General features: G+C 44.1%; 4 protein-coding genes and 1 long non-coding RNA gene across 8 annotated transcripts; 3 read left to right on the top strand and 2 right to left on the bottom strand.

Moving 5' to 3' along the window:
• Positions 1 to 438: 438 nt before the first annotated feature.
• On the bottom strand, positions 439 to 6333 carry LYSMD2 (LysM domain containing 2). The gene is made up of 3 exons (XM_058156281.1): positions 5964 to 6333; positions 1902 to 2236; positions 439 to 1270 (listed from the first exon to the last, which is right to left on the bottom strand). Exons 1-3 carry the CDS (start codon positions 6189 to 6191, stop codon positions 1225 to 1227), a joined length of 609 nt encoding a protein of 202 aa, XP_058012264.1. The 5' UTR covers positions 6192 to 6333; the 3' UTR covers positions 439 to 1224.
• Positions 6334 to 6437: 104 nt separating this feature from the next.
• On the top strand, positions 6438 to 25870 carry LOC131184663 (uncharacterized). Its single transcript, XR_009152014.1, has 4 exons — positions 6438 to 6569; positions 12144 to 12225; positions 19604 to 19698; positions 24037 to 25870. It is a non-coding gene; the product is annotated as an uncharacterized LOC131184663 (long non-coding RNA).
• On the bottom strand, positions 11465 to 36000 carry LOC131184661 (tropomodulin-2-like). 3 transcript variants are annotated; one of them, XM_058156278.1, is made up of 11 exons: positions 35879 to 35980; positions 35606 to 35720; positions 28025 to 28213; positions 26899 to 27055; positions 17743 to 17865; positions 16226 to 16309; positions 15242 to 15372; positions 14396 to 14503; positions 13958 to 14101; positions 13123 to 13267; positions 11465 to 12183 (listed from the first exon to the last, which is right to left on the bottom strand). In XM_058156278.1, exons 3-11 carry the CDS (start codon positions 28148 to 28150, stop codon positions 12152 to 12154), a joined length of 1050 nt encoding a protein of 349 aa, XP_058012261.1. In that variant the 5' UTR covers positions 28151 to 28213; positions 35606 to 35720; positions 35879 to 35980; the 3' UTR covers positions 11465 to 12151. The 3 variants fall into 3 exon arrangements, with proteins under 3 accessions (XP_058012261.1, XP_058012263.1, XP_058012262.1); XM_058156280.1 differs by lacking the exon at positions 35606 to 35720 and having other exon boundaries at positions 35879 to 36000; XM_058156279.1 differs by lacking the exons at positions 35606 to 35720; positions 35879 to 35980 and adding an exon at positions 28453 to 28703.
• A 7933-nt stretch (positions 36001 to 43933) lies between these two features.
• LOC131184686 (tropomodulin-3-like) lies at positions 43934 to 74503 on the top strand. Its single transcript, XM_058156319.1, has 10 exons — positions 43934 to 44016; positions 53832 to 54023; positions 54753 to 54909; positions 63149 to 63271; positions 64037 to 64126; positions 65137 to 65267; positions 65523 to 65630; positions 66882 to 67025; positions 69175 to 69319; positions 72583 to 74503. The coding sequence occupies exons 2-10, from the start codon at positions 53898 to 53900 to the stop codon at positions 72615 to 72617; spliced, it is 1059 nt and encodes a 352-aa protein (XP_058012302.1). The 5' UTR covers positions 43934 to 44016; positions 53832 to 53897; the 3' UTR covers positions 72618 to 74503.
• A 3506-nt stretch (positions 74504 to 78009) lies between these two features.
• LEO1 (LEO1 homolog, Paf1/RNA polymerase II complex component) lies at positions 78010 to 97614 on the top strand. 2 transcript variants are annotated; one of them, XM_058156482.1, is made up of 12 exons: positions 78010 to 78137; positions 80602 to 81450; positions 83159 to 83263; positions 84600 to 84694; positions 85614 to 85759; positions 88327 to 88411; positions 88528 to 88622; positions 89418 to 89552; positions 89662 to 89797; positions 91544 to 91730; positions 93406 to 93503; positions 97359 to 97614. In XM_058156482.1, exons 1-12 carry the CDS (start codon positions 78080 to 78082, stop codon positions 97458 to 97460), a joined length of 2091 nt encoding a protein of 696 aa, XP_058012465.1. In that variant the 5' UTR covers positions 78010 to 78079; the 3' UTR covers positions 97461 to 97614. The 2 variants fall into 2 exon arrangements, with proteins under 2 accessions (XP_058012465.1, XP_058012466.1); XM_058156483.1 differs by having other exon boundaries at positions 97363 to 97431.
• Positions 97615 to 142831: the final 45217 nt, after the last annotated feature.

The raw sequence follows: 142831 nt of genomic DNA on the forward strand, positions 1-142831 counted from the left end.
GTATTTTTAGATTGCCAGTCTACAAAACTATATTGCTTTCTATAGCTTCAATCAACTATTCATTAGTTTTTCTAACAATGGACATCAACATTTCTGGAGATAAGATTTCTTTTAGTACCTATTTTATTTATTTCTTTTGAGGGTTTCTTCAAGTCTAAAATAAAAAACTCCAGCCGTTTTATTTGCACACAACAGTTTTCTTTAAACAAGTTATATAAGACTGGTTTTAGACTGAACAGCTCCACTCCTCAAGTATGCAATAAATTGTTCTCATTACCAAAACAGGATGAAATTATACATCCTGTGATCTTGTCTTCCTCAGCTAGAATATTACTATTCTCCTTCTGAGAATTACAAGACACATACTGCCAAATGGTATTCAAACTATTCTGATTTCAAATAAAGATAATATAGTTGGAAAAAGGAACAAAGACACTGTAACTTAAGAAATTTTAATATAGCATATGAAACAAATCATATATGAAATGTTCAGTAGTTGCAAAGCATCAGATACGTCAAACAACAAAGGCAGTAACTCTTTAAAGTGCATTTTATATTCAATACATGAAACTATGTATATGTGCTAACAAGAAAATATGTTCCACCTTTTCACAAAGAAAAAAGTACAATTTACTCTGCTTGGTCCCTTGTTTTCCAAACAAAATAATTTACCATATTTTAAGAGCCCAACTTTTTCCCTAAAGTTGGCTAAAACTGATTCACTTTAAGAGCATTATCGTTATGTATGTTAACACAGAGACATATACAGATGTGCATAAACATACAACTTAATCATGGTGCATCCATCAGCATCAAGTTCACAAAATTTGCATTACAAACATATCTGAGTCAAGACTTCACAGGGCTTTTTCTTAAAATAAATGATTGTTCCTTTAATATTATCTTTTATATAGATATATATGTATACAAAAACAAAAAAATCTGCATTGAAGTTCTCTTAGGAATATATTGTTGCTAGTGTGTCATTTTTAGCAGAAATATAAAGGCAATATTTTGGAGAAGCACTTCCTTTATTAATAAATAGTAAAAGAATATTGACCTATAGAAGGCAAACATTCAAATACCATACTTTTAGTGCAACAGTCAGTGGAATTTTTATATATGATTTGTAACAAGTACAATATATCAATCCAAAAGATCTTTTGAATCTTCAAATATTTAGTTCTTTAAGAACTGCTTTCATTCCAGCTCTTTATTAATTTTCTACTGCTGATAAGAAATTGCATAGGAATTTTCCTCACCATATTCCCTGTTGAGGAAAAAAAGGAAATTTATGAAAATATGCCAAGTTATTTATAGTTTACTCCTCAGAAGTTTATCCAATTTTAATAGAATTATTTCAAATTAAGCCATCTGAAGACTGCTGCAGAAATGTTATTCTTCTGAGCAGCAAATGTATCATGCAAAAACTTTAAAGCAAGTGAGAAAACAGGCAATGTGTTATTAGATAGTTGTCCTCCCTTCTCTCAACTCTACCCTCATCTCTTCTGGATTAAGTAATTTAATTAGAAATATTCTTGGTCCAGCTCTAGGTCACTGCAGTCTCCTGTGTATCTAATAAATTCCCTTCTATTTATTTCTACCAGATTGGTTTGGGGCATGTCATATATGTGTGTCTATGTGTACACACACAAACACACACACCTAAAATTTCCCTAATCAATTCAATATGGAAAGACAAGGTAATTCTAGACACAGTCCAAACTTTTACTTTAGCATCATTTACAATAATGCTATTGGAAATTAAGTAGCTGTCTTAAAAACAGTTTTATATAGTGTTTTCTATTACTACTATTATTTGTTATATTACCATCTATTAAAGTTTCTCAGCAGTTTAAAATAAAAACATATTTTAGATAAAGGTGTGGATAATATTTTACCTGTTATCTTCAGATTTTAATTTCTTAGCTGCTTGTTTGGACAATTTAATCTGCACATCCATTCTATGCAGAAAATCTTTGGCAGAGAGTTCTTCAGGTGGGGGAGGAAGTCGATGGTCAGATTCTTGAGGACTGGGGGAAGAGTTGTCTTCCTGAACTGTCATGGGACTTTCTTCACAAGAAGTGGGATTGTCAGTATCATCCTCTGGAGACTCCAGTGAGTTACATCCATTAAACAGCAAAGCCTTTTCCAGTATAACCGGGATATTTAATGTTTTTCTAAGAAATATGCAGTCATTTGTAAAAAGTTTATTTGCTCTTTTTATTTGCTCCATCTGAAACAGAAAGTTATATTTACAATCCAAGTAAAGCAAGTATTAAAATAGCCTGCAGCTACCTATTACGTAAGTTTATTTCTGAAGATGCATTTTTAATGCAATTAATTTTTGGCTATCCTTCCAATTGGGGACTGGTATTGTCACAATTGCACTCCCAGATCTTTTGTTCAGACATATGAGTTAAAATGGGAGGAAAAACCCTTTGGAAACTAATTTACACCTCTAACTGAACAAATTAAAAATGGAAACTAAATTTCTTCTTTTGAACTTTTATAGCAAGGATGAATGCTTCTGTTGTTGATGTCATTTTCATATATTAACTATAAATATAATAACGAATGTTTCCTCAGGCATTTGTTTTGAAAAAGAACTAGCAACCTGATGCGCTAGTTGCTATTCTTTGCAGTTTAATAAATAATGTACCTAAAGCTATTATGTAACTAGAACTTTTACACTTTGTCCCCATAACCTCATGTTAAAGACTACTTTTCTATGTTCATTCAGCAATTTAATGATTGAACAGCATAAGGTTTAGACTTTAAAAGGATCTTATAAGCTCTCACACTTTCTCCCAGAAATTTTTTAATTTAGGTTTGGCATTATAAACCTATTACAATACAATACTCTCACAGGACAACATTTGAAACGAACTATAATAAAAGTATTCACCTACCAGGATTACAAACTGTTTTAGTCTTAAATATGATCTACAGTCTCTACTGAAATCTGTTTCAGTTTTGAGGGATTGTGTATTCAATGTAGCTAATGGAATTTGCGTCTCAGAATGAGCATGTATATATATACCTAAGTTGACTTTGAATTCCTATGTTCCAGCAGTACACATATACTTCAACCTTTTCTCATTAATGGTGATTTATTACAAATCTTGACTGTGCCAACAACTGTTGCTATTCAACAAATCCAACCATCATTTCAGTTAGGTAATTTATTAAATGATTTATATTCAAAACGCCACAGCTTAAAGAGGACAGGAAAGAATAGCAACTCTGTAATGCACACCATCTTTTTGTTCAAAGACTGACTTTCACTTTCACCCTTCAAACTTTCCTACCAGAGGCTCAGTCACCCTTAAAGGAAAATTCCAGATTAAAGTCTCTGTTAGAAACTCCACCACATCCAGAATGTGTGATGCACTCACTGCAGTAACTCTACAGTTGCAGTCGACATCTGATGCCCTCCAAATCTCCTTTAATATGAAAGGGCTGTTTGCCTGAAACCTGCTACCCATTCCCTGCACACAGGCTAAGATGCGCCCCCTTAATACTAGCCCTATTGGCCTGAGACATGGGTTACAATGAGGAGAAAAGCAAAAGTATGTAAAGTGCCTTGGCTCAAAGAGACACGCCTGGTCGGTTGCAACTATTCCAGTTGGAAAGCACTCTGCACGAGGACAGAAGCGCTCTCCTCCTCCAGAAACTCCTCCGTATTTTTGAGAAGAAATATTTCTTTTCCCATATTTGGGAAAAGAAAGAAACATTCAGTTTTTCACCCAGAAACTTTCCAATCTGAGACTGACTGAGTCTAGTCGGAATTACTGGACTGGAGCTTCCAGAAAAGTTCTTATGCTCTGGTTACAGCTGCTGAATCCCAGTCCCAAAGGAGGGTGAATAATGGTGCCACCAAACAGTACACATTCCTGTGGAGAGGGACCCTCTGCCCATGATCATGGAGGGGCCCCTTTTCCCATATCGATTGGGGGAGGGGCTCCTTATGTCCTTGCTCCTGTTGGGGTTGCCCTCTGCACATGCTGATGGAGGATCCCCTCTGCCCTTGTTTGTGAAAAGGGAACTCTGCCCTCTCTCATGGAGGGGGGTCCTTTTGCCCATACTGGCAGAGCGGGGACTCCTTGTGCCCTTCTTCGTGTAGGGGGGAATGATCTTTGCCTGTACTGGTGGAGGGAGAGAAGAGTGCCTTGTACCTTTGCTCATGGAAGGAAGATCCTCTTTTTTATTTATTATTTTATTTATTTTTATTGTCCAAGTGTGATTGGACACATGAGGAAGACAAATTCCTTCTGTGTCCAATCACACTTGGCCAATAAAAATTCTATCTATCTATCTCTCTATGCCCTGTCTCCTGGAGAGGGGCTGCCCTTTGCCCATGCTCACAGAGGGTAGGTGCCCTTGTGTTGGGATGCCCTCTGCCTGTGCTGGTGGAGGGAGGGGGGGTGTCTCATGCCCTTGCCTGTGGAAGGGGAACCCTGTGCCTTCCTCCTGTTGGGGGTGGTGAGCTCTGCCCATATTGGTGGAGGGAGTTTCGTTTCATTTACTTTATTGTCATTGCACATGGTACAACGAAATTAAATGCCATCTTCAGTGTACATTATAACTATAAAAAAACTAACACAAACATACATCCTTTACATTCTATATAACTGAAATTGAAAACCCAATATTGCACTATACATTCCATATGGTTATTGCCCTGGGATAGAAGCTGTTTTTCAGCCTATTTGTCCTTGTTTTCATTAACCTGTACCGTCTGCCAGATAGTGATAGTTCAAAAAAAGGGTGCCCAGGATGAGATGGATCTTTAAGAATGTTTTGAACTTTCTTAAGGCAGCAGGAGCTATAAAACTCTTCCAAGGAGGGGAGAGGGCAACCAATAGGTAATGACGTTGACCCTCTGGAGGGCTGTCCTATCTGCCCCTGTGCAGTTGGCAAACCATACACAGGTGCAGTAAGTTAAAAATACTCTCTATGGTGCAGCGGTAGAAAGCCACCAGCAGTTTCCCATTCAGTTGTTGTTTCCTGAGAAGTCTCACGTAGTATAATCTCTGCTGGGCCCTTTTGACCAGTGTTGCAATATGAGCACCCCAGGTCAGGTCCTCTTTTATGATAACACCCAGAAACTTAAAACTGGCCTTTTGCTCCACTCAAGAGGGGCCCCCTGATCCCTTGGTTGTAGAGAAAGGGGGCCATGTACCCTCGTGGGAGACCCTCTGCCCTTTCTCAGGGAGGGGGCCATACCCTTTACCCATAAATGTGTGTGGGGGGGGGCGCTCCCTGTGCTGTTGCTTGTATTGGGGGCCAAGCCCTGTGCCCATGCTGATGGAGAGGGGGGTCCTGTGCTGTTGCTCGTATTGGGGGCCATGCCCTTTGCCCATGCACGTGTGGGGGGCTCCCTGTGCCCTTGCTCATACTGGGGGCCATGCACTTTGCCCATGCTGATGGAGAGGGGGATCCTGTGCTGTCGCTCGTATTGGGGGCCATGCCCTTTGCCCATGCACGTGTGGGGGGCTCCCTGTGCCCTTCCTCATATTGGAGGCCATGCCCTTTGCCCATACACGTGTGGGAGGGGGCTCCCTGTGCCCTTGCTCATACTGGGGGCCATGCCCTTTGCCCATGCTGATGGAGAGGGGGATCCTGTGCCGTTGCTCGTATTGGGGGCCATGCCCTTTGCCCATACACGTGTGGGGGGGCTCCTTGTGCCCTTCCTCGTATTGGGGGCCATGCCCTTTGCCCATGCACGTGTGGGGGGCTCCCTGTGCCCTTGCTCATACTGGGGGCCATGCCATTTGCCCATGCTGATGGAGAGAGGGGAGGTCCTGTGCCTTGCTCGTGGAGGGGGGGGCTGTCCTCTTAACACGGGCACGCGTCCCGCCCCCTGGCCGAACAGCGCGACTCCCCCACGGGCCACATCCTCGGGAGCCCAGGCCGTGGCCTCCAGGGGCACCTGCGCCAGCTGCCCCCCCCCCGCTTACCGTCACACCGTACTTGAGCGCCAGGCCCGGCAAGGTATCTCCGGGGCTGAGGCGGTGCTCCACGTACCGCTCCGCCAAGGGGGCGACCACCGTGGCCGTGCTGCCGTACGACCGCGTTTTGGTGCGCGCCAAGCTCAACGACAGCTCGGCTTCCCCTTCGGCGGCGCCGGGACCGGGCAGCGGTTCCTCCCGAAGCGACAATCCGGGCAAGGGCAAGGACTCCGCCATGGCGGGGTGTAGCGCTCAGCGGCAGGTCGGGGCCATAGCAGCGGGCAAAGGGAGCCTTCCGCTCCCTCAGGAGGCCGCGAAGCGGGGGGGGAAAAAAACACACCGAGCGCCCTGAGGCGCGAAAGGCGGGAAGCGAGCGGCGTCCTCGTGCGCCTGCGCGATAGAGACCCCGGCGGCACGCGACGGGAGGGGGTGACTGGGAAAGAGTCGCGCCTCGGGCCAGGCCGCCCTTTCTGCGCCTGCGTCAAGACTCGGCGCATGCCCCGAGTGAGCGACCCGCTGAGGGGGAAAGTTTCGTCCCCGGGGTGACCTGCGTCCCCTCCCCTCCCCCCACCCGTGACCCGCAACCGCGTTCACACGAACCTTTTTTTGTCAAAGGTCAGTGAGTGAAGGGCCTCGGGAACTCCGGCCGCCACCTTTCCCCTCAAAAAATGGAGTTCCCGTTTAACTGTAGTGTGCGGATTTGGGGGTACAGTTTAGCCAGCTGCCTTATTTAAAGGGTTGAAGGTGCTGTAAAAGAACTGCGAACCGGGAAAAAATGGTAGTTTTGGGTGGGGGGAGAGTATTATAATAATGATGTCTGTGGAGATTCTCAGTCATCCAGGTCATGGTTGTCCCAAAGGTGCTTTTTTCAGGAGGCAACTGGACTTTCTTGGGTTTTTTTTTCTTTGAAGACGTTTCGCTTCTTATCCAAGAAGCTTCTTCCGTTCTGACTGGATGGTGTGGGAATGGAAAGATTTCTATTCCTTCCAGACAGCTGGTCATTTGCGTCCTTTTAGAGGCTCGCTGAGGCCACCTGGAGGTTTATTCTGTGTCCCCACCATCCAGTCAGAACGGAAGAAGCTTCTTGCATGGGAAGCGAAACGTCTTCAAAGAAAAAAAACCAGAAAGTCCGGTGGCCTCTTATTATAATACTTATGCATTTCTTAGTAGAAATCATTCCTTAATTCTATAAACCCAGAAAAAAAGGATTTGGGGGGTGGGGGGTAAAAGTTTCTCTTCTATTGGTCAAAAGAAGCCGGTAGGCGGGTTAAAGGAGTTGTGAGAACAAGGGCAATTACCCTTAGTTGAACTACACGTGTTCTTCCCAGGGAGTTGCAGAGGGTAGCTTTTTTTATCCTCTTTGGCAGGGCTCATAATGCTTCATTCTTAATGTAGGCCCGGATTTTTTTTTATTTTTTTTTTGAGAAGTAGGGAAATGTTTATTTTTGGGTCTCCTGTTATTAGAAGATCAAAGACAATAATTTTGAAATTGGAAACTTTTGTTAAATGCATTTGATGTGCTCTTCTTCCCTCTAGTGGAAAACAATGGCACGGTTGGCTGTACTACGTTTAGTTTTTTTTCCTTTTATTTTTTTTAATAAAAACACTTTATATAAAATATGTTTCACTTAGTTCTTTTCTCTTTTCTGTTTTTTAATAAAAACACTTCATATAAAATATGATTTAGTTCTTTTTTCTTTTTTAAAAAACAGTTTATATAGTATAAACATGTTGTACCTAGTTCTTTTTTCTTTTCTATTTTTTAAAAAAAAGCACTTTATACAAAATATATTTTACAGTTCTTTTTTCTTTTTTAAAAAAAACACTTTATACAGTGTAAACATGTTTTACTTAGTTCTTTTTTTTCTTTTTTTAAATAAAAGCATTTTATATAAAATATGTTGGTTTTAAAAGGTGTTACAGACTTCTTCTGATCTGTGATATATTACCTGAAATTTTGTAGGGTTTTTGGGAAAACTTAAGTTTGAATTCCCCCCCCCTTTATTTATTTGAATAAAGCTTGCCAAATTTGGGTGTTACAAAATTGAGCCAAACAAAGTTCAGTTCTAAGCCACCATAACAAGCCTGCTCTTACATTGGAGGGCTGCAATCTATATATAAAGCAATTGTCTGAAATTTCTCACAATTTGTTAATTAGTCATTAAATTTAGATATAATCCATGTTGACCATCATGTAACTTTAATATTGTATGAAGACTTTACACTGATGTATTAGCTTATGTATAATTAAAATATTTCTATTAGGCTAATGTCTGAAGCTTTACAGGTAAGAGGTTGCATGTGATTAAAACATAAGAACCTTAAAATGCCTAATTTGATTCCTATTATGTTTTTTCACCCAATATAGGAATTCGTATCAGTCATATTTTACATCCAGTTGTTTTTAATCGTTGGAGCCTATTTCTTATCAATCCTTTTTTTCCCCACTTGTTTTACTTCTAAAGATTGACCTGTTACTCAGTTGTTGAAGCATAGAATATGATCAAACAAAAAGAGCATTTTAAATACCAGTCTTTTGTAGTAATTGAAATCTATCCTCCTGAGTAAATGACATAGAATAAAGACAGGCAGCTTCTTATCAAGATAACTTTTCAAAACTAAATATATAAAGCTTCTGTTTCTTAACTAGTTGAATGTGAGTAGACTATGATAAAATTTATTCTATTAGCAGATGCTACACTTTGTATCAAATCTGACTTTTCAAGTAACTGCACAAACACATTAAAACAACTGTCTAATTTATTAGTTACAGTACTGTTCTAAAGCTGTGACTGATCAGTAATATTTGCATGAGTGATGATGGCATAATGGAAGTTACATATGATTAAAACAATACTTCCCAAGAAAAAAACCCCAACTTGTTTTCAAAGGATGCACATGTATGTTGAAGCAGGTATTATTCAAGACAAGGATATTCTTATCTTCTCATATAACCCAGTGAATGCCTCTTTTTTATGGCAGTCATATCTATATTATTTAGACAGCTGATGAGATCAGGAATTAGCTGATAAATATAACTGAATACTGCTGTTGGACATACAACTGTTAGGCTAGAAGGATTAATAAGTCTGCAAGTTGAATTAATAAAATGATATTCATCACACATATAAAATAAAATAGCCAGGTTGCCCACAAAAGAATTATCATATGTAAATACAGCATCATATATATAAAGCTTACAGCTCAAAAGACCCTGGTTTTTTTAAAAAAAAAACATACTGTAGCTGGTTGTAACTGGCTATATTTACTTTGTGTTGGTTTTTTTTCTCAAATGAAGAAACATTAATGAACAGACATTTAAATTATGACATGGAAAAATCTGTCAAAGCTGGGAAAGAAAGAAAAGAATATGTTATGGTCTTGGGAACATTCATCTTTAAGTATGTCATTATCAAATGATTTGAGACCCAATTCTCCATGCAGTATTTTAAAAATGATTCTAAAAATTATTTCAGATGACATTCTAGGAAATCTTTGGGTTGGGCTATATGGAAACAGCATTTGAGAACATTTTTTAGAAGTTGTGCTTTCTGATTAGGTATATTTTTAATGTAGTAGTTAAACATATCCTTTTACTAATGATTCAACTTGTGCAAACAGCCATTTTCCAATTATTTTTGCCATACATTGGGTGGAAATTTGCAGGCAGAAAATCCTCAGTTCCTTTTTTTAAAGCTACGGTAATTTACATAGCTATAAATAATAATGCATTTTATTTTAAAATGTATATTTATGCACAGCTAAAGAGATAGGCTGCGGAGATAGTCAAGCGTTTACTGGGTTTTGGAAAAGACATCCAAATGACATTATACTGAGGAAAATAAAAACAAAAAATCATTTAAATTAGTGGTAATCTTAGTTAAATACTTCTTTCCAAATATTGCAGACACAATAGTGAGTCACTTACTGGTTATTCTCCCATTGTCAAATACTTGCTCTTTAATACTGTGATGCATTTCAGTTGCAGTGAATTTTAAAAGCACAAGGAGATCTTGTGGAACTAAATGCTAACACTGCATTTATGCAGAGGTCCTCAGGGCTTTTTTCACGTACTGTGGTTCAATTTCACCTGCTGATTTTCACATCAACCATTACTAGTATTATTTAATAATAACCATTGTTAAATTTCTGCACAGTGAGAGTCACCTTTTTCCCATCAATTTCCCCCCCAGTATAATACGTTTGTGGCATTAAATACTTTTAACTATTTTTAACCGAAGCAGCAGATGTCAAAATTCATAGAAGGGAGTCCCATTAATGGCACTCTGTTGTCTTATTCAGGAAACCCTAGTGAGGAATTCCCTTTTCCTTTTGTGCTATCCATTGTTCACTAATGGTTTTCTTTTGTAACCTGATAACTAAAGTTGGAATGTGGGGTTTTCTGACCTGAGAATAAATCCATTTGAAAGACTTTGTTTCCTAGGTGACATGGATATGAAATGTCTCTCTCACCAATCTCCTGTAGTGACTGATCAGTTTAATCTTCACTATCTAAGAATCACCGAATCCAGTACCCAACAGTAATAACAAATGTATAGTTTCAGAAATTAAAACCACCTTAAAAGCAATTTGACAAACACAACATTATTATTAGAACATTTATATACATCAAATGAGTTGTCGGTAATTATTTTGGCCTCCTATTAATACATATACACACATCAACAAATAACTTAAAAGATCAGCTGAAGCTATTTTAAGTTGGTAAATTAGATTAGAAAATTGGCTCACCTAATAGTAACATATGTGAGCACATAGTCAGCAGTCCTTGCAATCATGCAAGATGGATTCATGAGGCTTTCTCATGAACCGAACGGTGACATGGAATTGTTTTCAGTTTAATATCCCTCCACTGTGACTTGAATAAGGGATTTAACTTGTAGCCAGTGTCTGAATGACTCTTCATATTTATGTACAGAAAAAATTCTTCTCTTGATGGCTCTTTATTTAGGAGAATAGTTTGTTCACGCTATACAGTATGTAGCGTATTATCTCAGTTCATATCAAGGCAAAGCATTGCTAGGATTGATTTAACTAAATAATGATTTACAGTCAGCCAGAAAGCTAGAATCAGAAGCCATGACTGAGAAAGATTTTCAAGCCGTAGGTTGTGCTAATTATGATTCTGTGCCATGGATAAATTAGCATATTTTGCTTAGAGGATTTGTTCTACATTTAGAAGGGTCCAGTCAATGTTGAAAGATAACTACAGCTAAAGCATGAGTTGCTAAATATAAAGAAAAAAAGAATGCTAACATGTATTGCAGTTCCAATTTTGTCTGGCATTGCATTCAGGCAAAGTGTTAATTCAGAATTTTTAATCCCTGGTTTGTCGGATGAGCCCATAGTGGCTTCATTCACACATAACACTATGCTATAGTGGGCATGTTTACACATGTACAAAGTGAGTATTAAAAAAAATACATTATAGTGTTGCATTTTATGTGAATCCACCCTGACCGTTAGATCCTACAGTGTGTTCTAAGATAAGGTTATTGAAAATTATAATTTGGTGTGAACAATGCCTATTGTGAGATTTGTCTCCAGTTATCTGCTTCAAAAGCAATATTTTGCAATATAACTACTGTCTATCTTATGGCACATTGTAGTTTGTGGAATTTGAAGATTGATTTGTTTGGCAGAGTGTGCTGGTATGAGAACAGTTCCACCTTGGCATGACAAGTTGTTTTAAAATGACCTTGGTTCCTTTCTTTACAATTTGCACATAGCCATACAAAGATAACAGGAAACAAAGAGCAAACCTAGGCTTACTATGAGTCAAGAGAAGGTGGTGATTTGTACAAAATAGAAAGCACAATCCACTAAACAATTCCCATTTGTTTCAGTGGACATGCAGGAAAATTTCCTAATCACTCATGGATTAGCGTTAAATGGAAGGGAGAGAAAAGACTAACTTGCAGCTCTCCCCTTTTTGACATCAAGCTTTGGTTGGTCTTCCATTTGGAGCATCTTGAATTCAGAGCATAATTGTTGATTGCTGGGAAAAAGAAAATTAGGCTGGATTATGGTGTTAAAATAACAGGGAGGGATGAATTGAGGTAATGGAACATGAGCAGTCTCATTCTAAAGCCTTTCCAGTATCTTCCCTTTAAATCAGTAAATTTTATGAGATTTTGATGAAATCCTTCTCTTCCTTCACATCCTCAGAGACAAGGCTAATGGCGTTCTTCCATTCGTTTCTTGCGAACTAAAGAGAGAAAGAGAAAGGAAGAGGGGCAAACATTGCTTTGTAAGTGTCACAAAATATTTTTTCTAATTTTGTAACTTTTTTTGTAAAGGTGATTAATAAACAATTTTATTTGTGTTCACCCCTTCCATCGTGGGACCAGTATCATTTGTCATCCTTTAATTTTGTACCGTAGTAAATTTGGACAGCAAATTATTTAACCAAAACCTAAATATGCATATTTTGGGTTCCTGTGTTAGTTGTTTATCTATAAACTTCGTTTTACACAGTATAACTTGTATTGTTTGGAAATCCAACATAAAGAATAAAGTGTTACTGAAATACCAACAAGTTTGATTTAATTCCTTTTCATCAGTATTTGGTTTTCTTTGATATACTGTATGGGGTTCAGCCATCATGTTTTACCATATTATTTCACTATAGGGTAAAAACAGACTAGCTAATCTGATTAGAAAGCTTCTGGTTATGTTTGTAACCCTCTCACCATACCCTCAAAAAAAAAAAAAATTATCAGTAGACAAATTCCTAGTTAGCCTTGTTTCTCATGAGACAAACTTTTCTGACCATCAAGAAAGAAGATGTCTGTTTATTTTTACAAATGATGGTCACTCCTTTTAGTCCACTCTTGCTTCATCAATATGGTTTTGTGTGAAGAGAGCCTTGGTGATCCTTGTGTATCAGATATGTCATTTTGTGAGTCCTTCGGGAGAAGGGCGGTATAAAAATTAAATTATTATTATTATTATTATTATTATTATTATTATTATTATTATTATTATTATTATTATTATTATTATTATTATTATTATTATTATTATTATTGTAATGGCCCAAACAAGACTGGGCATTTTCTATTTTTCCTAGTCTGAATTGAGTTCAGTATTTTCTCCAGTAAGGATGCTCCTGAGCTTTCACCAGTCTGAACGGTTGGTATCTTACCTAGATCATTATTTTTAGTGATGGCAGCTGCTACCCTGGTTCTCGGGCCTTGCTTTGTAAACTGGTACCCAAATTTGAGAATCTGCGAATTCTCCTCCAGCATCTGAGCAATCTCCATCTCCACTGCTGTACCAAGCTGTTGTCTCTGAGAAAGCAACCGAGATTGAATCAAATGGAAAACATCATTGCTGGTTCACAGCAGCGTCCCTCTTTAGACAACTTTAAGCCTAAATTGATATCATATCTTCATCATCTGTGCAACTCCATGCACAAAACTAAAGTCTCTAAGGGCTTAACTAGATCTAATGGTGGTGGAGCTTATCATAGTCAAAGTACATTCACTTAACCATGTTATTAATTTAACATCTGCAATGATAACAACTGTGGCAAGAAAGATCATAAAATGGGGCAAAATTCACTTAACAAATTTCTCACTTAGCAACATAAATTTTGGGCTCAGGTGAGGTCTTCCTGTAAAAAGTCAAGCAGGGACTTGCATTTTGAGCAAACCAGATACTAATCCCTCCCCCCTGAAATAATTTCCTAGCTTTATTAATCTACTTTGCCACTGTAAGAGGGAAAATGCTAGACCAGGGAAACTAATCTCTTACAGCAGCATATTTCTGAGTGTAAAAGAAACATTAATATCATCACACTTATTATCTTGCATGATTGAATTTTAACATACTGAGAAAAATCAAATATATACATTAAATCAAGCTGATCCTGCCACTTTGAGCTCTGTCTTATTACAAGATCCCAGACAAGGCTCATCGCCAAACAGCAATTTTTAGAGCACCCAATCCGAAGTTCTACTCTGCTATCCTTTTCTTACCTGATTGTCAATTTTGATTTCTGTCAGTACTTCATTTCCTTTCAGAGCATCAACCAAAGCAAGGATGCCTGTGCCAGTGATAAAATTGGATTCTATATTTAGGCTTTTCAGTGTCTTGTTTACTTTTAGCGTATCTGCAAAAGCCTGAAAAGAAACACAGCAGTTTTGTTTCTATTCGCCTTAAGAAATATTACATTTCAGAATTGACCTTTCCACCATTGTCACCTCAAAATACTTGGATACAGAATGAATATGTTAAATAAAGTATAATAAGGCATTCATGGAAAATTCAAAACAGTGCAAGCCTGCAGCTCTTCAAACATGAAACTTTACTTTGTTTATATTTTAGTGTATTTATTTATTCTGCATTATTTTCTAATACTTTTTATCAACCGAGTATTAAAATAGAATATGCAATTTTCCCCAAGAAAACCTCACCATTGCAACAGGGTCGTTGCTTCGAGTAGCTGCCAGGCTGAATTTTTTCACGTGGTTATTGGTTTCCAGAGCTTTTGCAAACTCTTTAAGAGTTGGAATTGGGATGTTCTGTATAAAATAAAATAAAAGCTCTAGTGTAATTGCTTGAATTTAATAGATTCCAGGGTAGTCATATAGTGAGTGACCTGGTTCTGTCAAAGTGGTACTAAGTGAAAACTGTATTTGACAGCACAGTATCCCAAATTGTAAATAAATCAACTTTCTGAGCAGGTCCCTAATTTTAATTTGGATTATACACATTTAATAATATAACTTGTATCCCACCTTTCTATAAAACAGCATCAAGACAACTAACAAAATATTTCAAATAAAACAAGAGAATTGGTCAGGCAAATAAATTAGGATCAATCTAAAGCTAATAAGAGACAAACACATTTTATCTAACTAGATGAAGAAGCTTTAAAAAAGGAAGAGTCACAAGCATCACTTCCACAACAGAGAGCACAAACATGGTCGTTTCGATCTCACACTCAAAAATGTTGTGTTTATAAGGCTGATCGTTGGTCTTTTAAATGTTTCAGCATATCTTTTTGAAAGGAATGAAATTGCAATTCATCATCCTCTGAAGTATCATTACCCTGGTGACTTTCATGTTTGTAAAGAATGCAAATATATAGTCTTTTTTAAAATTTCAATTTGAATACTGACATGAACTTTCATATCTGCTTCATAACATCTTTGGTGGATGAAGCTATAGTCTAAAGAAAAAATAAAGCCCATCTCAACATATTTTACAAGTTAAGACTGGGACAATAAAACAACTGAATTTGACTTTGATAGAAGTACCTTTATGTTGTTGAGATTGACTTCTTGGAGAGTGGGATCATTTGCCTTAATTCTTTGCAAACAGGCTTCAACATTTGTTGGGTTAGGTGGTTCTTCAAAAACAGGCTTGACCTTTTCACCTTTAACAACATCTGGGGGGGAAAAAGCACTAATGCCACCCTTCTGTCCATATACCATTAATGCAAAATTTTCTTTAGAAATACTATTTTTGGTAAAGTGACCTATTCATTCTAGGCCACCAATTATAATCTGATGGATTATTTTATAACAACTTTGGCTTTCTCATTTCTACAAAGTCATCTTTGTCCCTTCTCTCCTTGTTTTAAACTTTTGTCCACTTTCAACAATTGACTGCGATGTCAGGCTGCCTAGCAGGCATGGCTACAAATTTTTATTTTGCAAACACTTTATCCCTTATTCAAGACTTTGTTTACTCAACAGAAGGCTTTCAGACAAGGCTGTCAAGTTCTCTTCCTTTTTCTTGCAGATAACTAGGCATAAGCATTCATAAATTTTCATACATCATGATAATTAAAAAATATGGTTTTGGCTTCGCTGATTATGTAAACATAGCCAATTTTGATTTGCTCAATAAACCATGATTAAACCAGGGCATAGGTTAACCTCATGTTTAACTTCTCATAGCCAGCTATGTTTTCATTTATATAACTCAGTTCGTAGAAATTCCTAAAATAGATTCTTCACTAGCTATTTTAATTATATATTTAAAAGAATACTACTGCTTAAGGGGAAAAATATTATTTTTGGAACAAAAGTCCCTGACAGAGCAAATTCCTAATTACCTCATTCACGATGGGAATGCAGTTTAGGAGACCTGCCATGTTGACCAATTGCTAATTGGATCTTTGCAACAATTATAATCATCACAGTGGGAAAAAGATTAGCAGCATAAGTAGTTTGATGGTTGCAGAACATTGTTCTCTTGCTTGGCGTGATAGGATGCAAGGGAATGTCTCTACTTACTTTTCACAATTCCTTTGCCATCTTGACCAGTGGTTCCTTCATCAAACCTAGGGTTGTTGACCAAGTTATGAACTCCGAGGACAGCTAGAAGTACCAGAAATACCAGCAATAAGATGTCTTGAAAAGACATGGCCTTCATCTAGAATCTCCTGCTTTTCCCCTAGAATTCTTCAGTGTTACCCATCAGTAGCTAATATATCAAGAGGAGGATAATCAGGTCTATTCTTTTTCATTTTGGATGATTTATTTAAATTATTTTATACTGCTGATGAGGAAAATTTGCCTCTTCAAAGAAGCTTCCCAGGTAACATTTTACATAATTGAAAATGCAAAGTGTAACCCAATAAAACCTGGAATGTAACCGCAAAAATTAAAAATCCGGTTTAAAAACGGAAATGGGATTATCATTTATATGAAAGCAGATGGGAATGAGTTTAAACTATAGCAGTTTAACTGATTGAGATAAAAAGTAGAGCAGATAAAACTATCTAGAAAAAGGGCAGTGATGAGTTCAGTACCTGTTTAACTAAGCCATATGATATACTAAAGGTAAAGGTTTCTCTGTCAGTCATGTCCGAATCTAGGGCTCATCTCCGTTTCTTGGCCGAGGAAGCCACTGTTGTCCAAAGACGATTTCCATGGTCATGTGGCCAGCATGACTATATGCCAAGGGTACAGGAAACGCTGGTACCTTCCCACTCAAGTGGTACCTCTTTAACTACTTGTATTTTCATGCTTTTGAACTGCTATCTGGGCAGGAGCTGGGGCAAAAAACGGGACCTCGCCCCATTGCACAGAGTTCAGGTCTCGAACCCGGGCTGACAGATCTCCAGTGCTCTTTAACTGCTGAGCCATCACATTCTTTCATGATATACTAGCAGCATTCTATTAGCTATTTCATCCGTAATGCATTTCTTAAATGGAATAACCCTTCCATTTTGGAAAAGATGTGAAGACTTCACCCATCATGTGCATATATTTCAATAAGTGTGGATGTCAGAAATCTCTACTGGCTGGCTGCATACCTACACTCTTATAAAATACCTATACTCTTCTATAATAGCTCTGAGCAAATATTTGCATGTGGTTAACAGTTCTCTGTGTTGGAAAATGCTTATCCATATGCTTTTGAGTTCTGTTCAAACCACCCCATATACCTGACTGGCTCTTTAGATCTTTGAATATTCAGCATATCTGAATGTTGAAATCTTTGACTAGCCAACATAATCAACATTGCCATTAAACCCAGTTCTAGAGTTCCTGTTGTTTAGTTTATCAATCAAAGGAGTGCTGTTAGTGCGTTTGTGGGATTCACTTAAGAGTAAGGCTCCCATTTGCGGTAGGGGAATGTTCATATACACATCCGTTTCACTAAACCTAGCCATATCTGTGTGCTGTTGACAACAAAAGAAGAACATGAACAACAAGATCCATGGCTTGGAGTGGTAACGAGTTTGGAGTGACTGAAAGGCTGACCCTGCTGTGAAGCAAACAAACAAAACAATCTTGCCACACACCTGCTAGATCATACAACTCAGTATCAGAGGCGCTGGCCAGGGCTTCTTCCAATTCTGGATCCAAAGTCACCTTCTTTTCTGTGTGGGTCTCTATTGGTCTCTCCTTAGGCACAAACGCTTTTCCTTCAAGACAGAAATGAACTGAATCAATTGAAGAGCATGATGGTTGCGAGCTTAGGGAAGTTCATCTGCTGTACTGAGAACGAGTTCAGAGGAAGAACATTTATGGATTATAGGCAAACCAGGGAAATGACAGAAATACTGACTATATACCCTAGGATCCAGTTCTAAATGGGGTTATTGGGGTCAAGTCCTACTCAGCAAAGCCTGTGTAATTTAAAATGCAACTACAGGCCTCCTACTGGACAGCCGTCGAGCCTGTTCACACAGTAAATGCCAACAAAAGCAAACATTTAACTGCTGGTATTATTTTTAGGAAAATGATTCATAATTTCCAAATTTAAAAGCTGGCAATAAGGTAATAATTTTCAAAGGAATGCATCAGCTCTTGAAGGTCTCATGCGTTTAACCTTTCCTGACTCAATCCCATCATGCAGACTGATGGATAAAATGACATATCTTCATTGCTCAGCCACGGGGTTGTCCTGTTTTCATTATTTTATACATGATGTTGTTATCCTCACATTCTTCTGAAGAACGTAGGCCAAGTGCATGTCCAATAGACTGGGTTAAGAGACTGGCTACCCCAAGACAATCCAGATAGCTTTATAGTTCTCTGTGTTTTATTTATTTATTTTATTTATTTATTTGTCATAACAGCATACATAAACATAAGCATGAAGCAACTACATAACATATAAGCATATATATGAGTATAAGCATGTAATAACTATATAAATTGGATATAATGAAAGGAAACAGTAGGACAGGAATGGTAGGCACGTTTGTGCTCTTATGCACGCCCCTTATACACCTCTTGGGAATGGGGTGAGGTCAATAGTAGACAGTTTTTGGTTAAAGATTTGGGGATTTTGAGTAGAGACCACAGGTAGTGTTGGTAATATTGGCTCTCCACTTATAAAGAGGAGGGGAGTGATTCACAAAAGAAAAAAATAATATAATACCGTATATACTCGAATATAAGCCGATCCGAGTATAAGCCGAGGTCCCCAATTTTACCCCAAAAACTGGGGTAAACTGGGGACTCGAGTATAAGCCGAGGGTGGGAAATGAGGCACCTACGGTTGAAACCCTCCCTCCCTCAGCTGAGAAGGCTGGCGGCTCCCCCGCCCCGCCCTCTCACTGCACCGGCAGGGCTTCCGTCCGGTAAAATGTGAAAAAGAAAAAAACCTCAGTATAAGCCGTATATATGAGTATAAGCCGAGCTTTTAAAAAAAAAACTCGAGTATAAGCCGTATAGACCGAGTATAAGCCGGGGAAGTTTTCAGCACAAAAAGCGTGCTGAAAACTGATTCACAAAAGAAAAAAATAATATAATAATCACATGTTATATTTTTGGAGAGCTAAAAGCACTCCACCTGCTTACGAAGCAATGGCTTGATAAGAAAAACCATCAATGGAATCTCTCTATCGATCATGGGAGTGAGAACAGAAGAATAAGGTTGTGACTCCTTATATCCACTGTATGAATTTATGGCAGAGGTGAGGTTTGAATATAGGCTATCCAAGCCATACCACAACTGTTCTCCAAAGCCCTTGTTTTTCCTCACTCTTCTCTTTCATGCACAGTCTTAACATCACGTAAAGGTCCAGTCCTTATCACCAGCCCTGTAACCTGTCATGCTGGAATATCTGCAGTAGGAAGCTTGTTTTTCTCAATTATACTTTAATAAAACCAGATTTAAGGCATTTTCACATAATGCTATTTCTATTTCCCCAGTCTTCCAAAACCATTTTGAAGCCAGGAACGTAATCAATCTCCATTCCTGCTCAACTCGGATCACTGAGAACAAGCACTTCCACCAACAATAAAAGGTAAAAAGGTAAAGGTTCCCCTCGCACATATGTGCTAGTCGTTCCTGACTCTAGAAGCCGGTGCTCATCTCGTTTCAAAGCCAAAGAGCCAGCACTGTCCGAAGATGTCTCCGTGGTCATGTGGCCGGCATGACTCAATGCCAAAGGCACACGGAACGTTGTTACCTTCCCACCAAAGGTGGTCCCTATTTTTCTACTTGCATTTTTTTTAACTTGCTTTCGAATTGCTAGGTTGGCAGAAGCTGGGACAAGTAACGGGAGCTCACCCTGTTACGCGGCACTAGGGATTCGAACCGCTGAACTGCCGACCTTTCAATCGGCCAGCTCAGCGTCGTAGCCACTGAGCCACCGCATCCCACCAACAATAGGCGAATGCAAAAATTACCATCCACATGAGCTACAGAAGCTTTTAAAATTACAAAAGGGGTTTAAAAAAAATTAAGCAGCTAACTCCCATCCCCATTTGTCAACACATCCTGGATGCATTTGGCCACTTTGCCAAACATCTGAGTGGTTAAAATATGAGGAAAGCTCATTGCTGACAAGATGTCATTCCTCCCAAATGGAAATTTTTGATGATGGCACAATGCGATCCGTTAGGGGCCAGACATCTTTCCCACAATCTGAGTCGCATTATAGAACATTCACATTTTTGAGGGGAAGAGAAGAATGAGTCACTTGAGGCCAAAGATTGGGAGGTGAGTCAAGGTGAAGCAGGAGTTCGCTGCGCACTGTTTACACAAGCAGGAAAATCAAGCTAGCAATTTTTTACAGGAGCTATAAAACTGACTGGAAAGATTATATTGGGATTGCTGATAGGACTGCCTGTGAAATCTGTTACAGAGGGTTCCAAGTTCGCCTTCTCTAATAAGTTGCTCTTGAATTCCAGTGTCAAAACTTAAAAATAAATTTTTGTCATTTGAGCTGTGCTGTAGCTGAAAAAGAAAAAAACTGGCTCTATGGTCCAAGAAGGATAATTTGTGTGATTTTTGTGACGCAGGATCAATGCTGTATGAGGAGGGGGTTCTCCAGATCATGTTCGTTCTTTTGTGCCAAGCCATAATGTGTTTGATTTTGACTTAATGCGTTGCATGGATCCATCTCATTTCTGTTGTTTAATGTTATATGAGAAGTAGGCCCCAACGATTGTTCAGCCAACTGTAGTTAAAGAAACCACAGCTTAGAATACTGTGCAAACTCAGCCTGTTCAAGATACTTTTGATCTATAAAGCCACAGCGCTCCAGATGTGTGAAATGGGTCTCCCTAGGCAGATATGAATATTTGCTAGAAAAATGATCAAATTGCCTCTGCTCTCCCACCTCCCACCATTTCCCCCCACCCTACTGTCCTTTCACAGAGTAAATGAAACCATATGGAAAACTTTAATATATCTACTGGAACTCCACAAGCAACTGGAGTGTGGGATAATTTATTTTGTCCAAGACTTCCCTAGTGGACCGTTTTATTCCAAACAAAGAACAAAGGTGGGCTGGAAAGAGGGAGAGGAGGGGGAAACCCAGATACATTAGAATTGGCTTTTAACACTATATTCCAATTTGCAACAATTAATCAGGGGAACGCCTTGCCTCCAGAAACTGGTGGGTGCTCCAATGCTGGAAGTTTTTAAGAAGAGATTGGACAACCACTTGTCTGAAATGGTATAGGGCAGTGGTTCTCAACCTATGGGTCGCGACCCCGTTGGGGGTCGAATGACGATTTGCCAGGGGTCGCCTGAGACCATCAGAAATATGAAAAGTATACTTGCGAGTCGAAGAATCGTGCTCCAATGGTTGACTCCACAAGCCAGCTGCAGGCTCTTCAAATCGCTAGCCAAATTCGGCTTCAGGCGCGATGAATTAAAAAAGAGAGAAATCTTTGCTCTGATGTCTCCCTCTCAAGCCAGCTGCAACCACTCCCAATTGCTAGCCTAATCTGGCTTCAGGCGCGATAAACATAACAGGGGAGGAGTCTCCGCTTTAATGCCTCCATCCTCAAGGCAATCGCAAGCAGTTCAGATCGCTAGCTGATACGGCTTCAATATGGCGATAAATTCAAAACGAAAATAATTTTATGGTTGGGGTTGCCACATTGTGGGGAATTATATTAAAGGGGTCGCAGCACTATAAAGGTTGAGAACCACTGGTATAGGGTTTCCTGCTTGAGCAAAAGGTTGGACTAGAAGACCTCCAAGATCCTTTCCAACTCTTTTTTTTTTTTTTTAATTTGCATTTATATCCCGCCCTTCTCCGAAGACTCAGGGCGGCTTACACTATGTTAAGCAATAGTCTTCATCCATTTGTATATTATATACAAAGTCAACTTATTGCCCCCAACAATCTGGGTCCTCATTTTACCTACCTTATAAAGGATGGAAGGCTGAGTCAACTTTGGGCCTGGTGGGACTTGAACCTGCAGTAATTGCAAGCAGCTCCTGTTAATAACAGACTGTCTTACCAGTCTGAGCCACTAGAGGCCCTGGTATTCTGTTATACACGTTCCTATATGAGATGGCTTTTTTTTTTAAAAGGCCAGCAAATATATATTATCACACCTTTGCGTTACACATAAACGCAAATAGGGTGCTCCTGCCACATTCTCACTTGCTGATCCCCATACATACAGCCCAAGAGTGGTGCCAAAGCTGCCAGTTAAATTTGCAATAGTGAAAATATTTTAATGATTGAATGAGGAAAAAAAACAAATTCCTGTCTATCTGTCAGTGCCAGAAGGAAGTGCACGTGTCGTGAAGTCATTTAACTCACCATATGAAGAAGCAGAAAACCCAGAGCCGAGCTAAAATTCTCAGAGATTCTTGATGTGGAAATATGGGTCGCAAATAGGTAAATGCTCCTTCTCCATAAAGAGAGCAACATTAGCTACTGGTTTTACATATCCCACCGAGGCATAACGTCATTTGCTTATTTGTGGCTGGGTATGATATGTAAATCCAGCCACTCTGTTTATCGCTTAGCTTGATAGGAAACTTCAACCATGGTTTATTCAAACTATGGTTTAGCTCAGTCTGTGGGCTCCGTGATGAGTTTCATCAAAAAGTGATATTCTTAAGACTCACATGTATGGCGACATACATGTTCCTGGGCAGCATCCCTTTTATCAGACGCTTATTTTCACCTCGATTGCCTGTTCCCGATTACTATTTACCACCTAATTTTTCCACTGCGTTGGGCATTGTTAGGTTTTCTGTCTCTTTGCTTAGAAAAACTGTTTCTGCTTTATTTCAGCCAGTACTTCCCAAGCAGCTCAGTTCCAAGGAGAATCAAGCCTGTTAAGCTTTACAAATAATCACTCCCCAGCCTTTTTTTTTTTTTACTGCAAGGCCTGCCAAAATTAAAAATTAAAAAAAAAATTAAATAAAGGCAGTGGTCAGAAACACCACATGTCTTGGACATCCTGCCAACAAGGATCATGACTTATTCTTATGCAAGTATCACAATGAGTTTTGCCAGCTTTAAATCAAGCAAGCTCATCTTACATAACGGCTTGGCAGTTTTTCCTCCAGGCTCACTGGGGCTGCAAAGGGTTATCCCAGCACCGCTGAGTTTTGCAGGATCCCGGTTTTACAACGCCTGTGAGAATAACAGAACTAGAAGAGACCTTGGAGGCCTTCTAGTCCAACCCCATGCTCCAGCAGGAAACGGCTGTCCCATCTCCAGTGTTTGGCGCACCCACAACTCCTGGAGGCACGTCATTCCACTGAACTATTGTTCTAACAATCAGGAAATCTTCCTTAGTCCTAGGTTGGTCCTTTCCTTGATTAGTTTCCATCACCTTGCTTCTTTCCTGCCTTCAGGTACTTTGGAGAACAGGTTGACACCCCTCCCCCCTCTTCTTTGTGGCAGCCCCTCAAATATTGGATCACTGTTCTGCTCAAAAAAAAAATTAGATGAGATGGAAACTTGAAAACGGGCTTCTCCAGATTGGATTAGGAAGGCAAATATTGCAGGGGGAAAACTCCGATCACCAGGGATAAATAAGCTAGATACTGTTTCCTTTGGGGTACTTCGACAAAAGGATTCTGTGCTCAGCAGGTCTGGTTTTCTCTGTCTCCACGAGATCTGCAAGATTGGAGAACTCAGTCAGTGTAGCTCAGCTACTGGATTATTGAAATCATTGCAGAACTGAGGCTGGCTTCTTTTCAGATGCCGTGGCTTACTCTCTCTTGCTTTGCCTCTCCTTCTGGCTTCGGTTTCTGCAAAGAATGCATTGGCTGGATAACTGACAGCTTCCCCCCTGTAGTCCACAGGCAAAAGGAGGACGGGTGAAATTGGCTAATGTTTTGTCAGTTTCCCTCCACTGTACTGTACTTTCTTCCACAGGGACAAGTCCATGGCATCGTGTCAAGCTATTGGTGAGGTTGTTGTTTTCCTCTTCATTCTTTTCATGTGAAATGGAGAGAACGTAAGGAGATTTACTGCCGCAGGACCTACTGCAAGTCAGGCGATCCTATCTTGCTTCTTGCTCTCACTGCTAATTCTTTTCACTCCCCCCAAAGTTTTGTCAACATGGAATACTGTGGACACAGACTGCAACACTGCTCTGTCACACAGAGCAAAAATCCTTTCAAAGCTACGGTGCGCAAAAGGGAGAAGATGAAAAAGGGGGAAACCCCAATTTGGCACTTCGCAGGACAGTTTTAAGACGTTGCAGACAAAATTAATCTCGGCAGCATTTCATCCATTTGACTTTCGGTTACTCCAGCTTGGTTGTCTGAGGAGCTGCAAGGCCATCAAGCCAATGTTCCCCTTTCAAAGACACAAACCTTAGAAGCTGTTAGTTGTGGTGGAAGGTTAGAGTTCCCTCTAATGTGGAAATAAAACCCTACTGTCTAAAAAAAAAAATCCACAACCTAGCTGTTGCAAATACACCTCTGCTGAACTGAAAATAAATAAAATCAGCTCCCCAGCACTGCTGACATTATGAGAATACAAAGATCTGGAGATGCAGAATAGCAGGGTGGGGTGGGGTGTGGGGAGACAATTACCGATTGCTTTCAAACTGCTTCAGAGACTTGGGGAAGTAAATACAGAATATTGTGTGAAGGTGCCTTTGTTTCATCTGGGATCCCGCTAATTTGAAAGACACTTCAGGTGAATCTAGGAACATTTGTTCTATTTCTACCAACAAGGCTTCCTTCTACTACCTTTTACTACTTCCTTTTAAACAATTACTACCAACCTGCCTTCCATTGAGGACCTGTATCCTCCACGAATCAAAAAGAGGGCTGTGAAAATATTTACAGATCCCTCGCATGATGGACATAAACTGTTTCAACTCCTACCCTCAAAACGACGCTATAGAGCACTGCACACCAGAACAACTAGACACAAGAACAGGTTTTTCCCCGAACACCATCACTGTGCTAAACAAATAATTCCCACAACACTGCCAAACTAGTTACTAAGTCTGCACTACTATTAATCTTCTCATTGTTCCTATCACCCATCTCCTTCCACTTACAACTGTATGACTGTAACCTTGTTGCTGGTATCCTTAAGATTTATATTGACAGTTTCCCTATGACTATCATTAAGTGTTGTACCTTATGATTCTTGAAGAATGTATCTTTTATGTACACTGAGAGCATATGCACCAAAGACAAATTCCTTGTGTGTCCAATCACACTCGGCCAATAAAGAATTCTGTTCTATTCTATTGTATTCTATTTTAGCCAAGACTTAGACAGCGGCCTAATTTATTCAAATTTGGAGTGTCCCTTATGAGGCGGGGGGGCTGTAGAATAAACCACAAAGCAGGAGGAAAGTTTTACTTTTATTTCTTGAACACTTTCAAGGTTGCCTAGTTTCAGAAGTGGTTGTAGAGTAGTTGATATCCCTCCTCTTTGCTAGAGAGCTTCCATGCTAATGAAATGAATACTGTAATCCTGGGGAAAAGGGCTGATGGAAACAACTTTCCTAGGCAGATAGGAGCCAGAATATTTAAGCTAAGTAATATTTGGCAATTCACTTACAGGCAATTAGCATTTCTCAACCTGGTTACACGGCTGCTAATACATTACTACTATTGTAAAATGCAAACATATGCATCTTTTCCTAAATTCAGTGGAGTGTATCTTGTCCCCCAACATAGTCAAAGCTTTCTACTAACTTCAGCTGAAATGCAAATAAATGTCTATGCTTAATACTCATTAGGGTCAATGCCACATATATATATATATATATATATATATATATATATATATATATATATGTATGTATGTATGTATGTATGTATGTATGTATGTATGTATGTATGTATGTATGTATATATATGAATAAAACGAAACATATTTGAATTTTAAAATACCCAACACCATTTCCTTTTGTAGAAGTGATATTTCTCAAGTCCCTGCCTGCCATTTTCTGATCGGTGCCATTAAATCATTTAGCAACTAATTACTACATGCTGTTGGGGTGAGTTAATTCTGGGTGGAGTTTCCTGTTGCTGTTCTCTTTTCAGTGGAAAGAGACGAAGAGAGTTCCCATTTAACTCTTGAGTGAGAAAATCCTGTATGTCAGCCGCCTTCAACCAGATGTTTTGCAACTGGACTGATACTACAGGTCCCCAAATGCCTAGCCTTTGGCTAGGAATAACATCCCGTTCCTGAATGAGAACCGTGAAAGTTGAAAAATATGGATCAGAGCAACATGACTCTTAAGATTAAAAGTTACCTTGAGAAGCCAACTGGCAAGTTTATTAAATCCTAGCGAGCCAATATGGACAGAGGTCATGTATGCCTTTGAGTCACGGTATCCAAGCCTGATATTGAATATTAAAGCAGAATCCAGGAAACAAGGACAAAAAAAAAAAAATTGAAGTCCAAGGTAGTCCAAGAGCAAAATCAGCAAGTTGTAAAACCAGCAACTTGTTCCTCTTGTGCTTTTTTTTTTTTTTTTGGGGGGGGGGGCATTGATTTTTGTTCTTAAATGCTTTTAACAATTGTAAACTGTCCGGAGTTGTGGGAAGACAGGTGACATATAAACTTAATTGTTACATAACTTTTCATATTGAACTCGATTATATCATGATAATAATTTAGGGTAAGAGAAGGTGTTTACACAAATTGCAATTTAAACCCTTGCAATTTGCATAGATGTTTGTCTGCTTGGTCGGGGAGGGGCGGTGAGGGGCGGCTTACCACAGAATCTCCCTTTCTTTATTCGTCACAGTCAGGAACGTACCTTTCTTTTCTCCAGTAAAGGGTACAATATCTGGTCTGTCTTGGTGCTCCAATGCTTGTTTCTCCAAGTAGGACAATAGCCGTTCTCTATCGAAAGGTCCCGTGGCGGGTTTACTGGTCTGATCCTTCTGTCGAAAGCCGGCTGGTAGAAGGGCATTCTGCCACAGGGAGTGTGTGAGAAATGGAAGGAATTATTTATTTATTTATTTATTTATTTATTTTATTTTATTTATTTTATCACATTTATATACCGCCCTATCTCCCAGGGGACTCAGGGCGGTTCACAGGCAAGTAAAAAGCACATATAAATACAGACTAAAATAACAGTTAAAAAACTTATTCTACATGGCCGAATTATTAAAAGCAATATAAATAATAAAACCCATTTAAAACCAGTATAAATTTAAAATCTAATCCAGTCCTGCGCAGATGAATAAATTATTTGGTCAGGAGGAGCAGAATATTTCCACAACTTCTTTTAATGTGACATTTACCTCACGCGCACGTCTGTTTCAGAGCAAACAGAATAAGGATACAGATAGTCGTCCTTTTTTAACGACCCCGTAATCCCTTGCGGAGGGGTAGAGTCTGGGCAACTGAATGGAGCTGAGTGTTTACTGGCCGGATGCCCTTCCTGTTGCCAGTGCGGAGTTATATTCAGCAAATATATTCTCATTGTGCCCACAGAGAGGAATTTCTGCCTCTACCTAGGATCGAACTCACAGCCTCCTGATTGTGAAGTGAGCGCTCCACTTCTAGGCCACCGCACCACCCAAAAAGGATACAGATAGTCCTCGATATAAAATACTTTTTTAGCGACTCTTCAAACTTACCATGGCACTCAAAAAAGTGATTTACCACCTGTCCTCGCATTTACAACCATTACAGCATCCCCTACCCAACTCAACATATAGAGCTTCCAGAGGGATTTTTTTTTCCCCTCAGAAATTGCATTGCATTTGAAAAATGTTGTACACGCTACAAAGCTAATTTGGGAAAAGTGCTTCAGAGCTGAAGGGAGCTATTGATTAAACCGCCACCATTTTTTCAGACTTGAGTGGAAGTCTGAAAAAAAAATTAGGTTTGTTGAGTGACTAGCAATAGTCATTATACTCTATAGAACATACCTCTGGATCTAGGTCATCAAGGACATTCTCTAGCTGTTTGAGTTCATCCTCAGAGAGTTTGTTCAGAATTTCATCTTCGTTGATGTTTTTGTATTTCTCCAACTCTTTCCGGAATGGCACTGCCATGTCTCTCAATCACGTACGTTGACGTTTACCTGTCAATCATTCACAAGACAGTCTTCCGGATCCCTGTAAAGAAGGAAGATGGTCACTTCTCTCTGATAATTTACAATCATTGCAGAAATGATTTGGCAGCGTCTTACATGATATGATTTATAATACAAAACCTAATCTTAATATCTGCTTGGTTCTTTCAACTACTAAAACTAGATCACATATATGTTTGTTCTAATTCTTCTAACATGCCTCTAAGAATTATTAGCAGCATCTCATGAAGTTCTCACAAGTCAGAAGCTAACTCTACCCACCTGAGCTTTCCATTGTCAAAGAAAAGGAGCATTTATTTTATCAATACAGCTGGTCTGTGTTCAGATATATTCTTTTATTCTTGATTTTTTTCTTCTGGCCCTGCCTCTTTGCTTCTCCTTTGACTTGGCATGACTTGGGTGCTGGGTTGTCCCATGGCCCAATCACAACCATTCACAGAGCCGAAGGATCTTCCATCTCCTGTGCAATGCCTTCATGTGTGGAACTGGAAAGAATGAGATTTACCCAGGAGAATTTCTTCCCACACTTTTCTCAAGGTTAGTTTCTCTATCCCAGCAAACGATAGAAAAATATTTGCTGACCTGGAAACTATTTTCAGTTTGTGCACTCAAGTTTAAAATACTGTTTACCCATTGTATTCATCTATTAAGATCTGCACACAAAATGACATACAAGCAGGGGTGAAATGCTACCAGTTCAGACCGGATCGGGAGAACCGGTAGCGGAGATTGGAGATGATTCGCCGTACCGGTAACAATTGCTGGCTGGCCACGTCCTCAAACCGGTCCACGGCCCGCAGCCCTGCCATGCTTCCCTGCCTTCCACGCTGCCAAACTCATTGTTTGGAGCACCTAAGGAAACGTCTTCCAACTCTTCAAGATCGACTTTAGCGGGGGGGGGGGGCAACGGGTGTGTATGTGTGTGTCCCTCCTCGGTTCTCCTCTCCCAGGTGACAGCCAAGGCTTCCCCGCCTCCTCTTTTCCTAAGAGAGGCAGTGTCTGCCTCCAAGTCCTTGCAGAGGGACACATACACACACACACACACACACACACACACACACACACACAAACATGCCCCTGTTGCCCCTCTGCTGCTACTTTTGCTGTTGGCTTCTTAAAGAGCTGAAAGACATTTCCTTAGATCGCCAAGCTTTAGCAATCTAAGGAAATGTCTTCCTACACCTTATCCTCCCCATTCCCCCCTCCCCCCATTTTTCCATTTCTGTGCCTGGATTCTGCTCCTGCAAGAAAAGGCTCCAATGTTCGCTTGGGTGGGCAGAGGGAAATTCAAAAGCGTTGGGGGCTCCAGAAGGGCAGAATGTGTTTCAAAATGTGCAGCTCCTGGCTCTTAACAGTGTGTGATGTCAAGTCAGCCACGCCCATCCAGTCACAAGACCACCAAGCCATGCCCACAGAACCGGGTTATTTATGAGACCGCCTACTGCCACCGATAGCCTCCCAACGACCTGTGCGCTCCCACAGGGTGGGCCTTCTCAGGGTTCCGTCGACCAAACAATGTCGGTTGGCAGCCCCCAAGGGGAGAGCCTTCTCTGTGGCGGCACCGGCCCTTTGGAATGAGCTGCCTCCGGGGTTGCGCCAACTCCCCGACCTCCGGACCTTCAAACGTGAACTGAAGACTTTATTATTTCATCGTGCGGGACTGGCCTAAGTGTAATTTTAAATTGCAATTTTAAATGGGTTTTATGTCGGTCTATGACCGTTTTAGTTTGATTCGGCCTATTAAATATTTGTTTTTAATTCTGTTTTAAACTTGCTGTTTGTATTTTGTGTTTTTAAATATGGCTGTAAACCGCCCTGAGTCCTTCGGGAGAAGGGCGGTATAGAAATTAAATTATAAATAAATAAATAAATAAAATAAAACTGGTAGCAATTTTTTTTTTCATTTCACCTCTGCATACAAGGTTAATGTCTAAATCCTTACAGACAGACAAGTATTATCAATTTGTGTGAGGCAGAAAGTCATGTTTATAAGTGGGATCAGTTGCTTCAAAATTTTCGGTTGCTTACTTATCCTTGCTTCTCAAACATGTTTTCCTCCCAGAAGGAAAAAAACAACATTCTTATATTCTGAATAAAAGTATGAAATATTACCTTCACTCTGATTTAGCTTCATGATCTCATCTAGTAATGTGATTGTACTGGTTGGAGCACATGATTCTTAAATTATGTGGCGATCCCGTTGTACTATATGTCATTCTTGGACTACTTCTTGAACCTCAACAATATGTCAGATCTCACCCATGTGACCTTCTTCTTACCAATAGTTTGTTTTCAACATCTCAACACTCCCAAGAAACATAGATGACTCAAAATAAAGACATACTTTAGAATTCCCACAATGCTTCTGTCATACTGTCATCTTGAGAACAATTACTCCTCCTTGGAAGGCGTTAAAAATTGGCTCAAAGAACCACTCTTGCTGCTCAATTTGAAAAGTTCCCGGTGGGATACATCAATTCTCTTTTTTGAGTACGGTCTCGAAAAACAATTTTATTGGGCTTAATTTTTTTCTTCTCACTAAAAATGGTTTAAACATGAAGACTCTCTATTCCATTAAAAGAAACCAATCGAATTGGGCTTTGATCCTTGTTGTCGTGTTCAATAGATACTTTTCTGGTCATTTGATGTAATTGTGCAGCTGTTTATACACATCAAGTTCACTCCTCCTTTGATCTAGAGAAGATTAAACAGCTTCATAGTGGAGGAAAGAAGGAAAATATCTCACTTTGCTGTGCCAAAAAAAAGGAACAACAGAACTAGACAAGAATAACATTTAATGGGTGTGGTCCATCAACAGAAACAACCTGCATTTACTTGTTGCTTTAGCCCAGTTGCAATGAGGACTATTCTCTTTATGGAAATATGGAAAAAATAACCAAAAGAAAACAAGATTTACTCTACAAACCTCCCAAAATTGGCACCCCAACATCAGAAGTCATTCAACCAGATTACACGTGGATGGTTGAGATGCACCAAACCTGTAGCCTTCTAGATAAACCCCAACTGCAACTTACAGGTGACCTGGCCAGCAGGTGCAGTGAAGAGAACAGCTGGGAGTTATTGTTCAGCATCCTCTGAAAACTCAATTCTTAATTTATAGCAAAGAATATGAAGAAAGTCAGAGCAGACTGATAATCAAACCAGCTTTCTCTGCCTTGATGTATCCTTTTCCACGTATGTCTGCAAGCTAATTCAGAAAACTGGGCGTTCCAAACTCACTCTCAAGCCAGAGTTGGGAAGCTGGGTTAAAGCTGGATCGCAATTGGGCTGCTTGCATAGATTCAAATCCTCACTCACTGGGTAACTTTGGATCAATCACTTACACTTGATCACTTGCCATACAGAGTTGTTGTAAAGAAAGAAACCAAGAGAAACAATTTGGAGAGCATACTTAATATACTTAATATTTCATGCAAGGCAATTATTCTGCCGCACGTAAATTGGCCTTTTCAGGCCTTTCTCTCCTAGATGCTCCTTCCATAAAATGTTTATCTTCAGAAAGAATTCCTGTTTCAGAAAGCAGCAAACTCTACACTTTGACTAAGGTCACAAACCGATAATCACTTCTTTGAATTCTTCCAGGAGAAACTCTCTGTCTTGCTGTTTCGGATACATTTCTTTCTTTCTTTCTTTCAGAGATAACATTTCATGGGAACCAAGAGTGGCTCTATAAAAATGAAAAGACACATCTTGCAGAATATAAGGCACTAATAGTTGTGATTCGCTACACACACACACAGACACAGACACACACACACACACACACACCAATTCTAGAATGGGAAGAGATTTTAGAGGTTGTCTAGTCTAACTCACTGCTACGCAGAAATCTTGCCACAATGGCTTTTTGTATTGAAAGATAAATTCTGCTTAATTCCCTCCCAACTATTTGAGCAGAGTGTTTCCCAAAGCACTTCATTTCTGCACTGAACTATTTTTAACTCTCTGACCACATTTTTCTACTATTTAGGTAAAAGTAGTCATTTTTCCAATTCCAAGCCATTGTCTCTAGTCCTTTCCCCTGAAGCAACGTTTAAATTTTTTCACAGTGATAAAATTAACTACCCATCCGCCAAGAAGAAAGGAGCGTGCCAGAAATTATCTGTAGCCTAGATGAGCAGAGAAAATGTGAGCTTAACATATCCAAATGCAGCTTTCCTCCCACAAAATTCAGAAACATTCAACCACGGGCATGCTCGTACAAAAATGCTGAAAACCCAGCATTAGTTCTTTCAGCATAACTGATGGAGATTTGGGATTTATTTACAGGTTGTCTGCAGGGTGTGGTAAAAAAAAGTCAGGATGAGGGCTGCAATGATGCAGTTGAAGCTTTGCCTATTTCTCATGCGTGATGCACATAAATAAAATAAGTACAGGTAGTCTACAATTTACAATCGCAACTGAGCCCAACATGTATGTTGCTAAGTGGGAAATACGTTAAAGTGAGTTTTGCCCCATTTTACGACTTTTGTTTCCAAGTTTGTTAAGTGAATCACTGGAATTGTTAAATTAGTAACACCGTTGTGTCGTAACACCGTTGTGTCGTAACACCGTTGTGTCGTGAATTTGGCTTCCCCATGGACTTTGCTTGTCAGGAGGTGGCAAAAGGATCCCGGGACCCTGCACTTGCCATAAATGCGAGTCAGCTGTCAAGCATCCGAATGTACATCACATGACCATGGGGGTGCTGCGACAGTCATAAGTGTGAAAAATGGTCGTAAGTCACTTTCTTCTGTGCGGTTGTAACTTCAAACGGTCACTAAGTGAACTGTTGTAAGTCGAGGATTACCTGTAGAATATTGATTAGACCCACATGGCTGCCATCTTGGGTTGTTGTTGTTGTTTTTTTAACCATGCCCTTTGTATATCCCTGATTATTTGTGTTTGAGCTTTCCATATTGATTTGCCACTACCAGAGGTGGGTTTCAGCAGGTTCTGACCAGTTCTGGAGAACCAGTAGCGGAAATTTTGAGTAGTTCGTAGAACCAGTAATAAAAATTCTGACTGGCCCCACCCCTATCTATTCTCCGCCTCCCGAGTCCCAGCTGATTGGGAGGAAATGAGGATTTTACAGTATCCATCCCCTGAATTGGGGTGGGAATAGAGATTTTACAGTATCCTTCCTCTGCCAGGCCCACCAAGCCACGCCCACCAAGCCACGCTACACCCACAGAACCGGTAATAAAAAAATTTGAAACCCACCACTGGCCACCACTGTGAAAAAGCTAGTTTTTCTTTCAAAAGTAGGCTTTAAAAGTTAGGAAATAAAGACAGCAAGCAGAGCAATAAATAGGGAAGAGGATGTGTTTGGAAGCATATCCATTGCTCACAAAAGATCCACTTCAATCCATCTTCCAATCAATTCCACGAAACTCGGAGGCAAGACTGATAGTTTAATCAATACAAGCTCCTATTGGGCCTTATTCAACCAAAATGAGGGTTATAACCATCCATGCAGGCAGCGTATGTTTCCCGGTCCAGATTCCCAAGATTTAGTTTTTCTTTTTAATCTCTTTTCATTTAAGCTTTTAAAGTTTTCTACCGACATGTTTATTTTGGCAGACACATCTGGCACGGTCACTTGCCTTGCTCTTAAAATGTACTGATTACAAAACTGCAGCTGGATCACAAGGAGGTGGTGTCATCTGTGGATTTAGAAAGGAAGCGGCACGAGAAAGGCAACCCATTTTTTCCAACAAGTGAGTCGCTTTGAACCTTTTGTGTTTTAAAACAAGCATCTTAGCTGAATTCTCTGGTTTTTTAAATACTAAACACGAAAGCCATTTTTTTAAAAAAAGAAAATTGATTTTTTTTTAAGGACACCCAATTAACAGAGAATTGCATATACCAACTGGCCCTTTTCGCCTTCATTCTCTATACAGAAACTAGGATCATCCACTGTACTCAGCCACAGATTGTTTCAAAGTGACTTAATAAACCACAATAAATAGTCCTTATTTTACAAGCACGCCCATGGCTGAACCAAAAGCAAGCTTCAAGTCATGTTGGGGTCAGCAAGTGGTGTGAACTCTGAACATAAAGAGAGGAGATTCCAAGGAAGGCATAAAAAGAGGAGATTCCAAGGATGCAACTGGGGAGCGATCCTGGGGTGGGGGTGGGGGGAAATGCATTCTCATAGTCTGAATGGGGCAGTGGAATATTAAATTCACTCTGACTTAGCTCCATGACTTTATCTAGTAACCAGATTCTACCGATTGGCACATGAAGCCACTTCACTCACTACAGTTCCTGATTTCTAAGGGCTGAGTCTCGTGGTTCGGAGATACAAGACAGGCTAGCTTGGGCTCTGTCCATCTGCTGAAACCAACCCCAAAAGACAAAGCTGCCATCTTAGCCCTGGTTTCTAGGAAGCAAAAACCTTTGAAAACCACAGGGTTTTCACCATTTAAGCAAAAAAAAAAAATAACCTGCACAAAGGGAGATGTTTCCTGCAACGGGAGCATCTGCTGCAGGAGAGATCCATCCCCAAAGGATCAATTGGGGTAAAATAAATTCGATTTCTTCCTCCCCCCACTCCCAAGGAATTGGGGATGATGGGAAGGATTTCTTTCCTGCGTTTCACACTCATTTCCCGGAGAATCGCAATCAAGGTGGATCTATTGCCATTGCCCAAACCTAGGTCCTTGCAACTAAAACCAAAGGCTCCTTTCTTTCCCCCAGCCCACCTCCCCCCCAAAAAAATAGCCACCCAGGAAGCCGCATAGGAGGGGGCAACTAGAAAGATGTGTGCCCTGACAGGAGACCATCTTCCTCTTCCCATCCCTCCCCTTCAATATACCTTTTCAATATACCTCATCAATTGTGTTGTAAATGTTGTACCTTGATGAACGTATCTTTTCTTTTATGTACACTGAGAGCATATGCACCAAGACAAATTCCTTGTGTGTCCAATCACACTTGGCCAATAAAATTCTATTCTATTCTATTCTATTCTTTCGGGAATTTGTAACTAAGATACCCCCGGCGATTTAAAAAAAAAAGAAAGAAAGAAAAGAAAAGCTCTTTTTTCATAACATTTGGCGATTCTCGCAAGAATCGGGGCGGATCCTCCGATACGTGCCCCCCCTTCCTTCTTCCCTCCCTCCCCACCCACCCATCACTCGTTTGCCCATCTCCGGGCAACAGCAAACGGCCCGGGCAGCGGAGCATCCAGCAAGAAAAAAGAAAAGAAAAAAAAAACACCTCGCCCTCTAGGCAGTTGGGCAGCAGCCGGAGCTTTGCAAGAGCTCTCCAGGCTGGCTGGCACGGGATGCCCTCGCCTCGCCTTCTTCCCAGCAGCAGCAGCATCCTTGCAGTAGGATAGGCGGCAGGCAAAGAGCCAAGCGACCCTGGGAAACGGGGGAAGGAAAAGGGGCGATCGCAGGGGGCTTACCCAGCACCGCCTCCTCCTCCTCTCCCTGGCCGGGGGCCCTCTCGCCCGACTGGCAGACCCCGCACCTCGCCCCGGTCCTTTCTCCGCGCCTTCCAGCCGAACCAACGCAAAAGCCCTGTCAAAAGAGATGCAGGGCGCGTTTGTCCAAACCAGCCACCGCTGCCGCGCAGCCTCAATCGCGCCGCCGGGCACTATGGGGCGCGTAGTTCGAGGCGGCTGCCATGGTGACGCTTCTCGAGTGTTGGGGCGGGGTGGGGAGCCGTTCGAGCCTACCGTAATGTCCTGCACCGACCGGAGGATGGGCCGGTCTTGGCTGGGTAGCTCCTGGGTAGCAGCGGTCCCTCTCCCGCGGGATGCAGGGCGCTGGCACCTGTTGGGTTTCATCCGAGAAGCATCCCCTACTCCTCTCTCTCTTTCTCTCTCTCCCTCTCTCTCTCTCTCTCTCTCTCTCTTTCTCTCTCTCTCTCTCTCTCTCTCTCTCTCTCTCTCTCTCTCTCTCTCTCTCTCTCTCTCTCTCTCTCTCTCTCGGTTCATGGCAGAGGAGAAATGTGGAGATGCTTCCAGCGTTTCTTCCAAAGTGTCAAGGGTGGTTGCTTTGGGTTTTGGAGTTCAGACTTCCAGTGGGAGCCAAAGACTCGCTTTGCAGACAGCCGGAGTTGGGAGGGCAGAAATCTCAGTTAGCTTACTTGATTTGAAAGTGCATTACAAAAAACAAAACAAAACAAAACCTGGCCTTCTAAAATATAGTCCTTTGTCCACCCCCTTCTCCCCAAATAAATATTGAGTTCAGGAGTTAAAATGCCTTTCATCCAAGTTTTTCATCCTGGCACACGTCTTTTCCCTATCCTCTTTTGTCTTTTTTTATTACTATCAGGTTTTATTTGCCCTATCTTCCATTATTTTATAACTCAAGGCAGTGAACTCAACCCATCTTCCTCCTCCTAATTTCCCCCACAACAACCATCCTGTGAAGTTTGTTGGGCTAAGAGAAAGCAACCGGCCCAAGGTTACCCAATTGGCTTTCATGCCTAAAGAGGACATGGTCTCCCAGTTTCTAACTGGATGCCTAACTACTAGGCAAAACTACCACGGCTTTGAAAGTTAAATGAGAGTGTCAAGTTGAAATTCACCATTGTTTCTCAATTGGCGACGTGCCTATCACAGATAAAATTCTGAAGCAGTTAGGTGGTGAGTCATGAACATTTAAGTCCCTAAAACTTAGTACAAATGATAAATACAATGCTTGCAAATAACATAAATATTCCCAGAAAAGTCCCCTGGGCTTTCCCTATCTATTGTGATGGGATACAAGCAGTGGTGGGATTCAAATAATTTAACAACCGCTTCTCTGCCCTAATGACCAGCTGGGTAGGCGTGGCTTGGTGATCATGTGACCGTGTGGGCGTGGTCAACTCAACATCACTCACGTCAATTGGCACTTCGCCTTAGCTGTTACAATGTAATAAGGGTTAACCAGAGAGGCAGTTTCTGTAAGCAGGACAATAAAGATTAGGCTAGAAACACCACCAGAATGTTTCCTTCCTGCCTTCCTTACAGGATTAGCCCTCTAAAGTGGAAAAAAACAAAATAAGATTTCTTCCAACAACCGGTTCTCTGAACTGCTTAGAAAGTTAACAACCAGTTCTCCCGAATAGGTGCGAACTGGCTGAATCCCACCACTGGATACAAGTTCTTTGATAGAGCAATTGGTGGAACTTAAGATACAAAGCTTAAGAAACACCAATCTAATGAACTGCTACTCTTTCTGTTTTTCTAATTAGCAATACCACTAACAACTTCCTTTTATTTGATGTTATATAATAAACATTACAAGTAGACAGAATCGCAACAAAATAAAACGGGTGCGAGCACATCCTGTATATGCTAAGAACCCGTTGGCCCTTGATCTGGAGGGTGAATTCTGACACCTACATTCCTGATAATGGAGGGGTTGGTGCATTTGGCATGCAAGAATGATATGGTGTTATGGTCATATGCAAACGAGATCCATCATCCTCATTCCTCAGACTGAGATTTAATTTAGAGAGCCCCTGGGAGGCAGCTAAATCCTGAAGTAATGACTGCAGCTGAGTTTGCACCAAGGGAACATCCCCAGGGAAAAACTCAGAAGCAATGATTTATATAGGACAGATTGCAGAAAATAGGTCAAGGGAGGCAGATGGTGCCACTCAGGAAAAATATTACCCTTCTCTTTGCAAGTTATTCCTTATCAATTAGAATGAAAACATGTCAGGTTCCCTTAATTAGAAGGAAATATTCAAACAATACTTTTCCCCAGTTTTACCTGTGTCATGAAACTAGATTCTGCAAAGATCCTATTGCTTTCGAGTAGCTAAACGGAAAATGTTCTTACCTTACCAATCCATTCAGTGGTGGGTTGCAATTTTTTTTTACTACCTGTTCTGTGGGCGTGGCAGGGGAAGGTTACTGCAAAATCCCAATTTCCTCCTGATCAGCTAGGACTTGGGAGGCAGAGAAAAGATGGGGACAGGGCCAATCAGAGGTGGTATTTACCGGTTCTCCGAACTACTCAAAATTTCCACTACCGGTTCTCCAGAAATGCTCAGAACCTGCTGAAAGCCACCTCTGAATCCATTCCTGTTGACTAAAAGTCTTCTTTGTTAATCTTAGTTACTTGACTACAATTAATAGTAATTGATGCCTGGTCAGTTTCTGTTACACATTTAACCTTTAATACAACAATGAGAATTTGTGTATTCATACTTCTTTTATAATGTTATAACTGGTATGTTTTTTGTTTTGGGTGTTACATGAATTCATCTGCCTATAAGGGGGTCACAAATTATAGTTAAATAAACTGTGATTTAGTCCTTTGAATGGGCCAGGTCTACAGCTTTTTTTTATTTGGCTCTGACCTTATGGCTTTCTTTCTTTCTTTCTGAACTCACAATAGTACAGCATAAAACTCTGCTCTGAGTAACAGTGTATGAATCTGATGAAATGAAACACCCATCAATAAAAGCTTTTACTGTAATACAAATCGCTTAATGGCAATAAAAGAGTAAACAGGCATCTCACACATCTTCAGATGCCTATCCCAACCCTCACTTGGCACAGAAAATAGATTCTAGGTCTGAACCTAAAGGAAGATGGAGATGCATGATTAAAATTAAATTGTTACAACAATAACATAGACTGAAGGTTGTACAGAAAAACTGCAATTATATTACAATAAACAATTTTTTGCTATTAGCCCCTGGACTTTCCCCAGGGCTAGTCTATAAAATAGGATGCTCACCAGATGTTTCATTATGCTAATAATAATAATAACAGAGTTGGAAGGGACCTTGGCGGTCTTCTGGTCCAACCCCCTGCCCAGGCAGGAAACCCTACACCTCTTCAGACAAATGGTTATCCAACATCTTCTTAAAAACTTCCAGTGTTGGAGCATTCACAACTTCTGCAGACAAGTTGTTCCACTTATTAATTGTTCTAACTGTCAGGAAATTTCTCCTTAGTTCTAAATTGCTTCTCTCCTTGATTAGTTTCCACCCATTGCTTCTTGTTCTAGCCTCAGGTACTTTGGAGAATAGCTTGACTCCCTCTTCTTTGTGGCAACCCCTGAGATATTGGAAGGCTGCTATCATGTCTCCCCTAGTTCTTCTTTTCATTAAACAAGACATACCAGTTCCTGCAACCATTCTTCATATGTTTTAGCCTCCAGTCCCCAATCATCTTTATTGCTCTTCTCTGCACTCTTTCTAGAATCTAAACATCTTTTTTACATCATGGCGACCAAAACTGGATGCAGTATTCCAAGTGTGGCCTTACCAAGGGATTATAAAATGGTATTAACACTTCACATTATCTTGAGTCTATCCCTCTGTTTATGCAGCCCAGAACTGTGTTGGCTTTTTTGGCAGCTGCTGCACACGGCTGGCTCATATCTAAATGGTTGTCCACTAGGACTCCCAGATCCCTCTCACAGTTATTACTATTGAGCAAAATACCACATATACAGTACCTGTGCATTTTGGTTTTTTGTATTTTACTAATACAGTACCATCTAAAGCACAGAAGAGCTGTGCAGAGGGTGACGAATTCCTGTTCCCCAGTTGGCATGGGCTACTTTGATTTAGAGTACTATACCAGATAGTTAGAATGTACGTTTAACTAAGACTATTACTGCCAATCTGAATCACAGAAGGAAGCCAAATGTCACCTCCTCTGTCTATTCCTTGAAGCAATCTCCTAAATGCAACCTTTCTCAATCTAGCAGGACAGCAACATTCAAAGGCATTTGGACTTACCAGATCAAAGACAAGCCCAGCTCTTAGCTGCTTTCTGTTTCCGGAACTATAATCATACATAAAACCAGTCCAGTAAACATCAAGCAAGATCTTCCACTATCATTGAAGTATAATGAGCCATGCACTTATTTAATTAAACAGGGCGCCTTTTTAGAACATTCTAAATAAGCTAATTATACGATGCATTCCGCAATATGTCATCTAAGATTAATGCTAAGATGCTCGTCTTATTTCTGTCCCTTCTGTAAAACCACACAGTCATCAAAGGTTGGGTTTAATTGAGCTCCACTGGTCTACTTTGAACCTTGAGATACGCTCAGTTCTGCTGACTAAATAGCACCTATGCACAGCTCCCAATTTTTCTGTCTGTCTAAATAAAGAAGCTACCATGTTTTAAAGGATCCGTACCTTAGTGCAACGTATGAATTCCCACCGTGTTTCTGGGATTGCTTGTCGAAAGACAAGAGGCTCATTTCTCAAACATTATGTCTGATAAATGAGTCTGTATGCCTGTTGGAGCAATTGATTCATTCCTGTCTCCTTCCTGGATAGAAATCATTTTAAGATGGAATTTTAGAGCTAACGGTAAAAGAAACTCTTCTAAAAATCAATTTTAGCTGCAGATAGCTGAATAAATCAAGCCGGAGGAAGACATGTGTCTTTATTTTCTGTGGTGAGATATGTGCTTTCCGGGACCGACCCCCCGATTTGTGATCAATAACCAAATATTTACTGTCTACTTTACTGTGTAGGTCTACAGTTAGGATATGCTCCACGCATTGGTCTAATCCTGAGCATTTCAACCCTACGGCTTTCACAGCCTGCACCATTTTGTTGCAGGTCCCATGTGCCATAGTACATAGCATGCAGACTGCATAGATTTTCCATGAAAACATTTAATTTAGCCTTTTCGGAGTATCCCAAACAGTTCACATTTCTCATTAGAACAGAGATGAGCTCACGCATGCTTTTAAAAGCCTGCATTTTCCCAAAACTTGCTGAAGCCTTTGAATTTCTTTTCTTCCGTTCTTCCAGAAGCTGAGTTTTTCCCTCTGGGGAAGGACCTGTTTATTTTCAGCTCTGTTGGAGCCTTGGCTGAAAATATTGGCCCATTAAGAAGCCTTACTGAATTCTAATGGACTTCTACACAATGGCAGCCGTCCTCTGAGCACACAAAGGTCCCCCTTCTCTCTCGCCATAGGCAGCTTGCCAGGAGTTCTCACCCTGCTCACTCTCATTCTCAAGTGAAACTCACACAATCATTACACTGTCCGAGCTGCTCAGTGGCGGAAAAAAATTGCAGAGATGCTTAATGCATGAACACACACACACCACTCCAAAAAAAAAAAAAAAAAGCCCTCGGAGAGCTGTCTTATCGAGCCACTATGTATTGTAAATAATGGGGCCTTTGTGGCTCAGACTGGTAAGACAGTCTGTTATTAACAACAGCTGCTTGCAATTACTGCAGGTTCAAGCCCCACCAGGCCCAAGGTTGACTCAGCCTTCCATCCTTTACAAGGTAGGTAAAATGAGGACCCAGATTGTTGGGGGCAATAAGTTGACTTTGTATATAATATACAAATGGATGAAGACTACTGCTTGACATAGTGTAAGCCGCCCTGAGTCTTCGGAGAAGGGTGGGATATAAATGCAAAAAAACCCCCAAAAAACGATTGAAGTGCAATGTAGGGATCAAACTAATGAGATTTATTTACAGGTAGATGAGAGCCAGGTTGATGTTTCTCTCACCCCCCCCTCCTTTTTTCTTCTTCTTTTCAACGAGGGTTGCCTGGTTACTGAACCCATTTTTGGAATTCACACAATACATGGGACCGTAAACTCTGAACGAGCTGCAAGCCAAGTTTGCACAAGATGCTAAACTGCAAACAGCGAATGATGACAAAGACGCCAATAAGGGAGAATATTTGTAGCTCAGGGTTGAAATGAGGGGTCCTTGGTGCTCTCTGACCTTTCTTGTTTTCTTGCAGGCGTTTCATGAGGTAACATCATCAGTTTTTTTTTTTATTATTTGCATTTATATCCCGCCCTTCTCCGAAGACTCAGGGCGGCTTACACAGTGTTAAGCAATCAGTGCTAGTCAAGGGGGCTAGATGAGGAAGACTGAAAATAACCAAGCTTATCTCTGGGGTAAATGAGTTTACCTACAGATTAACAGAGTTGGAAGGGACCTTGTAGGTCATCTAGTCCAAGCCCCCCCCCCCCGCCCAAGCAGGAGACCCTACGCCATTTCTGACAGATGGCAGTCCAGTCTCTTCTTGAAAGCTTCCAGTGAAGAAGCTCCCACAACTTCCGAAGGCCAGCTGTTCCATTGGTTGATTGTTCTCCCTGTTAGAAAATTTCTCCTTTTTTTCCAGGTTGAATCTCTTCTTGGTCAGTTTCCATTCATTATTCCTTGTCTGGCCTTCAGGTGCTTTGGAAAATAGCTTGACCTTCTTCCTCTCTGTGAAGACGGCTATCCTGTCTCCCCTGGTCCTTCTCTTCACTAGACTAGCTATGCCCAGTTCCTGCCACCGTTCATCATATGTTTTAGACTCCAGTCCCTTCATCATCTTAATAATAATAACAACAACAACAACAACAACAATAATAATAATAATAATAATAATTTAATTTTAATGGTTGCTCTTCTCTGCACTTTTTCTAGAGTCTCAACATCTTTCTTATAATGTGGTGACCAAAAGTGGAAGCAGCATTCTAGGTAATGGTCTTACTAAAGCTTTATAGAGCGATATTGGTACCTCCCTTGATCTTGATTGTATCCCTCTGTTAATGCACCTTAGGATTGCCTTGGCTTTTTTGAATGCCGCTGCACACTGCTGGCTCATATTTAATTGGTTGTTCACTAAGACTCCAAGATCCCTCTCACAATTGATGAAGCCTGTCTGCGGCACGAAGGGGATTGGTGTGTTTGTGTGTCAGGCGTGAAGTCAGCTTGTCATTACCAGTTACAAGTCAATGCTTGAGAGGAAAACCCAAATGCTATTTCCACGGTGTGAATCTGATTTTCGTTTGCAGCATCGCAGGAATATACCGGATTCAATAGAATAGAATAGAATAGAATAGAATAGAATAGAATAGAATAGAATAGAATAGAATAGGCCAATTGTGATTGGACACAAAAAGAATTTCTCTTGCTGCATATGCTCTCGGTGTACATTCGTCAATAATCATAAGGTATAACACTTAATGATAGTCATAGGGAAGCAGTCAATATAAATCTTAAGGATACCAGCAACGAGGTTACAGTCGTACAGTCATAAGTGGAAGGAGATTTATTTATTTTTATTTATTTATTTATTTTTGTCACAACATCATATAAAAAGGATTATATAGTATATAAACATATATATGAGTAAATATTAGGAGGTATAAGCACCAATATATATATAGGAAGAAGAAAAGAAAAGAAAACAACAACAACAATAGAACAGGAACGGTAGGCACGTTTGTGCGCTTATGCACGCCCCTTATGGTCCTCTTAGGAATGGGGTGAGGTCAATAGTAGAAAGTTTTTGGTTGAAGCTTTTAGGATTATGGGAAGAGACCACAGAGTCAGGTAAAGTATTCCAAGCACTGATGATTCTGTTACAGAAGTCATATTTTCTGCAATCTAGATTAAAGCGGTTAACATTAAGTTTAAATCTGTTGGTTGCTCTTGTATTGTTGCAATTAAAGCTGAAGGTGATAGGAATGAGATGGGTGATAGGAACGATGAGAAGATTAATAGTAATGCAGACAATATTGTCCAACTGCCTTTCTCAAGCCGGTCAGCCCGGCTAATATGGGTAGCGGGGAGCAGAGGAAGTTTTAGCCAGTACCTAAAAACCAGAAAAAGCCGCGATCGGAGCATCCTCCGCGCCTCTCCCTCCCTCCCTCCCTCCCTCCCTCCCTCTCTCTCTCTCTCTCTCTCTCTCCCCATCCCGCCCGGGTTGAACGGACTACAGTCGAAGATCAATGGCGAACTACAGCTCCCATGAAGCCATTCGCCGCCTCCGAGCCATCGTGTACTCCAAAGCGAGGACGCGCAGGCGCAGTAGCCGGGCGGAAACAGCTCTTGTAGTTTTTACAACTCTTCGAGGCTGGGACTTCTCCGGCTGGGTGAGTCCTGCGGGGGCTCCGAAGCCGCGGGTGGGGGGAGGGAGAAAGAAGCTTCAAATGAGCCAAAAAAAAAAAAAAATGGGACTTGGGGAGGAGGGGGAGGGGGGCAAATTTGTCCTGCCCGCTCTTCTCGAAAGTTGCAAGAAACTTGGGGAGGGAGGCGGCGAAGGCGAGACCTTTTGCCATAGAAAGGCGGGGAAAAGGGAGTCGGGTCTGCCTTCTGCAACCTGGCGCCCTCCGGGTCGCTGGGACCCCCCCCCCCACGGGCTCCGATCGCGCGCCGTCAGGTCCTGCAGCCAAGGAGGATGGGCTGGTGGGGGGGGGTTTCCAACTGGGGAGGGGGCTCTTGAGCCGCCCCCTGTCTTGTTTCCCCGCGGGGGGGGGCTGCCAAGGGAGGCTGCGGGGTGGGACTTCGGGGGAGCGAGAGAAGGAAGGTCGGGGCGCGGCAGGAGCCCCGATCCTTCCATCTGTCTGTCTCTGCTCTTGCTCGGGAGACGTGGTAGCCCTCCACACCCAGGGATGATTTCCCTGCCCCGCCCTGGTCATTGAGAACAAACCTATTCTCTCTCCTCTCCTCCCCCCCACTCAATTCTGGGGCATTTCCCCTTTTCTGCTATCTCCCCCCCCCCATTCAAGCTCAGCTTTCCCCGAGACAAGCAAGCCCAGCCTAAAACAAAAAACCGGGTCACGAGCTGCGGGCTAGTTGCTTTTTGACCCCTTCCCTGATGGACTTGGCAGCCCGACCTTTAGAATCGATATTAGTCACTTTCCCAGCCAAGCTGGAAAGCCTCTTGTTTTCCTTTAAAATGCTCTGGAGTTGTAAGGACTTAGATCAGGCAGGGATTGATGATCTTCCGTACACCTGTGGGGTTTTCTTTTCTTTTTTTCTCCTTTGCTATGGATCTTCTATTGTTTTGGATGCCCTGCTTTTTTTCCCTGCCCTTGTTGGACTGAACAAATAAAACAGCCTTTTTACCTTTTTTGGAAAGGAGGGGAGGCGCGGGGAAAAAACTTGTTAATATTGATTGTTTCCTGATTGCTTGTTTGTAGTCTATGACTATCATTAAGTGTTGTATCATTAAGTGTTAAATTTGTACCCTATGACTATCGTTAAGTGTTGTATCATCAAGGGTTAATTTGTACCCTATGACTGTCATTGTGTGTTGTACCTTGATGAAGGTATCTTTTCTTTTATGTACACACACTGAGAGCAAATGCACCAAGACAAATTCCTTGTGTGTCCAATCACACTTGGCTCATAAAGAATTCTATTCTGTTAAGGTAGCTCAGTGGTACAACCCTTAATTCTGCCTCCCAAAAAGTTTCACTTCAGACTGGGAAAGATGATCCTAGCTGCAGATACAGTACTTGTACTACAATAAGTTGTTCAGCCTTTCTCTTTGTAACGCCTGGCCTGGAAATGTTTGGGATTGTCTGTCTCATCATAGCTGGCCAGGCATTTGTAGTCCAATTATCATAAAGCCCCCACCACCACCCACTCTTCATACTTCATCTTTATCCTGGAATTATTCCAATCAACTGTCTGAGCCCAGTTTCTTAATCGCTGCAGGAGAAGACAAAAATCTGCCCGGTGTATTGTTCCAGGAAGAAAGGGCGTGACCCACAGACCTGTTCATATTTAGGGTCTTTGGAGGAATTGTTTTTTGCTGAGATGGTTTGAAACACAGCCTTGCTTCTGTCATCTTGGATACGGTTGTTTTTTTTTTGCTCTGCTTGGTTTCAGTTTGGACGAGGAGGGGGAGGGTGTATTCTCAGGTAAAGATGCTGCCGGTGGATCCCCCCCTTGCAAAAGTAAGCTTATGAATCCAGTTGGCATCATGGTCCAGAAGGAACCGAAGAGAAATTAGCCTGGCAGAATTACCCATAAGGCAGAATAACAGAGCAGCGAGGAGGTAGAGAACAGCATGCCTACAGCTCTCCCTGCAGTTTGTTCTTTTAAGGTGTGGTGAGGGACGTGTGCCAACATTAGAGAAAGCTGCTAGTTTTTAGCACACGGAATAGAAAAGGCTGCTATTGTGTCCTCTGCCTCAGGCAACCAATGTCTCCAGCCAGGCTTAGCTCCTTCCCCATGTTCATGTCCCTGCTTGTATGCTTAGAGGTTCAACAAACCAGCACCAAGAACAGGATAAACTTGGGAGCTCTGGAAAAGATTGCAGTATTGGATATCCAGAAGCGCTGATCCTAGCCTTCAAGACTGAGATCAGGATGTGGGGGGGGAAAAACTCCACTGATGCTCTTTTTAGAGGTTTGAACACTCCGAACAACTGTTTCTTCGGTGATATTCAGATGCTAAAACTTACCTGTTAGCAAACTTTATTTGGCGCAACTGTTGTTGCAGAACAGAGTCCTCATACTCTTCTCACTTTGGAAAACCTGGATGCAGGGTTTAATCGCTCTGCTATAGGTAAAGGTAAAGGTTCCCCTCACATATACATGCTAGTCATTCCCGACTCTAGGGGGCGGTGCTCATCTCCGTTTCAAAGCCGAAGAGCCAGCACTGTCCGAAGACGTCTCCGTGGTCATGTGGCCGGCATAACTCAATGCCAAAGGCACACGGAACGCTGTGACCTTCCCACCAAAGGTGGTCCCTATTTTTCTACTTGCATGTTTTACTTGCTTTCAAACTGCTAGGTTGGCAGAAGCTGGGACAAGTAATGGGAGCTCACCCCGTTATGCAGCACTAGGGATTCGAACCGCTGAACTGCCGGCCTTTCGATCGACAAGCTCAGCATCTTAGCCACTGAGCCACTGCGCCCCTTACATGCTACATAAGTCACTGTATTAAATCAGGAATGTCTCTAAAAGTTGTTTGCCAGTCGGTTAGTTTGTGTTTAGAGCAAACTTTGTTGCAATGTCTGATTCTTTTTCCAGGGGTGAGCACAAAACAAAGAATGTAGAATAAAAAAACAAAACTCCCAAAATATGAAAAACTGGGATGTGATGGAAAAACTGGGATATGAAGGCTAGTGTGGTGTAGTAAATTAGAAATGGGAAGAGCAACATAAAGAGCAGGTTTCAAATCCTGCGGTTGAATTCGGTGCTATTAGTATTTGAGCCTTCCTACCTCCTAGGTTATTGACCTTGATCGCTGACATCTTAACTTTTAAAGTAAGCCACATCCTAAATCCAGGAACTACCTAATCTCAGAAAAGTTTTCTCGTTAAAAAGTTGGCTCTGGAGACCACCAGCATCTCTTTGATTGACTAGCTTCTAGCTGGACGAAAGAAAGTCCAAAGTTATTGAATTCCTAAAATTGTAACCAAGGGCCTAAGGTAGAATTCATATATCCACTTTTTTTTTAAATTTGTGCAATTGGGCCTCGATTTCAGACACTATCCCTTCAGATTAAATAAATAAATGAAAAATACCCAGGGAGGATGTGCTTTCCACAAAAGTTCTGGAATTAAAGAATGCGCATCCAAATCTTATGTTGCTAATAAAAGGTAAATGGGGTTCTGTTACTTTAACAGAAAGGCATTTCCGGTGCTGAGAGTACAGCTAAGTGGAAACCGGAAATAAGAGCATTTGAAAGGTCTGTTTCCATCCAGAAATGACACTTAAATAACAGGCCTCCCCTGGTGCTCTGGGCTGTGTTTGCTTGGGAAATCTAGACCTATTCAAAATATTTTCATAATTAACTGGGACATCCTGCTCAGTTAGCTTTCTGGTGTGGGTGTCCCAAATGACGCAGAGTTCCTAAGGAGGGTTTGGGAGAACATAATGGTTAACTTTTTTATTCTTCATCATTACTGTGCCTAATGCTGGCTCCTTTTTTTTCCCATCTCTCTTGTTTGAGAGGGAAGATGTGCCTGGTATTTCTTATATCAAAATTAGCTATCAGTTGCTGGTGTTTCTATTTACATTGAGCGATTTCCCTGTCAACAAGGTGTCATTATGTATGGAAGGAAAGAAAGAGGCGAAGAGTGTTTCAGTGTAAAATATATTAACAACAACAACAACAACAACAGAGTTGGAAGGGACCTTGGAGGTCTTCTAGTCCAACCCCCTGCCCAGGCAGGAAACCCTACACCATTTCAGACAAATGGCTATCCAACATTTTCTTTAAAATTTCCAGTGTTGGAGCATTCACAACTTCTGGAGGCAAGTTGTTCCACTGATTAATTGTTTTAACTGTCAGGAAATTTCTCTTTGGTTCTAAATTGCTTCTCTCCTTGATTAGTTTCCACCTGTTGCTTCTTGTTCTACCATTAGGTGCTTTGGAGAACAGCCCAACTTCCTCTTCTGTGGGGCAGCCCCTGAGATATTGGAAGGCTGCTATCCTAGTCCTTCTTTTCATTAAACTAGACATACCCAGTTCCTGCAATTCAGTAATTGCATATTTACGTTCTTCATACGTTTTAGCCTCCAGTCCCCTAATCATCTTTCTTGCTCTTCTCTGCACTCTGCACAAAAAAATCTGGAAAGACAATCCCATTTATATTTTGTGGTTAGGATGATTGAGGTGAGGCAGCGATCTTTTGGAACAGGCAACCATTTCTCAACTTCATTCATGCTTTCCAATCCATGTCCTGCAAAGAACAATTGCACAATAGCAAAAATCGGGATATGAGGCTCTCTGTCAAGTCGTGGAGGCTATAAACTGAGCCAAATTAGCAAGCTAGCAGGAAGGAACTATTTGGGGTGTTCTTTGCTCAATAACGTTGGCCTATTCTGAATTCAGACAAGGGGATAATCATGGATCGAAACCTGGAAAGACCCTCAAATCACTTATCCGAGGAGACCCGTATGAAATGATGGTTAATATTCCCAAGTGGCAGAATTCTGCAAGGCGGCAGGGTTATTCTGTGATTTCAAAACACTCCAAAATAACATTCAGATGATGCAGCATACTGGCTTGCTCGTTGACTTCAACTCAAAAGCCAAGAATGACCAAGAGTTTTCTCTCCTTTGGAAGTTTTCTCTGGCTATATCAACCCCTTAAACAAGAAATATAAGAGGATCACTCCCAAAACCTGTTTAAAGCAGAAAGACAATACAACAAACGCTTCGTTCATCAAAACGGGGCTGCCTTAGGCATAGGGTAGAAAGTCAAACCTGAAGTGACAATTCAGATACCTGTGGAACAGGTTTCCACAGCTGCCCACAGGTTTCAGGCTGGCTAGAGAAGCCAGCAATGGAGCCTGTTACAAAGGGACCACAACCTTCCACATTACAATATTTTGTTGCATTTCTACGTTAATGAATTTAATGGTAATAACCATGCAGAGAACTTTGCTGGATCATGCACAGTGCAGAAGTGAAGCGTTAACTTTTTTTTTTTAACCATTGTAAGAGTTTAGAGAGAAATAAAAAAAACCCCTCCCAGATTAGTCTTCCTGAACTACTGGCCCAGTTTCAGGTCTTTGATTGATGGTGGAAAAGTGATAAACTGGGCTTTTTTTAGTGAAGGTTCATCCGGAGACTGATTAGCAGAAGATGTGTTGCTAGAAACCATGATAAAGTGTACAATTTGTAGCATGCTGGCCCGAATTAGCCCCCCATTTATTTTCCTCCTGAGGTCATCTTCTGTTTCGAAAAAAAAAATAAGTAATGGGACCTTTAGTCGACTTAAAGTTCAACCTCCCTCTTTAAAGGTATTTGGAGTGGGGGGGGGAAAACAACACTCAAAGATTGCAATGTGCCTCTCTGGATAACCTCCTCCAGAACTTGAGAACACTCCAGGTCAAAGGGTCTTGGATACGTGCATTTTGCTAATGTTCTTGTTTAGATTTTAAATCAGGAAGGTTGGCATTGCTGCCTTCATCCATCACCTGACGATACGCAGTGCAGATGAGGGATTAAAACATTGATTTTTTTTTTGTTAATGCCAGGAATTTGCCTAAAGAATTTGAAGGATCTTTGCCAGTCAGGGTAGAATTGTAGAAAACTTTTGCACCCATTTTACAGGGGATACTGAGACCCTAAAGCAGCAGATCAAAAGCAGGCAAAGCGGAGTAGTCAGAAAAGCAAGTCACTTAGCTCCGGAAGTATCCGGCGGCCCCACCTCTGCCTCCGACGCAGAGCCCTCATTCCCAGCGTACTGAACTGGTCCATGTTCTTCTTCAGCCTCATCGCTGTCTGACTCTGTTGCCAGCTATGCAGGCTGCTGGCGGACCACAACAATGCCACCCGTGGACCTCGCAAGCTCTGTTTTCGGCTGTGACAGCCTCCTGCAGCCCACTACCAGCGAAAACGGAGCTCGAGAGCGCCGCCCCCGGGGCCTTGAGTTTGACACCCCTGATCTAGAAGTTAGGCTTACGGAGTCTGGCTTAGAAATGGAATTCTTTCCAAGCAATTTTATCCAGGAGAATTTGCAAAGCGAAACATGCCCTGACTCGTTTGTAGACGGTTGTGGCTCAGCATGGCATGGAACTCCACAAAACCAGCCAGCCGGTCATACCCCCCAACGCCAGAAGAGGGGAGAGAACACAGGGGAAGAAAGGGAGTGGAGGGACTGACATGGCTGAGCTTTGCGGCAGGGCAGTAGTTGCCAGGTCTTCTTCTGGAGAACTTCCAAACTTCCTCATTGTGTGGAACCGATCAGAGGTGCTGAATTTACCCACGAGTAACAGCTTTGAGCCAGTTCCAGATATAACGGAGGGTTTTCTTTAGATTGGCTTAAGACTAAACACCCGCTGGCAACCCTTGATCATCGGAGAGAACAGAATTGTTCTTGTGTGTGTCCGACCCATTGTTGAGAGGTCTTTTCCATAGCGCCCACTAGCACACTGATGTTCTGTGATTCTAAACAGATGCTCTGGTGCTCGAGGGGAGGGCAACACACACAATGGGGGCTTGGCACAGAGACGGCACAACTTGGCAGCTAATGGTGGTGCCATGCTTATTATCCACAGGAAGTTTGAGATACTGGCCTGAACCAAAAAGTAGGTTCAGGAAGAGGAGAAAAACATTTGTGGGCAAGGACCTAGGAAGTCTGGCGGGCTGATTGTGCAAGATCAGGGTGCTTCATTTTTTTTTTTTAAACCATGATATTGCTGTCGTGTCCCACTCCTCCTCTGACAGCCGGGTCGGGGAAGTCCGTATCAAGCGTGGCTGCAAAGCCTCTGCAGCTTTGCCAAAGTTCTGTCAGAGTTCTCAGGGCAGGCAGGAGACCAGGATGTGACTTCAGCAATCCAAGTTAGACTTTGCCTGACTCAAAGAATGCCAGAAAGCAGATCCTTTATATAGGCCATGGGGTGTGGCTCCATGACTCAGCACTTATCCAGGCCTGCCCCTCCCTTCCTTTTGCTGACGTCGCCTCTCCATTCTCCGGAAGCGTGGATCTATCCATTGCATCGTTTCGTCCCCAGCTGCCGGTAATCCCAGCTCGTGGCTGGCTTCAGGCGCACATGCTATCGGAGGGAGGTTTGTTTGCTCGGTTTGTCCGGGCATGGTGCCAGGGCTGGGGGCTGGAGGCATGCCAGGACATTCTTCTGCACTATCAGTCTCTGGCTGAGATAGCAAGAGATGAGAGGGGACCGGTTGCAGCGGGCGGGGGGGACGAGCGAGGCACAACAATTGCATTGGCAAATGTCTGTGGAGATTCTCGGTCATCCAGGTTCGTGGTTGTCCCAAAGGTGCTTTTTTCAAGAGGCAACTGGACTTTCTGGTTTTTCTTTTGACGATGTTTCGCTTCTCATCCAAGGAGCTTCTTCAGCTCCCCAACGTCCGGCCAGAGCTGAAGGGATATTGCATTGGTAGTTCCTTGATTGAGGTTTTGTTTCTTTCTGGGTTGTTGGTCTAGTGCAGGAGTCAGCAACCCACGGCTCTGGAGCCGCATGTGGTTCTTTCATCTCTCAGCCGCTGTTGCCTGTCACCTGTCGGCTCCACAAATGATAGGGCTTTCGGTTAGGACAGGTAGAAGAGGAAAAAGGATGCCACGCTAGGAGGAGACTCTATGGTGGGGGAACCGGATTTCCGGTCAGCTCCAGAATTGAATGGGGGGGGCTTCTGGTTAGGACCTATGTGGCTCTTTGAGCGTTTAAGGTTGCCGACCCCTGGTCTAGTGTTAACCTTCATTATTAACCTTTGCTTATATATGTGCTGATTGCTGGTGCATAGGTGTTTTGGCACCAACAGAGATGAGCAAGCTAACAAGAACAAGAACACTCCCACCAACACTGACTAGGCAAATTTACAGAGTTGGAAGGGACTTCGTAGGTCATCTAGTCCAACCTCCTGCCCAAGCAGGAGAACCCTACACCGTTTCTGACAGATGGCAGTCCAGTCTCTTCTTGAAAGCTTCCAATGATGAAGCTCTCGTAACTTCTGAAGGCAAGCTGTTTGGCAAGCTCTCGCGATTGGCAAACCAAATAGTATATTTAAAAAATCAGACCGAGCACCCATTCCCTTTTAGCACTGATGACGTTACCTAGTTGGGTAATGAAACATCTGTAAGAAAACGACTCAGTTCAGAATGCATCAAGGTCTCCACAGAACTTGAAGTGTTTTGTGTTGCCCCGAAGAGCTCCAGGCGTACTTCAGGATATTACTCCAGTACTTACAGAGTTGATTATGATGTTGACTGGGATTTTTGGAGCCAAAGACTTGGCTGCCTATGCTATACGCCATCCATTTCCCTGTCTGAAACTCTACATAATCCCTGGCTAACATAACAGGAAGTACAATTGAATTTTGGGAGAGAGCCAGGTTGGAGAAGGTTGATAGGAGACGTGTGCTTTTTAGCAAGAGAACATTTTGGGCTGGCTGAACTAGAAGGCCAACATCTCCTCCGTGGCTGACTGGGGAATTCTGGGAGTTGAAATCCTCATATCTAGAATAGAATAGAATAGAATAGAATAGAATAGAATAGAATAGAATAGAATAGAATAGAATAGAATTATTTAATTTAATTTAATTTTTTTATTGGCCAAGTGTGATTGGACACACAAGGAATTTGTCTTGGTGCATATGCTCTCAGTGTACATAAAAAGACAAGATACACTCATCAAGAATCATAAGGTTCAACACTTAATGATAGTCAAAAGGTACAAAAAAGCAATCAAATCATATTAGGAAACAGTCAATATAAATCGTAAGGATACAAGCAACAAAGTTACAGTCGTACAGTCATAAGTGGGAGGAGATGGGTGATAGGAATAATGAGAAGATTAATAAGAATAGAACAGAACAGAATAGAATTTTTTATTTTATTTTTTATTTATTATCCAAGTGTGATTGGACACACAGGAATTTGTCTTGGTGCATATACTCTCAGTGTACATAAAAGAAAAGATCATCAAGAATTCTAAGGTACAACACTTAATGACAGTCATAGGGTACAAATAAGCAATCAGGAACCAATCAATTTCAATATAAATCATAAGGATACAAGCAACAAAGTTACAGTCATACAGTCATAAATGGAAGGAGATGGGTGATATGAGAAGATTAATAGTAGTGCAGATTTAGTGAATAGTTTGACAGTGTTGAGGGAATTATTTGTTTAGCAGAGTGATGGCATTCAAGAAAAAACTTGTTTTTTCTAGTTGTTCTAGTTTTCTAGTTGTTCTGGTGTGCAGTGCTCTATAACGTTGTAAAGTTGTCAAGGCTTTTCTAGATGTACGTTAATAATGCTGAGCACCTTACCTGTCTGAGTGATGACAACTGCACATCTCTAGATTGTTGTGCATCATCTTAAGTTTTTGGAGGCATGCTTAGCCATCAGCATAACTGCGGTAAAGCAGTTGCGGATAATTTTTCCTGCATCTTCAGATGAGTTGCTTGTGTGAATTTCATTCATTTGTGCAACTTTGCCAAACGAGTGTATTTTTCCCCCCTTTCTGTCCTTCCAGTTAAAAACCCAAAGCTAAGGGTTGCTGTTAGTTGATCAAGCTACCTGACGTTGGTCTGCCAGAGTGATGGCGCTCCCTTTCCGGAAAGACTTGGACAAATACAGGGAACTTGATGAAGATGAAATTTTGGGCAAGTTGACCGAAGAAGAACTGAAGCAACTGGAAACTGTCCTGGATGACCTTGATCCAGAGGTGTGTGCCAATGTTTTGTTAGCGCCTGAAGGCAGGACAAGAAGCAATGGATGGAAGCTAGTCAAGGAGAGAAGCAACCTAGAACTGAGAACTGAGAACTAAGAACTATTCTATTCTATTCTATTCTATTCTATTCTATTCTATTCTATTCTATTCTATTCTATTCTATTCTATTCTATTCTATTCTATTCTATTCTATTCTTCCCTTCCCTTCCCTTCCCTTCCCTATTCTATTGTATTCTATTGTATTGTATTGTATTGTATTCTATTCTATTCTATTCTATTCTATTCTTCCCTTCCCTTCCCTTCCCTTCCCTTCCCTTCCCTTCCCTTCCCTTCTATATTCTATTGTGTTTCCATAGGTTTCTGGATGGAAGAAGGGTTCAAGTGAGGAACCAGCCTGGACTCACTCTAGGAGGTTAGCTCTGACTCCTCTTGAAGGCCTTAGAGCAGGGTTTCCAACCTTGGCAGATTGAAGGTGCGTAGACTTCAACTCCCAGAATTCCCCATGCTGTCTAGGGAATTCCGGGAGTTGAAGTGCAGATGTCTTCAAGTTGCCAAGGTTGAGAAAAACCTGCCTTGTAGCCTTCTCTCTGTTTTTTCCCAGGTGAAAGCTGCCCATTAAATCGCTGACTCTGTAAACCGCTGAGAGAGGGCTGCAAAAGCACTACGAAGCGGTATATAAGTCTTAAGGGCTATTGCTATTCACCTCTTCCTTTCGTTTCATAGAACGCCCTGTTGCCAGCGGGATTCCGGCAGAAGGACCAGACTTTGAAAAAACCCGGCGGGCCTTTTGACCGAGAAAAGCTGCTCTCATTTTTGGAGAAACAAGCCCTGGAGCAGAAAGATGTCGAGGAGGTGGTGCCTTACACGGGAGAAAAGAAAGGTAACGGCTTCCCACTGAGCAACTTGGCTTGTCCAAGCTCCGCTTTCTTTTCTCTCTGCTCCCCATTCACGGGCTGGAGTCATATACAGGCAGTCTTTAACTTAAAGGCCATAACTGGAACTGGAAGCTCTGCTGCTAACTGTTGTGTCTTGCCCGCTCTCAGCGCAGCCGGGGTCTTCTTATCTGCTTCCGAACGCTGAAGAATGTCCTAGTATGCCTCCCGGCCCCAGCCCTGGCTCCATGCCCAGACAGGCTGAGGAGGAGGGAGCACCTCCCGGCCCCAGCCCTGGCTCCATGCCCAGGCAAACGGAGCAACTAGACCCCTCCCCCTCCCCCACAGCATGTGAGCCTGAGGGAGGTTTATTACCAACAGCTGCCGACTGGAGTGACCCTCGCTTCAGAAGAATTGATAGGTGGCGGCATCAGAAGGAAGGGAGGGGCAGGCCTGGATAAGTGCTGAGTCATGGAGCCACACCCCATGGCCTATATAAAGGACCTGCTTTCTGGCATTCTCTGAGTCAGGCAAAGTCTAAACATATCTTGCTGAAGTCACTTTCTGGTCTCCTGCCTGCCCTGAGGACTTTGCTAGGACTTTGGCAGAGCTGCAGAGGCACACCTGATTCGGATTTCCCTGACCCGGCCGTCAGCGGAGGAGTGGGACACGACACTAACTGAGGAAGTTGTTAAAATGAGTCACGCATTGATTTTACAACTTTTATTGCTGCGGTTGTGAATCAGCATGGTCGTTAAGTGAGCCGTGGCCATTAAGTGAATCCAGGTTCCCCAGATTGACTTCCCTTGTCAGGAGCCAACTGGGAAAGTGACAAATGGCCATCGCGTCGTCCCAGAACGCTGCAACCATTGTAAATAGGTTGCCAAGCACCCGAATTCTGAGCACATGACTGTGGGGAATGCTGTGACGGGTCATAGGTGCGAGGACCGGTCATTCATTCTTCAGCAACATTGTAACTTTGAACGGCCGCTAAACAAATGATTGTAAGCCAAGGACTGCCTGTATCAGGCTGAACTATGGCTTGTTTATTAAGCCGCCATCAGCTGGACGTGACCCCATAATAAGCCACGAGGAGCTGAGTTCCCCCAGAATCTTATTTTACATTTTTTTATTTTATTTTATTTTATTTTATTTTATTATTTTATTTTATTTTATTTTATTTTATTTTATTTTATTTTATTTTTATTTTATTTATTTTATTTTTTTATTTGTATTTGTATTTTTTTTACTTGCATTATTTTTATTTTATATTATTTGATATTTTATTTTACTATTTTACCACCCATTTTATTAGAACAAACTTTGGACTTAGTACAAAGCGTGAATGCATATTTCATGTCTCTCTCTTGCCTTCGGTCTGTGAGTTCTGGGCAGGACCCTTCCGTCTCCAGTTTATTCCTGAAACAACAGCCCTGTGAAGTAGGCTGGGCTGAGAGAGACTCCCTGAGAGGAAATCCCTCCACAGAGGAGTGGCGTTTCTCCCCCCACACCGCCCCGCATCCCATCCAATCCCTTAATTCTAGGCAGCTGGTCTTCACGCCCTCATGCACACGAGAAACCAGAAGACCAGTGTTCACATGTGCTGGGGAGGTGCTCTTCCGGTCTCTGGTGCTCCCCCATGGGTTCCGTGCTCCCGTTTCGCCAAAAGGTTCGCCAAGGCTGCGCTAGGGAGTAGGGTTGTAGTAACCGAAAACATGTACAGCAAGCTTCCTTGGAGTTTAAAAAGGAAATGGGCCAAAACCCCATCTTTCCAAAAGATCAAATTATTATAATATATATTATCATTATTTATGTTATTAATAATTTAATATTATTATTATTTTTAAATCCACCATTGCTACACAGTGGCTTGACCGTCTTGTCCCCTTGTTCCAGTTTGGGTGAAAAGAACAATGAGCCACTGTGGCCTGCGAAGGGAGCTGATGCAACAGAGTTTCCTTTCACAAGATGACATTTATGATGTAAATTCTCACTGAGCTGACAAGGGCAGCTTTGTGGCTAAGAGGTCGTGGAGTTCTCAGATGGGTAGCGGATGGGGAAAACACTGACCTGAGAGCCCGATCAGACAACCCTGGTCCGTGTTGCTAATGCTAGCTTGGATGGACCATGTCTGATGAGACACAGAATTCAGCTTCCCACGTTCCTCTAATAGTGCAACACTTAGATAGGACTTAAAGGTAAAGGTTCCCCTCGCACATATGTGCTAGTCGTTCCCGACTCTAGGGAGCAGTGCTCATCTCCATTTCAAAGCCGAAGAGCCAACGCTGTCCGAAGACGTCTCCGTGGTCAGGTGGCCAGCATGACTCAACGCCAAAGGTGCACGGAATGCTGTTCCCTTCCCACCAAAGGTGGTCCCCATTTTTCGACTTGCCTTTTTTACCTGCTTTCAAACTGCTAGGTTGGCAGAAGAGATAGGACTTAGGTTCTATCTAACAGTTGACTTAGGACCATGATGGCGAACCTATGGCACGTGTGCCACAGATGGCACGTGGACCCATCTCTGCGGGCACACAAGTCGACACCCAGGTCAGCTCCAGCGCACATGCCTGCGCGCCTCCCCCTGGCCAGCTGATTTCCGGGTCTCTGCCGGGGAGAGGGCCGCACATGTGCATGTGTGGGGGATGGGGGGGTCGTGTGCGCATGTGCAGAGCGTGGGGGTGTATGGCGCCCCTACCCACTGTTTTTGTGCTAGCAGGCTTCAGGGAGGCAGAAGCACAAGTGGCAGGGGGAGTGGGGTGGTGGTCGCGCATGCATGCACAGAGGGCAGGGCCTACGGGGTGGGTATTGCATTTATGGGTGTCGGCACACGCGTGTGCACTGTTGCTCTCATGCATGCGCTTTTGGCACCCGAGGAAAAAAAGGTTCACCATCACTGACTTAGGATGTCACTGGTCTGAAGCAGCTTCATCACTGCTACCGAAGCTACCCAGAGATTTGACTTGGCTTGGGATGATGATTGATGATGGACCTGCCTTGCTTAATTGCTTCTCATTAAGGGTGTGGCCAGACTCGCCTAGAACGGACGTGGATCGGTGTCTGGTGCTGTTGCAATTAGCTTAGCGGTTCTGGGTATCCCAAATATACCTTCAACTCCAGCCAATCACATGTGAACTAACCTTGAGATCACCCGTCTCCACCCTGGCGTGTCCACAAGTGTTGGGAGTTCGACTCCCGTAATTCCTTGTCCTGGATGCCACCATGTTGAATTGCCATCCTGTGTGTGTGTTTGCATAAGGGCTGGTCTCTGTGAACCTCCTTTAATGTCTTTTAGCTCAGGGCGTGTGATCTTTCTCAAAGAGAAAATATTTTAGGAATGTTATAAAGCTTTATACGGGCGTGCTAATAAAACGAATATGGCATGCAATGTGTGCATGCTAATAAAATAAAAATAAAATAAAACCTACCAGCTTGCTGAAGTATTAAACTCGTCTTCCTCTTCTCAATCAGTAGACATATCGGCTGGAAGTGATCATAGAGAACTATTGGATTCTTATCTCCACTATTCACTAGTAGGGTAGAATATTACAGTCGGTAGTATTCACCCGGTTCGGGCCGATTCGGGTGAACCAGTAATGGCCACCTGCGTCCTATTTAGCCACGTTTTCCAAGCCACATGCATGTATGCAAGCCGCGTGTGCGAGCAAAGCGCATGCACGGAAGACACACGTACATGTGCAGAAGGCGCGCACGCAAAGCTCGCTCACATTTTCGGTGCACGGCAAACCAATGGTAAAATTATGTGAAACCCACCTCTGATTACAATGGCTTCAGTCTGAGAGTCTAGTTCAGTGGTCGGCAACCTGTGGCTCTGGAGCCGCATGTGGCTCTTTCATCCCTCTGCTGCAGCTCCCTGTCGCTGATCGGCACCACAGTTTTGAGTGGAGCTTCTGGTTGGTGGGGTGGGGAGGGGGAATCACGGCGCACCAGGAAGAGACTCTATGCCAAGGGGCGGGTTTTCTGGTCAGCTCCACAATTGATAGGGCTTTCAGTTACGGCAGGTAGAGGAAAATGGATGCTGTGCTAGGAAGAGTCTCTATGGTGGGGGATCCGGACTTCCGGTCGGCTTCATAATTGAATGGGGGGGGGGCTTCCGGTTAGGACTTTTGTGGCTCTTTGAGTGTTTAAGGTTGCCGACCCCTGGAGCTAAACCATGAATCCAGCTCATGGTTGCTGAATTTTATTTCATTTCTGTTTGGGTTTGATTCGAGCTTAGTGCGTTGCATGAAACCAGCCAACTCAGGTTTGTAAGGCCTAGTTTATGGTTGAGCATAATACATGGAATAAACCAGAACATTTACTCGACAAATCCTAATTAGCCCAGGGAGGAGTTCCCTGATGCTAATACTTTGAACGTCTCCCTCCATTGCTTTGATGCCATTCGTTGCGCTCCAGAAATCGTCCACGCATAAGCACGGAGGCAGATCTTGGATGTATTTTTTCTGGTTTATTCAAACCGAGCAAAACCGGTTCTTGTTTCTCTGAGCAGCTTCCGCAGTAAATAAGTTTAGCCTTCCCAAATCATCATCGTCAGAACAGCCATGGCTTTTGTGAATGGCTGTGCAGATGTGCTCTCTGGGCAATGCTTTGTGTGGGGGTTATGCGTCAAGAGGGAAGAATTTGCAAGAGTTTTTTTGATCTTCTGCCAACTGTTAAGTCATTATTTCCAAAGGCCATAGAGGGTAGGGATTTTTTTTTTTAATCCTTGGAGTGAGTAAACAATAAACTTAATATTTTTTTCCCCTAAAAGTATTTGCTAATTACCTGGAAAGGAATCTTAACTTCTCTCTAAAGACAAGCAGAGGTGAGGTTCAAGCAAGAGAGAATCTTGTTAGCTTTGATTAAACAAAACTTATGTTTCAGGTATGACCCATTTTGCAGAGGGAGCAGCTAAATTGCATTCTCAAGGTGTTAATCATGCATCTGGAAGAGAACAATAGCCCAGCTTGGGTTTAAATAGGGTTCAGATGAGGGTAGCCTGTGGTGTCTGCTTCACTTTGAAATTAAATGTTCAGTCTCTGGAAAAAAAATTGCTTCCAAACGGAACTGACAAAACATTTTACTATTTTATTCTGCTTTTAAAAATAATAAAGGTTTGCTGTTGCTAGTAACAGTATCTGGAGTCGGTGAAAAGAAAAGAAAGTCTGATTAATGAACGAAGAATAAAGAATGCTTTGCTTTGTTCTAGAGCAAATCTCAGGAAATTTAAGATGGGTGGACTTCAGCTCACAAAATTTGGGGAGTTGAAGTCCGCACATCTTAAATTTGCTGAGATTGAGAAACACTGTGAGGGGGCGGGAGGGTTGGGGGAGGAAGGTGTATTCAAAATTTAATTTCTTCAGATGTGCTTCCGCCAAGTCTCTCATATTCCTAGCAAAGTGACAGGTGGATTACAGCTCACTTAGAGCGGACAAAGAATGGGAGGCGAGTGAAATAAACTGCCTGGAGGTTTCAGCCTTGATGGCTTCATTTATGTAAATAAAACAACGGAGACAGTTGCAAGAGTCTAAACTCTGTTTGGCTCCCATCCTAAAGATACCAATCCAACACCGGTCACCGCAAAATACAGCAGATGTGATCTAGACTGATATAATTTAATTCACTGGGTCGAAGCAGCGAAAGTAAAGACTGCCCTGATAATTGATATATTAATGCGATTGATGGCTTGGCACGATAGGAGCCTCCTGATTCGAGATAATCATGGTTTGTTCAACCAGCCCTTTATGAAACTTGTATGCCGCTCAATGCCCCCACCCCAACCCCCCAGAAAATGCCAACCTTTCAGTCTTCTGCTGGCTTCCATTAATTGCAATGTTGCTGAAATAGATTCCAGATGCTGCAAATTTTCTTTCTGACGTTTCCTCTTAAAGAAAAATAATAATCCAGGTTAGAGCCAGCCAAAGCTTGTGATGATGTGCAAATAAATGTACAACAGAAACCAGATGGTGAAGGGAGTTAAATAAGGAGGGCCGCAGCTGTTTGTGCAATTCTGCTTCCTATGTTGAGTTTGTTTGTTATCATTTAAAACAGGGGTCTCCAACCTTGGCAACTTGAATCCTTGTGGACTTCAACTCCCAGAATTCCTCAGAGGGATTCTGGGAGTTGAAGTCTACAAGGCTTCAAGTTGCCAAGGTTGGAGACCCCTGGTTTAAAATATCTACCTTCCTATATGTGCCTAGAAGGATGCTTGAGAACATTTATCTACCCTGTTTCCCCGAAAATAAGACCGCCCCGGCTAATAATAAGCCCAATCAGGCTTTTGAGCGCATGCGCTAAAATAAGCCCTCCCGTGAAAATAAGCCCTACCTGAAAAATATCTAAACGCATGCGCAGCCGGTCCCCACCATTTCCTCTGGTTGCTTGCCGCGCAAACAACAGGAGGTGAGGATGTGAGGCCGGAGAGAGGGAGGAAGAGGGAGGAATATGCCCCATGCTCCCCACACGGCCTTACCTAACGGCCGCTCCCGTGACCCTAGCCACCGCATCCCTTCTGTCACGCTAATGGCCGCCACAAAAGCCATTAGCGAAAAACAGGGAGGCGGTGGCGGGACATCTGGTCGCAGGGGCGTAGCCAGGCCGACAGCATGATGCAGAGTCCTGAGAAGCATGGCTGGAAACGCATGCACAGCCTCGGGTGGCAGCTGAGAAGCGGCTGTGTCGGCAGCAGCCATGAAGTGACCATGTTCGTCGCCTCCTGCACCTCAAAAAAAACAAGACCTCCCAGAAAATAAGGTCTTATTTTCGGGAAAACACGGTACATAGAAAAAAAAAATCCCTTTTTAGAGGAAACCTGTAAGTATAAACCTGCATAGAGTTAAGTATGGTAAGATTTAAACACATGCATAGATATACTTGCACTTTATTTTGGGAAGTGTTTATGTGTGCATGTGGTATACTTATAGAGTGTGGTATATATAGTATAATTATAGGGTTGGAAGAGCAACTCCTTGCTCAGGACAGAAATTTAAAATAAAGTGTCCATCTGGCCAAAGATATTCAGTGAATAGCAGCCCGCTATTTCCCTCTGCTATTGTTTCTATTGTTGACTTATTCTTACTGTTAAAAGTTATTTATTTCTGCCTTTCTGCAATTGAAACCTCTTCTTTTAGCTGCATCCTGCCTTTTGTTATTTTTACAAGTAACACAAAGTATGACTGTATGACTGTAACTTTGTTGCTGGCAATCCTTATGATTTATATTGATATATTGACCATCAATTGTGTTGTAAATGTTGTACCTTGATGAAGGTATCTTTTCTTTTATGTACACTGAGAGCATATGCACCAAGACAAATTCCTTGTGTGTCCAATCACACTTGGCCAATAAAAATTCTATTCTATTCTATTCTATTCTATTAAGTGGCAAACACATCCAGCACCTGCCTGAGTAGGTGGCTCAGTGTCTAAGACACTGAACTTGTCGATCAGAAAGGTCGGCGGTTCGAATCCCTAGTACAGGTCTCCTACGTGAGCAGGGGGCTGGACTAGATGACCTCCAAGGTCCCTCCCAACTCTGTTACTGTTACCTCTTCCTCCTCCTATTTCCCCCCCTAACAACAGCCCGGTTAGGTGGAATGGGATGAGAGAGGGGAACTGGCCCAAAGTCACCCAGCTGGCTTTCATGGCTAAGGTGGGACTTGAATTTCCATCCAAAATCCGGTCTCAAAAGTATTTGGCTGCTAAAAAGAAGCATTTCCTGGTGCTGATAAGAACTGCAGTCATGGGCACTAAACCTTACGAAGAACGGCTGCATGTTTTGGATCTGGCTAGTCTAAAGAAAAGAAGAATTAGGAGTGACATGATAGTAGTATTCCAGTATTTGAGGGGCTGCCATAAAGAAGAGGGGGTCAAATTATTAGTCCGGACAAGAAATAACAGTTGGAAAGTAATCAAAGTGAGAAGCAACCTGGAATTAAGGAGAAACTTCTTAACAGTGAGAACAATTAACCAGTGGAACAGCTTCCCTCCAGAAATCTTGGGCGCTCCATCACTGGAAGCTTTTAAGAAGAGACTGGACAGTCACTTGTCTGAGTGTATACTTGTCTGGTATAAGTTCTCCTCCTTGAACAGGGGCTGGACTAGAAGACCTCCAAGGTCCCTTCCAGCTCTATTCTATTCTACAGTCCCGAACAGAGATACCAGGTTACTTCTGCTTTAGAGTCACCTGTTCCGAGCTAATCGCTGAGGCCGTCCTAACCTGCATATTTTTTTTTTATCTTCCTTTGAACAGGAAAAGTTTTTATCCCCAAACAGAAACCAATACAGTCGTACGTAGAAGAAAAAGTGGCGCTTGATCCGGAACTGGAGGAGGCATTGACCAGCGCTACTGACACAGAATTGTGTGATCTTGCAGGTGTGTACGATTTGTTATGGTGGGGAGAGGTTGCTTAGAGTGGGAGAGTTGCTTGATTGTTTCGCTTATCGAAGACCAAATCATCACCTTCGTTTAACGACCCCATAATCCCCGGCGGGGTGGAGTCTGGGCAACTCAATGGAGTCAGCAGAGTGTTTTAATGGCCGGAATACAGAGGTGGGTTTCAGCAGATTCTGACCAGTTCTGGAGAACCGGTAGCGGAAATTTTGAGTAGTTCGGAGAACCGGTAGTCTGACTGGCCCCGCCCCCATCTATTCTCAGCCTCCCGAGCCCCAGCTGATTGGGAGGAAATGGGGATTTTAGAATATCCCTGGAGTGGGGTGGGAATGGAGATTTTACAGTATCCTTCCCCTGCCACGCCTGCCAAGCCATGCCACGCCCACCAAGCCACGCCCACAGAACCAGTAGTAAAAATTTTTGAAACCCAGCACTAGTGGGCGAGGCCAGCCAGGAGTGGGATTTGGGGGTTCACCGAAGTGCACAAAATCTTAGCTAGAGGTTCTCCCGAACCCCTGCGAACCCCCAGCAGCGAACCCCTGAATCTATGCCTAGCCTACAGGACTTCCAAAGATGCTCTCGATTGAATCCGTCCCTCTTGCTGTTTGAGGCTTTTGAGGCTAGCCGCAGTAATCCTGGGGAATGGGAAGGTGGATTGCCCCTTCGTGCCTCGTTTGAAGCGAAAGGATAAAGCCCGATCATGATTGATGCCTTTCCCCCCCCCACCCTCTTTTCTTTCGATTCCAGCCATCCTGGGAATGCACAACTTGATAAGCAGCTCTCAGTTCCAGGATATTGTGGGAAGCAGCAACGGTGTCGGCGGTGAAAGTTTCAGAAGTGAGTGTCCGCTTTTTAAACAGGTTAACAGAGTTGGAAGGGACCTTAGAGGTCATCTAGTCCAACCCCCACCCACCCCCGCTCAAGCCGGGGACCCTACATCATTTCTGACAAATGGCAGTCCAATCTTCTTCTTGAAAGTCTCAAGTGATGAAGCACTTGGAAAGTCTTAACACAAAGCATGTGTCTTTTCTGGTAGAGTGAGGGATGAGCTCCAGCCGGGGTGGATAAAAATAGATGATTTTTTTAAAAAAAACAATCAGAAATATCGGATTTTTTTTATTTAAATAATTTTTTTTATTATTATTATTATTTTATTTGCATTTATATCCCGCCCTTCTCCGAAGACTCAGGGCGGCTTACACTATGTCAAGCAATAGTCTTCATCCATTTGTATATTATATACAAAGTCAACTTATTGCCCCCAACAATCTGGGTCCTCATTTTACCTACCTTATAAAGGATGGAAGGCTGAGTCAACCTTGGGCCTTGGTGGGGCTTGAACCTGCAGTAATTGCAAGCAGCTGCTGTTAATAACAGACTGTCTTACCAGTCAATTTATTTTAATAAAATGCATTTGGAGTAAAAATCTGTCTAAAGAGCATTTTCTATTTAAGATACATTCATAATTTAGTTCGTTCAGCATGAAATGGAGCTTAGGTATGTAGCAGGAGGCTGTATATTCTGCAATATTTGGGATTGTCAGTGAGTCAACAGCGGGTCAGAGGAGGAGCTGCTGCGGGACAAAAATGACAGTTCCTCTTTAAAAAGAGGAAATTAAATTATGATTTAAATCCACAAGCCTTTTTACTAGTGATTTAAATCATGATTTAAATCCACTTGATTTAAATCAAATCTACCCTGGCTCCGACACACTGCTGGAGCCAGCCTAAAGAGATGCACAGAGATACCCCAGAATCGGCACTTGGTTATTTGGTTGAGCAGGGACTTTACTGGTAACGGAAATACAATCAGTGCCTACAATGGATGGTTTTTCTTTCTTAATTCAGATGTAGTGAAAGGTGAAAAGGTAATCCCGGTTTTTGATGAACCGCCAAACCCCACAAATGTCGAGGAGAGTTTGCAGCGGGTTAAAGATAACGATCCTCGCCTTGTTGAAGTAAACCTGAACAATATCAAGGTAAGAATTGAGTAGAACGAGTAAAATACTCCTTGTAGGGAAAGAGCGTCGCAGTTATAGAATTGCAATTTATGGGAACGATAATGGGGCCGTATTCACTAGCCTGATCCTCCGCTGTCGTGTGTTGGCAGAGAATGTCAAAAACTGCAAATACACAGATTCTTCACACCATTCAGAGAGTGGCACATTTTACTCTAATAAGAGTTTGAGACAATATTCACAAGATTGCCTTTTTTTTTTTTGCTTGCCTTCCAGAACATCCCCATCCCGACTCTAAAAGAATTTGCCAAAGCCCTGGCGACGAACACCTATGTGAAGAGCTTCAGCCTTGCAGCTACTCGGAGCAATGACCCCGTGGCCATTGTAAGAAAGAGCCAGATTTGGCACTCACAACTGCGTCTTCATATGAGATCATTGGAGCTGGGAGAGGGAAGCCCAGCCCATTCAACAGACAGTCGCTTACATCTATTTAATCTTAATACCATTGTGGGTGTTGGAAAGATGTTTTCAACATCTGTCTGGTCTCTTCCAGCCTTGGGGAATCAACTGTAACTGATAGATCAGAACCGATGACAGGAGGAGATCCTGGAATGTGATCCAAGATAGTATAATGAGCCAAATTGGTCTTTTAAGACAAGGAGGCTGGCCAAATCTCCTTAAGCTTTCTTCCATTGGTCAGATCCCTCAAGTGGAGGAGTTGTTAACGAATCTGAAAGTCTTATGGCATCTGGTGGCTTTTGATTGGCTTGGACGAAGCCATCTGATTAATTTTAGACTAATATTTAAACTTTAGAGCAGGGGTCTCCAACCTTCGTCCCTTTAAGACTTGTGGACTTCAACTCCCAGAGTTCCTCAGCCAGCTTTGCTGGCTGAGGGACTCTGGAAGTTGAAGTCCACAAGTCTTAAAGGGACCAAGGTTGGAGACCCCTGCTTTAGAGGCAAGTTAGCAACGCATCACCAAGCCAATTTTGTAAAGCAAGGCCATTCAGGAAAACAAGGTAACGTTTGAAGACCAAGAGGTGTTTTTCTAAAAGGCAACTGGATTTTCTCATCTTTTTTTTCTTCTTCCCTTGAAAACATTTTGCTTCTCGTCCAAGAAGCTTCTTCACTTCGGTTGTTCTTCAGCATAACTACAGTAAAGAAACTTCTTGGATAAGAAGCAAAATGTTTTAGAGGAAAGTGGGGGGGGGGAACCCAAGAAAATTCTGTTGCACCTTTGGGACAACCATGAGCTGGACGATTGAGAATCTTCATAGACCAGAAATGTCCAAACTTGGCCCCTTGAAAGAGTGGTGGACTTCAAACTCCCAGAATTCCCCAGCCAACATGAGCTATAAATATGAGCAAGTTGCTGGCTGGGGAATTCTGAGAGTTGAAGTCCACCACTCTTCAAGGGGCCAAGTTTGGACAATCCCTGCTATAGACGTAATGTTTGAAGACACCAGAATTTTCAAAGCAGAACAGTCCCAGATATCTCAGTTTTAGCTTTGAGAGGTGCCACTTATGGGCAACGGCTTCTCTCTTTTGCTACGCAGTATGTGAGGAAGCATGGGTGTCTTCTGTTGTGAATCCAGTCCAGTGTGGACTTCATTGCCGCTCTTCTTGTCTCTCGAGGCTTTGGCGGACATGCTGCGGGCGAACCAGACACTGAAGAGCCTCAACGTTGAATCCAACTTCATCACCGGCACAGGCATTTTGGCCTTAATAGAGGCACTGAGAGAGAACGAAACCTTGTCAGAGATCAAAATCGATAACCAGGTAACCTCAATACCTCCTTCTTACCTGGGGGGACTAAAAGGTGGGCCAACCGAGCCTTGTTTTAAAACTGAAGCTGGAAAGACGGGTTCTTCCTCGGGGCTATTTCTGAGAGCTGTTTTTCCTGCCCTCTTGCAGGAAAATTGCTTATGAAATGCAAGAAAGGTGTTGTTCACCATTTTATTAAAAGAATTGAATTCTCTTTTCCTTCGCTGTTGTTGGGATGGGAAGGAGATAGGAAGTGGCCTTTTTTTTCCCAAATCCAAAACGTTCTGGAAGTTTGGGCCGAACATTTTTGGGTTGGCTGCGGTTTGGCGGACACAGAAATTGTGCCAAATTTCAAACAAAGAAGAACCCAGAGAATGTTATGACCCAGGCCCAAGTAGGTAGTAGTAGACGCAATCAGTTCGAAAACAAACAGACTTTATTAGAATAGCTGAGAATTAAACTCATTCTCAGCGTAGTCCAAACTAATTCAAAACATATTCTTCGTAACACAATTCTTCAGTCTTATCACCAACCTTGGTCTAATTAAGCAAACTGCCAAAGGCTTTTCTTGGCAAAAGTTCAGAAGCAGAAGACGCCGACAAGAAATAAATGCAGCAAGACAAGAAACAAGTCTATCGACGTTGTTTTCTGACAAAGCACCCAAGAGCCGTTGCTGGTCTTTTAAGCCTTATGGGAGGGGCCAATCATCTCTTGGCCCTACTCCCGAGTCATCCTCTTCGCTTGAGCTGCTCTTGCCTTCTGGCAGCTGTTCTCATGCATGCATTAGGAACAGGCTCCTCCTGTTCCTCTGCCTCTCTATTGGCAGCTCTGGAGGCTCCAGAGTCTGCACATCACTCCCCGATGGCCCTGGCCCCATCTCTGCCCCTGACGCAGAGCCCTCATCCGGGCCTTCCCCAGCCTCCAGGACTGGCCCCTGTTCTTCCTCAGCCTCATCGTTGTCCGATTCTGCTGCCAGCTCCGCAGACTGCTGGCGGACCACAACAGAGAAATCCTGGAGTGGTTTTATAGGGCATGGACAATGAGGCAAATGCCTGTTGCCCCTCTCCTCTTCTCTCCAAGTGGCCTGTGTGTTTCTTCCTTCCTACGATAGTCATAAGTTTTCCAGCCCAGGCAATCCCACTGATCATCCACCTTGCCTTTACTGTCTTCCTACGTCGATCTCTGTGTGTTCTGACCTAGGCTTCCCAAAAGCACGAAGCTGACTCCTCATCCCGATAAAACCCCTTTTATTTAGTTTAAAGGGAATTCCTCTCCAGCAAAGTCCCGGCCAAGTCTTTCCAGAGATTTCACAATTACAGGCTTGGAGAGCTGCCAGGACGATATCTTCCAAACGCCACTCTGTAACAGACAATACTTGGCAAGAAGTCAGGAACAGATCTTCACTCTAATGAATTGAACTAATTGTCTCCAGCAAACTCCACTCCCCTTTCGCCCCTCTTTATTCCCCATGGGAGGGGCCATTCACCGTCCACCTGTGGCTTTACTCCTGAGTTGACCCTTGTTCCTTAGCTGTTCCCTTCTCCTGGCAGCTCTGCACATGTGCACACGGGGAACAGGCTCCAGCTGTTCTTCTGGCCCACTGATGTCCAACTCCAAAGGCAGCTGACAACTGTCAGACGGCCCTGGCCCCATCTCTGCCTCCAATGCAGAGCACTCATCAGAGCCTTCCCCAGACTCCAGGACTGGCCCATGTTCCTCCCCAACCTCCTCATTGTCTGAGTCTGCCGCCAGATCCGCTGGCCGGCCACAACACTGTGTGACCCTCTTTGGTTTTTTCAGAGGACGCATGTTGCTTCCCTACGCCACAGTGGCCACCGAAGGCACTAGCCGCTCTCTTTTCCAACTTTTTCAGAAACATGTTAAGGACACAGCTGCTTTAGTGACTCAGCTATGGTTCCCCCCCCCCAAACTTACACTGCAAAAAGATACAACTGCTTTAATGAGATGCTTCTTGCACTTGCAATCTTAAATGTTCCAAAGCCCTTTGGAATTCCTCGCCACGTAAGCCGTTTGCCGTTTGCCAAGGAGGCTGAATCTCCCCATTCTGACATCGTGCTCCATCAGCTTCGAGCAATTGGCCAGCATTTGTTGACTTGCAATTGGACAGCATTTGTTGACTTCTACCTTGGGTGATTTTTGACAGAGGCAGCAGCTCGGGACACCCGTAGAAATGGAGATTGCCAAGATGCTGGAGGAAAACACCAAGATACTTAAGTTTGGGTATCACTTCATGCAGCAAGGACCCCGTACCAGAGCAGCCGCCGCGATCACGAAGAACAACGATTTAGGTAAGACAAGCTGTGCTTTGAAAGGGTGATGCTGAACTTCTTATGATTCCTCGTTCTAGTACAAGCGAGCCAGGAATAATAAATCATACATATATATATATATATATATAAAGATCTGTTTCCTGAATGGCTTGCTCCCTTCTTTATTGATTTTTCTTAAAGCGATCAAGGCTTCCCGCCAAAAATGAGGCTCGGTTTAGATATTAATAACTTCCAATATGAATTCATCCCAAAGGTGCTTTTCCAAAAGCCATCTGGACTTTCTTGAGGTTTTTTTCCTTGTAAACATTTTGGAACTGAAGAAGCTTCTTGGATGAGAAGCGAAACATTTTCAAGGAAAAAAACTGAGGAAGTCCTGATGGCTTTTGGAAAAGCGCTCTCGCTTTTGACAACCATGGCCTGGATGATTGAGAATCTTCATAGGCCATGACTTAGTATTGTGCAAATGCAATGGGACGCATGGCTTAGGGCTAAGATGCTGAGCTTGTCGATCAAAAGGTTGGCAGTTCAGCGGTTCAAATCCCTAGTGCTGCTGTGTAACAGGATGAGCTCCCGTGACTTGTCCCAGCTTCTGCCAACCTAGCAGTTCGAAAGCACGTAAAAAATGCAAGTAGAAAAATAGGGACCACCTTTGGTGGGAAGGGAACAGCGTTCCGTGCGCCTTTGGCATTGAGTCATGCCGGCCACATGACCACGGAGACATCTTCGGACAGCGCTGGCTCTTCAGCTTTGAAACGGAGATGAGCACCGCCCCCTAGAGTCGGGAATGACTAGCACATATGTGCGAGGGGAACCTTTAACTTTATTGTGCAAATGCAGAGTCCTTTCACTCTTTCAAGCGATAATTCAGCTAAGCGCGGTATCTATTTCAGTGCGTTTTTGGAAAACTCAGATAGACCAATAGGTTCGTTTCAAAAGTAACCTCCAGTTCAGGTGTCAAATATCACACTCGGTAAGAGCATTGAATCGCAGCTCACAGCTACGGCATGATGATTTGCAGGCCTGTGTAGGTTCTTTTAATGCATGTTTCCCAAAGGTGCTTTTTCCAAGAGGCCACCCGACTTTCTGGCTTTTCTTTCAAGACGTTTCGCTTCTCATCCAAGAAGCTTCTTCAGCTCTAGATGAGAAGCGAAACATCTTCAAAGACAAAGTCCAGCTGCCTCTTGAAAAAAAGCACCTTTGGGACAACCATGACCTGAGTGGATGACGGAGGATCTCCTTAGATATTTACGCACCTCTTGTTCGACCAAACTGAAAGACAGACATCTGAACGAGGAGACTGACTGAATGCCTTCCACCCTATAACGCAACCGTTCTGAACTGGAAAGCAAAATAATAATCTGGTTTTTGTTTGGGGTTTAATTTTCAGCGTCTTGCGAGAGCCACTTCTGCTCTCCTTCTCTCCCCTCTTGCGTCTCCAAAATCCAGGACTGTGGAATCTCTCTCTTGTACTTTTTCTCTTTTCTCCTTTCTTCTTCCATCTTTAGCCTGGCGTCTGGGAGTTAAAAAAATCTGCCGAGCTCCTTGCATCTCTTCAGCCCTGAAGCTTCTGAAGAGGTTCTTGCAAATGGCCCACTTGGTTAATAAGCGCTAAGGGAGAAAAGGTCTCTTGAAAAAGGTCGCCTAATTGTCTCTCGGCATGCTTCCCTCCCACAAGCCTTGCATGGTTGTTGGTTGTTTTTTTTCCTTTTGCTGTCCTCTTGTCCTTTGCTCCTGCACGAACACTCCTGCTCAGGAGCGGTTTTAGCTGCTGCTAGTGTGGTGGTTTGACATAACAGGGCTGTGGAACAAAGGTGGTATATTCAGACAGGGCTGTGGAGCAGAGGTGGTTCGGACCGGTTTGACCAAACCGGTAGCGGAAATTGCAGATGTGCCCACACGCCCACTCTGGCTCTATGCCATCCTATTTAGGCACATTTTTGAAGCCGGGCACATGCGCGGAAGGTGTATGCGCATCAGCAAACCACATGCACACACTCACATTTGCAAACCGGTAGGGAAAGTAAGTGAATACCACCCCTGCTATGGAGCATGGGTGGCAGAGGCAGGAGCTTTCCTGGGACTGAAACAGTGGTGAAATGTAAAATTTGTTACTACCGGTTCTGTGGGCGTGGCGTGGTGGTGGTGGTGGGGTAATGTGACCGGGTGGGCGTGGCCAACTTTAAAAAAAAAAAACTTTTAAAAGCATTTTTTCTACAACCTTTTCGGCCAAAGAGGTTGTAGAAAAAGTGCTTTTAAAAGGCTCTGACGATCCCAGCTGAGCTGCGCGATCATCAGTTGTTTTTTTTTACTTTTAAAAGCATTTTTTCAGCTGGAGAAAAAATGCTTTTAAAAGTAAAAAAAAAACCTCTGATGATTGCGTAGCTCAGCTGGGCATGGGGGGAGGCAGGGATTTTTGCTACCGGTTCTCCGAACCACCTGCTTCCATCGCTACCGGATTGGGCGATCCGGTCTGAACCGGGAGCATTTCACCCCTGGGCTGAAAGTTACAGAGCAGTTCTCCTAAATTGCTGCAAAGGTTGCCACCAAATTGGTACATTTAATGATAGCGAAGAAGGAATTCATTTGGAGATTTTCAGTGCCTTTCGTTGATTTTAAACCTTAACAGTATTTTTGTTCAAACCTTAACGGTATTTTTGTTTAAACCTTAACGGTATTTTTGTTTAAACCTTAATGGTGTTTTTGTTTAAAGCTGAACTAAATCTTAACTTGGTTTTATTTTTAATCCCAGCCCCGTCCATTTCCTTGTCCCTTTGGGGCATAGCCCCCAGTATCCCATTGGATTACAGGCAGTCCTTGACATATGACCCCCATTTAGAAGCAGAATTTCCGCTGCTTTTAAGCAAGTGAAATGAGTCACCGCCATTTTTAATGACCTTTTTTTTCCTCAGCGGTTAAAGCAACTCACAGCGACTGTTAAGAAAATCCAGCTTCCCTCTTTGTCTTTGTCGGAAACCAGCTGGGAAGGACAAAAATGGCAATTGTATCACACACACACACACACACACACACCGGTACACTGTAAACCAACACATGCTAGTTGCCAAATTTTGATGATGCTGCGACGGCCATCAGTTTTGGTTGTAAATCGCTTTTTTCACTCTTAACTTCGAACCGCCACTAAACGAATTGGCTGTTAAGTCGAGGAAAATCTGTAATCCTTCCCTTCCGATGAACGGCCCATGATGAATTCACACCAACGTTAATTCTCTCTCTTTTCTCTCTCTCTCTTTTTTTTTTTTTTGTCCCTTCTGTCTGGACAGTTCGCAAGCGAAGAGTGGAAGGCGACCATCCCTAAACCCTCCGGCCGTCAGTCAGAAGGAGGAGAGATTTTGGACCTCCGTAAAGAGCACCCACTTCTTCACCTGGGGTTTCAGCCACCCCAAGATTTCTTCTTACTTGCATAGAAGGGAAAAGACTGGAATTAGCGTTCCTCTTTTTGTTCATACGGTTGAGCGTGTAAATATATAAATATATATATGTATCTTCCTCTCTCTCTCTCTATATATATATATATATTTGATAAAGTTATATTACCAGCGCTGGTATCCAATACACGATTTGAAAACCTGCTAGCCCCATTTGTCCCCAGTTTTGATTCCTTTTCGTTTCAGGAGTTTCTGGGCAGATAAAAGGCCAACTCTATAACCTTGATGGCACAGAAGCAGCAGAGTTAACTGCTACCGTTAAGCAGGCAAACCGTTTCAATTCCCTCCGAGAGAAAATGATCCGGTAGGAAATAGGGAATTCTAATATAAGCACTGAGGCATCGAGCCAATGTTTTGTGTGTCTCATGGAGGGAATTTTTTCCCCCAAAAAAACAAAGGGATTACTTCGCCCACCATCTATGTTGCAGTGATGCACATCAAGTGCTCTGGCTAATGTTTCTCCTGTCGCCCCATTCTGCCCACCCGAAATGAAGATAGTGATGGTGGTGTTTTGCTGTAAGAAGATTTCAGGGTTGTTTCGGCTGCTGCTTGTTTTACCTCTTCACGATGAGCTCAGTTGGCAAAACTGAGTTGGTGCTGGGTGCCTTAAACCTGGGCAGCTTATTTCTCTATGAATTTGCAGGACAGGATTTGTCCGCATGTTGCTCTGCCATGTCTAGAGTGGTTGTATTTATACAGATTTCCCCCCCCCCCCCCATTTCATCAGCACAGTGTTGGGTTTTGCTACTCGGTATTTAAATATGTGTGCGAGAGAAAAAGAGAAAATATATTTGTGTATATATATAAATTGCAGCATTTCAAACTCTGGCTGCTAAGCTTTAACACATCATGCTGGCCCATTAGTGCTTACTAAGTCCTGTTTATGTGGGTTGCAAAATACCTTGTGACTCCTAGAACAGTGTTTTTTAACCTTGGTGACTTTGAGACATGTGGACTTCAATTCCCAGAATGCTTCAGCCAGCATAGCATTGCATAGCATAACCGGCTGGGGAATTATGGGAGTTGAAATCCACATGTCTTAAAAGTGATCAAGGTTGAGAAACACTATCCTGAAAATGTCACACGTTCTGGCCAGCCGCAATCGGGGACGCTGTTGCAGCTCACCTTGATGCTTGTCCACAGCTAGGCTGCTGGGTAGAGAAAATTAACCCTTTTTGAATTTCCCAGAATTTCAAGGTGTGCCTGACATGGAGCACATATTGATGACTGTTGGGAGGGATCTTGCCGGGTTCACACTAAAGGTCTCTTGGAGCCATCCCGTAATAGGCACCATCTTTGAAAATCGAGATGCACCTCAACTGAGTGTGCAAGGGGAATCCTTTATTTTAAAATAGCCAGGTGGCACACACTGGACTCAGGTGCAGCAAAAGGCGAGTCCAGGATTTTGAAGATTTAAGATCTACTAAAGAACAACCATTATAGGAAATGCTGCCCCGTGGCTCTTACTTCCAAATTAGGAAACACTTACTATTCTGGCCAAAACACGTTTCTGGTTTGGAAGGAAAGCTGTAAATGAGGAATCCCACTTTGGATAGGACGTGATAATTCCCCTCCCCCCACTTTCTGTGGTTCTTGTTTCTGTTCCCCCTTGTCAAAAAGAGAGAATCCTGCGCATACCTTGAACTGGGGTGGTCCACGATTCCAACTTGTTCTTTGAGGGGGACACCTGATTCGCTTCAAATTATAAAAATGTTTTTAAATAATAAAAATGTGTTAAAATGATTTTTTAAAAAAATTTAATCCTTGCAACAGTTGGAATTAAAGAGATGCTTTTAAATGCCACCAACCGAGTTTTGTTATCACTGTGAAATATTGTCCTGCGCTAGCACCACCTTGATTTGCAGCTTGACACTTATGTGGTCACTCTATAGCCCATGAGGCTAGCCTTGGGAAAATTAAGGGGAAGGCAAAATATAATCAGTAACACAACATAGGGGCAGTTGTACCCATTTTGTACGTAGAATAGGATGCACAGAGGAAGCACCAGCTTTATTTAATGTCAGATCTCTGTTTCCAAAAATATTTTTAAGAACAGTTACATATGTTTTCCTTACACACACACACACACACACACGGGTGTTCTGTCCCCCCACCTCACAAAGGAAGACACACAAGCAAACGACGTCTACCAGTAATTTATTTGTACATGCCAACCTGAATCCCTATAGCAGATAAAAGTTCTGGCAGCTACTTTCTGAATGCCTGCCAAGTTTCTTATCACCTCTAGAAACAGGAGGCAGCGTATCTGTAGTCCGTTGCTGGGGCAACCAAGAGTTCAAAGAGTAGTCTGAAATTCACAAAGTCCAAGCCTTAACTCCGAAAAAATATCCCATCCGAAGCTCACGATATGCAGCTTTTGTCCGTCACAGAGCCTGCAGAGCAACCCCACCCACTTTTATCCCCTGTGGGGCATGGCTCAGTGACTCAGCAATCTCTGGCCCTTCCACGCCTCTTCCTTTGCTGCGCACGCCTCTCCCTCCGACGCTGCCTGGGATCAATCCAAGATTGATCTTCATCACTCCCTATGAGTGGGTGCTCCGACATGCCCTCCTCCTGGCCTTCAGCTGGAACCTGAGGCATTGCCAGAAAGGAGGGTCCTGGAGAGGGAGGCCTTGTCAGATCTTCATCACTCCCTATAAGTGGGTGCTCCAACATGCCCTCCTCCTGGCCTTCAGCTGGAACCTGAGGCGTTGCCAGAAAGGAGGGTCCTGGAGAGGGAGGCCTTTTCAGCTCCACCCCTTCGCTTTCAGAGTCATCTTCCTCCATGAGGACAGGCTCGGGAGTGGAGTCACAACAATTGTCCATCACTGGATGCAAAACAATTGTAATCTAGCATTATGTGTGCTTCGAAAGTTTCTGAAATTGGAGAATACTGACTTTTCTTGCTGTCTTTTGTGGCTTCGTTTGAAGCTCATATTAGAGTTAATATGTCAAACCTGGATCCAAGGAACAGTCTGAGTTTAACTTCCGCACGCCTGATATGATTTGAATCGTTCTCCTGAATATTTCAGAGAGCAAAATGGACATCGCCAACAGATTCCTAGCACATGGGTACATTTAGGAGGGTGCTGACTTTTGAACCTGCCTATGTACGTTTCCGGGGGAAATACATGGGAAAATTCCATTGGGGGCCAAATTCACTAAGGGTTAGGGTTAGGTGCATCTTCGTCTTTTCCAAACAGGGAAAGAAGCAAACAAACACGATGGATTAGAAAGAATTTTTGCCTGACAAAACTGTCTTCAATCAGGATAGCCCAGGGGTCTGCAAACTTGGCTCTTTTAAGATTTGTGGACTTCAACTCCCAGAGTTCCTCAGCCACCTTAGTGAATTTGGCCCCCAATGGGATTTTCCCATGTATTTTCCCAAGTCTTAAAAGAGCCAAGTATGCAAACCCCTGGAATAGCCCGATTGGGAATGGCTGGGAATGTTGGAAGCTGTAACACAACATGGAGGCAATTGGGTTGAGCTGGTGGTGGAGGAAATGGCTAATATATTCTTCGACAAATGAAACCAACATTTATGTTGCTAAGTAAGAAATTTGTTAAGTGAGTTTTGCCCATTTTACGACTTTTCGTGACGCCTTTGTGACGTGAATCATGGCAGTTGTTAAATCAGTAACCCGGTTGTTACAGTGAATCTGGCTTCCCCATCAACTTTTGCTTGTCTGAAGGCTGCAAAAGGGGTCACATGATCCCGGGACACTCCAACCGTCATAAATAGGAACCGGTTGTCAAGCAACTGAATGTAAATCATGTGACCATGGGGGGGGATGCAGCATCGGTCATATGGGTGAAAGATGGTCATAAGTCACTTTTTTCACCTGTCGTCACTTCAAAGGGTCACTAAACGACCTGTTGTAAGTCGAGGGCTCCCTGTGCAACTGCAGGGACTCGGCCTTATTGAAAGGGAAGTCATTTGCTTCTGGCACAGAAAGAGGATTTCGTTGAAGGCAGTCAAAAGGGCTGGGGAAATGGGACAGGGTTGGATTTTTAGAATTTAGAATTTTAGAATTTTATTGGCCAAGTGTGATTGGACACACAAGGAATTTGTCTTGGTGCATATGCTCTCAGTGTACATAAAAGAAAAGATACGTTCATCAAGGTACAACATTTACAACACAATTGATGGTCAATATATCAATATAAATCATAAGGATTGCCAGCAACATGTTATAGTCATACAGTCATAAGTGGAAAGAGATTGGTGATGGGAACTATGAGAAGATTGATAGTAGTGCAGATTCAGTAAATAGTTTGACAGTGTTGAGGGAATTATTTGTTTAGCAGAGTGATGGCCTTCGGGAAAAAACTGTTCTTGTGTCTAGTTGTGCAGTGCTCTATAGCGTCGTTTTGAGGGTAGGAGTTGCTGTGCAAATAAACGCCAGGCAATGTGCAAAGAGATTTCACGAAGTTTAGTGCATCGAATTTGTGCCTGTTACCCAATTATAGCTCTGGCAAAGCTCCTTTTTTTTTTCTTTTTTCTTTGCAAAGATGCTTGTTTTTTTGTTTCCAAGAGATAACTGGACTTTTTCTTCGAAGACGTTTTGCATCTCATCCTTCTGGAAGAAAAAAACTCAGAAAGTCCAGTTGCCTCTTGAAAAAAGCACCTTTGGGACAACCATGAACCTGGATGCGACTGAGAATCTCCATAGACCAGGGGTCTGCAAACTTGGCTCTTTTAAGACTTGTGGACTTCAACTCCCAGAGTTCCTCAGCCACCTTTGCTGGCTGAGGAACTCTGGGAGTTGAAGTCCACAAGTCTTAAAAAGAGCCAAGTTTACAGACCCCTACCATAGACAAATCTCCCATTTCTTTCGACGGGCTCTTCCCTTTCAAGCCAACCTAGAGAAAAAGAAAAGTTGTTCCGCGTTCTCAACTTTTTTTCTAGTCAGACACTGCTCGTGCGACTCTATAATTTTATCTCTATGGAAAACGACTTCCTATCTGGCCTCTTTTTTTTCCTTCAATGAGGGACGCTTTGCCATAGATATACTAAAGTCAAGAGGCGCAACCCTGAAATCGTGACAAGCTGGAAAAGCAATCGACCGCCTTTTCTCTCCCCACACTTCCCCCTCCCCCCGGTGTGGGATACACGACCACGTGTATCTCTCAGAGGAAGATTAAAGACCCGTGGGATGCGTTGTACGAATTTGCGCGAGCGAAAGTAAATCGCTGCGAGGAAGCCCGCCTCTTCCGCTCGGGCGGGAGGGTAGGCTGGTCGCGGCCCGGTGACGTCACCAAGCGGCGCCGCTTCCGGGGTCACAGAGCGCCGGGTCCGTGGCTCTGGCCTGAGAATTGGGCTTCGCTCAGCATGGCCGACATGGAGGAGCTCTTCGGCAGCGACGCCGACACGGAACCGGAGCAAAAAGGTAGAAGGGGGGGGGAGCGGGGCGAGGGGGCGGGTCGCGCATGCGCGGGAGCCCGCCCCAATTTGAAAACGCCGCCCGAGAATTTTTCGGGGTTCTCTTTCTTCCTTCTTTTCTCCCTTTTCTTCCTTCCTGCCTGTCTGCCTTTTCTTTATTTTTTTCCTCCTTCTTTTCTTCCTTCCTTCTTTCCTCCCTTCTTTTTTTCCTTCCTTCTTTCCTCCCTTCTTTTTTTCCTTTTCTCCCTTCCTTTTTTCCTCCCTTCTTTTCTTTCTTCCTTCTTTTCTTCCTTTTCTTCCTTCTTTTCTTCCTTTTACCCTTTTCTTCCTTTTCTCCTTCCTTCTTTTCTCCCTTTTCTTCTTTTCTCCCTTTTCTTCTTTTCTCCTTCTTTTCTTCCTTTCCCCCTTCTTTTTCCTTTTCTCCTTCTTTTTCCTCCTTCTTTTCTTCCTTTTCTTCCTTCTTTTCTTCCTTTTTCCTTCTTTTCTTTTCTTTTCTTCCTTTTCTTCCTTTCTTCCTTCTTCCTTCCTTCTTTTCCTTTTCTCCTTCCTTTTTCCTCCTTCTTTTCTTTTCTTCCTTCTTTTCTTCCTTTTTCCTTCTTTTCTTCCTTTTACCCTTTTCTTCCTTTTCTCCCTTCCTTCTTTTCTCCATTTTCTTCCTTCTTTTCTCCCTTTCTTCTTTTCTCCATTTTCTTCCTTTCCCCCTTCTTTTTTCCTTTTCTCCCTTCCTTTTTTCCTCCCTTCTTTTCTTCCTTTTCTTCCTTCTTTTCTTCCTTCCTTTTTTCTTCCATCTTTTCTTCCCTTTCTCCTACCCTGCCTGCCTGTCTTTTCCTTACTTTATCTTCCTTCTATATTTCTTTCTTCCTTGTATTCTTCCTTCCTTCTTTTCTCCCTTCTTTTCTTCCTTTTCTCCCCGCCTGCCTTTTCCTTACTTTTTTCTTCCTTCTTTTCTTCCTGCCTGTCTACCTTTTCCTTCCTTCCTTCCTTCCTCTGAGCATGTTCAGAGGGCCTTATTAACCCACCTTTCAGGGTTCTTGTTAGCAGGCAGCAGTATTAGGAATGTGCACCTTCTTGAGTTATAAAAAGGGGCAGGATAAAAATGTAACAAATAAAATTTGGTTCAGTATTGTAAAGTTTTGTTGGAAAAATATTGCAATTGTGAAACCAGTCTTTCAGAGCCTGGAAAATTTAATGTACAAGAAGTGTATAGAAGTGCATTTTTTTGCAGGTTTCCCCCAGATTTGTGGCCTTTTCCAATTGTCCGTTTTCCTCCTTTGCCTGTTCAGGTATCTGGTAATCTCACTGGTGTTTGCTGCTGGCTCAGTTTCTATATACTGTGTTGAAACGCACTCTGGTACCTCAAAGGTGCTATTTCAAGAGGCCGTTCCCCACCATCCAGTCAGAGCTGAAGAAGCTTCTTGGATCAGAAGCGAAATGTCTTCAAAGAAAAACCAGAAAGTCCAGTTGCCTCTTGAAAAAGCACCTTTGGGATAACCATGAACCTGGATGACGGAGAATCTCCATTGGCACCCCAGCATCATTTAATATTGATTTTCTCTCTGTACTAATATCCTCCCTTTCTAAGAATAGAGTATGCTTTCCTTCAGGCAGAAGGAATACTGTAATAGAATAGAGTAAGGGAGGGGAGGGGAGGGTAGAAAATAGAATAGAATAGAATAGAATAGAATAGAATAGAATAGAATTCTTTATTGGCCAAGTGTGATTGGACACACAAGGAATTTGTCTTTGGTGTCTATGCTTCAGTGTACATAAGGAGAATAAAATGCATTCATCAAGAATAAAAATATACAACACTTAGTGATAGTCAAGGTTACTAATAAGCTATCAAATCGTACTAGGAAAAAAAAACAATGTAAATTGAAAGATACAAGAAACATGGTTATAGTAATAAGTGGGAAGAGACAGATACTAGGAAGGAAGAGAAGAATAATAATACAAACTTAGTCAATAGTTTGACAGTGTTGAGGGAATTAGTTGTTTAGCAGAGTGATGGCATTCAGGAAAAAAACTGTCCTTGTGTCTAGTTGTTCTGGTTTGCAGTGCTCTATAGCAGGGGTCTCCAGTCTTGGCAACTTTCAGACTTGTGGACTTCAACTCCCAGAGCTTTGCTGGCTGAGGAATTCTGGGAATTGAAGTCCACAAGTCTGAAAGTTGCCAAGGTTGGAGACCCCTGCTCTATACTGTTGTTTTGAGGGTAGGAGTTGAAACAGTTTATGTCCAGGATGTAAGGGGTCTGCAGATATTTTCACAGCCCTCTTTTTGACTCAGTAGTATACAGATCCTCAGTGGAAGGCAGGTTGGTCACCATTGTTTTTTCTGCAGTTCTAATTATCCGTTAATTAGAATAATTAAAATAAATAATTGCAATGTGGTGGTGTTATGTTTGCTTTGTAAGAAATCTGATTCTTGTTCTCTGATTAATACTGTGCATTTTCTCTGTGTCTTTTGGCTAGACTCTGATTCTGGATCTGACTCAGATACTGAGCGGGAAAACACCGGCTCTGTTAGTAACATTTCCGGTAGCGAGAGCGACCGAGAGGATGATCAAGATGCTTTAAAACCCAGCAATAAAGAGTTGTTCGGTGAAGACAGTGAGGACGACGGCGTGTCTCATGATGGTGTGTCTCACGACGGTGTGTCTCACGACGGTGTGTCTCACGACGGTGTGTCTCACCACAGCGGCAGCGACAACCAGTCGGAACGATCCTACAATCGTTCTGAAGGCTCGCTACCCTCTGAACGCGAGGACAACGACCAGTCAGAGATCGAGCAGCACAGCGGCTCAGAGGCTGCACACGATGAGGAAGACGATGAGGATCGCAGATCAGAGGACGGCAGCCACCGCTCCGAGGCGGAAGGATCCGAGAAAGCGCATTCCGAGGACGAAAAATGGGGCGGAGAGGACAAGACTGATCAGTCGGAGGAGGAGGACGAGGAGGAGGACGAGAAGCTCCAGCATTCCGACGATGAGGAGCAGGTTCAGCATTCTGATGACGAAGAGAAAAACTCGGAGGATGAAGAGAGGGCCCACCTGTCTGACCACAAGGAGAGGATGGACCAGTCTGATGAGGAAGATGAGAGACCCCAACTTTCTGACGAAGAGAAACTTCAGAACTCGGAGGATGAGGAAAGGCCGCGAAACTCCGACGAAGAAAACATGCAGAACTCGGAGGATGAGGATGAACGGCTGGCCCACTCAGAAGAGGAGAAGCTTCCGAATTCAGACGACGAGAGGCCTCAGCATTCGGAGGATGAAGAGCGCCATTTGTCAGAGGACGAAGAGGAACGCGAGCACAAATCGGGTAAAAGGAAATGGGGATTGATGGACGAGTGCGAGATATATTTATGGTTTAGTATTCGTCTTTCTTTGTTGAGCTTGTTAAACCTGGTTCTCTCGTGAACTCTAACCACACTGCTTTGGAATGGAATGGAGTTGGGAATGGAAATGGGAATGGGAATCGAATTCTTTATTGGCCAAGTGTGATTGGACACACAAGGAATTTGTCTTTGGTGCATATGCTCTCAGTGTACATAAAAGAAAAGATCACCAAGAATCATAAGGTACAACACTTAATGATTGTCATAGGTTACAAATAAGCAATCAGGAAACAATATCAATATAAATTGTAAGGATACAAGCAACAAAGTCACAGTCAGACATTCATAAGTGAGAGGAGATGGGCGATAGGAATGATGAGAAGATTAATAGCAGTGCAGCCTTAGTGAATAGTTTGACAGTGTTGAGGGAATTATTTGTTTATCAGAGTGATGGTGTTCGGGGAAAAACTGTTCTTGTGTCTAGTTGTTCTGGTGTGCAATGCCCTATAGCGTCGTTTTGAGGGTAGAAGTTGAAACAATTTATATCCAGGATGTGAGGATGTAGATATTTTCACAGCCCTCTTTTTGACTCATGCAGTATACAAGTCCTCAAATATGGGAGTTTTAGCTAAGCAAATCCAAAAAGGTGCATAGGTTGTTCTATTGATTGTGATTATGCTCAAAAAAATTTGCAAAAAATGTAGCTGTTCCCCCCAAGCTTTGGGTTAGGTCGGTTTTTCTCAACTTTAGCAACTTTAAACTCTGAAGACTTCTATTCCCAGAATTCCCCAGCCAGTCTTCCTTGCTTAAAAGTTGCTGAGGTTGAAAACTCACGGATTAGGTTGAGCTGAGACACGGCAGAATGTTACCTCTTAAAGTTCTCTTCTGGGGTTTTTGTTTTTGCTGTTTTATTATTATTATTTTCTGCTTTTTAATTTGATAAGCCAGCCAGTGTCTTGTGGAGTCAGATGGTCTCTAAACTGCATAGATAAATCAAATGAACTCTTGACCATGCAGGCATGTTTGTCCGAGGTAAAATCACTGCCAACCGTTTGCCACTATACACGGCATGACAGACTTTGGTTAAGCAAAACTTAACCAGCTATTTTTCTCAGAGATGAGTACGACAAAAAGTTTCATCGCCTTCAGACCTGCTTCTTGGTTTGCTTGATATATGTGGCCCTGAATTAGGTTGTAATTTACATGCAAATATGGGACGTGATGGCTCAGTGGCTAAGGCGCTGAGCTTGTCGATCGAAAGGGTGGCAGTTCAGCGGTTCGAATCCCTAGTGCCGCGTAATGGGGTGAGCTCCCATGACTTGTCCCAGCTTCTGCCAACCTAGCAGTTCGAAAGCCTGTAAAAAATGCAAGTTGAAAAATAGGGACCACCTTTGGTGGGAAGGTAACAGCGTTCCGTGCGCCTTTGGCATTGAGTCATGCCGGCCACATGACCACGGAGACGTCTTCGGACAGCGCTGGCTCTTCGCCTTTGAAACAGAGATGAGCACCTTCCCCTAGAGTCAGGAACGACTAGCACATATGCGTGAGGGGAACTTTTACCTTTATCTTAGCGGTGGTGGTGAGGATACTGATGATTGTATTCTCTAGCACCTGAGGGCTCCTGCTGGAAAGGTTTGTCAGCGAGGGTGTGTAACCCTGGATGGAAGGCTAACAAACTTTCTGCTCTCACAGAATCACCAAGAATCAGTGACAGCGATGATGACATTCCCCAAACAAAGAGCAAGAAGCGAATTGCATCCGATTCCGAAATGGAAAGCGATACGGAAGGGCAAAAAAGTAAGCCATGTTGCTTTCTCCTCTTCCGTTTGGATTGCGCTTTGATTTTCGATGGCAAGCCGCTCTTCTTTTCCTCCAGCGGCCTAGCGCAGAAACTTCCAGGCTTGGCTGTACATTTTTAGCCCCCTTCCCCCAAAAAAGGTGTTGTAGGTCTAGTTGTAATGTTTCACGGGGCTTTATGGCTGGTTGGTGGGGGTCTGATGTTGAAGCACCAAAGGCTTCCTTTAAACTAGCACTGGCCGCGATTTGTACTGTAGACTGGATCCTTCACCCCGATCCAATTTCTTTGAACCTGGAGGTTGTGGCGAATACTATTTAGCAGGGGTCTCCAACCTTGGCAACTTTAAGACTTGTGGACTTCAGCTCCCAGAATTCCTCAGCCAGCTTTGCTATATATATATATATACACAACTTAGTTTTTGGGGTGGAAAATAAGAAGCTGATTGGCAGGTGGATCAGTCTTCAGGAATACCCGCCAATCAGCTGTTCCCAGAGATGAATTCTAGCAACAGGTTCCTTGGTTGTGAGCTCTTTGCCTTGCTTTTTTTTTTCTGCCTCTGAAAGTCTCTGTTTAGGAGCTTCTTTTCTGAAGCTCTGTTTGCGGCTTTTTTTCTAAGCTCCATGAAGCTCCGTTTGGGGCTTTTTTTCTAAGCTCCATGAAGCTCCGTTTGCGGCTTTTTTTTTTTACTTGAATTTATATCCTGCCCTTCTCCAAAGACTCAGGGCGGCTTACACTATGTCAAGCAATAGTCTTCATCCATTTGTATATTATATACAAAGTCAACTTTTATTGCCCCCAACAATCTGGGTCCTCATTTAACCTACCTTATAAAGGATGGAAGGCTGAGTCAACCTTGGGCCTGGTGGGGCTTGAACCTGCAGGAATTGCAAGCAGCTGCTGTTAATAACAGACTGTCTTACAGTCTGAGCCACTTTCCTGAAGCTCCATTTCTGATGCTTTTTTCAGCCTCTGAAGCCTCCATTTGAGAAGCTGGGCAGGGCTACATTCGGAGCATAAGACACACCCAGATTTTCACCCTCTTTTTATGGGGGGGAAAGGTGCGTCTTATACTCCGAAAAATACGGTATCTCTCACTGATCCCATTGAAAGAAAGGATGTGCTTGTGTTAGAGGTTTTGTGTGTGTGTATATCACTATTTTGCCCATTTGATTTACCTAACTTTGTAATTATGCCGGCGTTTGAACCTTGTTCTAAGCCATCTTCTGACGACTCCCATCTCTGATTTTGTAGGTCCCTCATTTTTCTTTCTTTGTGGCCAGATTGGCCCATATTTGTCTTGTTATCGTAATTCTTCTGTTTAACCTCCTGCTTAAGATAACAGAGACGCAATGGATCTGTTTGGAGGAGCAGATGATATCTCTTCAGGAAGTGATGGAGAAGACAAGCCGCCCACACCAGGGCAACCTATTGTAAGTAGAGGTCTCAGTATCGGGGTGGGGTACCCGCTCCTCCATCCTTTTAACACAATCATCTCAATAAAGCCTTGATCGGCAACTTTTGAGATGAGATTTGGATCCTGTCGTTCTGTAGATCCTTGCTGACTGTGAATTTATTTTATTTTATTTATTTATTTATTTATTAGATTTTTATACTGCCTTCTCCCGAAGGACTCAGGGCGGTGCACAGCCAAGTAAAAACAACATGCACATAGACAAAATTAAAAAGCATATTAAAAAACTGATTATAAAATGGCCAATTAAAATTAAAACTTAAGTAAAACGATCCTAAAACCCCACTTAAAATTTCATCAAGCTAGCCCCACACGGTGGAATAAGAAAGTCTTGAGCTCGCGTTTAAAGGACCGGAGGTCGGGGAGTTGACGCAACCTCGGAGGCAACTCATTCCATAGGGCTGGAGCCCCCACAGAGAAGGCCCTCCCCCTGGGGGCTGCCAGTCGGCATTGATTGACTGACGGCACCCTGAGGAGGCCCTCCCTATGGGCGCACACAGGCCGATGGAAGGCTATAGGTGGCAGTAGGCGGTCCCGTAAATAACCCGGTCCTGTGCCATGGAGCGCTGAGTGAATGAAAGGAATTCACAGTCATGTAAATAAAAGGGGTTTTGCCGGGTCCAAAACTCTGCTTCCTGCTTTTTAAGGCACTCTAGGACAGAACACATTACTCAGCAGGAAACAACTTTTGCTTCCTTCCCCCAGCTGATATCTTAAGCAGGTCTCGCATTGAGTACGTGGCATCAGAATTCCCAGTAAGAGAACGAATAAAAAAAGACCTCAAGCACAAATGTACGGAGGGATACTCGACTCGCTTCATTTCATAACTGATTTGGGGTCTTTTTTTTTTTTCTTCTTCTTCCCCTTCTCTGGATTAGGATGAGAATGGTTTGAAAGAGGATCAGCAAGAAGAAGAGCCGATCCCTGAAACACGAATAGAAGTAGAAATTCCAAAAGTCAACACGGATCTGGGAAACGACCTGTATTTTGTTAAGCTTCCCAACTTCCTCAGTGTGGAACCCAGGTAAAAGGGGGGTGGTGGTGGAAAATCATAAGCCGAATCTGGGAGAATGCAGGTACTCCTCGACGTACGACCACAATCGAGGGCTTAAGTGAGACGTTTGTTATGGGAAATTTGCCCCGTTTTACAACTTTACTGGCCACGTGTGTTATGTGAATCTGTTGTGTCTCGCCCGCTTTCACCGCAGCCGGGGCCTTCTTATCTGCTTCCGAACGCTGAGAAATGTCCTAGTATGCCTCCCGGCCCCAGCCCTGGCTCCATGCCCAGACAGGCTGAGGAGGAAGAAGTACCTCCAGCCCCCAGCTCTGGCTCCATGCCCAGGCAAACGGAGCAACTAGACCCCTCCCCCTCCCCCACAGCATGTGAGCCTGAGGGAGGTCAATTACCAACAGCTGCAGACTGGAGTGACCCTTGCTTCAGGAGAATTGATAGGCGGCGGCGACGACAGAAGGAAGGGAGGGGCAGGCCTGGATAAGTGCTGAGTCATGGAGCCACACCCCATGGCCTATATAAAGGATCTGCTTTCTGGCATTCTCTGAGTCAGGCAAAGTCTAACATATCTTGCTGAAGTCACTTTCTGGTCTCCTGCCTGCCTTGAGAACTTTGCTAGGACTTTGGCAGAGCTGCAGAGGCACGCCTGATTCGGATTTCCCTGACCCGGTCGTCAGCGGAGGAGTGGGACACGACAGAATCAGTGCAGTTGTTAAATTAGGAACGAGGTTGTTAAGGGAATCTGGCTTCTCTTTTGACTTTTGCCCCATCGCCACTGACATTCAGTCAACCCGAACCTTGCAACTCCTTTATTTATTTAGCGTATGGCATCTACAGAAGTCATGCCATCACTAATATACAAATTGAATTTAAATAAAGCATCAGAATATGGATATCTGTGTGTTTGCGTGTGTGCTTGTATAAGATAGGTGGACAATGCAATAGAGGAGATAATAAATTAAGGTAAAACCATAATAAAATCACCCTAATATGGAGCTAATAATAATAATAATAGGGATGCAGTGGCTCAGTGGCTAAGATGCTGAGCTTGTCGATCGAAAGGTCGGCAGTTCAGCAGTTCGAATCCCTAGTGCTGCCATAACGGAGTGAGCTCCCGTTTCTTGTCCCAGCTTCTGCCAACCTAGCAGTTTCGAAAGCACATACAAAAAGGCAAGTAGAAAAATAGGGACCGCCTTTGGTGGGAAGGTAACAGCGTTCCGTGCGCCTTTGGCATTGAGTCATGCCGGCCACATGACCACGGAGACGTCTTTGGACAGCGCTGGCTCTTCAGCTTTGAAACGGAGATAAGAAGCACCCCCTAGAGTCGGGAACAACTAGCACATATGTGCGAGGGTAACTGATCTGTCCCCCTCTGCAGTCCGGGAGATACGAGCGATGACTTAATTAGCCGGCAACTATCAGCTCTGGCAGCAAACTAGCGAGTGTCTGCTAAGTGACTGTTATCTCCCTTGATGCCGATGAGTCACCCAGGAACAAACAGTACTTCAGCTCTAGTTAAGCAGTTGATTTGCCTGCTACGAAGAGGCACAGCAGCTCTTGCTGGTTTTATATCCTGTGGGGTGTGGCTCCATGACTCAGCACTTCCTAGGCCTGCCCCACCCCTGCTTCTGTTGTTCCCTCCTCTCCTGCCTACGAAACCTAGGGTTCAGCCAGGCCTGATTGTCATCAGCCAGGTCTGGAGGCGTGGCCTGGGGGGGAAAAGAGTCAGGGGACGGAGGCCTCGTTATCTCTTCCACCTGGCCTGCTTCTGGCTCCTGGAGCTGAGCCAGGGAAGCCGGTGCTCCCGAGGTAAGTCCAGATGGCCCTTCCCCCTCACTTTCCGAGTCACTTTCTGGCAGGGGGCCCGGCTCGGGGGGCACAGACACAACAGGAACCTTTACCTTTTTAATAAGGAGCCCCCCTAGAATTACAGTGGGATAGATGTTATAATCCGATACCTAAGGAAGCTTAACCACGTCACTGCTTCTGGTTTGGCTGCGGTGAGATGATCCCAAGTGCCTTAAAAAAAATCTTAGCTGATGATCGTTCTCTTTCCTTTAGCCTTTTCCAGCTTTTGAGCCATTTCAAGCAAGCTAGGCCTTTACATAATATATCCCAGGTAGGATAATAATACGAGCTGGGTCATTTGTGCCTGGAGCAGGGGTGTCAAACTAAAGGCCTGGGGGCCAGATTTAGCCTGCAGGGTACTCTAGATCTGGCCCACGGGGCCACCCTGAAGACAGTGAAGGACGGCCCATACTGCTTCTGCCAGTGAAAACTGAGCTCAGGAGAGCCGCACGCAGAGCTCCGTTTTCGCTGGCAGAAGGTTGCAGGAGGCCACGGCAGCCAAAAATGGAGCTCGGCTGCCCGTTTTCTCTAACAGAGCACTCGGGTCACCACAGGCGCCCACCCACCCACCCAACATGAGTAACGTCGAGCTGGCCATGCCCACCCCGGCCCCCTGAAGTCAAACATAACCCTGATGTGGCCCTCCATGAAATCAAGTTTGACCTCCCCTGGCCTAGAGTGAGAAAACTCTTTGACTGGATTTGTGCAATAATCTTCTAACTATCCCACAGGCCTTTTGATCCTCAGTATTACGAGGATGAATTTGAAGACGAGGAGATGCTGGATGAAGAAGGCAGGACGAGGTTAAAACTGAAGGTAGGGCTTTTGAATTCCGGGCGTCCCTCGCCCCCTTTCTTCGCTTGCCTGACTGCGCGGACGTTGTCTTTGCTCCTTGACTGCAATCCTCTTTGTATACTTTTGTGTCTTGAAAGGTAGAGAACACAATACGTTGGCGAACTCGCCGAGATGACGAAGGTCAGGAGATCCGAGAAAGTAATGCCCGGATCGTCAAGTGGTCTGACGGGAGGTAAGTTGACACTTGGAAAACTGCTAAGCTTAAAACTTTGGTTGGGGGTGGAGGGTACAAGAGGTGGTTCTTAGGGGTGATTTTCCTCTTGGTTTCAGGTCTTTGGTCCCATTAATTGAAGGCAGGGAAAACTTGAGATTGTCTTGAATTGCAGTCTCTCCTTGAAAACTTCCAGTGTTGGAGCACTTACAACTTCTGGAGGCAAAGCTGTTCCACTGATTAATTGTTCTTACTGTTAGGAAGTTTCTCCTTAAATTCCAGGTTGCTTCTCTCTTTGATCAGTTTCCAACCATTATTTCTTAAAAGAAATAAAAATCTTCTTAAAGATTTGAATTGAATTGAGAATAGAATAGAATAGAATAGAATAGAATAACAGAGTTGGAAGGGACCTTGGAGGTCTTCTAGTCCAACCCCCTGCTTAGGCAGGAAACCCTACACCACTTCAGACAAATGGTTATCCAACATCTTCTTAAAAACTTCCAGTGTTGGAACATTCACAACTTCTGCAGGCAAGTCGTTCCACTGATTAATTGTTCTAACCGTCAGGAAATTCCTCCGTAGTTCTAAGTTGCTTCTCTCCTTGATTAGTTTACACCTGTTGCTTCTTGTCCTGCCTTCAGGTGCTTTGGAGAATAGCTAGACTCCCTCTTCTTTGTGGCAGCCTCTCAGATATTGGAAGACTGCTTGTTCCACTGATTAATTGTTCTCACTGTCAGGACATTTCTCCTTGGTTCTAAGTTTGCTTCTCTCATTGATTAGTCTATCGATTGATTAATTAATCCCCTCTTTTTGAAGCATGTCCTTACATTTGGGGAATGAAGTCTTCGACGTGTACAAAGCACCCCTGCAGGGAGACCACAACCATCTCTTCATCAGACAAGGGACAGGACTTCAGGGACAGGCTGTCTTCAAGACCAAATTGACCTTCCGGTAAGCGTGAGAATATTTGACGGGACGTCGTCCTTTTTTTTTTCTTTTTCTTTTCAAAAGGCACCTTCCCTAAGCAAAGTATTATTTTAACTTGGCTCATTTGTCGCAGGCCACACTCCACAGACAGCGCCACGCACAGAAAGATGACCCTCTCGTTGGCAGACCGATGCTCAAAGACGCAGAAAATCCGTATTCTGCCTATGGCTGGCCGCGATCCCGAGTCCCAGCGCACAGAAATGATTAAGGTACACATTTGAATCAAACCCCATCCTTAAAACTCTCCTTTCCCTCTCCTCCCTTCTGTACTTGGACTGTAGATTTTGGCTGCCTTGTTTCTTGGCCGTGCTGCTCAAAGTCTGCTGCTCTTCGATCTCTATAGCAGGGATGGCTAACCTTTTTGCCGTCGCGTGCCAAAAGCGGGGGGAGCGCGGGGGCTGTGGGGTCACTTTCGCGTGTACCCATACCCATACCCATGGCATAGGGCCGGGATACTTACGGGACCGTCTGCTGCTACCAAATGCCTCTCACCGACCCGTGCGCTCTCACAGAGAGGGACTCTTCAGGGTGCCGTCGGCCAGACAGTGCCGGCTGGCGACACCCAGGGGAAGGGCCTTCTCTGTGGGGGCCCCCACCCTCTGGAACGAACTTCCCCCAGGACTTCGCCAACTTCCCGACCTCCGAACCTTTCGCCGCGAGCTTAAGACACATCTGTTTATTTGCGCAGGACTGGACTAGATTTTAAATTCGAATTGGTTTTAATGGGGATTTTATTATTTTTATTATCATTTTAATTATTCGGCCAATTATAATAAGTTTTTTAATGGATGTTTTATTTGTATTTATATGTATATTTTTTTATCTGGTTGTGAACCGCCCTGAGTCCCTAGGGAGATAGGGCGGTATAAAAATATGAAAAATAAATAAATAAATAAATAAATAATTCAATGTACCCCGCTCCTCTGCGCTCCTCCCGCTTTTGGCACGCGATGGCATGGTGGGCCCGGTAGGCTTGTTTTTCGCAACCCCCCCCCCCCCAGGTTCCAGATGCTTTTTAGGAGCCTGGGGAGGACGAAAACAGCCTTCCCCACCCCTCCGGAGGCCCTCCGGAGGCTGAAAATGGCCCATTTCCCGACTTCCGGTGGGCCCAGAAGGCCCGAAAATCAGCTGGCGGGTGCGTGCTGGAGCTGAGCTAAGGCAATGCTCACGTGCCCACCAATATGGCTCCACGTGCCACCTGTGGCATGCGTGCCATAGGTTCGCCATCACAGCTCTATAGTGTTAAAGGGACATAAGCTATCATAGGCTTAAAACCCCTACATTGCTGAATATGCTCCTTGTGGCACGCTGATTGAGCAACTTCAAAAAAAAATAAAAATAAAGGCTTGTTAAATGGCATCAGTTGGTGTACTCCCAGGCAGAGTTTCCTTGCTTTTGCCTGTTTTGTTTCTGATCTGAAATACAGCACAGGTAGAATTCTGCCTTTATTTTGGCCTAGAAACCAGGAGACAATGAGTTCTAGTCCCGCCTTAGGCATGGAAGCCAGCTGGGTTACTTTGGGCCAATCACCAGGAGACAATGGGTTCTAGTCCCGCCTTAGGCATGGAAGCCAGCTGGGTGACTTTGGGCCAATCACCAGGAGACAATGGGTTCTAGTCCCGCCTTAGGCATGAAAGCCAGCTGGGTGACTTTGAGCCTCACTCACTCTCAGCCCAACCCACCTCACAGGGTGGTGGTTGTGGGGAAAATAGGAGGAGGAAGGAGTGTGTGGTTTGCTGAGTTACGTACAACGTAATAAAAGGAGGGATAAAAGCATCAAACGAATGAAAAATAAAATTGATTTGTGCAGCGGTACACCTCTTGAGCCCGAGTGGGGTGAGCAGCTGGCTCCCATCCAGAGATCGCCATGGTTAATGATTTTAATCTGGGCTTGCCCAGATTCAGTCCCCAACACAGAAACCAAGACGACCCCTCTGGCTTTTGTTCTCCTGCAGAAAGAGGAGGAGAGGCTGCGAGCGTCTATCCGTAGGGAATCCCAGCAGAGAAGGATGCGCGAGAAACAACACCAGCGGGGCCTGAGCGCCAGTTACTTGGAGCCCGACCGTTACGATGAAGAAGAAGAAGGAGAAGAGGCTATCAGCCTGGCAGCGATCAAGAACCGATACAAAGGCGGAATACGAGGTATCCTTCTCCTCCTCTTCTCCTGACTGGTTCCACCTCACCACTCCCAGCTAGTCCAGAGAGAGAGAGACAGAGACAGAGAGAGAGAGACAGAGAGAGAGACAGAGAGAGAGAGAGAGACACAGAGAGAGAGAGAGACAGAGAGAGACAGAGACAGAGAGAGACACACAGAGAGAGACAGAGAGAGACAGAGAGAGACAGAGAGAGAGAGACAGAGAGACAGAGACAGACAGACAGACAGAGAGAGAGACAGACAGAGAGAGAGAGAAACACAGAGAGAGAGACAGACAGAGAGAGAGACAGAGAGAGATGCAAAGTTGGGGAAGCCTTGAGCTTATCTAACGGCCTACAGCTCACTTGGTCACCTGTCCTCTTCCTTAATAGCCCGTTTGCTTTTTGCAAACATTGCAGCTGGGTTTTTTATGCTTTTAATTTGTACCTTCCATTGTGTCCTCTTCGCACCGTTTGTTTGCTTTCCCTTGTTCTTCCTCCTCTTCTGCACCGCGCAGCGTTTGCTTGTGCAAATAAGCTTATCGGTATCGTTCACCACATTTGCTCGGTGGACGTTTTCCACGCCGGGGTTGCAGAGCGTATGCTTATCACGAGCATACGTGATAAGAACATGAGGGTGAATGTACCAATATAACGGGTGCGACCAAAGGCCTTGGAAAGAGCAAGTAGGGAGGGATGGTTCCGGGCCATTGAGATGAACTTGAAGGTGTAACCAGCGGTCTTGGAAAGAGCATTAAGGGAGGGGTTACAATAAATGGATGTGAGAAGAGGACTGTGTGCTTTCATTGGAAGGATAGAGGATTTCATGGGCAGGATTTCACGGGCCTATTCCAACCCGGTCTTTAATGTCCGGTTTCTAAGCTGCGCTCGAGATCTAAGGTTTGTTTTCCAGCCTGGGCTTTGGCGTGTAACGCGTGTTTTCTCTTTCAGAGGAGCGCGCTCGGATTTATTCTTCAGACAGTGACGACGGTTCGGATGAGGAGAGAAACACAGAGAGAGAGACAGACAGAGAGAGAGACAGAGAGAGATGCAAAGTTGGGGAAGCCTTGAGCTTATCTAACGGCCTACAGCTCACTTGGTCACCTGTCCTCTTCCTTAATAGCCCGTTTGCTTTTTGCAAACATTGCAGCTGGGTTTTTTATGCTTTTAATTTGTACCTTCCATTGTGTCCTCTTCGCACCGTTTGTTTGCTTTCCCTTGTTCTTCCTCCTCTTCTGCACCGCGCAGCGTTTGCTTGTGCAAATAAGCTTATCGGTATCGTTCACCACATTTGCTCGGTGGACGTTTTCCACGCCGGGGTTGCAGAGCGTATGCTTATCACGAGCATACGTGATAAGAACATGAGGGTGAATGTACCAATATAACGGGTGCGACCAAAGGCCTTGGAAAGAGCAAGTAGGGAGGGATGGTTCCGGGCCATTGAGATGAACTTGAAGGTGTAACCAGCGGTCTTGGAAAGAGCATTAAGGGAGGGGTTACAATAAATGGATGTGAGAAGAGGGACTGTGTGCTTTCATTGGAAGGATAGAGGATTTCATGGGCAGGATTTCACGGGCCTATTCCAACCCGGTCTTTAATGTCCGGTTTCTAAGCTGCGCTCGGGAGATCTAAGGTTTGTTTTCCAGCCTGGGCTTTGGCGTGTAACGCGTGTTTTCTCTTTCAGAGGAGCGCGCTCGGATTTATTCTTCAGACAGTGACGACGGTTCGGATGAGGAGAAAACACAGAGGTTGCTCAAAGCGAAGAAACTCAACAGTGATGAGGTGAGAAAATCCAGACGGAGCTGGACACCAGTTGGTAGTTGGCCCATAACTGGATATGTCCATTTGTCCAATTCTGGGTTGATGTACAGTGAAACTTTCATTTAAAGGACAATCTGACCAAATTTGAATTCCGGTCACCCCTCAAATAGCAAGCAAGTATGTCATTTTTCAACGTCTTTGTGGATAGCCAAGCTAATTTACATCATTTAGATGAGGGGTGGGAAACGAAGCCCCTTTTATGACTTGTGGACTTCAACTCCCAGAATTCCTGAGCCAACTCTACTAATGCTGGCTCAGGAATTCTGGGAGTTGAAATCCACAAGTCATAAAGGGACCGTGGTTCCATTCCCCACCTCTGATTTAGACTAACCTGTATCATTGATTAAAAATAATAAAAGGCCATCAGTAAATAAATATGCGTACAGATAGCCCTTGACCTACAACTCTGAATGGCGACCATTGAGAGTTACGACGCACCTACCCAGGGCTACTTGCACTCTGGATTCAAAGTTCCAACACACACACACACACACTGCAGTCACATAATTGCGTTTTGGGTTCTCAGCAACTAGCCCATATTTACAGCCCTTTGCACGTATCTTGTGGTCGTAATTGCAATTCTGACCAAAAATACTCATGGCAGTCACTGGATTTACTTGCCAAGCGTCTGAATTTTTGATCACATGAGCTTGGGGAAACTGCCAAGGTCGTAAGTGTAAAAAATGGTCATAAGTCTCTTTTTTTCAGTGCCATTGTAACTTTGAACAGTCACTGTTGTAAGTTGAGGATTACCTGTACAGAAAACATGTCCAAGAATAAGACATCAGCAAAGCAATGTCAATCCAGAGCTAGAGAGCAGCCTGGTGGCAGAGAAGAGAAGAGAAGAGAAGAGAAGAGAAGAGAAGAGAAGAGAAGAGAAGAGAAGAGAAGAGAGTTCTTTATTGGCCAAGTGTGATTGGACACCCAAGGAATTTGTCTTTGGTGCATATGTTCTCAGTGTACATAAAAGAAAAGTTACATTTGTCAAGTAGATGCTGGCCTCCCACTTGGAAGATTGAGAGTTCAATCCTAGTCAGCAGGCAGAAGTTTCTCTATCAGGGCGCAAATATGTGCTGTGAACTCCCTGTAGGCGTCAGGAAGGGCCAGTAAACACTCAGCTCCCTTCAGTTGCCCAGACTCCACCCAGAATAAAGGGATTACAGGGTCATACATGATACAAATATCATGTAAATCCAGAGCTGGAAGTGATTTCAGAGGCCACCCAGGTCTATTTCCTGCCGTTGCAGAAATCCACCATCAAAACTCTCTTGCTTGATAGTCATCCAGCTTCCTTTTTAAAAACCTGCAGTGGTGGGATTATGGCTGGGGAGGGGGCAGCTGATAAACAGAAAAATTCTCAGCAATTTTGTGGGATTTATTGATTCTGCCCTGAACTGAACTCCTACTAACAGATCATGGGAAAACGGCTTGTTCTGTTCTCTCTCTTTCAAGCTATCGAGCTATTCACTTTGAGTGTTTTTCAACTTCACCACAGAGTGGCGCTTCAGCATTAAAAAAAAGGGGGAAAAATTCACAGCACACGTGACACAAATATTGTGGCCAGACATTTGAGTTTTTTATTAAGATCGTCCTTTTAATCATAAGTCATTGTTGGTTGCCTAAAAATAATTTAGAAAGATTGTTTTGGGAGATGGGTTACAGTGGGAGAACCTTTAAATTTTTCAAGATATTCATAAGATTATAGAAAAAAAAAATTGATCTGGAAGGCAACCAACTGTATTAAGATGGTTGTATCATATGTATTTGGAGAAATAGGGGAGAAACTAGCCCCAGCTCAACTTGTAAAATTACTGTAATTATTTCAGAATTTACATCTATTTAAAGCTGTAAGGAGTTAATAAATCTAATTCAGGGGTGAAATGCTACCGGTCTGCACTGGTTCATGCAAACTGGTAGTAACAAAAGCTACCGGTTTGGACGAACCGGTAGCAAAAAAATGCTACTGGATTGGACGAACCGGTATTTCCGACAATCAGCTGTCCCGCGTGATTTAGATTCCCCCCCTCGCTGTTCTACTTATGGTACCTTCTTAAGCCTCCTTTTTCTGCACTGTGGTAGCGCCTGCATTGCGCATGCATATAAAGCACGCATTTGGTGCGCACCATGAGTTTGGGGGGCACCGCGCATTTGGCAGGCACCGTGCATGTTCACGCAGCAAACCGGCGGCAGACCTCGGAGTATTTCACCACCGATCTCATTGGCAAATTATTTCACCCTAAGGACCTTATATTTATTTAGAAACGGTATTCCCGCTCTGAAGAATATATTTCAATTTTAATGTTTTGCTGCAGCCCATTCTGCGGCTTTGACGTGCTTGAATTTCCTAGTTCTGATATTCACACACAAGTAATTATTTTTTTTTAAATTTGCATTTATATCCCGCCCTTCTCCGAAGACTCAGGGCGGCTTACACTATGTTAATCAATAGTCTTCATCCATTTGTATATTATATACAAAGTCAACTTTTATTGCCCCCAAAATCTGGATCCTCATTTTACCTGCCTTATAAAGGATGGAAGGCTGAGTCAACCTTGGGCCTGGTGGGACTTGAACCTGCAGGAATTGCAAGCAGCTGCTGTTAATAACAGACTGTCTTAGCAGTCTGAGCCACCAGAGGCCTTTTTCCATCTCTTTTCCAATTCTTTTCCATCTCTGGCTAAAGAGAATGTTCCCACACGAATTTTTTTTTTATTTTTTATTTTTTTATTTACATTTATACCCCGCCCTTCTCCAAAGACTCAGGGCGGCTTACACTATGTCAAGCAATAGTCTCATTCTATTTGTATATTTTTACAAAGTCAACTTATTGCCCCCAACAATCTGGGTCCTCATTTTACCTACCTTATAAAGGATGGAAGGCTGAGTCAACCTTGGGCCTGGTGGGGCTTGAACCTGCAGTAATTGCAAGCAGCTGTGTTAATAATAGGCTGTTTAGCAGCCTGCGCCACTCAAGGATACAGGGTGTCCTCGACTTACAACAGTTCACTTAGTGTCCATTCAAAGTTACAACGGCATTGAAAAAAAGTGACTTGGGACATTTTTCACACTTAGTGACTGTTGCAGCATCCCCCTGATTATGTGATTTACATTCGGATGCTTGACAACTGATTCATGTTTATGACGGTTGCAGTGTCCTGGGGGGGTGTCACGTGATCCCCTTTTGCGACTTCCTGACAAGCAGAGTCTGCGGGGAGGCCAGTTTCACTTAACAACCGTGTGATTCACTTAACAACTCCAGTGATTCACTTAAACAAATGCAAAGGCAAGAAAAGTCGTAAAATGGGGCGAACGCACTTAACAAACGTTTCACTTAGCAACATAAATTTTGAGCTCAATTGTGGTCGTAACTCGAGGACAACCTGAACTTAAAAGGAATGTCTATGGAGATTCTCAGTCATCCAGGTCATGGGTGTCCCAAAGTTGCTTTTTCCAAGAGGCAACTGGATTTTCTGGGGGTTTTTTTTCTTTGAAGACATTTCGCTTCCCATCCGAGAAGCTTCCTCAGCTTCAGCTTCTTCAGCTTCTTATCCAAGAAGCTGAAGAAGCTTCTCGGATGAGAGGCGAAACTTCTTCAAAGAAAAAACAGAAAATCCAGTTGCCACTTGAAAAATGTACTTCAGGAAATAGACTGAGCAGGAACTTCCTCCCCAAATCCTGTCTTGTGTCTGAAATTTCTTTCTTTCTTTCTTTCTTTCTTTCTTTCTTTCTTTCTTTCTTTCTTTCTTTCTTTCTTTCTTTCTTTCTTTCTTTCTTTCTTTCTTTCTTTCTTTCTTTCTTTCTTCCTTCTTATTGCAGGAAGGTGAGCCTTCCGGTAAGAGAAAAGCCGAAGATGACGAGAAAGTCAGCAAGAAGCAGAAGAAATATGTGATCAGTGATGATGAAGATGAGGATATGTAAAGGGCATGGACTCTGATCTTGGGTGATAGTTGTTTTTTGGTTTTTTTTAAATAGAGACTATATTGTTCTTTTCCAACCATGTGTAAGTAGATTCCATGAAGACTGGGGTGGTGGGGGAGCGACGTTTGCATTAATAATATTAATGTGAATAAAACTTTTTGTGGGATTTTTTTTTTAATGTCGCGGGATTCGTGTCTGCATTCAGTGACCATCTTTCATCGTCTAAGATAAGTGTTCTACAGTTGTCATTTAACGACCAAGATGGCCTGACTCCATTACGGCCATAAATCGAGACCTAGCTGCACCCAGAAAAACTTCCTGAGATGTTTTGGACATTCTGTTCACTTTGGCCAAGGACGGGGTACCTGTGGCTCTCCAGCTTCTGTCAGCCCCAGGCAGGATATTTGTTGCTTGGAGATGATGGAACATAAAAAACCTGATCGGAGTTTGAAGATTGTCGGAAGGATGGGAGAAAAGGAAGGCATCAATCAATAATTTGACCAGAATGGTGTAATGCCGTGATGGTGAACCTATGGCACAGGTGCCATCTTTTCGGGCATGCGAGCCATTGCCCAACTCACCTGCAGCTGCGCATGTTAGTGCATCCCATCTGGTGATCGGGCCTCTGCTGCGCATGTGTGCAATTCTGGAAACCCAGCTGGTCTTTGGAGCTCTTCTGTGTATGTGCGTGTGTTTGCACATGCCTGCGGGAGTACCTGTGCAGATGGCGTTCACGAGTGTACATTCCACACGCAAATGGCGTGGGCATGCACAGATGGTGCAATTGTACACACAGCGCACCAGGGAGCCTCACAAAAGTGCGCATGCACAGATGGTGCAGTTGCATGTGAAGCGCACGGGCGTGCAAAAACCATGTGCATGTACGGATGGTGTGATTGTGCACGCAGCGCCCGGGGGGGAAGGAGCCGCACATAAGCGAAGCGCATACCTGTTTGGCACTCGGTGAGTAAAAGGTTCGCCACCACTGGTGCAAAGTGTCCTGCCTTGTTGTGCCTCGTCCTCCCTCCTCTCCTCAGCCGGGCCCCTCCCGTCTCATCCGGGTCTGCTATCAGACTCTGAGTCTGATAATGAAGATGAACGGCCTGTCATGCCTCCGGGCCCCGGCCCCATGCCCGGCCAGGATGTCAGGAATGAACAAACAAACCACTCACACGGCGTGTGTTCCTTTGGCCCACCCATCAGAGGAAATCTGCCACGGATTGGAATTACTCGGGCCTACTCCTTCTGACCCCTCCCTTTCTCAAACAGCAGAAAACAATTCAAAGTGGGAGGATCCTCGCTTCCGGAGACCTGAGAGGCGACATCAGCAGAAGGAAGGGAAGGGCAGGCCTGGAAAAGTGCTGAGTCATGGAGCCACACCCCACAGCCTATATAAAGGACCTGCTTTTGGCATTCCTTGAGTCAAGCAAAGTCTCATCTAGTTTGCTGAAGTCACAACTTGGATTCCTGCCTGCCCTGAGAAATCTGAAAGGAATTTGGCAAAGCTGCAGAGGCTTCATGGCCACGCTTGATACGGACTTCCTAGACCCAGTCGTCGGAGGGAGGGGGACACGACATGCCTTGAGAAGAGGGATGGACTAGAAGACCTCAGTGGCCCCTTCCAGCCCTATGATGTTCTATGTTCTAACTGTAGCAGTGAAGGGATATTGGCTCCCCTTGGCTTTTTTCAGAAAGAGCATCGTCCTCGCCCTTCCTTCCCCCTGTATTCAGCCATTATTCTCGGCCCCTTCATCGTTTTAGGCCAAACCACAGTCATTTTTCCTGAACTCTGTGATGTGGTTTTCTCAGTTCCCCAGGAGCCTATCCAAAACTTTGCTCCCCCCTCCCCACACGCTTCCTCTTTTCCTTTCCTTCTTTTTTATTTGGGGGTCAAATTTAGACGGACGCGTTCACCAATCTAATTTACTCCAAACTTGGGAGCAATTACAGTCCATGAGAAACTCCTTGTGACTTGCCCGTATGTCATTTGCACAGCCACCGGAAAGGTCACGCATTCCCTTAGGGAGATTTTTTTCCTCCCTCCCTTTCTCCATTTTTTTTTTTAAAGTACTCTCCAACTTGCTAGAATTTTGACTTGGTGATGTGATAAATACAGTAGCGTAATCTTCAGGAGGGATGGGCATTCTCCTCCTCCTCTCCTGATTTATACTGGTTTGGAGTCTTGTTTCGTGGGACAGCTCACGTAAACCTTACCCCAAACTAATGTTTCTGAACTCATCCACTTTAAGATATGCGGACTTCAACCCTCATGCAGGCTGGAGAATTCTGGGAGTTGAAGTCCACACATCTTAAAGGAGTTAAGGTTGAGAAATGCTGTCCTAAATCCTCTCGGAACTTCCTATGCGGGGTCTTCTGCTGAGGGGTGAGCGTGAACAATCCTATTTTGAAGGGTTACCTTTTTGCTGTCTTCCAAAGTTACTGACCTCAATATTTTTTTCTCCTTTGGGTTTGAACTGTTCAGAATCATTTCTTCACGGGTTGTTGATAGCTGTTATCTGTAAGCAGGGTGGCATTCAGCTGGTTCGGACGAATCTGTAGCTCCGACGATCAGCTGAGAGCGAACCGGTTTGCTCTGACAATCAGATGGGCCCACCTGCCCGCCCCTGCGCTATACTGACTTATATTTCCTTTGTTTGAAGTCCAGCTGATAGGTGCGGCTGAGCGGATTGCCGTGCCTCAGCTGTTTTACTCACCGGGACTGCAGTAGAATGTAAGTTTTAAGAGCTGTTTTCAAATGCACTGCGCTTGTGCAGAATCCGTGTTTGCAAACCGGTTGTTACACCGGTTGAATCCCACCACTGTCTGTTAAGGATTGGTTGCAAAATTGCTTCTTTAGAATAGACTAGAATAGAATTTTTATTGGCCAAGTGTGATTGGACACACAAGGAATTTGTCTTGGTGCATGTGCTCTCAGTGTACATAAAAGAAAAGATACGTTCATCAAGGTACAACATTTACAACACAATTGATGATCAATATATCAATATAAATCATAAGGATTGCCAGCAACAAGTTATAGTCATACAGTCATAAGTGGAAAGAGATTGGTGATGGGAACTATGAGACGATCAATAGTAGTGCAGATTCAGTAAATAGTCTGACAGTGTTGAGGGAATTATTTGTTTAGCAGAGTGATGGCCTTCAGGAAAAAACTGTCCTTGTGTCTAGTAGTTCTGGTGTGCAGTGCTCTATAGCGTCGTTTTGAGGGTAGGAGTTGAAACAGTTTATGTCCTGGATGCGAGGGATCTGCAAATATTTTCACGGCCCTCTTCTTGATTCGTGCAGTATACAGGTCCTCAATGGAAGGCAGGTTGGTAGCAATTATTTTTTCTGCAGTTCTAATGATCCTCTGAAGTCTGTGTTTTTCTTGTTGGGTTGCAGAACCGAACCAGACAGTTATAGAGGTGCAAATGACAGACTCATTTACCGTCGCAACTGCGAATGGTCACTAAACTAGGCTGTCGTGAAACAAGGACTACCTCTATTTAAAACATGTTTATTCTTCCCAGCCAGAAAACCCTCAAGAAGCAGCTTGCGTACAATGGTTGAAAAAGCCAATTTACAGGGCATCACACGGAAGAAAGGGAGGGAAGGAAATACAGGTTTACAAACCAGTTCTTCAGAGTTAACTAGGATGATTCAGTTTACAGTGGAAAACTATGCTTGGAAATGAAAAGGTCTAATCCTTCAAAAGAGCTGATGGATTGACCCTGTGGCTGCGTCGCCTCCCTTGGCTGCTCTTGGGTACAGTTGAAGGAAGAAGGTGGTGCAGTTGGTGGCCTTCCTGTAGTAGAGGAAGAGCTGGAGGGAGCAGACAACCTATCCTTCATTGGGATTAAGCGCCGGGGAAATCAGGAGATCCAGACAGTTCAAATGTCTACAGTATAAAGATTTATGGTTAAGTTTAAGCTCTCTGCATCAGTGGTAGTCAACCTGGTCCCTACCGCCCACTAGTGGGCGTTCCAGCTTTCATGGTGGGCAGTAGGGGTTTTGTCCGATACTGAAGAACTTTCCTTTTTTTTTTAATTTAATTGACTTTTTTTAAAAAAAATTCATAGCATTATTTAAAAACATTTTCATTAGGTTTTCATAAAATTTCTGAAAATATACTATTTGTATCGCAGGCACATAAGTTTAGTTCACGTTACGTAAGTGAAACTAAATGGCGCTATAGTGCGACCGCAAACAAAAGAGCCTCGTCCCAGAATAGCTCGCGCATCTCCCCCCACACCACCCAGCTGTAACAGACCAGCAGAGCTGGTAGCCGGCACCACCCCCACAAAACCCAACCCACGATGCGCGAGAGGCATGCACAGATGACGATACAAGGCGCATTACTGTGGAACCGGTGGGCAGCTAGAAAATTTTACTACTAATAGAGATACAAATGTGGACGGTAGGTATAAAAAGGTTGACTACCCCTGCTCTACAAGAATCTGAACTACTAGCAGTCAAAGGAAATGAGTTAGGAACAGAAGGAATTCAAGGTGGGCTCGACTTAGATCTCTTGGTGTGAAGAAACTCGAGACTGATGACTTGTTTGACCCCCTCCCGCCTTCAGGCTCAGTCTGGTCGTCTCCTACCCTGGGCTTATTCAGCGTTTTTCCTTATTCCAGCTCTACTCATCCCACCTTTCCTGCAAGGGAGCGGAGTTTTGACATCAATCCCCTTGCCTTGTCCTGACGTTGCAACCCCTGTTCTCTTCTGCCTTTCCGCAGGGCACTCCCAACGAACTGCCGATGTGTTGCAGCTTGTTTTGGTGTTTTTTTTTTTTCTTCCTTCCAAACGTCTCCCTTAAAACAGGGCAAAGGTGAAGTGACAGGACGGGGAAGGTAGCAGATTATCAAGTTGTGTTTCTATCAGGTGTTGGCCTACCGTGCCTAGATAAAGGGCCTTCAACCTCAAGGTTATTTCCTTAAAGATTCTGAAATCTGTCCCCATGCCCCACGTTGAGAGGGCAGCGCACCCTGTCTGAACAGGGGAGATAAAATTACCCCATCGATGTTGCCTTGAAAAAATGCCAAGATAACAATGGGAGGGGAAGCTATTTTTTTTTTTTATTTTGCATCTATATCCCGCCCTTCTCCGAAGACTCAGGGCGGCTTACACTATGTCAAGCAATAGTCTTCATCCATTTGTATATTATATACAAAGTCAACTTAATTGCCCCCCCCAACAATCTGGGTCCTCATTTTACCTACCTTATAAAGGATGGAAGGCTGAGTCAATCTTGGGCCTGGTGGGACTTGAACCTGCAGTAATTGCAAGCAGCTGCTGTTAATAACAGACTGTCTTACCAGTCTGAGCCACCAGAGGCCCTTTTTGCTTCCCTTCCCATTTTGAATTTTGGGACCCGTCCTTTTGCCCCAAAACACCTCCTTAGCTTCTTTGACTGGACTTGAATCTTGTCTCCCCCACTCCTCGTCCAGCATTGTCCCTGCCACTTTTGGCAGGGAACTCTAGGCATTGTAGTCCTCACGTATCCAGAAGGTGCCAACTTGGAGAAAACCCTGCCCAAAGAGCATTTAAAAAAAAAATCCAATTTTTGATCAAGGACCAAACGAGATCTTGAGATCTTGAGGAAGTTGCTTTAAAACAGCTCTAATGTTCCCATTCACTCTTCTCTAGCTTTGCGGTAGAACAAACTTCAATTGAACCTGCCTGACATTTGCAAACCAGTCTCAGAACAATTCTGATCTCCATCACAAAGCATCGCTATTGGCCAGCCTAGCCCTGTTAATCCAGGTAGATCCCAGATTTTACATTGGGGACACAGCAGCCTTGCATTGTCAGTAACAATAGGCATGCAAAAAAAAAAAAGAAAAAATAAACCTCTTTTTCCAGTCCAGAGTTGTTATAAATTGTCTGTCTGGCAAACTCTCCGTAATAAAACGCTTCTGTTTATTTTTGTTGTTTTTGGTTTTGTTTTTCCTTTGAGATGGAACTGAATGTTTCCTTGAAAAAGGAACCCAAGAATGAATTTGGGCACCGTCTTGATTCATCGTGATCTCATCAATAGTGTAGGAAGGTAGCACCCACCCCTTTCCTAGGAAAATGAGATATTTTAAGGTAAAGGTAAAGGTTCCCCTCGCACATATATGCTAGTTGTTGCCGACTCTAGGGGGCGGTGTTCATCTCCGTTTAAAAGCCGAAAAGCCAGCGCTGTCCGAAGATGTCTCCGTGGTCATGTGGCCGGCATGACCCAACGCCAAAGGCGCACGGAACGCTGTTCCCTTCCCACCAAAGGTGGTCCCTATTTTTCTACTTGCATTTTTTACGTGCTTTTGAACTGCTAGGTTGGCAGAAGCTGGGATAAGTAACAGGAGATCACCCCGTTAGCAGCACTAGGGATTCGAACCGCTGAACTGCCGACCTTTCGATCGACAAGCTCAGCGTCTTAGCCCCTTGAGCCACTGCGTCCCTAAAAAGAGCAGAATATTTCCCCTAAAATGGAGGCAAAAACTCAGCCCCACCACCGCCACCTTTGTCAATGGGCCATGAAGGCCTGGGCCAGTCTATTCTACATAAGAAAGATCTACCTCCTGCTAGCCATAGTAGGAATTGCCCAAAGCCCTCTACCCATCTAGCAACAGAATTCACCACACGGCACCTGGAGAGATTGCATCACCCAGCAAGGCTCAACCAAGCCTACTCAAAAGACAACCTACAAAGTCACCCCTGCATAGCCCCATGGGAGTCTTGACAACCAATCAGGACACAAGCTCAAAATTCAAAAGCCCAACCGAGGGCATAAAACCCAGGCACTCTCAGCATCTCTGCCCTGTTTCTGCCCAGGATCTCAAGCCGTGCAATCCTGTTCATCAATAAACCCTCCTTCCAAACAGCTTCCATCAATCCAGCGTCTTTCTCCCCACTTGGAACTGAACCCAGATGGACGTTTCTTCCAGCAGAGGTTATGCAAGAATCTGCCTTTTCCTCTTCCCCAGTCTTTGTGAAGGTGTCCTTTATTTTTTGGTGCAGGGGGGAACCGAGGCTGTTTTCAGAACAAGCAGTGCCTTGAACCCTTTGGCTCTTTCCTTTGTGTTGTAACTAGGCCACAGATAACTAAGCAGTTTTGTGAAAATGGGAGAATGTTAATTGCCTAGCAATTTCGGGTTAGGCATACTTTCCAGGGGCTTAATTTAATTGTTGCAAAAACTATACTTTGAAGCCACATGAGGCATCGTGCAATTTCAGGTTGGAGATTATGCCTGTATGAAAATAGCATTAGGGACGAAGGGCCGGGGGGGGGGGGGGAAGGAGGGAAGGAGGGAGGGAGGCGCAGTCAGTCTAGACTGCATAAACCCTGTGCGGAAACTTGACACGTGACGCGCTTCAGTTGTTTAGATTTTGGGAAAGGCTGGGAGGATGGAGCAACATGGAGTCTGACTGGCAAAATCGATACTGCCGTTTTGCAAAAAATAATAATAATAATAAAAAAAAAAACCCTTCACAGACATTCTTAACTTTAGACTGTGAGGGACCGGCAGCTTTTAAATGTAAAATCAAACCAGGGATGAAATGCTCCTGGTTTGGACCGGATCACCCGATCCGGTAGCGATAGCAGCGGGTGGTTCGGAGAACCAGTAGCAAAAATCCCTGCCCCCCACACCATGCCCAGCTGAGCCGTGCGATTATCAGAGGGTTTTTTTTTTAACTTTTAAAAGCATTTTTTCTTCAGCCGAAAAAATGCTTTTAAAAGTAAAAAAAAAATGTCTATACATCTCAAAGTTTTTGAAAGAAAAAAAAAAACCAACTTGTGTAATATATAATTCTGATGCCGCCATTGAGATTAGTAGCCGTTGATGGCCCGGTTGCCTTTATTAAAAATGTTGGCCGACTCCAGAACGGATGGTGAGAAGTTTGCAGAATTTAAACAGCTGTTGTTTAAAAGAAGGGCACCGTGTTGCTCAAGTATGCCTCATGCAAGGAAGAGCTTAGCTTTTATCAATCCTGAATCTCCATACGGTTGGCTTCTATGGGTGACTGAGTTTAAATATTGCAAGGAAGGAAGGGGGAAAAAATGATTGCACACACCTGGTTTTGTGTCTTCACTTACCTACCTTTTCAGTGAGCTAGAAAGTCCCAAATGCTGCAATCTTTCTTCTTCCAGGATATGTGTGTGTGTGTGTGTGTGTGTGAGAGAGAGAGAGAGAGAGACAGACAGACAGACAGACAGACAGACAGACACAGACAGAAAGAGAAACATACACAGATGAGAAAGACAGAAAGAGAGAGACAGAGAAAGAGAAAAAGAGAGAGCAAGAAAGACAGTGAAAGAGGGAGCGAGAAAGAGATACACACACAGAGAGAGAGACAGAGAAAGAGATAGGGACAGAGAGAGAGAGAGACAGAGGGAGACAGAGAGAAAGAGAGATACACACAGAGAGAAAGAGAGAGAGAGAGAAAGAGACAGAGAGACACAGAAAAAGAGAGATACACAGAGAGAGAGAGAGAGAGACAAAAACAGATACACAAAGAAAGACAGGAAGAGAGAGAGAAAGAAAGAGAGAGAGAGAGAGACATAGCGAAAGAGAGGGAGACAGAAAAAGAGAGACAGAGAATAAGGGAGAGAGAGAGAGAGAGAGGCTGTGTGTGTGTATCTTAACCACTTTAATGTGATTATAAATTTTCCCTGGTTTTCTAGAGTTGGTTGGCAAACTAGGGGATGCCCGTTAAATAAGATGAAGAAGAAGAGATTCCCCACCACCACCCGAGGATTGAAACAGAAGCATCTTCTCGTCCCTTCAATGCCTCCCTCCGGTTCGTTTATCCTCCTAATCCGGTGTGCTATTCAGAGTTCCTTTGCTGCTAAAAACAGAGGCCCAATCTAGTTATGGCTAATGAATCCTGACCTCCCAAGGATACCGCTTAGTCTTTTTAAGCCATCGAAGCAAATGAGCATGACCTTATGGCAGCAAATCATGCTCCCTGGCCGGAATGGGGTGGGAGGGCTACAAACCTCATTCCTATCTCAAGCTAGCTTGGCAGGGTCCAAAGGCGGCAGAACTCGGTGTTCTGAATAACAACAGGAGAAACAAAGTTGTTTGAAAGGACCCAATTAGGGACGGTTGTTTTTTGACGTTCCTGACTGATCTCGCGGAACATTCTGTGCAAAAGATGGAGGGAATCACAACAATACAAGAGCAAACAATAGATTTAAACTCAATGTTAACCGCTTCAATCTTGATTGCAGAAAATATGACTTCTGTAACAGAGTTGTTAATGCTTGGAATGCACTACCAGACTCTGTGGTCTCTTCCCAAACTCCCAAAAGCTTTAACCAAAAACTGTCTACTATTGACCTCACCCCATTCCTAAGAGGTCTATAAGGGGCGTGCATAAGAGCACAAAAGTGCCTACCGTTCCTGTCGTATTGTTTCCTTTCATTATATCCAATTAATATAGTTATTACATACTTATGCTCATATATAGTAGTAGTACCTGTGGGAGGGTAGTAGTACCCTCTCATATATAGTAGTAGTACCTGTGAGTAGTAGTACCTGTGAGAGGGATCTTGGAGTCCTAGTGGATAACCATTTAGATATGAGCCAGCAGTGTGCAGCAGCTGCTAAAAAAGCCAACACAGTTCTGGCTGCATAAACAGAGGGATAGAATCAAGATCACGTGAAGTGTTAATACCACATTATAATGCCTTGGTAAGGCCACACTTGGAATATTGCATCCAGTTTTGATCGCCACGATGTAAAAAAGATGTGGAGACTCTAGAAAGAGTGCAGAGAAGAGCAACAAAGATGATTAGGGGACTGGAGGTTAAAACACATGAAGAACGGTTGCAGGAACTGGGTATGTCTAGTTTAATAAAAAGAAGGACTAGGGGAGACATGATAGCAGGGTTCCAAAATCTCAGGGGTTGCCACAAAGAAGAGGGAGTCGGGCTGTTCTCCAAAGCACCTGAGGGTAGAACAAGAAGCAATGGGTGGAAACTGATAAAAAAAAGAAGCAACTTAGAACTAAGGAGAAATCTCCTGACAGTTAGAACAATTAATAAGTGGAACGACTTGCCTGCAGAAGTTGTGAATGCTCCAACACTGGAAATTTTTAAGAAAATGTTGGATAACCATCTGTCTGAGATGGTGTAGGGTTTCCTGCCTGGGCAGAGGGTTGGACTAGAAGGCCTCCAAGGTCCCTTCCAACTCTGTTGTTATATATATTATATATGCTTATATATTATATAGTTATTTTCATGCTTATGCTTATATATATTTTTTTACTTACATTTATATCCCGCCCTTCTCCGAAGACTCAGGGCGGCTTACATTGTGTAAGGCATATATACAGTATATATACTGTTGTGACAAAAATAAATAAATAAAAATAAATTAAATTTAAAAAAAGTAGAGAGAAGAAGGGGGGGAAAACACAGAGAGAGAACATTCCCCATCACAACTAGCTGTTGAATATGGACACTTCACTGCAATTTAATGAATATGTGGTCGATTTGAAAGATCTCGAGAAGAAACCGGCAGAAACAAACCGGGGGGAAATCCAGCAGGTTCTGGAGCAGGGGTGAAATGCTACCAGTTCGAACCGGTTCGGCTGATCCTGTAGCGATGGCAGCGCGAGGCTCCGCCCACACCACCCAGTCGTCATTACTTCCTGGTTTTAACCAGGAAATAAGCTCTGCGCATGCACAGAAGGGTTTGCGCATGGGCAGATGGTCCACCCGTGGATGTGATGTGTGCGCGCGGGCACTTCCAAACCAGTAGGGAAGGTAAGTAGATTTCACCCCTGTTCTGGAGAACCGGTAGCAGAAATTTTGAGTAGTCCGGAGAACCGGCAAATACCACCTCTGGCTGGTCCCAGAGTGGGAAGGGAAGGGAGATTTTGCAATATCCTTCCCCCTGCCACGCCCACCAAGCCACGGAACAGGTAGTAAATAAATTTGAATTCCACCACTGTTTGACAGGATCATTCATGTAGCCCTTTTAGTTCTTAATTGACAAGGCCATATAAATAAATAAATAAAATGGGAGGGCTCTTTTCCTGAACAATTTTTTCCCCACGGAGATGCCTTCTGAGGGAACATCAAAGGGAGACAATGAACGAAATGAAAAAAAACAAAAAACTCATGGACCAGGTGCAAATAGTTTTAGTTGCACCTCCATTCTTCGGGTCACCAGTTCAAAAAGGAAACCGAGGACCAGACATAGTCCCACCATGTCTACTTATGGAACATGAAACACAATAATATTTGTCAACTTGAAATGGGAGGGATTGAGAAGGTGCCCAGCAATCCTTTTAACTTCATTTTCTCTTTTGCCTTCATTTCAGGGCAGGGCTTTCTGGTTTGCTGACCTCAAGTGCTCAGGAGTAGAGAATGTCTTCCCCAAATCTACATTTAGCTATGGCTTAAGCTCTGGTCACCCTGAGAGCAGAATCATTTCAATTGCCAGAAGTGGTTGGATCGTTGGGTTGCAACCGGTTGTACCTTAGTTTTGACCTTTGAATGATGAGAAGGACTCCAAGATTGACACAAATAAATATTGAAAGGCTAGTTTTTCTTGTCTGTTTGATCAACTGCATCCATCTCCCCCACCTCTCTCTCTCTCCCTCCCTCCCCCTCTCGCCCTCCCGCCTCTCTTCTCTCTCTCTGTCTCTCTCTTCTCTCTCTCCTTTCCTCCCTCCCTCTGTCTCTCCCTCTTTCTGTCTCCTTCCCTCCCTTTCTTCTCTCTCTCCCTCTCTCTCTCTCTCCCTCCCTCCCTCTCCCTCTCGCCCTCCCTCCTCTCTCTCTGTCTCTCTTTCTCTTCTCTCTCTCCTTTCCTCCCTCCCTCTGTCTCTCCCTCTTTCTGTCTCCTTCCCTCCCTCTCTTCTCTCTCTCCCTCTCTCCGTTCTTCTCTTTCTCTCTCCCCCTCCCTCCCTCTTTCTTTCTTTTTCAGTTGCAAGTAGAAAAATGCTTTATGTAACAGGCTACTGGGGCCTTAAGACATAAGCTTTAGTTGAGCAGGATGTTAATCCATTTGCTAATAAGTATGCCTGGCCTCTTTTGTGTCCAATGTTTTGAATAGAATAGAATAGAATAGAATTTTATTTGGGTGACAGAAAGCCCTGAATGAAAATAAGGGATATTTAACCAAAAATAGTGAATAGGCTAAACGAACAAAAAGATTTACTTGGTTTTTTTTGTTAAAAAAAGAAAGAAACTACCCTTTGGTTTTCCTTGTGAATGAATGGGTCTGACATTTTTCTCTTAATACCACTTGGGTTTTATTTAGAACGAAAGAGAAATAATATTGCTCTTCGTTCATTTGATCGCACATTTTAATTCAGTCTTTTAAAGAAGAGATTGGATAGCCATTTCTCTGAAGTGGTGTAGGGTTTCCTTCCTAAGCAGGGGGTTGGACAAGAAGACCTTCAAGGTCCCTTCCCACTCTGTTATTCTCTTCTCTTCTCTTCTCTTCTCTTCTCTTCTCTTCTCTTCTCTTCTCTTCTCTTCTCTTCTCTTCTCTTCCCTTCCCTTCCCTTCCCTTCCCTTCCCCTCCCCTCCCCTCCTCTCCCCTCTCCTCTCCTCTCCTCTCCTCTCGTCTTCTCTCTTCCATTCCTTTCCATTGTCTCATGATTCCGTCAAATTTTAGAATAGATGCTCGTTCCCTGACAACCTGCTAATTTCAAATCAACTTTACTAATCGCATACTGTATCAATTCCACTATTTATCAGTGGCCATTTAGAAAGCTTACTAGATTAAGAATGTCAGCTGAATGTTGATGAGGACAGGGGGAAAAATAATATCTTGGTAGTCGGGAACAGTGTTCCATGGTCCTCACCCTCCCACCGGAACCGATGAAGCTTCTTGGATAAGAAGTGAATCAACGTCGTCTTCTTCTTCTTCTTCTTCTTCTTCTTCTTCTTCTTCTTCTTCTTCTTCTTCTTCTTCTTCTTCTTCTTCTTCTTCTTCTTCTTCTTCTTCTTCTTCTTCTTCTTCTTCTCCTTCTCCTTCTCCTTCTTCTTCTTATAGGACAAACCAGGACCTGGATGGCTGAGAATCTCCACGGTTTGTTATCTCTATCCTTACAGTTTGTTTGTTTTCCAACTTTGTGGGAAGATCTGCCAGTGCCAACTATTTAAGATGGTTATCCTGCTTCTTAATCTCCTTTCTCCTCTAGGCAAAACCAGCATCTTTTCCCTTCCCCATTGCAACTGGATTGCTCAGCATTTGATCATCTCTTTTCCCGTCTTCAGCTAATCTCCAGTTTCTCTTCTTGTAATCTGGAAATGTGCCCACCATATGGGAATTGCTTGACATAGGAATCAGCGGTAAGTTTTACATATTCTTACCACTGGTTCACTCCATGCGTACACGCTCCCTTCACTCACACGTGCGCGCCTTCTGTGCATGCGCCCGGCCTTACGGATGCTCGCTGTGCACACGCACGCCTTCCGCTTGTGCCCTCAGCCTTCCACTTGTGCGCTTTGCTCACCCGCCTGCCTTCCCTGCATGCGACCAGCCTCGAAAATGTGGCTAAATAGGATGGCATTACATCCGGGTGGCTGCTACCGGTTCGCCTGAACCGGTCTGAACCGGCTGAATACCATCTCCGATAAGAATGAAAAAGATGCTCTTTTTTTAAAAAAAAAATTTTTTTATTGATTTTTATTAAATACATTTCTTAGTGCTTAATAAGCATCGTGTTGTCTGGGTATTTAATTTGCTTAACAATACAAATTTACATCCTTAATCTCCACCCCTTTCCCCCCCCCAACCGTTGGTAAAATAAATTCCATGTTTGATGATATTCTACATCTTCTTTCTGTTTAATGTTCAACGTCAATCTGCCCATTTCAGCACAATCTAGTATCTTCCTGACTATCTCTTCTTCGTGCGGTATGTCTTCATTTTTCCAGTATTGTGCGAATAATAGTCCTCACTGCTGTTAAGAGATGTAATATGTAATCTTGTAACCTGAAGATGGACCCACCACATCAGAATTGCTTGACATAGGAATGAAAAACATACTTCGCGGAGCATGCTCACTAGTTTATAACACGCATGTTGCGTGATGATTCTGACTGCCCTGCCTTCTATAATAATAATAACAGAGTTGGAAGGGACCTTGGAGGTCTTCTAGTCCAACCCCCTGCCCAGGCAGGAAACCCTACACCATTTCAGACAAATGGTTGTCCAACATCTTCTTAAAAACTTCCAGTGTTGGAGCACCTACAAATTCTGGAGCAAGCAATTCCACTGATTAATTGTTCTCCCTGTCAAGAAATTTCTCCTTAGTTCCAGGTTGCTTCTCTCCTTAATTAGTTCCCACCCATTGCTTCTTGTCCTGCCTTCAGGTGCTTTGGAGAAAATAGCTTGACTCCCTCTTCTTTGGGGCAGCCCCTGAGATATTGGAAGTCTGCTATCCTGTCTCCCTTAGTCCTTCTTTTCATTAAACTAGACATACCCAGTTCCTGCAACCGTTCTTGATATGTTTTAGCCTCCAGTCCCCTAATCATCTTGGCTGCTCTTCTCTGCACTCTTTCTAGAGTCTCAGCATCTTTTTTACATCGTGGCGACTAAAACTGGGTGCAGTATTCCAAGTGTGGTCTTACCAAGGCATTATAAAGTGGTATTAACACTTCACGTGATTTTGATTCTATCCCTCTGATTATGCAGCCCAGAATTGTTGGCTTTTTTGGCAGCTGCTGCACACTGATTCTGATTGGTTCCTTTTCTTTTTAGAAGATACCTTCCATTCAGAGGTGGGACTGACATACTGTAGCAATCGGTTTGCCCAGCACCAGAAATGTGAGACTGTGCACGCCCTCCACGCGTTCATGCAGCATCACAAAACCCGGCTTTTTGCTCACGCGTGCCGTTCACACATGTGTGCAGCATCAAAAAACATAGCAATATAGGGAAGGTGGCCACTATTGGTTTGGCCAAACCTATCCGAACCAGCTGAATACAGAGGTGAGTTTCAGCAGGTTCTGACCAGTTCTGGAGAACCGGGTACTGGAAATTTTGAGTAGTTCGGAGAACCGGTAGTAAAACATTCTGACTGGCCCCGCCCCCATCTATTTTCGGCCTCCCAAGTCTCGGCTGATTGGGAGGAAATGGAGATTTTACAGTATCCTTCCCCTGCCAAGCCCGCCAAGCCACGCTTGCCAAGCCATGCCCCGCCTACCAAGCCACGCCCACAGAACCGGTAGTAAAAAAAATTGAAACCCGCCCCTGGCTGAATACCACCTCTGCTTCCATAGGTTTAGCCATATTCAACTTTTTTATTATATTTGCTGCAGAAATCTTTGTAAAACGGACTGCCGATGTTTACTGTTTACTCATAACGATTCCTGTTTCAAATGTTTTTATGCAACCGTTCGGGCGAAACCTTCCCACACAGACTTGCATTACCGGATTAAAACATGAATAAAATCAGTGTTAAATCTGGAACGCGCTAAAGGAGGTGCGTTCTCTCAAATCCCGGCATTCCAGCTAAAACCCCTGTCTGAACAACAGGAAGCTCTTCGCTTCGTATCCTGTTTGTGGAATTTTTAGATCGGGGTCGGCGGTGATTAAGAGAACACCCCCCACCCCCCAATTTCCATCACATAAATGATCACACATCCAGAGATAACACGAGAAAGGGCTCTTCTCCATGATAGTGTAGATATTCCTTGACTTACGACCACCACCGTGCCCAAAATTTCTGTTGCTAAGTGAGACATTGGGTCCGCGAGTTTTGCTCCATTTTACAACCTTTCTTGCCACAGTCGTTAAGGGAATCGCGGCCGTTCTTAAGTTAGTCACACGGTTGTTAAGTGAATCTGGCTCCCCCATTGACTTTGCTTGTCAGAAGGTTCACAAAAGGGAATCACATGACCCCAAAGATACGGCAACTGTCATAAACATGAACCAGTTGCCAGGCATTTGAATTTTTGATTATGGGACCTTAGGTCGTAAGTGTGAAGTCCCAATGGATACCTTCCTGGGGACAGGAAGGGAACAGACCGAGTTCTTATGCTTTTATTATTGCGAAAGACTGTGGGGAATAAATAGCGTGACGGGTATCATGATGAAATTTTTGTGAAGACCGATTGCCACACCCAGCTACACAGAATATTTAGAGGAGCGCGAAGTTGCCAAACCCACAAATACTTGCAGGCAAATAGAGAAATAAAATTAACTTTCAGGTGGAACTCGGAAATGCTTTCCTTGCAATGCAAAATAGTCACGTTGCCGGTTGCCACTGGGCCAGCAAGGCCTCCAGATACACAAGGATGGAGCTGTGTGGTTAAAAAAAGAATGCGGGCCTCGGTGGCTCAGACTGGTAAGACAGTCTGTTATTAACAGCAGCTGCTTGCAATTACTGCAGGTTCAAGCCCCACCAGGCCCAAGGTTGACTCAGCCTTCCATCCTTTATAAGGTAGGTAAAATGAGGACCCAGATTGTTGGGGGCAATAAGTTGACTTTGTATATAATATACAAATGGATGAAGACTATTGCTTAACACAATGTAAGCCGCCCTGAGTCTTTGGAGAAGGGCGGGATATAAATGAAAATTTTAAAAAAAATGTGTGTGGTCATCGCTGGGAGTTAACCTTTCTTCCTTCTTCTTCCCTTTTAGAACTTTCCAATTAAGGCCTGCTCTTCCCACAGAAGGTTAAAAAAAAAAACCTTAAATACAGGTAGCCTTTGACTGAACAAGCATAACTGAAGCCAATGTTTGCTAAGCAAGACAGTGGCTTAGTGAGTTTTGCTCCATTTTACGACCTGTCTTGCCACTGTTGTTAAGCAAACCACCACAGTTGTTAATTAGTTAGTGAACGTGGCATCCGCACTGTGAATTCTGTTCATTCACAGTCAACAAGGCTTTGGCAAACAGTCTTTCACAGGGATGTTTATTAACCCCCACCTTATCTCACTTGGAACGCTGCCAGAGATGTCCAAATGCAGAGCGAGGCCAAACTTGGCACCGAGTCTATTAGAGTCATGAATAGAACTTTCCAACCTTGAAACGAGATGAACTAATTGCTTCCTGCCCACATCCTGTTCACTCCTCTTTTATGTCCTATGGGAGGGGCCAATCATCTCCAATGCGTGATCTTACTCCCGAGTCTACCCTGCTTTCTTAATTGTTCTTGTCTTCTGGCAGCTCTGCGCATGCGAACACTGGGAACGGGCTCCAGCTGTTCGTCTGCCTCGCTGCTGACTCACTCCCTCTCTGCCTCCGACGCAGAGCCTCATCTGAGCTTTCCCCAGCCCAGTGGTGGGATTCAGCCAGTTCGCACCTATTCGGGAGAACCGGTTGTTAACTTTCTAAGCAATTCAGAGAACCAGTTGGAAGAAATCGTATTTTTTTTCTACTTTACAGGGCTAATCCTGTAAGGAAGACAGGAAGGAAACATTCTGGTGTTTCTAGCCTAATCTTTATTGCCCTGCTTACAGAAACTGCCTCTCTGGTTAACCCTTAGTACATTGTAACAGCTAAGGCAGAGCGCCCATCGATGTGAGAGACGTTGAGTTTGCCATGTCCACACGGTCACATGACCACCGAGCCACGCTGACCCAGCTGATCCTTAGGGCAGAGAACTGGTTGTTAAATGAATTGAATCCCACCACTGCCCCAGACCCCAAGACAGGCCCAAGTTCGTCCCCAACCTCTTCACTGTCCGACTCTGCTGCCAGCTCTGCTAGCTGCTGGTGGGCCACAACAGAACCCTGATAAGGGGATCACATGACCTTGGGACATAACAATGCTCATATATACATGCTAGTTTCCAGGCATCCGAATTTTGATCTCATGATGACCATGGGGACTGTGCAACAGTTGTAAGTATGAAAAACGATGGTAAATCGCTTTTCTCAGCGCCGTTTTAATGTTGAACGGTCACTAAAAGAATGGCTGTAAGTCGAGGACTATCTGCGTAGGGTGTGCTCCCTTTAAGGATCACCACAGTTGAAAGATTTGTTTGTATATGTCGTGTCCCACTCCTCCGCTGATGGCCGGGTCAGGGAAATCCGAATCAGGCGTGCCTCTGCAGCTCTGCCAAAGTCCTAGCAAAGTTCTCAAGGTGGGCAGGAGACCAGAAAGTGACTTCAGCAAGATATGTTAGACTTTGCCTGACTCAGAGAATGCCAGAAAGCAGATCCTTTATATAGGCCATGGGGTGTGGCTCCATGACTCAGCACTTATCCAGGCCTGCCCCTCCCTTCCTTCTGTTGCCGCCGCCTATCAATTCTCCTGAAGCGAGGGTCACTCCAGTCTGCAGCTGTTGGCAATTGACCTTCCTCAGGCTCACATGCTGTGGGGGAGGGGGAGGGGTCTAGTTGCTCCGTTTGCCTGGGCATGGAGTCAGGGCTGGGGGCTGGGGGCGCTTCTTCTTCCTCGGCCTGTCTGGGCATGGAGCCAGGGCTGGGGCCGGGAGGCATGTTAGGACATTCCTCAGCGTTCGGAAGCAGATAAGACGGGCCTGGCTGCGGGGAAAGCGGACGAGGCACAACAGTATAGTGCCTGGTGGGATCTCCTAAATTAAGGAATTCCTGTGGGTTAACAACCCTGCAGCAGGCCAATTCCTCTGAGGTTGTGTCTCTTCACCATTCCAAGTGGAACTATTGAAGCAGATTTAACGAGTTGCTCGGATGGAGGCCCGAGTGAGAAATCGGAGCTGGAAGAAACTTCAAATCTCCCTGCTTGCTACAGAAGTCCATTGCAAAAGAATCCAAGAAGGCGGTGAGTCCAGGGTTTAGTTGCTAAAACCTACCGACAAAGGAGAACTGAATGAAAATTTCAATGGAAGGAGAGATCCAGAAGGCCCGTCTGTGGAAAACCCCAAAGATTTCATTTCATGAGCTGTCAATCAGTCATCATTCTACAAAATATGGCAGCTACACAAAGTCCGATAGACCTTTGGGCCCCAGAAGGTTCTGTGCACATGACGGTTTCCACAAACCCAGGGGTGGCTTTCAAAAAATTTAGCAAGAGGTTCTCTGCCCGGTTGCTGGGTGGGCGTGGCCATGGTGGGCGTGGCCTAGTCAGCCTCATGGACCATGGTGTGGGGGGCGTTTTTGCCCTCCCCAGGCTCCGGAGGCTTTCCTCAAGCGTCCTCTGGATTAGGACGTACGTTCACACACTTCTATTCCTTTAGGAATCTTTCTGTTTGGGGATTATTTTCCCCCAAAAAGTATTCCATCAGCTGGCATTTCTCCAAGCTGAATCACTTTGATTTTGATTTCTTCCCATCTGTCTAGCCATTGGGAACGGTGTCTTCTTCACCTGCCCCCTATCTCATAGGAGAACATGAAGTTGCTTCAACTTCTGCGGATCAATTGCAGAAGAAAAAAATGTCACAGTAGGAAGTCTGGTCCACCTATCAACTGTCCTTCACACTTCAGGAAATCTGTGATGTGCCTTGGACATCTGGAATCGCCTTTCGCTAGACAGTACCGACCAGACAATAATCCCTACCGTGCCTCGCCAGTTGTAGGAGAAGAGCAGGCAGAGTTAAACGGGTCATCAGCTTAGGGTCATCACACTTCCACAAAGGGTTTAAGTCCAACTCCTCATGAATTCTGTTCACTCTTATCTAAGTGCCAATTTAGCATTGAACTTTAGTTGACTATATTTTTGTATATAAGATAAGATAAAATAATCTTTATTGTCATTTTTTACTGCGAGCACACTGGCACACATTAAAAATGAAATTCTGTTACCTGCTCTCAAAAGAAAGTATATATCTACCCATACATAACACACATATACACATTATATCTATCTATCCTATCCTATCCTATCCTATCCTATCCTATCCTATCCTATCCTATCCTATCCTATCCTATCCTATCCTATCCTATCCTATCCTATCTTATCCCATCCCATCCTATCCCATCCTATCCCATCCTATCCCATCCTATCCCATCCCATCCTATCCTATACCCATCATCCATCTATCTATCTAGCTATCTATCTAGCTAGCTATCTAGCTATCTAGCTATCTAGCTATCTAGCTATCTAGCTATCTAGCTATCTAGCTATCTATTTATCTATCCCTCCCTCCCTCCCTCCAGCTATCCAGCTATCCAGCTATCCAGCTACCTATCTACCTACCTACCTATGTATCTATCTACTTGTCTACCTAATCTATCTAATCTGTCTGTCTATCTATCTATCTATCTATCTATCTATCTATCTATCTATCTAGCTAGCTAGCTATCTATCCCTCCCTCCCTCCCTCCAGCTATCCAGCTATCCAGCTATCTAGCTACCTATCTACCTACCTACCTATGTTTCTATCTACTTGTCTACCTAATCTATCTAATCTGTCTGTCTGTCTGTCTGTCTGTCTATCTATTTATCTATCCCTCCCTCCCTCCCTCCCTCCCTCCCTCCAGCTATCCAGCTATCCAGCTACCTATCTATCTACCTACCTACCTACCTATCTATCTACTTGTCTACCTAATCTATCTAATCTGTCTGTCTGTCTGTCTGTCTGTCTGTCTATCTATCTATCTATCTATCTATCTATCTATCTATCTATCTATCTATCTATCATCCATCCATCCATCTATCATCTATCCACACTGAGGGTTAAGAGTTCACAAGGTTGTTGCTATATGGAGCAAAACTGACTGGATCTAGATGTTCTGCTTTGGCTACTACAAAGCCCCCACCCAGAAGGTATCAAGGAAAACAGACTGTGAAGAGGCTGCGTAGTGTCCCAGACAATCCTGCAGATATAGTTTGAGCAATAAATCTTTTGAAGTGTAACGTATACGGCCCTGATTCTTTGTGCCTAACCAAAAATAGGTATAACATCTCCTTTGTATGTTGATTTGTAGGTGAATGTTTATGGGGATGGGATAGGAGGCAGAGGCTGAAACCAACAATAAGGATAGCTGTCCTCCAACTCTTTAGTAAGTTCATTGCGGTGGCACAGTTTGAACAGGGAGCGTCCTGATACAAGAGTTTTTCCATCTCTTCAGATTTACGAGTCTAGTCTGCCTTTTCTCTAAATACACCAAAGGTCAGCAATTTGGTGGAAAAATGCTGATTTTCAGGAGCATGATTTTATTCAAGAGGATTACCGCAAATAATGCATGAAATTCCAATAGGATTAACTCATCTATGTTATTCACACAAACAAAAGTCGATAAAAAAAAGGGCAAACAACCCCACACCTACCAAAGAGAACATATCACCACATTTCCAGTGGTCTTTGTAGGTACAAGGAAACCTTTTTTAAAACATTCCCCCCTTCGTTGAAAAAAGATAGTTCCATCATTTACGTGCATGGATAAGACATCAGCAATAGATTTGCAGTGCATGGTAACATAAGGATAGTTCTGACTTTTCGAACCGGCCCTATTTACGTTTCTCAGTAAAATACATGGGGAAATCCCATTGGGGGCCAAACCCACTTAGGGTTAGGGTTAGCTCTCCATGAATTCAGAGAGCAAAATGGACATTGCCATCAGATTCCTAGTGCGTCCTTCCTTCCTTCCTTCCTTCCCCATCAGGATATTGCAAAATCCCCATTCCCTCCCCACTCCAGGGGAAGGATACTGCAAAATCTCCATTCCCACCCCACTCCTGGAGGAAGGATATTGCAAAATCCCCATTCCCTCCCCACTCCAGGGGAAGGATACTGCAAAATCTCCATTCCCACCCCACTCCTGGAGGAAGGATATTGCAAAATCCCCATTCCCTCCCCACTCCTGGAGGAAGGATATTGCAAAATCCCCATTCCCTCCCCACTCCTGGGGGAAGGATATTGCAAAATCTCCATTCCCACCCCACCCTGGGGCCAGCCAGAGGTGGTATTTGCTGGTTCTCCGAACGACTGAAAATTTCCCCTACCAGTTCTCCAGAATCTGTCAGAACCTGCTGGATTTCACCCCACTCTGTTATTCTCTTAAAGATGGAAAAGAAAGGCACTTGGAGACACTTTCAAGATTAATGTAAATTTTTTAAGATAAGACAGGTCAAGAAATAGATGCTACAGAGATTATTGTTATAGTAACAGAATCTTGAAAGCCTCTTTGTCCCATCCTATATTGACAGCAAAAGACAGGCCCAGATTCACTCATTCACTGAGAGCTCTTGGTGGTTGAGGATGAATTTCAAATGATCAGGTTCCTTCATTTCAAGTGGTGCTATTTGGAAATCTTGTAAGTGGACGATCTATGCCTATTGTGCTGTCCTTATAACGGGCAGCTCCAGAGCCCCAGCTCCCCCTTCTTAGACAACAGACCTTATCTTTAAATTCAATTTGGACCTGACAGCTGGAATTGGCAGACTTTCCCAGCCTCCACACAAATAAAGGGGGTGTATCGGAAAGAGACGTAATTGGGCTATAAAGCTTGCAAGCGAAACTTTTAACAGATAGGCTTTTAAATGGATCTTGGGTGTGCTCGGCTAAAATTACAGGGCAAGATGCAAAGATAAAATTACTTCTGTGCCTGAGCTGATGGGTGGGAATGGGAGATGAGATGTAAGAGCTTCGATGTAAGAATGAACTTTCCCCACCTTTCCCCCTTTTGTGGCTTTATGGATCCATTTAATTAAACAAATAGAAACTTTAAGAGGCAGGAGAATTTGCAATGCAAAGCAACCTAGGGCAAACCAAAGGCAGTTTCCCCTGAAACCGAGTGCTTCTAATCCATAATAAGGATGACATTATGACAAAGAAAAGGCAGGGCAAAACAGTTCTTCACGTGTGACAAAGACCTACCCCTGAAGCTTCTTCTTTGTGGCCAAATTCAATTATTGAAGAACAAAGGAGCAGATAAAGAGATGGGCTGTTTATCTAGGAATCTTCCCCTTTTCTCTAGGGCATCTTTCTAGAAGATCAGTCTTCACCTCTGCAGGAATAGGCCTACCAATGTTGGGACCTATCAAAGTATCATCAAAAACCTACAGTAATAGCAGGCTCACTATCAGTAGGGAAAACATATCTCTCTTAATCCAAGTCTTAAGATCCCAGCTGAAGGACCAGTTTTGCTGGTTGCGTGGTTGCTGTTGAGTGAGGAGCTGCTGGAGCTCCTACTGTAAAGGCTCTGTTGCAGGAAACAGCTATGGGTGAGTGCCTTTTGACAATAATAAAGTAAAGGTATGTAGGAATTTAGCACCCACCCCCCTCCTAGAAGAATGGAATATTTTAGAAAATATTTAAAAGGAAGAATATATTTCCCTGGATGAGAAATGGAGAAACATGTTTTAAAGACAAAGCAGCTTCCTGACTCCCCCCACCTTTGTCAATGGGTCAGAGACAGAAACTCATTCTCCCCACCTTTGTCAATGGGCCACCATCATCTGCAACATAATAGGACCCATCTAGCAGCTGAAACTCACCACATGACACCTGGGAAGATTACATCAGCCAGCAAGGTTAGCTAAGACCCCCACCCTCTGGGAGTCTGACAACCAATCAGGATACTCTTCCTGTGCCCCAGAAAGTTCAAAGCGCAGAAGAAGCCAGGGAGTGCACAGGATCTCATCCCTTTTTCTGTTCAGGAACTCAAGCCATGTGATCCTGACCACCATTAAACCATCTTTCCAAGCAGCCTCCATGTTTCCAGTGTCTTTGTCCCCACTTGGAACTGAACCCAGATGGATATTTCTTCCAACAGGTAAAAGTTTCCCCTGTCCAGTCATAAAAGACTCTAAGGAGTGGTGCTCATCTTCCGTTTCTTAGCTGAGGGAGCCAGCATCGTCTGAGGACGCTTCTGTGGTCATGTGATCTGCATGACTATACACTAAGGTTCATAGACCCTGTTACCTTCTCATTGAAGTGGTACCTATTTATCTACTCACATTTGCATGCTTTCAAACTGCTGTAGGAAGTTAGCACACACCCCCTCCTAGAAGAATGAAATATTTTAGAAAATATTTAAAAGGAAGAATATATTTCCCTGGATGAGAAATGGAGAAACATGTTTTAAGGACAAAACAGCTCCCTGCAACTTCCTGCCTCCCCCCACCTTTGTCAACAGGCCAGAGGCAGAAACTCATTCTCCCCCCACCTTTGTCAATGGGACCATCATCTGCAACATAATAGGACCCATCTAGCAGCTGAAACTCACCACATGACACCTGGGAAGATTACATCAGCCAGCAAGGTTAGCTAAGACCCCCACCCTCTGGGAGTCTGACAACCAATCAGGATACTCTTCCTGTGCCCCAGAAAGTTCAAAGCACAGAAGAAGCCAGGGAGTGCACAGGATCTCATCCCTTTTCTGTTCAGGAACTCAAGCCATGTGATCCTGACCACCATTAAACCATCTTTCCAAGCAGCCTCCATGTTTCCAGTGTCTTTGTCCCCACTTGGAACTGAACCCAGATGGATATTTCTTCCAACAGGTAAAAGTTTCCCCTGTCCAGTCATAAAAGACTCTAAGGAGTGGTGCTCATATTCCGTTTCTTAGCTGAGGGAGCCAGCATCGTCTGAGGACGCTTCTGTGGTCATGTGGTCTGCATGACTATACACTAAGGTTCATAGACCCTGTTACCTTCTCATTGAAGTGGTACCTATTTATCTACTCACATTTGCATGCTTTCAAACTGCTGTAGGAAGTTAGCACACACCCCCTCCTAGAAGAATGAAATATTTTAGAAAATATTTAAAAGGAAGAATATATTTCCCTGGATGAGAAATGGAGAAACATGTTTTAAGGACAAAACAGCTCCCTGCAACTTCCTGCCTCCCCCCACCTTTGTCAACAGGCCAGAGGCAGAAACTCATTCTCCCCTCACCTTTGTCAATGGGACCATCATCTGCAACACAATAGGACCCACCTAGCAACAGAAACTCACCACATGGCACCTGGGAAGATTACATCAGCCAGCAAGGCTAGCTAAGACCCCCACCCCCTGGGAGTCTGACAACCAAGCAGGATACTCTTCCTGTGCCCCAGAAAGTTCAGAAAAAGCATAAAGCCAGGGAGCGCACAGGATCTCATCCCTTTTCTGTTCAGGAACTCAAGCCATGTGATCCTGACCACCATTAAACCATCTTTCCAAGCAGTCTCCATGTTTCTAGTGTCTTTATCCCCACTTGGAACTGAACCCAGATGGACATTTCTTCCAACACTGCTAGGTGGGCAGGAGCTGGGAAAGGAATTGGAGCTCACTCCATCACGCAGCACTTGGGTCTCAAACCTGGACTGTCCGCTTTCCAGTTGGCAAACCCGGCATTTTTAACCACTGAGGCATCGTGCCCGTTTTGACAATAACAGCAGACCTCTTTGCAAGTTGGGTGTTTCCAAACTTCACATGAAGTTTGAAGACCACCATTAACCCAAGCTCCATTTTGATGGGGAGGGGATGAGACTTAGCAAAGGACCTTCCAGCATTAAAATTTGTCAGTGGTGGGCTACTGTTCAGAGGGAGCCTCTTAAAGGGTGAGGGGTATGTAATTGACCTCAGTTTCATCCCTGGGCCTCTTTGTGAGAATAAACACAGCTAGGATGGTAGCCCCATGGAGCAAGTGTGTTGCTTAGTTTGACATTAAAATTGAATGGCAACAATAAATAGCAAACACCATATATATATTTGCTGTATCATGAGTGTTTGAGGAAGACTGAGCAAACAGACGTAAATTTTAATGTATAGTTTCAAAATTCAGGAAGTTTTTTTCCCCAGACAGTTCTGGTTAATTATCCAATAGCAATATCACATTTGGTAATTTCCTAGTAAATATCCTGCTTTCTTTCTCACCTACCTAGAGCAAACACAATATGGTTTCTTTTTTTATTAAATATACAGTTCAAAACACTGGGCATAGTGCGACATCTCTGGTTCCAACATTTCCATCAACTTTTTCCTTATAACAACTACAATTTATATTCAATATATACCTTTGTACAATCTATCAATATTCAGCTACATAAATCTCTTCGTCTGTGGAAATTATATTCAATACCAATACAATTCCTACCTATCACATAATACTAACATAATAATTCTCAAACTCTTAATTTATCCATATTTCTCGGTCTAGACATTTCTCCTCTTCTCCAACCATTGATATATTTTATTCCAGATTTCATGCTATTCGGTTTCACCCTTGTCTTTGAGTTCCAGAGTCAGCCTGTCCATTTCTGCGCAAGTCAGTATCTTATTTATTATCTCTTTACTTTTCCAATTTTGCGCAAAGACCAGTCTCGCTACCATTAATATATGCAATATTAGGTATATTGTTCCTTTATTATATTTGTCCTTTGTGATACCCAATAGAAAGAGTTCTGGCTTTAGATCTATGATTTGATTTAATATCTCTTTTGATGGCTGGAAGAGATGATAAATCACAATATGATTTCTGCTGAAAGAGAAGAACCGGTCTAGTCTATGAAAACAAAACAAAACAAAAAAATAACACCAAAACCAGAAAGTGCATCAGATGAAGGGAGTTGCACCCCAGGAAGGCTTATATCTTTCAATAAAATTTGTTAGTTGGAAAAGCTGCTACTGTCAGGGTTCCAAGGAACACCCCCAATGAAATAAAGCTCTGAGGCTTGAGGTTCCTCAAAGTTCCAATTTATTAGAGATGCCATGTTGGCACAGCTGGGAAAACCTGAAACTGAAAGCTTCCAGGTTTTCCACACCCAGTTGACAGTTCACAGCCCTACCCCACACCCACAAGTTCATCACATTGTCCAATCAACTCTTCACACTCAATTGGATACAGTCTTCAGGCAGTCTACATCAGACGCAGGCAAAAGTTCTTGAATGGTGTTATAACTAACTTTCTACCGCTCCAACAACAACCCCCTCCCCCACTTCCCCAGCTAAAATATATGGCAGTTAAGAAGCAAAAAGAACATTGCCTTCCAAAACTGACAGCTACCTGACTCACCTTGGCATCTCACCTAGAAAGCCGGCTCTTCTTAAAGCAAACTTTGACTATGCCTGCAGACAGAAGACCTGAAATTCTGACATGGCTTCTGATATTTGGGAGAACAGGTTGATTTAGCTTGACTTTGAATGGGGAAATGATTTTGAATAACAAAAGATAACATGAATAGGTGAAAATTTAACTGTTAAGTTTAGAGCCCTGCAGGAATGGGCAAAATGGAAAGGAAAGGCCACTTAGACTCGCTTAGAAGTCCTCCTCCTTTATGTCCAGCTTTCTTAGCATTCTCCAAGGTCCTGATTTTTGCCTGCCTGAACGTGTTAAAGGTTAAACCAGGTGCCAAGCAACTAACCTCCATCTCTCTAAATGACATAACTCTTAGTTCTTCGTTCATTGGATCACCCCCTTCAATTTAGCTTCATGAGTCCGTTGTCGAATTTTAAAATAGACACTCCTTCCTTGAAACAGCTAATTTCAAAATCCAGCTTTACTAATCGCATCCTGTATCAATTCTATCATTTATCAGTGGCCATTTGGAAAGCTCACTAGATTAAGAATGGTGAATGTTGTTGGGGACAGGATAAACAAATACCTTGTTAGAAGAGAATAGTGTTTCGTCGCCCTCACCATCCTGCAAAACTAACCTTGATCTTTCTAAATTACATAACATGCCAGAACCTGGTGGACTGAGCTGGCCCCTGATCTACAAAATCTTGCCTGTCTTAACCTGGTCTGCTTAAGTTGGCTGATTAACTTTATCTGGATCTCGCCAGTAAAGCTTGTTTCCCTTTCAGGCTACAGATTACAGATTACAGCAATTAAATTCTTTAAGGTTCAAATCACTGAACTTTAAAAACAAACAGATATAATTAGGGAGAAAAACTTTAGCTCCATTCTAAATCTGCAGCTTTTCCCTTCTCACCCACAAGAGCATTCAGAAATAGAAGGTCTGGCTGCAATGCTTATCTGATTCTAATGTATTTTTTATAGAAATAACAGTTCTTCCATTTAAAAGAATGGGGCGTTTCTTTCAGGGCAAATTTTTTTATTTTCCATAATAATTCCCACAATTTGACCAGTGTACAATACAATCACTTATCCAACAATCGATCCTATACTCAAATTATACTCAATCAGGGCTGCTGGACCGCCACTCCCTCCCTTAATCCTTTCTACCCTTCTCATCCTTCTTCGACTTTCCCACCATCCTTCTCCTCGCTTTCCTACTTCCCCACCTCTTTCCCACTTCTCACTACCATCCTTTCTAACCCTCTATCTTCTCCTTCTTCTTCTCCTCCTATTCTTTCTTCTCCCTCCCTTCTTTCCTACCTACCTACCTGCCTACCTACCTACTTTCTTCCGTCTTTACTCCTCTTTCCTTACCCTTTCCCTTCGGGAGTGGTTACCAAGCAGTCCCGACTTTACACCATTCCAACTTGTTTAATTCTACCATTATTCCTGTACAATGGCAATCAATCAAAGGGGAAGATTATAAATTGATTGAAGAATGGGGCGTTTCTTGAGGCACGACAAACTGGTATTATTATATACTTTTCCTTATTATTTATGGCTGCCATTTTTCCCCCCTAGCTATATTCCTGGGGCTGTTGCAACAACCTAATACTGATATAATATAAAGGTAAGTAAACTGTGCCCTGCTTACTTTTAATCAGGTTGATGGGTAAGGACCAAAAAATAGTGGCAGGTTAAGCAGAATAATAGAGTTGGAAGGGATTTTGGAGGTTTTTTTAGTCCGACCACCCCCACTGCTCAAGCAGGAAACCCTATACCCATGATGGCGAACCTATGGCACATGTGCCACAGGTGGCTCGTGGACCCATATCTGTGGGCCCACCGGAAGTCGGGAAACGGGCTGCTTCCTGCCTCTGGAGGGATTCCGGGGGGTGGGGAAAAGGCCATTTTCGCCCTCCCCAGGTTCCTAGAAAGCCTCTTATTTATTTTTTATTTATTTATTAAATTTTTATACCGCCCTTCTCCCAAAGGACTCAGGGCGGTGTACAGCCAAAAATAAAACACAAAATATATACAATTAAAACCAACATTTAAAACATAGCAGATTATAAAAGGCTGATAATTAAAAATTTAGATTTAAAAATTTAAAAATATTAGCAAAACCCCAAATTAAAATTCAACACTATTATGCCAGTCCCGCTTGAATGAATAAGTATGTTTTGAGCTCACGACGGAAGGTCCGAAGATCAGGCACTTGACGTAGGCCAGGGGGAAGTTCGTTCCAGAGCGTCGCTGCTCCCACAGAGAAGGCCCTACTCCTGGGGGCCGCCAGCCGACACTGTTTGGCGGACGGCACCCTGAGGAGACCCTCTCTGTGAGAGCATAAGGGTCGGTGGGAGGCATAAGGTAACAGCAGGCGGTCTCGTAAGTACCCGGGTCCTAAGCCATGGAGCGCTTTAAAGGTGGTAACCAAAATCTTGAAGCGCACCCGAAAAACCACAGGAAGCCAGTGCAGACTACGGAGCAGTGATGTTACGTGGGAGCCACGAGCGGATCCCGTTACCACTCGCGCAGCCGCATTCTGGACTAACTGTAGCCTCTGGGTGCACCTCAAGGGCAGCCCCATGTAGAGAGCATTGTAGTAATCCAACCTAGACGTAACCAGAGCGTGAGTGACCGTGCATAAGGCATCCCGGTCAAGGAAGGGACGCAACTGGCGGACCAAGCGAACTTGGTAAAAGGCCCTCTTGGAGACGGCCGCCAGATGTTCATCAAAGGACAGCCGTCCATCCAGGAGGACACCCAAGTTGCGAACCACCTCCTTTGGGGCCACTAACTCGCCCCCAACAGTCAGCTGCGGATGCCGCTGACTGTACCGGGGTGCCGGCATCCACAGCCACTCCGTCTTGGAGGGATTGAGCTTGAGTCTGTTTCTCCCCATCCATCTGGGGCCTGGGGACAGCGAGAAATGGGCCTACTGGGCCCACCGTGCTATCGCATCCAAAAAGCAGGGGGAGTGTGGAGGGGTCACGTGCACATGCATGGGGGTGGGTGGGGCACATTTAATTATGGGGGTGGGCACACGCGCGTGACCACCCCCCCTGCATTCCCCCCCACTTTTGGCATGCCACGGCAAAAAGGTTAGCCGTCACTGCCCTACCCCATTTCAGACAAATGGCTGTCCAGTCTCTTCTTAAAAACGTCCAGTGTTGGAGCATTTACAACTTCTAGAGGCAAATCGTTCCACTGATTGATTGTTCTAACTGTCAGGAAATTTCTCCTTAGTTCTAGGTTGCTTCTCTCCTTGATTAGTTTCCACCCATTGCTTCTTGTCCTGCCTTCAGGTGCTTTGGAGAATATCTCGACTCCCTTTTCTTTGGGGCAGCCCCTGAGATATTGGAAGACTGCTATCATGTCTCCCCTGGTCTTTCTTTTCATTAAACTAGACATACCCAGCTTCTGCAACCATTCTTCATATGTTTTAGGCTTCTTTTAGCCGTCCCCTAATCCTCTTTCTTGCTCTTCTCTGCACTCGTTCTAGAGTCTCCACATCATTGAAGCAGGAATGAAATATTTTCTTTCCAAGATATTTAACCTTCTCCTTTTCCATCTTTCACATCTTTGGGTTTGTTCACCTTTGGTGAGAAGATAAAACATGATAGGAAGAGGTTTCTGGATTTCTGGACCATTATCTGCTGCTCCAAAGTGGAGACCTTCAGCAAGAACAGACCTCCTTTGGGACGAGGAAAGCCATGACACGGAGTAAATAACTTGATTAAGTTGGGACTTCGGAATATTCTTTCAGCGATGTGTTCATGCCACATCTCCATATGCTTAGCAGGCATTAAAATGTCTCTCCTCAGCATGAAGCTGGCACCCCACTCCAGGCAAAAATATATCCAAATTTAACCCCAAATTGTTGGAAATGCAGACAGAACCAGGATACCTTCTATCACTCCTGGTGGCTGTGTCCAAAATCGAAAAAATATTGGAAAAAATAAAAAAAATGGTTACAGGAAATAACCGGTTTTCAACTGGAATATACACCAGAATTGTTCTTTTTGGGGATAATGAGAAAAACTTATGATAAGAAAACAAGACACAAGATTATACAATCAACAACTGCGGCAAGATTGGCCTTTGCGCAATGTTGGAAGAAGGTTAAGATGCCCTCCGATGACTTAATAATTAACAAAAAAATTTTGACTGCACTGAAATGGACAAACTGACGTTGGAATTGAAAGGAACGACAGACTTGGAGTATTATGTATCGTGGGAGAAATGGTACAAATGGATTGAAAACAGAAAAATAAAACAGACTCAGACATCCTAACATTTGATGAAGTAAAATGTGTAGCGTATTAAAAACTTCGTAGTGGTATGTCGGGTACATGGTCACAGCATTTTGCACAAAATTTTTCTTTTTTGTATTTTTGTATTGCTGTATTTATGTTTTTTTGTTTGTTTAAAAATTAATAAAATATGGTGTTGTTGTTTTTTTTAAAAAAAGGGCTCTGGAATATTCTTCCAGCGATGTGTTCATGCTGCATTTCCATATGCTTAGCAACCATTATGACGTCCCTCCTCAGCATGAAGTGGGCACCCCTAGCGCATCTTGAGCTTCCAGTGTTGCTAATGAATAGGTCGTTTGCCAGTCCCCTGAGCTGGCAGGCCCAACTAGAGAGATCCGCGTTGAATCCCTGCCACACACTCCTCATTAATGAAGGTTATGTAACTCCTTGTTTACTTCCGCCAAAGGGGACATTCGACTCTCGGGGGTGGGTGGCAGCTCGCTAATGAATGTCTCTCCAAGCTGAGGAAGATATTTAACCATGGGTCGAACACAGAAGGATGACTTTGTGATCGTCTGGATTATGAAACAGATGAGCCCCTAACAAGCTGCAGGCTAATCTGCCCCAAACCCTAGCCAAGTTTGAATAAAAAGATGGTTTAAAAAGTCATCATCATCATCATCATTATCACCACCACCATCATCAGGTCCTCTGCAGAGCACATTGGACAGCAAAGTGTTTTCCAGCGGTTTCCATCATTTACAGCAGGGATCTCCAACCTTGGCAACTTTAAGCCTGGTGGACTTCAACTCCCAGAATTCCCCAGCCAGCAAAGCTGGCTGAGGAATTCTGGGAGTTGAAGTCCACCAGGCTTAAAGTTGCCAAGGTTGGAGACCCCTGATTTACAGCATTCTTGGGCATTGTTCCAAGAGACGTTAAAGATCTTAAGATCTTCCTAGGTTGTTTTTGGTGTCATGTTTTCCAAGGCCACCCTCGTTTTTACTTTCCTCCGCGCATTTTTTTTATTTTTTATTTTTTTATTTATTTACATTTATATCCCGCCCTTCTCCGAAGACTCAGGGCGGCTTACAGTGTATAAGGCAATAGTCTCATTCTATTTGTATATTTTACAAAGTCAACTTATTGCCCCCCCAACAATCTGGGTCCTCATTTTATCTACCTTATAAAGGATGGAAGGCTGAGTCAACCTTGGGCCGGGCTTGAACCTGCAGTAATTGCAGGCTGCTGTGTTCTAATAACAGGCTTCTAACAGCCTGAGCTATCACGGCCCTTATGGAATTGTGCCCTTCAGCGTCTTAGCCTCCAGCTTTTTAAAGTAGAGGAATATTTGTAGCATCCCTTAAAAACACTGGCTGGGAATGTCAGGCGTTGGAGTCCAATAAAGCAAGACACCACAGAGTGAAGAGAAATCTGATCCACCTCGGCTGGCCAAGGATCCTTTTAGGTTGGGATCAAGGACATTTTTGCAATTTAGAGACACTGAGCAGGGGTGGGTTCTACCGGTTCGCAAAGGGGCCACGCGCCCGCATGCATAGAAGCTTCTTGATGACGTCAGGGTCAGTGGGTGGAGTCTCCCGCTGGTTTTACTACCGGTTCTATAGAAACGTCCCGAACCGGAGGCAACCCACCACTGATGCTGAGGTTTCTATCCTAGGAAAGCAGCTCAGAGTCAACGAGAGGCAGAATATCAGTGTCTGCCTGGGAACTCAAGTGATTGCTGGCCACGGTATAGTTGGGATGAAAAGACAATGAGGTCCACCACTAGTTCTGCAGTAGGACATGAAACTTTGTCTTGCAACCAGGCAAGGATCCATCGCTTCATTTTGTGGTCATCCTAGTGGACGATCATTTAGATATGAGCCACCAGTGTGCAGCAGCTACCAAAAAAGCCAACACAGTTCTGGGCTGCATAAACAGAGGGATAGAATCAAGATCATGTGAAGTGTTAATACCACTTTATAATGCCTTGGTAAGGCCACACTTGGAATGCTGCATTCAGTTTTGGTCGCCACGATGCAAAAAAGATGTTGAGACTCTAGAAAGAGTGCAGAGAAGAGCAACAAAGATGATTAGGGGACTGGAGGCTAAAACATATGAAGAACGATTGCAGGAATTGGGTATGTCTAGTTTAATGAAAAGAAGGACCAGGGGAGACATGTTAGCAGTCTTCCAATATCTCAGGGGCTGCCACAAAAAAGAGGGAGTCAAGCTATTTTCTCCAAAGCACCTGAGGGCAGGACAAGAAGCAACGGGTGGAAACTAACCAAGGAGAGAAGCAACTTAGAACTAAGGAGAAATTTCCTGACAGTGAGAACAATTAATCAGTGGAACACTTTGCCTCCAGAAGTTGTGAATGCTCCAACACTGGAAGTTTTTAAGAAAATGTTGGATAACCATTTGTCTGAAGTGGTGTAGGCTTTCCTGCCTAAGCAGGGGGTTGGACTAAAAGACCTCCAAGGTCCCTTCCAACTCTGTTGTTATGTGATGTGATGTGATGTGATGTGATGTGATGTGATGTGATGTGATGTGATGTGATGTGATGTGATGTGATGTGATGTTATGCTATGTTTCCCCACTTACAGGAAGCGATGGGGAAAAGAGCTTGAAAGGGAAAGTAGAAATCTAGGTGAAAGGCAGAGCAAAATGCAAATCCATGGTGGAGGAAGTTTGTAGGACTCCAGAACCACAATTGCATCTTTGACAAGGGGAAAGACGTTGTAAATATTTATCAAGCAAGGCTTGTTGCAGGTCCTTATCAGTGAATTATGGCCCTTCCTCTGATCATTGTGATATTAGCTTTTATATACCAGGTGAAAAAAAAAACCAAACAGGTCATCATCGCTCTGTTTCTTAGTAGTTGGGGGGGGGGGAAGAGAAGGGATTTGTTTTTGCTCTTTCCAGGGCCTTTCAGTAAATCATTTGGCCATGCAGAGAATCAGGAACTGCAATGCCTTCATTCTGTATTCCGCGCAGCTCCCTGGCAAGCGTCACCTACCGACATTTGTCAGTTGAGCTGAGTTTGCAAGTTGCTACACAGGGCTGGCTGGAGCAAGGCTGGCATGTCAGCTGCTTCTCCGAGGCTGCCTTCTCAGCCAAGCCTCCTATACACAGCTGGAGGATCTGGAGACACCAATGAAGAAAGGACTTTGCATCTTGAAGATGGTTCGCAATCGGAACAAGTCACGCCCTGATTTCCCCCCCCCATGCTATTTGGCTTTGGGGTGTTGGGGGGGTAGCGTGGTGTCGCTCTAGCTTGAAAGCAGGGGTGAAATCCAGCAGGTTCCGACAGGTTCTGGAGAACCGGTAGTGGAAATTTTGAGCAGTTCAGAGAACTGGCAAATACCACCTCTGGCTGGCCCCAGAGTGGGGTGGGAATGGAGATTTTGCAATATCCTTCCCCCCAGGAGTGGGGTGGGAATGGAGATTTCACAGTATCCTTCCCCTAGAGTGGGGAGGGAATGGGGATTTTGCAGTATCCTTCCCCTGGAGTGGGGAGGGAATGGGGATTTTGCAATATTTTTCCCGCAGAAGTCAGGTGGGAATGGGGATTTTACAGTATCCTTCTCCTGCCACGCCCACCAAGCGAACTCTGGGAGTTGAAGTCCACAAGTCTTAAAGTTGCCAAGGTTGGAGACCCCTGGTTTAGCATATTCTCTCCCAACTCTATTCATTGTGGTTCAGTAAGTCCTGTTTGTATAAACCAAATCCTTCTTGCCAAATATTGCCTGGATGGCAACTGATTCTGAGAACTTAAATCTGTTTGGCATCAGAGAACTTGCACAGGTGATGAGTTTTGGGTGTAATTGGATCAGAGCTTGACCTGACCTTCCCTTTGCTCCATTCCCCACGTGGTTCAGCGCCAACAATTCCTGGCTGAACATCGCAAGCTATTCCAAAGCAATTATCATTCCCACTTGAGTTGCGAAGACAGGTAAGGTTACCTTACCTGACCTGCCAACACCTTTAACGTACCTTCACACTTTGACTGCAGAGCCAGCACTGCAGATGAGCTGGCCTTACAGCACATGCTACCAGAAGATCCTGCTTCTGCAGCTGGGAAGCAGGCAGAGATCCAATAGAAGCCACATTCCACGTATCCTATGCCAGGAGGACAATGGCCGTGTTTGAACTCTGGCTGGATGGGTAGCTGTTCAAACATCTGCCTCACAGTTGGAGCTAGTTCCATGCCTAAAGCAGGATTCTGGAGCTTCTCCTGCCCCTAAATGTGATCATCCAGTGTAGGACCATTTCACGGGATGCGATGGAGGTGAGACCAAGTCAAGAAGACAGCCACAGCTGAAAACTTTGTGTTCTGCATGTAAAAGCCACATTCCACGTATCCTATGCCAGGAGGACAATGGCCGTGTTTGAACTCTGGCTGGATGGGTAGCTGTTCAAACATCTGCCTCACAGTTGGAGCTAGTTCTGTGCCTAAAGCAGGATTCTGGAGCTTCTCCTACCCCTAAATGTGATCATCCAGTGTAGGACCATTTCACGGGATGCGATGGGGGTGAGACCAAGTCAAGAAGACAGCAACAGCTGAAAACTTTGTGTTCTGCATGTAAAAGAGCCACAGTGGCGCAGTGGTTAGAGTGCAGGTTCCTTCTGCTGACTGCCGGCTGTCTTCAATTTGGCAGTTCAAATCTCACCAGGATGAAGGTTGACTCAGCCTTCCATCCTTTCCGAGGTGGGTAAAATGAGGACCCAGATTGTTGGGGGGGGCAAGATGTTGACTCTGTAAACTGCTTAGAGAGGGCTGTAGAGCACTGTGAAGTGCTATATAAGTGCTATGGCTATTGCTATGTAAAGCACTATGAAGTGGTATATAAGGCTAAGTGCCATTGCTATTGCAAGCTAACACTGCCTACTGCCAGCAGTTCGATCCTGACCGGCTCAAGGTTGACTCAGCTTTCTATCCTTCCGAGGTGGGTAAAATGAGGACCCAGATTATTGTGGGCAACAGGCTGACTCTATAAACCGATTAGGGTGGGCTGGAAAGTACTGTGAAGTGGTATATGAGTCTAAGTGATATGACTATTGCTAAAAAAAGGTAAAGTTTCAACCCCATCACGACAGCGGCCATTTTGACTGTTTCCACATAAATCCACACAAGTGGTCTATGCACAGCTCGGCAGGAGGCACGTTTTATGGGCTACACAATCGGTTGTTGGAAAGTCCTTTAAGTGGCATGCTAAATGTCGTACCTTGATGAATGTATCTTTTCTTTTATGTACACTGAGAGCCTATGCACCAAGACAAATTCCTTTTGTGTCCAATCACACTTGGCCAATAAAAAATTCTATTCTATTCTATTCTATTCTATTCTATTCTATTCTATTCTAACCACAGCATAATTTTTATTTATTTATTTATATATTATTAAATTTATATTGCCGCCTATTGGTCCATGGCGACTCAAGAACATAAAAACCGTGTTTCAAAAACAGTAAAACTAATAAAAAGTGAAATAAATTAATGTAATAAAAATCACCCCTCACCCCCCACCTCCAGCCCCAGCGATAGCAGATCACACGAGCCACTTAATAGGCTCCATCCCCGCTCTGGGTCCCCCCAGGCCTGCTGGCAGAACCAGGTCTTCAGCACCTTCCAGAAGAGAATTAGAGTGGGGGCTGTTCTAATCTCTGGGGGGAATGATGTTCCAGAGAGAGAGAGAGAGAGACACCTCGGAGTGGTCCTAAAAATCCTATTAATTAAGGCGTGCTAAGGATTGAAAGAAGGTTCAGATCGATAGATTGCCCTTAATGTGTAAGACGTGGACGTTGAGTTGACACATAGAATGAAGCCAGGGTTTGATCTTGATGGGTTGAATAAATGCTCTTTGGTTGGGTTCACGTAAGGTGCAGAGTCATAAATCACAACTTTCAAGCAGTGGTGAAATCCAATTTTTTTTTAGAATAGAATAGAATTGAATTTTTATTGGCCAAGTGTGATTGGACACACAAGGAATTTGTCTTGTGCATATGCTCTCAGTGTACATAAAAGAAAATATACCTTCATCAAGGTACAACATTTACAACACAATTGATGGTCAATATATCAATATAAATCATAAGGATTGCCAGCAACAGGTTATAGTCATACAGTCATACAGTTACTACCGGTTCTGTGGGTGGGGCTTGGTGGGCGTGGTATGGCTTGGTGGGCGTGGTATGGCTTGGTGGGCGTGGCAGGAGAAGGATACGGCAAAATCCCCATTCCCTCCCCACTCCTGGGGGAAGGATATTGCAAAATCTCCATTCCCACCCCACTCTGGGGCCAGCCAGAGGTGGTCTTTTCCACCTTTCCGAACTACTAAAAAATTTCTGCTACCGATTCTCCAGAACCTGTCAGAACCTGCTGGATTTCACCCCTGGGCTGTCCAATCTCACAATGGGAGTGTACCCAAAAGGAAAATCCTTCTGTTTTTGGCACATTTTCCTCAGCACATCAATGGTATCGTGCCCATCGTTTTTCCAATTTTCTTGGGGTTTTGGTGGATTTGGCATCCAAACTGCCCACCCTTGGACACAACCCAAGAGTCTCTGGTAGAGAAACGAGAGTGTCTCTTGCTTGCTTGGTTTTTTTTTGTTTTGTTTCTGAGGAAGCATCCGTTTTCTGAAGAACCAGATCATTGAATGCTTCTCGGCCCCTGTTAGATTCTGCACCCGGGCACTGCTGGTTGCTAAGCAGCTGTTAGCCAAACACCCAGAGTCAATATGTACTTTCTCTTTGCCGTCAGCCGAGTTAAAGATTACTCCAAATAAAGTTGCTCTCTCTCTCTCTCTCTCTCTCTGTGTGTGTGTGTGTGTTGAAGGTTTTGGGTGTGAAGCTTGCCAGTCACGTCCATATTTTGGAGACTTCAGCCTTGCCCAGTCAGATGCCATCTGCATTTTCCATCCTTTCCAAGCGGGGGGACTACCAATGTCCAAGGAGTAGCCATCCCTCACCAGCCACCAAGTGGGACAGCTAAATCTCACCAGTATATTTATGTATAGAATTATAAGCGTTCCCACTGGGAGAATTCCGGATTGGGAAAACTAATGAAGATGACAAAATTCCCTAGTTTATCCAAAAGGCTGAGTCTTCCTCAAAAGAAATTGAGTCTTTCCCAAATTTAAAACAACTAATTTCTAGATGGATTTTTATTGTTTTCTTTTTCTGGACTCTTCTTTGAATTTTCCCCTTCCTTCCTTCCTTCCTTCTTTCCTTCCTTCCTTCCTTCCTTCCTTCCTTCCTTCCTTCCTTCCTTCCTTCCTTTCTCCCTCTCTTTCTTTCTCTGTCTTTTTCCTTTCTTCCTGTCTTTCTTTCTCTCTCTCTCTCTTTCTGTCTTTCTTCTTTCTTTCTTTCTTTCTTTCTTTCTTTCTCCTTCCTTCTTCTTTCTTTCTTTCTCTCTTTCTTTCTTCCTTCTTCTTTCTTTCTTTCTCTCTTTCTTTCTCTTTTTCCCTCTCTTTCTTTCTCTGTCTTTCTTCTTTCTGTCTGTTTTTCTTTCTCTTTCTTTCTTTCGCTTTCTTTCTTTCTCTCTCTCTCTCTCTCTCTCTCTCTCTCTCTCTCTCTTTCTTGCAATAGCACAATAGAAATCACTGCAGGAAATTAGATACATAGGGTTAGTTTTTTAAAAATTAATTTGTACTGTATCTTTTTAAAGGATTTGTATATTTTTAGCAATTATATATCCCTCATTGGTGTATGGTGGGCGCACTGAATCCCTCTGCATTATTATTTATTTAGGCATTTTGTTCAGAACTTGTTTTTCCCCAGGTGCTGTCTGGGAGTTTCTCCCCCACCCCCAACCTTATCTCACAATATCGCTTTATTTTCAATCCCAGTTTAAGGCCTTAATCTCTGTACTCATCTCCTGTTTTAAAAAAAACAAAACCACACACACAGAGCAACACAATCTCACAGTGTTTACTCATTTTACAAAGCACTGTACGCTACTAAGAGCAATCTGTTGTGCTTAGCAAGGTCCTTTCTTGTGGTCGGACAGGGGTCCAGCCAGCTTTTTCATGTCTGAAAATAATTAACCTTTTCTTCTTTAAATTTTCAAAAAAAAAAACCCCAAAAAACGTGGGCAGAGTTTGCCAAGTTTCAATCCCGACAACGTGGTTTTTTATTTTTTACGGCTTAAAGGACGAGCACCTGCAGCGAAGGTTTATGACTGGAAAAACAATTTAGCACGGCAAACTCTCTTGAAATCCGATGTTTAGCTGGTCAATCGTTAATGCAGCTCCCCCTTTGGGCTTGGAATCTGCTTCTTGCAAATACTTGGGAGCAAATCAATAATGCCCATTTCACCCTCTGGTAGCACTGTGACCTTTCGGGGAACTAACCTCGTACGGAAATAAAATTGGTTCACCCTGTCACAACTCAATGGCGCAAGGGACGCTATTTGCACAGGCTGGGTGTCAGGTGATTCAATCCCAGCTCAGCTGAGCAAGATTAGAGAAGGTGGCCAAGCCAGGAGAGGCCAATAGAAAACCTTCCAAGCTGGTGTAGGAATTTAGCATCCACCCCTCTCCTAGAAGAATGAAATATTTTAGAAAATATTTTAAAAGGCAGAATATATTTCCCTGGATGAGAAATGGAGAAACATGTTTTAAAGACAAAGCAGCTTCCTGACTCCCCCCCCCACACCTTTGTCAATGGGCCATTAAAGCCTCAGCTAAGCTCACTCATTTCCCCCCACCTTTGTCAACCATCATCTGCATCATAATAGAACCCATCTAGTAACTGAAACTCACCACATGGCACCTGGGAAGATTACATCAGCCAGCAAGGCTAGCTAAGACCCCCACCCCCTGGGAGTCTGACAGCCAATCAGGGTACTCTTCTTGTGCCCCAGAAAGTTCAAAGCTCAGAAAAAGCATAAAGCCAGGGAGCACACAGGATCTCAGCCCTTTTCTGTTCAGGAACTCAAGCCATGTGATCCTGACCACCATTAAAACTTCTTCTTCTGAGCATGCGCGAAATGGCGGCGATCTGATCTCGCGGAGATGGCAAGCGGGGCATTCCCTGGCTGAGGCGTTGCTTCTGCCGACCGCCGGGCTGCTTGGATCGCTGGCTCCAGATGAACAACACGTCGGCAACCGAGGGAGAGGTCTTCGGGCCTTGGAAGACCCTCGGTTGTTGAGAACGGAGCCGCGGACGAGCAGCGGATGGCGGCGGCCATTTTCGGGCGATGGGGGGGTGTTCCGGCCTGGTTCCAGCTCCGGGAGAACAGCGTGTCGGCAACCGAGGGAGAGGTCTTCGGGCTTGTGGAGACCCTCCGTTGCCGAGAACGGAGCTGTGGACGGACAGCTGTGGACGGACTGTGGACGGACTGTGGACGGATAGTGGATGGTGGCGGTCAGTTTTCGGGCGATGGGGGGGTATTTCGGCCTGGTGCGGCCTGAGGCCTAGCCGCGGTTGCCATCTGCGGCGTTTAGGTCGCGGCTGCCATTAGTGGCGTTTATGCCGCGGTTACCATCAGATGATTCCGGACTTTGGACCTTCGGACTTTGTATTGGCCTGGACATCGGCCGACCCCCTAGCCTGCGCCGCGGCTACCATCAGCGGCGGTATGGTGGCCGACTCCGAACTGAGCTCGGACTTTTTAATCGGCCTTGGACATCGGCCGACCCCCCCCAGCATGTTCCCGGCCGCGGCTTAGCGAACTTTCACTACAGCGGAGGTATGCTAGTGGCCCCGTTAGCGGCCACGATTTCCATCGATTTATATCGACGATCACCATTAACAGCTTGGCGAGTGATATGTGGCGGCCTTGGTTTTGGCGCGTTTCCCCTCTGCTGCTATCTCATCTTGGGCCGGGTGTTTCTAGTCGAGGCACGCTGGTGGCTTTTTGGCCGCGTTTTCAATCTCTTAAACTCTTTACATCTTACAGCGTGTCTTGACCGGGTCATCTGAAGGATTGTGATGCCTTTACCGGTTAGGGATGGACCCCTTTTCTGCCATTTATTATTTCTTCTCCATGAGATACTCGCCTATTGACCTCCTTCGACTGCGAGGTTCCCCCGCCTCGCAGGAATGGCCCTCCAAGTTATCGAGGGCCTACCTCAACGAAGGGTTTTGGGACCCAGAGAGGTGGCATGCTGCTAAGAAGAATGTATGGGGTTTTTTAAATAGATTTTTAAATAAGGGTTTTTTAAAGGGGGGGAGGGACAAGACGGGTGGGGGGGAGAACCCGTCGGGGAGGGATCCAGCCCCGGTGCCAGTTCGCGGCACTATTACACCTGGTCTGAAGGCAGGGGGGGAGGGGTTTGTTCCAGGACTAGAGGGTGGTTCAATCTGTACGGTAAGTGGGAGAGGCAGATATGGCGGAGGGGGGGGGCCGTATCGAGTTTGGGGAGCACGTGCGCGATGTTTGAAAGCGATCACGTGCTCCGGCCCCCTAGTCCCTACCCGTTCCTCGGGCGGCCGTGATCCTCAGAGCCTGGATCTTCGGTTGATGTTATGTAATGCCCGGTCCGTGGTAAATAAGGCCCCCTTGATCTGCGATCTTATTCAAGGGGAGTCCGCGGACCTTATGGGCATTACGGAGACCTGGTTGGGGCCAGAGGGGGTGCCTCGTTGAACTGTGCCCCCAGGTTTCCGAGCATTCCATCAGCCGAGGCCCAGGGTAGGGGTGGAGGTGGCGGTTGTAATTAAGGAAGATCTAGAGCCGAGGAGGCCACTGTTCCTCAGATTGCCGGCTGTGAATCCTCTATGTGAGGTGGGGCCATAGGAATCAGTTGGGCTTGTTGATCACGTACCTGGCTCCTTGCTGCGTGACCACAGCCCTGCCCGAGCTGCTGGAGTTATTTGCCACTGTGGCAGTTGAGACCCCCAGACTTATAGTTATGGGGGATTTCAACTTGCCATCAGCTGGCTTATCATCGACTGCAGCTCGGGAGTTCCAGGCTTCCATGACGGCCTTGGACCTGATTCGAGTAAATGATGGCCCTACGCACATGGGGGGAGGCACGCTGGATCTGATTTATATCTCTGGTCAGTGGTTAAATGATCTGATACTAGACGATTTAGTAACAGAACCAATGTCATGGTCCGATCATTTTCTCCTTCGCCTAGACTTCCGAACCGCCACCCACCATCGCAGGGAGACGGAGCCTATACGTTGGTTCCGTCCCAGGCGCCTGATGGACCCGGAGAGGTTCCTGACGGAGCTTGGGCCATTCCCTGAGGATCTGGCCCACGGCACGACTGAGGAACTAGTTGCGGCCTGGGAACAGGCCGCGGCTGGGGCCTTGGACCGTGTCGTGCCTTTGCGGCCTCTGACCCGGCGTAGATCTCGTCCGGCCCCTTGGTTCTCCGAGGGGCTGAGGGAGATGAAACGCCGGAGAAGACGCCTAGAGAGCACTTGGAGGTCCAGTCGTTCGGTTGATCGACACTAGTTAGGTCCTATTCTAGGACCTACCTAGTGGCAATGAGGGAGGCGAGGCGCCCACGCCCACCCTCATTGCGCCGGCAGATAACCGCCCGGCCGCCCTGTTTGGGTGACCCGCCTCCTTCATCAGGAGGTGCGGATGACCTTACAGGGACGTGCCGAGGAGTTTAGTGGTTATCTATACGACAAAATCGCTCAGCTCCGGGATGGTCTGGACCGAAATTGGGATGATCCAAGCGAGGGAGAGGAGGCACGCCTTGTCGACTCTGTTTGGGATGAGTTTGACCTGTGGCTCCCGAGGACGTGGACAGGTTGTTGGGAGGCTCCGCCACTACATGTTTATTGGATCCGTGTCCTTCCTGGCTGGTGCTGGCCACTCAGGAGGTGACACGAGGCTGGCTCCAGAGGATCATAAATGCTTCTTTGTTGGAAGGGTTTTCCTGCCGCCTTGAAAGAGGCGGTGGTGAGACCCTCCTTAAGAAGCCCTCTTGACCCGCTATTTTGGGAAATTATCGGTTAGTCTCCAACCTTCGCTTTGTTGCGAAGGTTGTAGAGAGTGCTGTGGCCAGTTACCCCAATACCTGGAAGAATCCGTCTATCTAGACCTGCTCCAGTCCGCTTCCGACCGGCTACAGCACGGAGACAGCTTTGGTCGCATTGGTGGATGATCTCTGGAGGGCCAGGGACAGGGTTATTCCTCTGCCCTGGTCCTATTAGACCTCTCAGCGGCTTTTGATACCATCGACCATGGTATCTGCTGCGCCGGCTGGGGGATTGGGAGTGGAGGCACCGATCGGTGGTTCTCCTCCTATCTCTCCGACCGGTCGCAGACGGTGTTGACAGGGGGCGGAGGTCACCGCGAGGGCCCTCACTTGTGGGTGCCGCAGGGGTCGATTCTCTCGCCTTCTGTTCAACATCTATATGAAGCCGTTGGGTGAGATCATCAGTGGCTTTGGGGTGAAGTACCATCAGTACGCTGATGACACTCAGCTGTACTTCCACCCCAGGTCACCCCAATGAAGTTGTTGAAGTGCTGTCCCGTGTTTGGAAGCCGACGGGTCTGGATGGGGAGAAACAGGCTCAAGCTCAATCCTCCAAGACGGAGTGGCTGTGGATGCCGGCATCTCGATTCAGTCAGCTGCAGTTGCAGCTGACTGTTGAGGCGAGTTATTGGCCCCAAAGGATAGGGTGCGAACTTAGGTGTCCTCCTGGATGAGCGGCTGTCGCTTGAAGACCATTTGACGGCCGCTCCAGGGGGCCTTCCACCAGGTCCGCCTGGTTCGCAGTTGCGCCTTCCTTGATCGGGATGCCTTGTGCACAGTCACTCACGCACTGCTACCTCTCGCTGGATTATTGTAATGCTCTCTACATGGGGCTCCCCTTAAGGTGCACTCAAGGCTTCAGTTAGTCCAGAATGCAGCTGCGCGGGTGATAGAGGAGAGTCGCACCTCCCACATAACACCTCTCCTGCGCAGACTGCACTGGCTACCTGTGGCTTTTCGGGTGCACTTTAAGGTTTTGGTTATGACCTTTAAAGCGCCCATGGCTTAGGGCCTGGGTACTTACGGGACCGCCTACTGTTACCATATGCCTCCCACCGACCCGCACGCCTCACAGAGAGGGACTTCTCAGGGTGCCGTCCGCCAAGCAATGTCGGCTGGCGGCCCCAGGAAGGTCCTTCTGTGGGGCTCCTACACCTGGAACGAACTTCCCCGGTTTACGCCAAATACCTGACCTTCGGACCTTTCGCCGCGAACTGAAGACGCATCTTTTTATTCGCGCGGGGCTGGCTTAAATTTTATGGATTTTATAGTTTTTATTATTAATTTTAAATGGGGTTTTAATTTCTATATATTTTAAATTTTTAGGCAAATTATAATAAGGTTTTTAATGTTGTATTTTATAGAATATTGTCTTGTCTGTTTTTATTTGCCTGTACACCGCCCTGAGTCCTTCGGGAGAAGGGCGGTATAAAAATCAAATAAATGAAATGAAATGAAATGAAATTAAACCATCTTTCCAAGCAGCCTCCATGTTTCCAGTGTCTTTGTCCCCACTTGGAACTGAACCCAGATGGATATTTCTTCCAAAACTGGCAAAAGCAGAGCCCAGCTAAACAAGCCGTACTACCTACAACCGGTTGGAAACTTCCCTCTTTGGACAATTTACTCCCTCTTCCCCTCCCCTGCTCCATCAATTAGATTTTTCATTTCATTCCTCTCCAGCCCCCACCTGCTTCTCCTGGGGCTACACTTTGCTAGCCATCGATGATTTCCAGAGATAAAATTCCAGGGGTATGTTTGGGTCCTTTTATACCTCGATAATGTAAAACAACCATGAAGGTGTTTCATGGCATAAAGGTCACACCACTGTGTGTGTGTGTGTGTGTGGGAAGCCTGCTGAGTTGCATTCTTTTCCATTCCCCCCACCCCCGCTTTGTCTCCTCCCCTCCTCTTAAAAGCAACACAAAACGTGACACATCAAGCTATTTACACAAGAGTCCATTGTAAAAAAAATAATAATGCCCCACCCGGACAATTAAAACTCTAAAAGGGAACAAGAAAAAACATGTATGTGTGTGTTTTATTATTGTTATCCTGATTGCTTTTTTGCATCGCTGTGGTTCGTGGAAGAGAGAAGCCTTAGGAAGCGGGGAAAAAATCCATGCGTTAAAAATTACTTTCAAAAGTTATTGACAGCCCCACGTGGTCTTTTGTGAGGTGTGGGCAGGATCGCAACTGTCGTTATATCTACTGTGGGAGCCTGAGGAGGATGGGAAGTGTAATCCAAAGCATCATGGTGAGGAGATTTCAGAAGAGCCCCACTGCATGACAGGAAGCTTTGGGATTATTTAAGACTTTTATTATCCTTATATCCTTATTATTAT

This window comes from Ahaetulla prasina, chromosome 13, assembly GCF_028640845.1.
Source record: "Ahaetulla prasina isolate Xishuangbanna chromosome 13, ASM2864084v1, whole genome shotgun sequence".
Lineage (NCBI taxonomy): Eukaryota > Metazoa > Chordata > Lepidosauria > Squamata > Colubridae > Ahaetulla > Ahaetulla prasina.

Excerpts from the sequence above, each read along its gene's own strand:
- LYSMD2 (XM_058156281.1), bottom strand. The coding sequence starts at position 6,191 with ATGGCGGAGTCCTTGCCCTTGCCCGGATTGTCGCTTCGGGAGGAACCG. Across the intron at positions 2,237-5,963 it reads CGCTCAAGTACGGTGTGACG|ATGGAGCAAATAAAAAGAGC; the intron begins GTAAGCGGGGGG and ends TTTCTGTTTCAG. Across the intron at positions 1,271-1,901 it reads TTAAAATCTGAAGATAACAG|GGAATATGGTGAGGAAAATT; the intron begins GTAAAATATTAT and ends TTTCCTCAACAG.
- LOC131184661 (XM_058156280.1), bottom strand. The coding sequence starts at position 28,150 with ATGGCAGTGCCATTCCGGAAAGAGTTGGAGAAATACAAAAACATCAAC. Across the intron at positions 27,056-28,024 it reads TTGATGACCTAGATCCAGAG|AATGCCCTTCTACCAGCCGG; the intron begins GTATGTTCTATA and ends TCCCTGTGGCAG. Across the intron at positions 14,102-14,395 it reads GCAACGACCCTGTTGCAATG|GCTTTTGCAGATACGCTAAA; the intron begins GTGAGGTTTTCT and ends GTTTCTTTTCAG.
- LOC131184686 (XM_058156319.1), top strand. The coding sequence starts at position 53,898 with ATGGCGCTCCCTTTCCGGAAAGACTTGGACAAATACAGGGAACTTGAT. Across the intron at positions 65,268-65,522 it reads TAAACCTGAACAATATCAAG|AACATCCCCATCCCGACTCT; the intron begins GTAAGAATTGAG and ends CTTGCCTTCCAG. Across the intron at positions 69,320-72,582 it reads CACGAAGAACAACGATTTAG|TTCGCAAGCGAAGAGTGGAA; the intron begins GTAAGACAAGCT and ends CTGTCTGGACAG.
- LEO1 (XM_058156482.1), top strand. The coding sequence starts at position 78,080 with ATGGCCGACATGGAGGAGCTCTTCGGCAGCGACGCCGACACGGAACCG. Across the intron at positions 89,553-89,661 it reads AAGACCAAATTGACCTTCCG|GCCACACTCCACAGACAGCG; the intron begins GTAAGCGTGAGA and ends CATTTGTCGCAG. Across the intron at positions 89,798-91,543 it reads AGCGCACAGAAATGATTAAG|AAAGAGGAGGAGAGGCTGCG; the intron begins GTACACATTTGA and ends GTTCTCCTGCAG.